Source organism: Capra hircus, chromosome 19 (genome assembly GCF_001704415.2).
Source record: "Capra hircus breed San Clemente chromosome 19, ASM170441v1, whole genome shotgun sequence".
NCBI classification, from domain to species: Eukaryota; Metazoa; Chordata; class Mammalia; order Artiodactyla; family Bovidae; genus Capra; species Capra hircus.
In genome coordinates this window covers 19,799,443-19,920,078 of record NC_030826.1, presented here as the reverse complement: position 1 = coordinate 19,920,078, position 120,636 = coordinate 19,799,443, and the positions used below count along the sequence as shown (strand labels likewise).

General features: G+C 49.9%; 7 protein-coding genes and 1 long non-coding RNA gene across 21 annotated transcripts; 6 read left to right on the top strand and 2 right to left on the bottom strand.

Annotated features, from left to right (window-relative positions):
* On the top strand, positions 2,296–30,391 carry KIAA0100 (KIAA0100 ortholog). Of its 3 annotated transcripts, none has more exons than XR_001919682.1 (39): positions 2,296–2,423; positions 3,262–3,385; positions 3,911–3,960; positions 4,258–4,402; positions 4,568–4,686; positions 4,923–4,983; positions 5,168–5,357; positions 6,332–6,455; positions 6,618–6,742; positions 6,984–7,051; positions 7,159–7,304; positions 7,964–8,082; positions 8,191–8,354; positions 8,513–8,771; positions 9,304–9,509; positions 10,760–11,852; positions 12,284–12,475; positions 12,617–12,819; positions 12,967–13,085; positions 13,191–13,411; positions 14,389–14,579; positions 14,704–14,803; positions 14,937–15,139; positions 16,775–17,069; positions 20,003–20,160; positions 20,448–20,654; positions 23,734–23,833; positions 24,304–24,486; positions 24,975–25,096; positions 25,556–25,711; positions 26,035–26,156; positions 26,722–26,902; positions 27,532–27,618; positions 27,810–27,920; positions 28,039–28,190; positions 28,294–28,424; positions 28,606–28,707; positions 28,989–29,123; positions 29,546–29,609. XR_001919682.1 is itself a non-coding variant. In XM_018064310.1 (39 exons), exons 1-39 carry the CDS (start codon positions 2,356–2,358, stop codon positions 29,726–29,728), a joined length of 6,699 nt encoding a protein of 2,232 aa, XP_017919799.1. In that variant the 5' UTR covers positions 2,296–2,355; the 3' UTR covers positions 29,729–30,391. The 3 variants fall into 3 exon arrangements, 2 of the variants coding, with proteins under 2 accessions (XP_017919799.1, XP_017919800.1); XM_018064310.1 differs by having other exon boundaries at positions 28,055–28,190; positions 29,546–30,391; XM_018064311.1 differs by lacking the exon at positions 2,296–2,423 and adding an exon at positions 2,596–2,994 and having other exon boundaries at positions 28,055–28,190; positions 29,546–30,391.
* On the top strand, positions 30,684–36,046 carry LOC102188438 (uncharacterized serine/threonine-protein kinase SgK494). Its single transcript, XM_005693259.3, has 12 exons — positions 30,684–30,837; positions 31,218–31,466; positions 31,558–31,641; positions 31,763–31,831; positions 32,170–32,239; positions 32,475–32,579; positions 32,745–32,785; positions 33,037–33,064; positions 33,174–33,263; positions 33,351–33,439; positions 33,563–33,673; positions 34,093–36,046. The coding sequence occupies exons 1-12, from the start codon at positions 30,778–30,780 to the stop codon at positions 34,315–34,317; spliced, it is 1,221 nt and encodes a 406-aa protein (XP_005693316.2). The 5' UTR covers positions 30,684–30,777; the 3' UTR covers positions 34,318–36,046.
* LOC102188704 lies at positions 36,189–37,323 on the bottom strand. Its single transcript, XR_310778.3, has 3 exons — positions 37,218–37,323; positions 36,726–36,845; positions 36,189–36,239 (listed from the first exon to the last, which is right to left on the bottom strand). It is a non-coding gene; the product is annotated as an uncharacterized LOC102188704 (long non-coding RNA).
* Positions 37,333–56,325, top strand: SPAG5 (sperm associated antigen 5). 3 transcript variants are annotated; one of them, XM_005693257.3, is made up of 24 exons: positions 37,333–37,765; positions 38,018–38,137; positions 41,535–42,625; positions 42,729–42,903; positions 47,886–47,960; positions 48,195–48,287; positions 48,383–48,517; positions 48,728–48,847; positions 48,970–49,062; positions 49,165–49,278; positions 49,585–49,678; positions 49,830–49,977; positions 50,057–50,159; positions 50,351–50,484; positions 50,941–51,079; positions 53,779–53,890; positions 54,057–54,143; positions 54,407–54,527; positions 54,646–54,757; positions 55,148–55,228; positions 55,389–55,544; positions 55,625–55,699; positions 55,830–55,910; positions 56,132–56,325. In XM_005693257.3, exons 1-24 carry the CDS (start codon positions 37,361–37,363, stop codon positions 56,201–56,203), a joined length of 3,936 nt encoding a protein of 1,311 aa, XP_005693314.2. In that variant the 5' UTR covers positions 37,333–37,360; the 3' UTR covers positions 56,204–56,325. The 3 variants fall into 3 exon arrangements, with proteins under 3 accessions (XP_005693314.2, XP_013827322.2, XP_017919798.1); XM_013971868.2 differs by having other exon boundaries at positions 37,358–37,402; XM_018064309.1 differs by having other exon boundaries at positions 37,677–37,765; positions 41,539–42,625.
* ALDOC (aldolase, fructose-bisphosphate C) lies at positions 56,702–60,535 on the top strand. Its single transcript, XM_018064308.1, has 9 exons — positions 56,702–57,095; positions 58,110–58,231; positions 58,321–58,532; positions 58,648–58,702; positions 58,797–58,957; positions 59,079–59,162; positions 59,396–59,570; positions 59,703–59,902; positions 60,032–60,535. Exons 2-9 carry the CDS (start codon positions 58,120–58,122, stop codon positions 60,125–60,127), a joined length of 1,095 nt encoding a protein of 364 aa, XP_017919797.1. The 5' UTR covers positions 56,702–57,095; positions 58,110–58,119; the 3' UTR covers positions 60,128–60,535.
* PIGS (phosphatidylinositol glycan anchor biosynthesis class S) lies at positions 62,762–74,627 on the top strand. Its single transcript, XM_018064306.1, has 12 exons — positions 62,762–62,857; positions 63,137–63,276; positions 63,359–63,470; positions 65,855–65,944; positions 66,364–66,455; positions 67,836–68,043; positions 68,576–68,718; positions 70,062–70,176; positions 71,322–71,467; positions 72,248–72,348; positions 72,970–73,180; positions 73,536–74,627. The coding sequence occupies exons 1-12, from the start codon at positions 62,824–62,826 to the stop codon at positions 73,809–73,811; spliced, it is 1,668 nt and encodes a 555-aa protein (XP_017919795.1). The 5' UTR covers positions 62,762–62,823; the 3' UTR covers positions 73,812–74,627.
* On the top strand, positions 75,618–81,262 carry UNC119 (unc-119 lipid binding chaperone). The gene is made up of 5 exons (XM_018064307.1): positions 75,618–75,918; positions 79,329–79,442; positions 79,945–80,047; positions 80,162–80,334; positions 80,581–81,262. The coding sequence occupies exons 1-5, from the start codon at positions 75,699–75,701 to the stop codon at positions 80,691–80,693; spliced, it is 723 nt and encodes a 240-aa protein (XP_017919796.1). The 5' UTR covers positions 75,618–75,698; the 3' UTR covers positions 80,694–81,262.
* FOXN1 (forkhead box N1) lies at positions 85,720–113,490 on the bottom strand. Of its 10 annotated transcripts, XM_018064301.1 has the most exons (10): positions 106,737–106,788; positions 101,046–101,090; positions 100,176–100,312; positions 99,319–99,777; positions 96,826–96,939; positions 94,763–94,893; positions 93,333–93,429; positions 89,702–89,909; positions 89,026–89,517; positions 85,720–87,291 (listed from the first exon to the last, which is right to left on the bottom strand). In XM_018064301.1, exons 3-10 carry the CDS (start codon positions 100,296–100,298, stop codon positions 86,978–86,980), a joined length of 1,938 nt encoding a protein of 645 aa, XP_017919790.1. In that variant the 5' UTR covers positions 100,299–100,312; positions 101,046–101,090; positions 106,737–106,788; the 3' UTR covers positions 85,720–86,977. The 10 variants fall into 10 exon arrangements, with proteins under 10 accessions (XP_017919790.1, XP_017919794.1, XP_017919792.1 ...); XM_018064305.1 differs by lacking the exons at positions 101,046–101,090; positions 106,737–106,788 and adding an exon at positions 113,311–113,490 and having other exon boundaries at positions 96,826–96,936; XM_018064303.1 differs by lacking the exons at positions 101,046–101,090; positions 106,737–106,788 and adding an exon at positions 113,311–113,451.

Below are 120,636 nucleotides of genomic sequence, written 5' to 3'. Positions count from 1 at the left end.
GACCCTTAATAAATAGCCAGTAAAATGTTTTACTTTGGATATGTTACTGCACTTGAGCAAAAGGGGTAGAGGTAGAAAGTGGAACCAACATTTATTTACTGTTTGCTAAATACTAGGCACCATATTCGGAGAAGGCAATGGCACCCCACTCCAGTACTCCTGCTTGGAAAATCCCATGGATGGAGGAGCCTGGAAGGCTGCCGTCTATGGGGTCGCACAGAGTTGGACACAACTGAAGCGACTTAGCAGCATCAGCAGCAGCAGGCACCATATTATAGATCTCACCTCATTTAATCCTCACAAATACATTACCAGGTAGATGCCACAATTTTACCAATGCAGAACAGAATAGTTGAGTTATTGCCTGAATTCTTAAAGCTAGTAAGAAATTTGAATATAGGAATCCAGCTGTGTCTGCCATATGTTCTTTTTACTGCAGTACAACTGTACTTAGCTCTTGGGAGATAGCTATACTTTTTGGACAAATATAAATATCTCTCTTTGAAAAGGGGTTAGAAAGCTTTTGTTCTCTGTTCACCTCACTTATTTTCTCTGCTGGGTAGATCCAGGAGGTTTGCTCCTCTGTCCTTCAAGGATGTGAGCGATAAACAGAAGTGACTGCCATCTGCTGGAATTTCGTAACTTAGCAGGCCCTTTTTATTTTAAGAAACCTGGATTTTCTTCCTTAACTTGCTTTAGGGAGTTAATGTTGAACATTTGGGCATATCAAGTCTGTGCCAGATGTAGCCCATAACATTAAAAGGATTGATCCCTTTTACAAGGACTTGTCTCAGTAAGCTGAGGCCAGGAACTACTTGAGGAACTCCATCTCTGCCTTCTCTCTTCTTTTTCCATTTTAGTTGCATTGCTTGCTTGAAATCTCCAAAAAGAAGTAGACAAATGACAAAATCAACATTTCATGCTATTGAGATGGTTGGGAGTAGAGTGGTAACAGTCTGGGGAGAAAGGAAATGATAGAAAACAGTTGAGTAAAGAGTAACTCTTCATAATATAAGAGTAGGGAGTTGTGTTGCAAGTGCCTCTCAGTGGCTTGGTCAGTGTTTTTACTCAGTTGTTGGGCCCTTCCTAAAAGTCAGGAAAGAAAGACTATACCTTGGGGCTGCAGGTTACAAGGTGGATGGAGGACCTCTAGCACTGGAGATAAGTATGAACTTAGGGGAAAAAAAAGTGCGGGAGCCTTGGGGAGATGTGAAATGACCGATAAGAGGACTAGATGTGAAAGGAAACCAGTTGGAGGGGTAAAAGCAACTCTGGGTAACCTAGGTGAAAGCTGAAATGGTGCTTTATCTGTAGGAGTGAAAAAAGTCTCCAAGAGAAAGCCTGGAAGATGTTTAGGAGGTTAGGATGTCAGAGCAAAGGGATGTCAAGTACTTATTTTGAAATAAGTACGTCAAAGGCGCTAAAGCTAAATTTCTTTAGCTTGTATTGACATCACTGTACTAGAGTTGGACAGAAACTGTCCAGTGCCTTCGTTTTACAGAGAAGGAAACAGGCAAAATAAAGTTGACTCAGAATTATCTATTTCATGTAATTATGCTTGCTCCCCAGGTAAATTGTTGAAGTGCAAGAACAATATTCTCTACTTCAGTAATATGCCCCTCCTAGCCCAGTGCCTAAATGGTACTATTCTCAGTAGTAACTGAAAACTGCAGTGAAGAGTCCAGAATGGTGCAACTCATTCCTTTGTGGATGGAATGAGGTGGGATATTTGAGGCCTTTAAATACCTCTTGGTTTCCTCCTTACTGATGTTCAGACAAGAATGAGTTAAGATAACTAGTTCGTGTGATTCAGAAGTATAACTTCCGCGGTAGCCTCAGTCCGAGCCCTAAGTAGCCAAGCAGACTACAACTACTCCGGGATACTGCTTTGAAAGTGTAACTCTCCGCGGCCGAAACTACCCAGCAAAGACCACTGCCAGCCAGCGAGGAGGGCCGCGGGCGGGTGGCAAACCCCTGGCTTCGCTTTTCCGGGTTCAGAACGGTGCGCCCGGGGGCGGGACTTGTGTGTCAGTCGTGGGCCGCTACCCGGCGCTCTCCTTCTGGAGCCACGCCTTCACTTCGCGCAAGCAGCCAGTCGGCCCAGCTGAATCGCGGGCGTCGGGCGGGGCAGGGCAAGGAGACGGCTGGCTGGCTGGCGGGCTGCGGGGGGCGGGGCGCAGGCGCGCCAACGCTTCCTCGCCCAGCGTTGTCCCTGCGCGTGCAGCTGGTTGGCCCGCGGCGGCGCAGCTCGGAGCCGGCGGGGCGGGCGCGGGGGGGCTGGCGCCCCGGCAGGGCGGGGGCCGGAGCCAGGCCGGGCCGGGGCCGGGGCCGGAGCCAGGCCGGGCCGGGGCCGGAATGCCCCTGTTCTTCTCCGCGCTGTTGGCCTTGCTTTTGTTAGGGCTCAGCGCCCTCTTCCTAGGCCGGTGAGGGGATCCCGGCCACGGCGGGTGGCGGAGGGGGTGGGAAGGGAAGGAAGAGAGACTGAGGAGGGGGCGCGCTGGAAAGAGGCGCGCGGGAGGGGGTTGGGGGTAGTTGCGCGGGCGGCGGAGGGGGAGGGGCCGGAGAGGAGGCGCGCGACGAGGGGAGAGGTCGCGCGGGGGCGTAAGAGTGGAGCTGGCTGGAGGGAACCGCGAGAACCGGGAGATTGAGCAAGCGGCCGAGGCCTGAGAAGATGCTGAGATTGGGTGGTGGATAGAGGTGTGAATGAGGAGGGGGCCCGGCATAGTGGTTTTTCTTTCCCCATCCGGATGCCCGTGAATGTCCCCTTTCCCGAGTGCGAAGGGCACCTGCAGCCTCGCCCTGGAGAGCCGGAACAGGTCTGGCTGCCCAGGGAGAGCGGCATTGGAGCCGGCCGGATGTGACCCCACACTGCCTTCTCGCAGACACCTGTCTGGAGGGCCGAGGAGGAGACCTTTAGGGGGTTGTGTGATGGCACACCTGACACGGATGCCTGGACTTCAACTCCTGTTGGAACCTCTTCTCCCTACCTCGGAGGTTCCTAAGGATTTGAGGGATTGCTTTCTTTGCCTCCAACTTAAACGGTGGCGCTTAGTTCGTCTGATTTCATTTGGGTGGAGGGGACACTCTTGGGCTAGGGTCCTGATCAGCGTGGCTGAATGTATGTGACAGAGTGGTGTTTTGGGAGACAGGAGAATTTCCCCAGAAGATCATGATCTTTTGCTAGGCTTTTTAAGACCTGCAGGGGGTGAGGGTGGCCACCCTTTGGGAGAGGGTCCTGTGAACTCAAGGATTTTTCTGCAGGTGGCTTGTGGTCCGGTTGGCCACCAAGTGGTGTCAGCAGAAGCTGCAGGCAGAACTAAAGATTGGCTCCTTTTTTTGGATTCAGAATGTCAGTCTTAAGTTTCAGCAGCACCAGCAAACAGTGGTGAGTCCTGGGAAATTCCCGGGGAATGTATGTGGGTTGATCTAGCTGAATTTCAACTTTTAACTTCCTTTTTAAAAAATCCTGGTGGCTTTCCTAGTTAACCCAGCCTTGCCACCCCTTTGCCAAGATGATTGTAGAGCATATTTGAGAATACTGGAACTGATGCAAGTTCTTTTAAAAATACTTCTGAGGCACAGGGTGTCCAGGGCATGTAAAAAAAAATAGGGAAGTAAAGTACAGAACAAAAATACAGAAGTAACGCAGAGAACCAAGATAACGAAGATTGCCATTCTAATATAAGAGGGGAAATGGCAAAAATCCATGAAAGAGAAATATTAAAGTCTATCCAATGTCACTGAGAGGAACAAGATATAGTGCTGAGGAGAGAGGCTGGGGGAAATGGAATGGAGAGTAGTGGAAGGGCTCTCGCACTTCCTCCTCTTCTTACACCGTTTCTTGTCTTGTCAAACTGCCCTGGGCTTACCTAACAGCCACTGTACAAAGCTTCCTCCCACACTGTTTTAGGAAATCGATAGCCTGTGGATTTCCAGCAAACTCCTTAGCCATGATCTGCCGTGAGTACCCTATCTCTTCACTCTCCTCTTGGGGAATGTTTTGGGATTGTGGTTTGCAGATAGAGATTCGTTTACAGAGGCCCCGCAATCCAAGGAGGGAATCGGGTTCTTGATGGTGTCTCTGGGTTAGCCTGGAAGCTGTTGTATTGTGAGACAGATATTGATAAGTACTCTGAGACTGTCTTCCATGATTTGAGCTGTTTTTAGGGAGGATGGGAAAATGGGTATGAGGGAGGGAAAAAGACTGGTATGGAAGGGGTTTGGACCTGATGGCAGTGAGATTTCTCTCCTGGACAGACACTATGTGGCCTTGTGCTTTGGAGAAGTACGTATCAGAACTGACCTACAGAAGGTTTCTAGCCTGTTTGCCCCGTTCTCCCAGAGTACTGGGGCACACCAAAAGGAGCTGGCCTTCAGCCCATCCTTACTGAAAATCTGCCAGGTGAGGCTACTTTCCCACTTCTCTGGACTGAAGTAGGAATGGCTGGCTTTGGAGTCATGGTGGCTTTTTAAGGCATAGTGCTAAGAGGTGCCTTATTATTTTTCCATTGGAAAGGCCACGACATTGCCTTGATATTAATCATTCATCTTTGCATCTTCCTTCTAGCTGTTTTCCATTCATGTAGATTCTATAAACATCATGGTCCTCAAGGTGGCTACTTCTGAGTCCTTGTGGCATATTCAGATCAGAGAAAGCAGTTTTCTTTTGGATAGTGATGGGAAGAGGTAAGCATGGGGTAGAAAAAGTTTCGGTAACCCTGTTGTTGCCTTACAGTTGTTTCAGGCTGGGTGGATATCAGGGCTTTCTTATCAAGGTGTCAAGTTCTCTCATTCTGTGTAATTTGAGGAGAGAGTAAGATTAAGCACTTCTGCTTGCCTTGGGCCTTCCAGCCAACAAAGCTTGACTGAAGGTAAATGATGAGGAAAGGAGCCAGGTGCTCTTTTTATTTTTCCTTTCCCAGGCTGAAATGTGAGGTGAGCCTAAGTCAGATCAACAGCAAAGTTCTAAAGAGCGGCCAGTTGGTGAGTATGTCACAGTCATTCAGATGCCTTGTTTTTCTTCTGGGCATAAAGTACGAAGGCGCTCAGGGCTTGTACTCTAGATTATGTGTGCTATCGGGTTCCCTCAGGGATGTGTTCCAGACCACAGCATTTTGACTGCAAACTCCCGGCACAGTCACACCTTAGAGGCTTGTCTTCCCTGTAGGAGGACACTTGTCTAGCGGAGCTCTCACTTGCCCTAAAGCTGTGTCTTGAGGTGGGCATCAGCAGTGGGCAGCTGAAGGCGATCACGGTGGATGTGTGGACACTCCATGCCGAACTGCATGAGGGCCTCTTTCACAGTCAGCTGCTGCGCCAGGGCACAGGCCTGGCCCCCAAGCCTCTTCCCTGTTCAGGTAAAGTCCCAGTCAGTGAGCTTCTTAGCTTCCCTGTAGGGCATTCTTTTGGAAGTAGAAAAAAAAAATAGTCATCTCACCACTCATTTAGATGTGATTTGTTATTTGCCATGGCCTTTAATACTGGCCTTTGAGGATAGCTAGAGGAAAGAAGGCATTTGCTTGTGGTACATGAAAGAACATTTAGTGAGTAATTATCATAAATGAGGTCTGAACTTTGTGTTTTGTACATGTGCCCCTACTAAATCCTCAGCATTGCACAAATGAGGAAACTAAAGTGCCTAGGAAGATTAGCTAACTTGACTGAGATCACATGGGTAGTCAGTAGTAAAAATGGGGTTTGAATTATTTGGCCCGAAAGTCCGTATTCTTTTCATTATAATAACCTGCTCTCCATAGCGTTTTTTAGTTATTTATTTTGACGTGTACACACTATTACATTCATTGTTTTATTTTTATCCACACTGGGTCTTTGTTGCTGCATGCCAGCTATCTAGTTGCAGAGAGCTGGGTCTACTCTCTTGTTATAGTACACAGGCTTCTCATTGCGGTGGCTTCTCTTGTTCTTGAGCACAGGCTCTAGGCACTTGGGCTTCAGTTGTTGTGTCACACAGGCTCATTAGTTGTGGCTCGCAGGCTCTAGAGTACGGGATCAATAGTTGTGGTGCACAGGCCTAGTTGCTCTGTGGCATGTGGGATCTTCTTGGACCAGGAGTTGAACCTGTGTCTCCTGAATTGGCAGGCAGATTCTTACCCATTGCGCCACCAGGGAAGTCCTCCAGACTGTTTTTTAGACCCTGGGGAAGGAAGTACAGTGGGTGCCTGGATATCTGGGATCTTGGCCTTATTGCCTAAGTTTGGACGTTAGCCTAGCCTACTTTACATGGGAACGTTTGGCTGAAGAGGGCATGGCATATTGAGCGACTTGAGTGTTAGGAGTTGATGGCTTTTGTATTATTTATTGGTGTTTTCAGAGGTGACAGAGAACTTGGCTGAGCCAACTCTGCCTGGCCTATACCTCCTTCAGCAGCTGCCAGACCAGGTCAAAGTGAAGATGGAGATCACGAGTGTGGTGTTGTCCATGAATAGTCAAAAGAGGTGAGGTCTCTCCTGACACAGAGGTGTGGAGAGTGATAGTTGGAGCTGTGTGCTGGGATCTCCATAACCAGCCCAGTAGCTACACTGAGCTTGTGTGAAGGGGGAAAGGGAGTAAGACTAGCATCCCACGTGTTTCTAAGCCAGACTCTGTCTCTGGTCCAGGCACCTGAATTGGACATTGAAGCTGCTGCATTTCCTATACCACCGTGATGAGGATCAGCTGCCCCTGCGAAGCTTCACGGCGAATTCCGATGTGGCACAGATGAGCACCGAACTCCTTCTGAAAGGTTCATGGGTGGGGTCAGTGGTACTGAGAGAGAACGGGAGGACCAGTCACACTCTTCCCCAATGCCTTACTTGGTCTTCTTAACTCAGTGTCAGTGAAGCAGAGGAGGGGGAGTTGGAAATGTACTGAAACTAACGAGCGTTGGTGACATTCTTTTTGTCTCCTCGCCCGCCCCTGACCCTCTCTAGTCTTTCCTCTCACCCTCTCCGTGTTCTCCTCTCATCTGCCCTTTGCCCTTACAGATGGATTGTTGCTGTCCCAGAGCCGCCAGCGCATTGTCTGCCTCAACTCTCTCAAGGCTAACGTGCAGGTCTGTTGACCAAGAATCATTCCTTTTTCTGCTCTCCCTGTATGTCATTGAGTCGTGAGCATATAAAATAAAATCTGAACCCACAGTTCTGGTGTCCTCGTTTCCAGGTGACCACCATTGACCTCTCAGCCTCCCTGGTTCTGAACACTTGTATTATTCATTACCGGCACCAGGAGTTCTCTCACTGGCTACACATGCTAGCACTGGAAACCCAAGAGTCTAGTTCATCTATTCTTAAGCAAAGGAAGAACAGGTCAGTGTAATCTTTTTCGGCCACCGTCTTATCAGGTGGATTCTTGGATTTTTTGGTCTAAAGTGGCATCTTGTGTTAAATATGTATTTACTTGTTTGATCTTTTTTAACTCTCAGTTTCAACAGCCCAGTCTAAACAGCAAACATGCTTTATGTTTTCTGTTAGATGAGACGCAGGCAGTAGAATGAATGACAGAATTCTTTGTTTTTATGTCCTTGGTGCCCAGCACAGTTCCTTATTACATAAAATGAACATTTCTTGAATTGAACTTAAATAATCAATGTCTCATCTGCCTTAGTCATTAGTGCCATGGCTGTGTGTGTAGTACTTGCATTGTGTCCCATAGAGGTCAGTGGTTTGTAAGGGATGCTACTTGGTGGTATTCAGTTGAATCATAAGATACACTGATATTCACCATATTTGACATATACTATTTGATACATGAAAATAGCAATTTCATCTGGTTCAACCTCATAAGTCTCTATGGATTATCACTGGGAGTAGGAGGAAGCTGATGAGTTCAGTCTTTTTCTAGTTGCATCCTTTCCTAATAATCACAATAAAACTCACCTTACCTTTTGAGAGCTTCTGAAATCTATAACATGATAGGAAGTTGCAGTTCTTTCCTTGTCAAACAATGAGGTCTTGTCCCCGTACAGATCCTTTCCTCAAATCCTGGCACCGATCATCTTTAGCACTTCCATCTCCAACGTCAATGTTTCCATTCAGCTAGGAGATACACCACCCTTTGCCTTGGGATTCAATTCCATCTCTCTGGGTAAGGCTCAGCGATGGAAAAGGAACAATTTATTCATTAATGGAGCTGGGCCCAGTTGATGGCCACTGTGGCTCCAAAGAAGTCCTCTCTCTCACCTTCTGTGTTTAGATTACCAGCACCTGAGACCACAGAGTATCCATCAACGGGGCGTGCTAACTGTGGACCACCTCTGCTGGAGGGTGGGCAGTGACTCCCATATTCAGAGAGCACCCCACCCACCCAATATGCATGTTTGGGGTGAGGCGCTTGTCCTGGACTCCTTCACACTACAGGTAGGTGGGGACTTTGGTGAACAGTAGCCTGTAGAGTTTGCTCATCCTGCCACGTTCTAGAGCACTGAGCACCTTTTTTGGCCACAGACGGTGCACCAGTGCATTACAGAACTGTTTGTTGGCATGCTTCTGATGAAGTCCCATTGTTTCTTTTCTAGGGTAGCTATAACCAGCCTCTGGGCCTGTCCAGCACTCAGTCAGATACCCTCTTTCTTGACTGTACCATCCGAGGACTGCAGGTGGAGGTATCAGATACCTGCGCTCAGTGTCTGTCTCGGATCTTCTCCTTAATGGGTCCACAGTCTGGGAAGTCAGCTGTCTCCAGGGAATCCTCATTTGGGGAATCTGTGTCGTTACTGTGGAAGGTGGACTTGAAGGTGGAGGACATGAACTTGTTCACCCTTTCTGCCCTGGTTGGTAAGTGGGACAGGAAGTGGGTAGTTATATAGTAGAGTATACAGTATACTATACTGAAGTGGGTAGTTTGTAACCTAAGCAGATTACGCTGCTGCTTCTCACGAAATAAAATCAGTTATTTGAAAATTTTCTAAGTCAGAGGCAGGAAATGTTAAAAGGTCTTGTGTAACTGTTGGGCTTCTTGATTATTTCTTAAGGGCTTACAGATAGCAAAGTGTATAAGAAAAAACAGCTTTGATATCTGATCAGGAGAAGGAGATGCAGTTAGTTTTCTGTTTCTTTGTGTATTTAGTTCTAGAGAGAAACTGATGTATCTCTGGGGAATTGGTGGGAGTTTGGGTACTTCTTTGGCCTTGCCAACTGTAGTTGGGTTAAAACAGGAAGGAAAACTTCCCTAAAACATGAGGAATTAGGTTAGGAAAGTGTGGGGAATAAGGATAGCCAGAGTGAAGGGAATAAGGAAGGGAGAGCGAGGACTGAAGTTGGAGTTTGAGAGCCAAGAACCAACCCTGACATGGTTTCTGGATGTTAGGTGCTTCTGAGATCCGGCTGGACACACTGACTGTCCTGGGAAGTGCTGAGACCTCCACTGTGGGTGTTCAAGGACTTGTGCTTGCGCTGGTGAAATCGGTCACAGAGAAGATGCAGCCCTGTTGTAAGGCTCCTGACATCCCTACTCCAGTGCTCAGCTTCTCCATGCTCTCCGTCACCTATCACAGCAGCATCCGCTCTCTAGAGGTAATGTTTCTATGGCGAGGTGGGGTCGGGTTGGTTTTTCCCTGGCTTAGAGCATGTTATACTGATACTCACCATATTTGAATGGCTGGCTTAGTCATGTTGTGAAACTCACCTGTGAGAAACATAACGCCTAGTGGTTGGTCTTTTTTCCCTGGCTTGTGTTGTACATTTGTATCTTTTAACATGGAACTTAAAATACATATAAAACCAGAGAGTATATGAACTTTCATGCAACCATACCTGGCCTCAAAAATTACCAACTTAGGACCAACCTCATTTAGCTAAACTCTGAGCAGTTGTGCCTGCCTTCTACTGTGGGATTATTTTGAAGCAGATATCAGACATACAATTTCAACTGTAAAGATTTCAGTGCATAAATCTGATATACAGATACATATATATATATGTATAAGTAAAGGGCTCTAAAGGTCATGATCTGGTGGCATTTTACTGAAGCACTCAGCTCATCAACAGGCTAGAAGAGATCTGAAGATGGAGGCACTGGAAAGTTTTGAGAGGCTTCCCAGTGCCTTTCTTCTCAGGGTATCATTTCATTTGGACATGGGGTCCTCTTGGGAGGAGAGTGAGATATTTCCCTGTTCATCGGACTTCACCTTCCTTTGGAAGCTGAAGAGTTTGCTTTACAGAGATTGGAACTCAGAGGAATTTTTTGGTCTTGGAATTTAAATTTCCTCTGTCTGCTTAACTATGGAGAATTGACTTTGTTTTTCAGGCTAACAGAGTTCCTCTAATCCCTTCTTTGAGGCATACTTTGCCATAAGTCTGTTGCTATATGAATTTGTGACCAGTACTTTTTAAGAATTAAGTCAAGGTACAATCAGTGCATGAACATTTTTCAATTGATTCTTGCAGTGGTTATTATACAGAAGGTGATCGTTATGGAAAGGTAATTCGTGAGCAGAAACGTAAAAGCCAAATGACTTATTGAGTACATCTATATACTGGATATTCTCTGGTAGATACCAGATAATTAAATGGCTTCTACTCTTAGACAATTTAGAATCTGGTTGAGGAGAACTTAAAAAAAGAATAAGTGTTGTAAGTATAAGTAGGAAATGTTAGCTCAGCATACTAGTGCAAAGAGGAGCAAAGCAAGGGGGTAATTAATGTGGTTGCTCAGGAAAGACTTCTGAGTGGAGAAGGTTCTTGTGCATGTATATAATAGTTCCTGCATCTCTCATGTTCTAGGATGTGGTAATCGATCAATCCTCTCCTCTTGTTCTATAAAGGTTCAGTGTGGCGCAGGGCTGACCTTACTCTGGAGCCCCCCAGATCACATGTACCTGTACCAGCATGTGCTGGCCACCCTGCAGTGCCGAGACCTACTAAGAAGCACTCTTTTCCCTGAGACTGTTTCCCTTGCTGAGCTAGAGACTCCAGCGACCCCATCTGAGCCAGAAGGCTGTCCCCTGGAGTCCTCCCTGCCAAAGCGGCTGCTAAACCTGACACTGGAGGTGAGCACAGCCAAGCTGACAGCTTTTGTAGCGGAGGACAAGTTCATTACCCTGGCTGCCGAGAGTGTGTCCCTGAGCCGGCACGGGGGTTCACTGCAGGCTTACTGCCCAGAGCTGGCCGCGGGCTTCGATGGCAACAGCATCTTCAGCTTCAAGGAGGTGGAGGTGCAGCTGCTCCCTGAGCTGGAAGAGATGATCCTTCACCGGAACCCCTTCCCTGGACTGCAGACGCTCCGGAACCGCGTGTGGCTCCTCTCTCTGGGTTCAGTCTCCGTGGAGTTTCCTTATCAGTACGATTTCTCGCGGACTCTGGACGAGGCCGTGGGCGTTCAGAAGTGGCTGAAGGGCCTGCATGGAGGGTCTCGCTCTCAGGCTTCTCCCAGCTCTGCCCCACTCCCACCTGATATACTCCTGAAGGTCCAGCACTTCTCATGGGTTTTCCTGGATGACATTTTTGAGGTGAAACTTCGTGATAACTACGAGCTGATGAAGGATGAAAGTAAGGAGAGTGCCAAAAGGCTGCAGTTGCTGGATGCCAAAGTGGCCGCCCTTCGGAAGCAGCATGGGGAGTTACTGCCTGCCCGCAAAATCGAGGAGCTGTATGCCTCTTTGGAACATAAAAACATTGAAATCTACATCCAGCGCTCCCGTCGTCTCTATGGCAACACGCCCATGCGCCGGGCACTGCTCACTTGGAGCCTGGCAGGGCTAGAACTGGTGGCTCTGGCAGACGCCTCCTTCCACGGGCCTGAGCGTGTGCTAGAGCAGGTTCGGGAGCTTGATCCAGGCAGCCCTTTCCCTGCTGAGGGAATAGATCTTGTCATTCAGTGGTGTAGGATGCTCAAGTGCAGCATCAAGATATTTCTGGGTAAGTAACACTTCTTTATTTGCAGAGCCCAGGGTTTGCCCTTGGAGCTCCAGGGAGCTCTTAGAACAATTAGAGAGGTGCTCAGTTATATTGGGAAAGGCGGCTGTTTTGGGCGTGGGTGGAGTGGGATGGGTGGACTCCTCTTCCTTTTCTCTGTTCCTGAATTTCACCCTGAAACTGCCTGGCTGAACACAGGGGCACAGCTAACATAGTCATCTTCAGGGTTAGTGCGGCTCTTGGATCTCAGCGTTATCCCCCTCACTCTCTGCTCAAGGTCTCTGTGCCCTGTGTTTAGCTTTGCTGCCAACTGCCAGCTCTTATTCTCTCAGTTGACCTTGTGAAGTAGATGTAAAAATAGTGGCAGGGGGAAGAAGGGCCTGTGAGTGCTCAGTTTCCTGGGTAGCCACTGTGTGTCCTCCCTGTGTTAACAGTGCGGATAAGAGACTATCCCCGGTACTTGTTTGAGATCCGTGACTGGCGACTGATGGGTCGACTGGTGGGCACTGAGCAGAGTGGCCAGCCCTGCTCTCGGCGGCGCCAGATCCTACCGTTGGGGCTTCCTTGGGGCAACGTGGCCATCGAGAGGAACATGCCCCCACTCAAGTTCTATCACGACTTCCACTGTGAGTAGGGGAGGGCAGATGATTTGACTGAGATGGTGGTGATGGCTGGGGTGGGAGATGAGCTGAGGCCCTTCTGGAGTAAAGGCCGAAGAGAGGGGTGAAGGTGTGTAACAGGCTGCGTCCTGTGCTCCTCTGCCCCAGCGGAAATCTTCCAGTACACCGTGGTATGGGGCCCGTGCTGGGATCCAGCATGGACACTGATTGGCCAGTGTGTGGACCTCTTGACCAAGCCCTCAGCTGACCCCAGTCCACCCCTGCCCTGGTGGGACAAGAGCCGTCTTCTGTTCCATGGGGACTGGCACATGGACATTGAACAGGCCAACCTGCACCAGCTGGCCACTGAGGTGAGGGGTCCAGAGGAGCTGTTTTCTTCTGAGGATGGTGGGGCTGGGGTTTGTACAGCATATGGTGGAAGAGAGAAAAGCACTCATTTGTGGGGAGAAGGTGATAATGCTTAGTTATATCTCACCAAGTTTTTGGGGTGGTTATAGGATCCATACAACACAACTGAAAATATGCACTGGGAATGGAACCACCTGTCTTTTCACTGGAAACCCGGTCAGTTTGTGTTCACGGGCGACTTGGATATCAACGTGAGAACAGCCTCTAAGTGAGTGGAGTAATGGATGGAGCCTCAGACGGTGTGGGACTCAGGGTCGGGGGAGATGGGGAGAGCCAAGGGGCCGCTGGTGACCAGGGCTGTGTCGTGAGCCAGGTATGATGACTGCTGCTTCCTTCACCTGCCTGACCTCTGCATGACCCTGGACCTGCAGTGGCTGTGCCACGGGAACCCCCATGATCACCATGGTGTCACTCTGCGGGCCCCAGAGTTCCTGCCTGAGGTGCCCTTGGGCCAGTTCCATGACTCCTACCGGGCCTTTCGCTCTGAGAACCTCAATCTCTCCATCAAGATGGATCTGACTCGGCACAGTGGAAGTGAGGCTTGGGTCTGGGGCAATGGGGAGGAAGGGCTTGGGAGGATGAGCTTAGACACCGAGGACTTCAGCTTGACCCTCTGGAGAGGGGATCAGAAAAAGAGCAAGGGAGCTTTGGGGTTAGGTTCCTTTTTGGAAGAGCGTTGGTAGAAGTACAGTTCTTGGGTCTTTGAAAGGAGAGAGTGTTGGAGAATGTGAGGCTTGAGTGCCATTGGGGTTTTTAAACCTCTAAAATCTGAAGCTTGGGGGCCTTCCCTGGTGGTACAGTGCTTGTCAGTCTGCCTTCTAATGCAGGGGACATGGGTTTGATCTGTAACTAGGGGACTAAGATCCCACATGCCAGGGCAGTGAAGCCTCTCTGCTGCAATGAAGGCCCAGCACAGCCAAAATGAAAAAAAGAAAGTACTGGGAGCTAGTGCTTCAGCAGTGTGTGGTGCACTCAGTCATGTCCGTCTCTTTGCCACGCCAAGGACTACCGCCTGCCCGGCTCCTGTGTCCTTGGAATTTCCCAGGCAAGAGTGCTGGGGTGGGCTCCCGTTTCCTTCTCCGGGGGCGCTCCTCCACCCGGGACTGAACCACACCTCTCAAGTGTGCTGCATTGGCGGTCAGGCTCTTTACTACTAGCGCCACCTGGGAAGCCCTTCAACAAGTGAATCAAAAAAGAAGCAAAACCGTGACGCTAGGAAGGGATTTAACTTCATCTGTGTTTTTTTATTTTTTATTTTTTTAAAATTTATTTGGCTGTGCCAGGTCTTAGTTGGCACACCAGAATCTTCATTATGGCCTGTGAAATGTTTTAGTTGAGGCCTGCGGCATGCAAACTCTTAGTTGCAGCATATGGCATCTAGTTCCCCGACCAGAGATTGAACCCAGGCCCCCTGCATTGGGAGCGCAGAGTCTTAGCCACTGGACCACCAGGGTAGTCCTTTCATCTGTGTTTTAACCACAGCTGGGAAACGTCTACCATTTCTTTTGCAGCGATGTCCCAGCCCCGGATTCTGCTGTATAGTAGCACCCTGCGCTGGATGCAGAACTTCTGGGCAACTTGGACTAGTGTCACAAGGCCTATTTGTAGGGGAAAGCTCTTCAACAACCTGAAACCCAGCAAGAAGAAACTCGGCCAGCACTACAAGCAACTTTCCTATACCGCACTCTTTCCCCAGCTGCAGGTCAGCTCTGATGACGCTGCCGACAGCTGTCCACTTCTCTAGTTTTCTTGTTTTCCCTCACTGGGTCTCTGAGTCACCGCCCTGGCACCATCCTCGGTTCAGTGTTACGTTCTCTTGTTGCCAGGTGCATTACTGGGCCTCATTCGCCCAGCAACGTGGCATCCAGATTGAGTGCAGTCAGGGCCATGTCTTCACTCGGGGAACTCAGCGACTTATACCTCAAGGTGAGACCAGAGGCTCCCTCGTCTCTCCGCGCTGTCCCCCGTCCTGTGCCTCAGTGCCCCCCTGCCTGTCTCCCTGCCCCACACTGGCCTTCTGTGCTGGCTTGTATGGGCCCTGTGTGCCTCCTCTCCTCAGCGGGCACAGTGATGCGGCGCCTCATCTCTGACTGGAGTGTGACCCAGATGGTTAGTGACCTAAGCCAGGCGACTGTCCACCTGATGGCTTCGCCCACTGAAGAGAATGCTGACCACTGCCTTGACCCCTTGGTAACAAAGACCCACCTACTGAGCCTGTCCTCCCTTACCTACCAACGGCACAGCAGTCGCACGGCTGAGGAGGTACCACCTGACACGTCCCCTCTCCTGCCTTGCTTGTATCAGTAGCTGTCTAAGTCTGCTCAGGCTGCCATAGTGGAATACTGTAAGCAGAGGGGCTTAAACAGCAGAAATTTGTCTCACTGCTGGAGGCTGGGCAGCGTGGTCAAGTTCTGGTGGGGGCTGTCTTCCTGGCCTCCAGATGGCTGCCTTCTCACTGTGACCTCACCCAGCAGGAAAATATGGAAGCTCTCTGAAGGCTCTTCTTGTGAGGACACTAATCTTGTCATGAGGGCCCCACCCTGATTAGGACTCCATCTAAACCTAATTACCTCCTAAAGGCCCCATCTTTGTAATCCCCATTACATTACATTACATTGGGGATTATGGCCTCAACACAAAAATTTGGTGTGAGGACACAATTCAGTTCATAGCGGTAGGCTTTAGGTTCAGTTCAGTTGCTCAGTCGTGTCCGACTCTGCGACCCCATGAATTGCTGCCTGCCAGGCCTCCCTGTCCATCACCATCTCTTGGAGTTCACTCACACTCATGTCCATCGAGTCAGTAATGCCATCCAGCCATCTCATCCTCTGTTGTCCCCTTCTCCTCCTGCCCCCAATCCCTCCCAGCATCAGAGTTTTTTCCAATGAGTCAACTCTTAGCAGGAGGAGGCCAAAGTACTGGAGTTTCAGCTTTAGCATCAGTCCTTCCAAAGAAATCCCAGGGCTGATCTCCTTCAGAATGGACTGGTTGGATCTCCTCGCAGTCCAAGGGACTCTCAAGAGTCTTCTCCAACACCACAGTTCAAAAGCATCAATTCTTCGGCGCTCAGCTTTCCTCACAGTCCAACTCTCACATCCATACATGACTACTGGAAAAACCATAGCCCTGACTGGACAGACCTTTGTTGGCAAAGTAATGTCTCTGCTTTTGAATATGCTGTCTAGGTTGGGCATAGCTTTCCTTCCAAGGACTCAGCATCTTTTAATTTCCTGGCTGCGTCACTCTCCACAGTCCCGGGTAATGCTAACTGTGTCTAATTATATATGTTGTCAGTTGATGATACAGTCACTAGTATGTGCACCCCTCTTTCTGAAGATACTCTTGCTTTTCAGGAAATGGAGTAAAACTTTTTTTTTCCTAGTGCTTTATTTGGTGGTCCCTACCCTGCCCCCAATTAAGGAAGGATTTTGAGATGAAATTCTTTTGAGTCATTTAAAATACAGTGGATGGAGCTTCCCCAGCGGCTCAGTGGCAGAGAATCCACCTGCAGTGCAGGAGATGGAGGTTCAGTCCCTGGGTTGGGAAGAGCCCCTGGAGAAGGAAATGGCAACCCACTCCAGTATTCTTGCTTGGGCAATCCCATTGATGAGAGGAGCCTGGCGGGCTATATAGCACGTGGGGGGTTGAAAAAGAGTTGGACACAACTTAGTGACCAAAAACAAACCAAAAATATTGTGTTTAAAATACAGTGGATATAGTAGGAGTGTAATATAGTACACACACTAAGCCCACGTAGTTTCCCTTTCACTCAGTCATCTTGTATCACTCAGAAGAGGTCTGTTATTCAGCAAGCCTGTTTGTTATCTTTGCATTTGTGGTTCAGGAGGAATGGTGGGAATTTCCATGCAACTCTGAGGTCCTTTCCCTGTTTCCTAGGAGCCCTCTACTCGAGTTGGGGATCCTGCCTTTCACACACATCAGCTGCACTTGGTAGATTTACGGGCTTCCTGGACAACCACCAATCGGGACATTGCCTTTGGTTTATATGATGGCTACAAAAAGGCGGCTGTGCTCAAACGTAACCTCTCTACTGAGGCGCTGAAGGGGTTAAAGATTGATCCCCACCTGCCAGCCAAAAAGCCAAAACAGAGTGTTCCTTCCAGTGCCCCAACCCCACCTCCTGTCAGCACTCCCAGCTTCAGTGGACAGCCTGATAAGGGGTCTTCAGGAGGTAAGCTGGGGAAGAAGACTCCGAAGGGTTATGTATGTGGGCTTGAACAGGAGTTTGAGAAGGACTAATTCTGGGTGGTTCAGTCTGTGTGTAGAGATGAAACTGTAATTTTTCCATATTAGGCCACCTAAGTCTTACATAGCAGTGCCAGGTGGGCATTAAAGGGTCTGGTTTCTGGGACTTCCTGGTGGTCCAGTGGTTAAGACTCCATGCTTCCACTGCAGGGGGCATGGGTTCCATCCCAGGAAACGTAAGATTCTGGCAAAAAAGAAAAAAGGGTCTGGTTCTTTCACTGGGAGAAGAAGATCAGGAAGGAGTGATGACTTAGTCAGAATGACTAAGGAGAAGAAAAAGAATTAGAGAATTATTTTGTGTTTTGATGAATTTGTTCAGTCAATAAATATTTTTTGAATACCTCACAGGCACAAAGCACTGTACTAGATTTAGTTGACAGATATATATGACATTCTACTTGGCTCAACAAGTTTGTTATCTTTGAGCTAAGATTAGTTCATTCACTCACTGAATCACTCACTCATTCATTCGTGGATTCACTTTTTAGCTTTACTGAGGGTTTGTAATGTACTAGACATGTGACCCTAGACATTAGAATTGTAAAGATGAGGGGAAGCTCTGAAACTAAGAGTCGTGAGGAACTTCCCTGGGGGTCCAGTGGTTAAGACTCTGTGCTTCCACTGCAAGAGTCGTGGATTTGCCAGGTTAAGGAACTGAAATCCTGTGTGCAGTACAGTGCAGCCAAAAAAAAATAAGTCATGAAAATGCTTTGTAGGAATGTTTAAGAAGAAAGTATTTAAATGAGCATAGGGAAGTCTAGAAGGGCTTCACAGAAAAGATAATAAAAAAGAGAGTAAGACTGATAAGGGGCTTCCCCAGTGATTTAGTGATAAAGAATTCACCTGCAGTGCAGGAGATGCGGGTTCAATTCCTGGGTCAGGAAGATCCCTTGGAGAAGGAAATAACAACCCATTCCAGTATTCTTGCCTGGGAAATCCCATGGACAGGGGAGCCTGTGGAGCTGCAGCCCATGGGTTGCAGAAGAGTTGGACATGACTGAGAGGTATAATAGGCAAAGAAAGAAAAGAGCATTTTAGGGAGAGGGAATAACAAGTACAGAGGAATACAAGTTCATGGTGAGTTTAAAGACAAGGTGAAAAATGCCAAGTGCCACTAGAGAGAAATTATAGCGTATGTGAATTCTTGACTAGTGAAGGAGGTTCTGTGGTCAGGGAAGGGTTTATTGAGGAAGTAGCATTTGAGCTGGACTTTAAAGGCTTAGTATGGTTTAAGCATGTGGAAATGAGGAGAAAAGGCATTGAAAGCAAAGGGAGTATCTTGACCAGGAGTGGAGTTGGTCGAGCTCAGTATGTTCAGAGGAGAGTGAACAGTCTGGGTTGGCACAAGGTGTAGCTAAGGGTGAAGATGGCTGGAAAGGAAAGCTGCAGGTAGAACATCAAAGGTCTTTCATAGAAGGCTAAGGGAGTTTTTGTTTCTTATTCAGTAAACAGCGGTGAACTGCTGAAGGATTTGAATAGGGGTGTGTCATCATTAGAATTTTACTTTTAGAAAGATAAATCTGGTGGTGGTGTTGGGGAGGACTGGAGAGAAAGTAACTGGAGGTGGGGGAGACAAAGGAGGAAACTATTACGGCATTTTAACAAGAGGCCATGGGTACCTGAACTAGGTAGAGGCGGCGGGAATGGAGATGAGAGGATGAACAGAAATGTTATGTACACATGTAAGATTTAGCAGCTCGTTGGAAGAGGGAGTTAGAACATGGAGAAAGAGATAACAATTGACTGATGCTTTGAGCCTGGTGACTTGATAGTAACAATAATATTAGAAATAGGAGAGCCAGAGGCTGAACAGGTTTGTGGAGGGGAAGGATTGTTGAGTTCAGATTTGGACATGCTGAGTTTGTCGTGCAAGTAGTACATCTAGATAATGTCTAAAAAACAGGTGGAAATGAGGATCTAAAAGCTTAGGGCTTAGAGTTAGAGATTGGGAGTTTCAGCATAGAGCTAAGTGTTAATGCCCAGGAGATAATGCTTAACTGTGTGGCAGATATCCTGTGAAATACTTTATATATTATTCCATTTAATTCTCTCAAAAAACCATATTAGATAGTCACTATTATTTTACACACAAGGAAACAGATTAAAGCCAACTGCCAAAGATTACCATCAAAGTAATTGGCAGAGATAGGATCTTGAACATTGGCACGCTAGTCTTAACTCTGGAGACAGTGCTGTTAACCTACCATTGTTGGACAAACTTTAGAAGAAAGAACAGGGAGCAGGCCAAGGAGAGACCTTAAGAGATAGACTTATCTCTAAAACCTGGGAGAAGGTGGAGGACCTAAAGGCATGATCAGAGAAAGCAGTAGAGCTAGAACACAGTGACACTGATGGCAAGGCAATGATTGATGTGGAAAGGAGTGGTCAACAAACAAATAGCATTTAAAACAATTTGAAGTCGAAAGAGAGGGGACATACGTATACCTGTGGCTGATTCATGTTGATGTTTGACAGAAACCAGCACAGTTCTGTAAAGCAATTATCCTTCAATTTAAAACAAATTAAAAATTAAAAAAATATATAAAGTAAAAAATAGAAGGAACACGATGGACGGGAAAAAGATCCTAGAGTAATTCAGAGGTGGATATGCCTAAGAGAAAGAAATGCTAGCGTTTACATAGTGTTTCTAAGTTTCTCTTGGGAATCTTTTACTTTTATTAAAATTGAAGGAAAATGAAATGACATCTGTTACCCAAAAGGGGTGGAGTGGGCTGAGCTGGAGTTGCAGGTTGGGGAGAATATGTTCTAGAGAAATTGAAAGAAGGGGAGTTTGGCCCTGGCTGTGTTCTCTTTCCTTTGACTCTGTGGCTTTTCCCCCGCTTCTTATTCCTCTGCCAGGTGCCTACATGTTGAAGAAGCTGATTGAAGAGACAGATAGGTTTGTAGTGTTCACAGAAGAGGAGTCAGGTGTGAGTGACCAGTTGTGTGGTATTGCTGCCTGCCAGACTGATGACATATATAACCGAAACTGCCTTATTGAACTGGTCAACTGCCAGGTACCCTCTCTTTACTAGAGTACCCCAAGATAGGGCTAGATGATAATCATGTGTGTTTACCTCCCCCCCTCCACCTCTACATAAGAATAGGTGGGTAGAGCTCCAAAACACTATCCTATTTATTAATAACAGGTATCGTGGATAATCACTTCCATTAGTAGAAGCCAGCAGAGCTCACTCAGTAAGCCAGAATTAGACCCACCTGTAGTCACTGGTACAGTCCTTTCACTAACCTCTGTTTTCTTCCCGGCCCTTGTGCTGTGACTCTGCTTCTGTTTCTGGCATAGATGGTTCTTCGTGGAGCAGAGACGGAAGGCTGTGTCATTGTTTCAGCTGCCAAAGCCCAGCTGCTGCAGTGCCAACACCATCCAGCCTGGTATGGTGACACATTGAAGCAAAAGACCTCCTGGACTTGCATCCTAGATGGCATGCAGTACTTTGCCACCACTGAAAGCAGCCCCACTGAGCAGGATGGCCGACAGCTCTGGTTAGAGGTTAGTCGGCAGGACTCGGAAGGCCTGATATCTCTCCAGTTCTCCATAGTTGGCACCTTTCACCAAAATGGCTTGCACGGTCCTTGATAGTATCTTTTGCTAGCAGGTTGTAGAATAATGAGGCTCGTAACACTTGAATATAGAAACTCCATGCAGTCTCTGGCCTGTGATCTGGACAACATAGTGCTTTTTCTTTTTTTTAGATCTCATACTATTTATTCTATTTCATTGCAAGAGAAATTCTCATTTCCCAACCTGAGAGTAAAATGAGTTGCAACTTTTTAACTTGAGATTGCTGACCACTATTAATAAGATCTTATTTATCAGTAGGCAGCCAAAAAAACCAGGCAGTAAGTCTGGGAATTTTCAATAAGCTCTCTAGCTGCTCTTTCTCTGATCTCTCATGAAGATGGTTGATTAGTTGTTTCAGAAAATCGGTAAGGATAAATAGAAAGACTGCTTGTCTGGGAGGCAGGTTATTATGTGAGATATGATTTCAGTTTGCCGTTTTAGTAGCCATGAGCCCTTGGACAATGGGCTACTCATTATCAATGGGCTACTCTCATTATCACTCATTCTATTCACTTTGACTTCAGCTTGGCAGAGTCCAAAGGATTCAGTTCCCTTCCCCCATGGTGACAGTGTCAGAACAGTCTGAAGACAGAAAACAGCAAGAACACAAACACATGAATTCACCTTTATTTGTGAAACTGAATTAATATTTCACTCACACAAGGTTGTTGAAAGGATCAAATAGAAAGTTCTTTGAAACGTACAAAGCTTCATTCAGATGGAAGTAAAGTCTTATTTAAGTCAGTATGTTTGGGGAGGTCTTAGTTGTATATTAAGATAATTTTTTTTGTTAGGCGAGATTGTGAACAGTTGGCAGGGACTAAGCTATAAATTTTCAGCATTTTGGTAAAACTTAAGTTTGCACTGTAATTTCTAGGATATACTATCATCAAATTTATTGAGAGCTCTAATGAGTATGAGATGTACCTAGCCACTATTCTGCATTGTGATTACTTAACAGGTGTTAAATGTACACATTGTGCTGGGTGTGGTCCATTCAGATGAGTTATTGGATCCAGCTACATCTGATTGGGACCAATGTGATAATTTCATTTTTCATTCTACTCATTGGAGACAAAGCTAACCCCTCTTCCCTCCTCACTGACTGATACTTATTACTCCAATGATCTTAAGGCTCAACCCCAAGTATAACTTATATAAGAGGTAATAAGCATTGAATCAGGGTCAGGTTGATGATAATGTGAAAGGTCACGCTGGTATATTACAGCTGTAGTTCAGGCAAGCAGTACTGTTTACTAGTAGTCTCAGGAGATAGGCAGAGAAAATGTTAACTACTCATGCAGAGGTAGGCAGGATGAACTATGCAAGATCTCCTTTTCTGGCATTTTCTAGACCTCTGGTTCTTTCAGGCATGCTTTCTTATGCAAGGGAATTCTTTTTGTCTCAGATTGTGGTATTAGCTTTAGAGTAGAACGTCCTTGGCTGAGGTGGGAAGGACTTTGATATTGCCGTTCCTATATGAATTTTTTTGTGACTTGGCAGATTGTCTGTGTTCTCGTTATCACTCATTCTATTCACTTTGACTTCAGCTTGGCAGAGTCCAAAGGATTCAGTTCCCTTCCCCCATGGCAACAGTGTCAGAACAGTCTGAAGACAGAAAACAGCAAGAACACAAACACACGAATACCAAAATGGGTGGGAAGTCATTTGTTTTGATGAATTTTTTTTGCCCATGACGTGATTTTTTTCATTTTTAAAAATTGTGATTAAAATATATATAATATAAAACTTATAAAACACAAAAAAGATAAAAAGGGACTTCCCTGACAGTCCAGTGGTTAAGACTTTGCAAACCACTGCAGGGATGCAGGTTCGAAGAGCTCCATGCAGTGTTCATGGCCAAAAAAAAATTGATAACGTTATATAAAATTTATCATCATAACCATTTTAAATGTATAGTTTAGTTGTATTAAGTACATTCATAATGTTTTACAACCATCATCACCATCCATGTCCCAAACTCTTTGCATTTTGTAAAACTGAAACTATACCCGTTAAATAGTAATTGCCCATTTTGCTTTCCCCCAGGTCCTGGCACCCACCATTCTCTTTTCTCTCTCTGTGATTTTGATTGTTCTTAAGTATCTCTTTTATATATATAAATTTTAGGTATGTCATATAAGTGGAATCATATGTGTTTGTCTTTTTGCTACCAACTGACTTATTTCACTTAGTGTATTGTTTTCAAGGTTCATCCATGTTGTAGCATGTGTTAGAATTTCCTTCCTTTTAAACCTGATTTCTATTGTATGTATATACCACATTTTACTTCTCCACTCATCCATTGATGAACACTTGGATGACTTCCATATTTTAGCTATTGTGAATAACACTATTATGAATATGGGAGTACACATTTCTCTTCAAGACCTTGCCTTTAATTCTTTTGGGTGTATTTTCAGAAGTAGAATTGCTGGATTATAGAGTAATTCTGTTAATTTTTTTTTGTTTTTAATTTTTGCCCACACTGTGTGGCATGTGGGATCTTAGTTCCCTAACCAGGGATTGAACCCACACCCCCTGCATTGGACACAGGGAGTCTTAACCACTGGGCCACCAGAGAAGCCCTTGTGTTTCATTGTTTGCAGAACTGCCATACTGTTTTCCATATTGGCTATAACATTTTACTTCTCATCAACAGTACACAGAGTTCCAGTTTCTGCACATCCTTGCCTTATTTTCTCATATTATGGTAGCCATCCTTATAGGTGTGAGATTGGACATGATTCGGTTTTTACCTAGCTCATATTTTTCTGGCCTGAATCCTGGCAAAACATGAATATAACTCAAGTTGGGTTTGGAGAGCTTGGGTAGTTTGAGCCAGGAGAGAGGGACATTTGTCCTTTACGTTGGGAGACTCATCAGTTCTAGGCAGTGAAAGTCTCAATAGTATTATACTTGCATTATGGAGATATATGACCCAGTTGGGCAGGACAAGCTACTGGTCCCCCAGGAGTTAAAGATGCCTATATCTCTCTGTCTTCAGGTAAAGAGTATTGAGGAGCACCGGCAGCGTAGTCTGGACTCTGTGCAGGAGCTGATGGAGAGCGGGCAGGCAGTGGGAGGCATGGTTACCACCACCACAGGTCAGTTCTCATCTCTTCCCTATCATGTGGTGAGGAGCAGACATGCATCCTGAAGGAGGTCTCATTTCTTTACTTATTCTTAAGATTAATATGGGCTTCCCAGGTGACTCAGTGGTAAAGAGTCTGCCTGCTAGTATAGGAAGTGCAGGAGATAGGGGTTCAATTCCTGGGTCAGAAAGATTCCCCTGTAGAAGGAAATGGCAACCTGCTCCAGTATTCTTGCCTAGAAAATCCCATGGACAGAGGAGTCTGGTGGGCTGCAGTCTATGGGGTCACAAAAGAGTCAGATGCGACTGAGCATGCACGCACGCAGACACACAAGATTAATATATGGATTAGGACCATTTTTGTGTTAGGCTATATTGAAAGCAAGTGTCTGGAGTTACCTAGACATCACACATAGCTGGGAGGCTCTTACAATACCTCTTTTGAGAATGTCTTCCTCTTATCTCTTTCCTACCTCTTCCCAGATTGGAACCAGCCAGCTGAGGCGCAGCAAGCCCAGCAAATCCAGAGGATCATTTCACGCTGCAATTGCAGAATGTACTATATTAGTTACAGCCATGACATTGATCCTGAGCTGGCAACGCAGATTAAGCCACCTGAGGTTCCTGAGAACCAGGAAAAGGAAGATCTCCTGAAGAAGCAAGAAGGTATTCAGGGTTTGAAAGGCTTTTGGCGGGGAGTAGGAACCTTGTGAAAGTAGTTATTTCCTTGGTGGTTTTGAGGCAGTAGTGTTATTAAGAGTCCCACTATGCACAGGGCATTAGCATTTCACTTTGCTTTTTATTTTTTAAGTTTTTCTAGGAAAGAACAGAATTGGAATAAATGGGGGACTTGTCTGGTGGACTTGACTTATAATTAAGACTTTGTGCTTCCACTGCAGGGGGCACAGGTTCCATCCCTGGCTGGGGCACTAAGATCCCACGTGCCGGGAGTCTCAGCCAAAAAAAACCAAATAACTGGATTGAATGCATATTGTTTGATTCTGAAATAAGCAGGTGTTTCTACCCATGAGCATATCTCACCAAGCCCTTTTATGGGGTTAATTAACAGACATGGTTCAAGATATGGATTAGGAGATGGGATAGAAATTTAGGGAGAAACTGAGCCTCCTATTCAGCTGCAAACAATTATTTAGGGGCTGTGGATACCTTTACCCTCATCCATCATGAGCTAGAAATCTCCACCAACCCAGCTCAATATGCTATGATCCTGGATATCGTCAATAACCTGCTGCTCCATGTAGAACCCAAGCGGAAGGTGAGTAGGATCTGTTATAGAATGCCAGTTAGCCTCAGAGGAACCCCCAGACCTTGTGGTTTTATTTGGAGTCCAGTAAGAAAAGCCATGCTTCAGACTGAAAAAGGGCCTGGTGGATGATACATCCTCTTTTAGTTAGCAGCAGCAGTTGAAATTTTAGTTATCTAGGAAAGGTTTGAGTGTCCCTTGTTTTTCTTGGTCAGTTTTTTCTTTACTCAGTCACTTACCTCGAAAAACACCAAACTGCTCCCTACTTCCACCTCTGTCCCTCCCCTGTGGAACTGGCTTATTGTGAAATCCACATTGCCAAATCTTCTGCATTGGCCTACTCTTTACTCTTGCTACAAACAGTGACAGATGAAGGTGAACATTCCAGAAGAGGTCATCATTTCTTGTTCCTTTCTATATTTTATTTTACTGCAAGGCTTGTCTCTTGCATTTCCTTTTCTGTTCCTTTAGGAGCACAGTGAGAAGAAGCAGCGGGTCAGGTTCCAGCTTGAGATCTCTAGCAATCCTGAGGAGCAGCGCAGCAGCATATTACATTTGCAGGAGGCAGTGCGGCAGCATGTGGCACAGATACGGCAGCTGGAAAAGCAGATGTATTCTATCATGAAGGTAGTCCCCTGGGGTGGGCAGTCTGAGGGTAGGGAGGTCTTCTGTTGCTGCTGCTGCTGCTAAGTCGCTTCAGTCATGTCCGACTCTCTGCGACCCCATAGACGGCAGCCTACCAGGCTCCCCCGTCCCTGGGATTCTCCAGGCAAGAACACTGCTCAGTCGTGTCCGACTCTGAGCGACCCCATGGACTGCAGCCTACCAGGCTCTTCCATCCATGGGATTTTCCAGGCAAGAGTACTGGAGTGGGGTGTCATTGCCTTGTCCGAGGGAGGTCTCCTAAGACATGGGAAATCTCTTGAGTTTCTCCTGTTTTGGCTCCCTAGTCTTTGCAGGATGATAGCAAGAATGAGAACCTGCTTGACCTGAACGTAAAGCTTCAGTTGCAGCTAAACCAGGAGAAGGCCAACCTACAGCTGGAAAGTGAAGAGCTTAATATCCTCATCAGGTGCCACTACATTCTCCCCATGCCCTTTTCCAGTGCCCAAGATGGAGTCAGTTTCTTTTGCCTGCATTCTGATAGTCTTTAAGCCTAGTGTATGTTATCGAAGGCTGATATAGTAGATTCAGGCACCTTTTCCTGAACGAGCCTTGTTAGACTTGGCCAACAGGTTGAAAACAAGAGAGCCCTTTTTTAGGATCCTTTCTAGAGTACGTCAGGAAAAAGGAAAAAAACAAGTAGTTTAGAAAGATCATTTTTGTGGCCATGATGCTGTGCAACTGAACTAAAAATGTTTTGAAGTTGATCAGTAGAGAAAACGATTGCAGATACAATCGTAGGGGTTATTATCAGGAACAGCTTACTTCAAGAAGCCGTAGAACTGAAGATGGCATTTGTGCTCACATGGCAGCGTGTGAGAAACAATGAATCCAATGAAAATATTTAGGGAATAGTTGTTCTAGAATAGGTCCATCTCTGAGTTTACCTCTTGCATTATTCTAGGGCATTCCACCCCACCTCTAACCCAAATGCTGTTGCCTGTATTGGCTTTGACCTTCCTATCCTTTTATAGGTGTTTTAAGGATTTCCAGTTGCAGCAGGCCAACAAGATGGAGCTGCGAAAGCAGCAAGAGGATGTGAGTGTGGTCCGCCGCACCGAATTCTACTTTGCTCAAGCACGATGGCGCTTGACCGAGGAAGACGGACAGCTAGGAATTGCTGAACTGGAGCTGCAGCGGTTCCTCTACAGCAAGGTATCGGGTATATACAGTCACACAAAGACAGCTGTATTGAGAGGCATTGACCTTTCTCAGGAGTTTAACTCACAAAGAGAGACTATTATTTGATTGTTAATGGTGGTATGAGTGGTTATTAATAATGATAGAAACATTAGCAGAGAGAGTACCCCTCATACACATTTGTTTGTGATAGTAAATAATAGAGATACAGATGAGCTTGATCGAATGCTTCCTTCATTGAAGAAGATAATTATTCTATATGGCCAGAGGAAAGTAGTCTCCCAAGTCCAGCTTAGAATAGAATCATTAATTCTATACTGGCATACATCTTTCCTGCAGTTACCCTTGGCGTGGAGGATAGGATGTTCTTCATTATTCTTCCGTCTCCCTTAGAGATGTTTGGATATGTGTTGAGGCCATTTTTTAATGTCATAGGGACTGGAAAATATTGTTGGCACTTAGTGCCCTAGCCATCAGTGCCCATTAGCAATACTGGATTAGAGGGTGCATTGAGTCTAAGATTGAAAGACATAACAAAAGCATATGTAGAACCTGAAAACAAATGACATAGGTAGCAGTCCTCTGGCAAGCTCCTGAGAAAGGCTTCTTATAGTGGATTGGGGGGTTGGGATCTGTCTTTACAGGTGAATAAATCAGATGACACAGCAGAACATCTTCTGGAGTTGGGCTGGTTCACTATGAACAATCTCCTCCCTAATGCTGTCTATAAGGTAAGTCTTAGTTCCCTATTCCTAGCCCATTTACAGGCTTCCTAACACTGGGCATTTGCAATGACACTTCCCAACTATGGGAAACAGTGTGGTGATGTGAGATGGAAACTTGCCTAGCTTAGCAAGACCATTGCTGCTTCTCTTGGTCTGCAGAGGATTTGTGGATTGATTTATCACTGTCTATCCTACAGGTAGTCCTGCGGCCCCAGAGTTCTTGCCAGTCTGGGCGACAACTGGCCCTTCGCCTCTTTAGCAAAGTCCGGCCCCCAGTTGGGGGTATTTCTGTTAAGGAGCACTTTGAGGTTAGTAAACACTCCTTTGGGGGCCCAGGAACAAAAGGCAGTTAAAAGCTATCTGTGCGTTGTTACATTAGGGGTAGGTAAACTGAGGGATGATGTCTGAGCTTAATTGCTTCTTCAGCCTTTTTCCTCTTTAGGTAAATGTGGTGCCTCTCACCATCCAGCTGACACACCAGTTCTTCCATAGAATAATGGGTTTTTTCTTTCCTGGCCGAAGTGTGGAAGATGATGAGGTTGGTGATGAAGAAGATAAGTCCAAACTGGTGACTACTGGTGAGAACTTTAATGTGGAGCTCCAGAGGACTGGGGTCACAGCCCCAGAGATGGCTGAAGCTTCTGAAGGAGGACAGCAGCTAGTGTACTTGCTTTTTCGTAGGAATACCAGTGGTGAAGCCTCGGCAGCTGATTGCAACAGATGATACAGCACCACTGGGCCCTGGGAAGGGTGTGGCACAGGGCTTGAATCGGAGTTCTGGGGTCAGAAGGTCATTTCGCAAAGCACCTGAGGTACCGGACATGCCCCTGATAATAGGAAAATGGGAGAGTCCTGGGGTACTCTGGCCTGGCTGGGGATTTCTTCTATTTCTTTTTGAGTCTATTCCAGGGATGAAAGGAGTTGGAGATGTTTGGGGTCTTGAATTTCTTGTGATGGCTTGAGGTGTACATACTTCTTTCCTTCCTTTCCTAGCACCCTGTTGATGATATTGACAAGATGAAAGAGCGAGCTGCCATGAACAACTCCTTCATCTATATAAAGATCCCACAGGTTCCACTGTGTGTCAGCTACAAGGTCTGCCTTTTCCCAGCGCTTTCTTAGAACAGTATGGGAAGGGTACCAGATAAGATCAGAGATTAAAAACAGTGATAGTGAAGGTGGTCTGTGGGTAATGTGCTATTCCCTCTGGATTCCCTTAGGAATCAGTACCAGACTGAGATAGGGAGAAATCAGTATCAGTATCTGTAGGTTGCTGCTGCAAAAAGATACCAGATGTGGACTCAAGTACTGGCTTGGACTAAAAATGGCAGCCGATATTTTTTCTCTTCTCTTCCCTCCCACTCTTTCTGTTACAGGGTGAGAAGAACAGCGTGGACTGGGGTGACCTTAACCTGGTGCTGCCCTGTCTGGAGTACCATAACAACACATGGACGTGGCTAGACTTTGCCATGGCTGTCAAGAGGGACAGCCGCAAAGCCCTGGTTGCCCAGGTATCCCGGCAGAGTTCATGGCTGTTTGGTTAGCAGAGGCTGGCAAGCAGATCCTCTGCTCAGGGGCATTCTGTTGTAGCATGTATGTGTTAGCAGGCAGCCATGGGAAGGGGGCAGGTGAATGGAGTGATTTTTATTCCTATCCTCTTCATGACTCTAATCAGATGGTTAAATTGAATGTCTACTGAGTGTTTCATATATGTTAACTACTGTTGATTTCTAGGGAAGTGAGGACTGACATAAGTTCATGTTTAGAATGGGTTCTAATACACTGTAAGCTTCTTGAGAGCAGAGATCGTTTAACAATCTGAATTGCCCCCATTGTGTGTCCATGTAAGTTAAATAAATATTGACTTGGTCCACTTAACTTACTCTGCCTGTCCTATTAATATTTACCTTCCCTTTTACTCCTAACCTATCAGGTAATCAAAGAGAAGCTAAGGCTGAAGCCTGCAACAGGCTCTGAGGTCCGGGGAAAACTAGAAACTAAATCAGACCTCAACATGCAACAGCAGGAAGAGGAGGAGAAGGCCCGGCTCCTCATCGGTTTAAGTGTGGGCAACAAGAATCCTGGGAAGAAGTCCATCTTTGGCAGGCGCAAGTGATCCTGCAATCCGAGAGGCTGCAGTACAGGATCTGACTCTGACTCAGGCCCCAGGGACTTGTGGGGTGGGAGGTGTTTCCCTTCATCCTTTAGGATTTGTGGGGGTCAGGAGCCCATAGGGTGCTGTGGAGAGAGGCCCTGCTCTTTAACAGCTGGCTGGTTCCTTGCAGACCATGATGGATAATGCTGAGTTCTACCTCACACTGATCAGCAGGTCCAGGGCCAGAGAGGCATCAAGAGAGCAAGACCCAGGGAACGGCTCCAAGGCCAGAATCTGGTTCCCTTGGGATCAACTGAAAGGGTCTGGGGGGGGGGAGGGGGCAGTTCTGATCAAGTGTGATAAATTTTTATAAATAGGCATATATAAAAAATACATACATATATATATATATATATATTTGTAAGTGTAACTGCTCTCCCTATGTGCCAGAAAGTGGAGGGGAGGGGCTGATCATCTGTCCCTCATCCCACCACCTTGTATGAAAGAGGTATTAGTGTTCTGGGGGAATCAGCCCCTCCCCAAACTGTGCCAAGCTCACTTTGGAGAATGGCAGTAGGAGACAGGGCTGGCCATGGATCTCTCTCCCTGGGGTATCCCCTGAAGAATGGTTAAAAAAAAAAAAAAGTGATTTAAAGAGAAAAAATATATTTTAAATTTGATGCTGGTTTTTTTTTTTCTAATTGTATTGAGTGTATGGTTTCAGCCTGTATCCTTTTCTCTCCATCAATCTAAGAAACCACCAATCCTAGCTGCCACTCTGAGGGTGATTTCTTCCCTCCTGCCTGAAGCTGTATCGCAGATATTTCCCAGCTCTTAGTGACATGGGTCCCATGCTGACAGATCTCTGCATATTTTAGTCCTGGCTCTAAGCTGCTCTTCACCAGGGCGATAGGATTTGGGGATAAGGGTGAGGTTTGACTGCATCATTTGCATCTCTAGTCTTGAACAGCAAGGAAAAGAGGCGGGGCTTGTGTGTAACAGCACGGGGCGGAATTGCTTATGTAACTGGGGCAGCAGATTTAGCAGGAGAGAGGAGGCAGAAGCTGGGGATGGGAGCAGTGAGCTGCTGCCGGCAGGGGCACCACGCCCAGATGGCTGCTTCTCATAAGGTAGGGTGTGGGGCCTCTGGCAGCTTCTTTAGGGGAGGTGAAAGAGGCATGGGCTTGAGGCCTGGCAATTGATTGGTGTTGTCCACTGTGGAGGTAGGGCAGGGAGGCTTTAGTATCAAAGTAGCTATCCCAGTCCCATATTGAGAGGTGCAGGCTGAATTTCTGATGCCATATGGGGGAAATGTCCAAATATTGCTTTCCTAAAGGATTTTCATTGTGTCCAGGAAATCCAGACCTTGGCTTGATGCAAGGGCAGTGGCCGTCTTGCCTGGGCCAAATCTATGTCTTTAGGGTTGAGATTTGAGGGAGTGCCTGCTAAAGATGGGCAGAACCTGTAATGCCTCAGGGGCAGAAGGTTTAGTGGCTCCTTTGGTTCTCAGCAGGGTGGCAACATCCGGGGCCCCTGGGTCCAAGGCTGGAAGAGCCTCTGGTCAGGTGTGGGGACCACAAGGTCAGGTGTGAAAGAACTGTGGGGACTACGGGGGCATCAGTTCCTGCACCAGGAGCCCCTGGAGCCAGCCCCACTGCTAGTAGAGAAGCCGCTGCCTGAATGGCCAGTGCCTCAGTTCATCAACCTCTTTCTGCCGGAATTTCCTGTTAGGCCCCTTAGCAGGCATCAGCAGCTAAAGGTAGGTCAGTGGAATCCCTGGAAAGGGTCTCAGTCTTGGGGAGAAATCAAGAAACAGTCTCAACTGCCCTATTCTCCACTTCTCTGTACAGATTTTAGGCCTTGTGGCTAAAGGCTCCTTTGGAACAGTCCTCAAGGTGTTAGACTGTGGCCAGAAAGCAGTATTTGCAGTGAAGGTAGGGACCAAGATACTCCCACATTCTCTAGTCCCTGTCTCCAGCCTTCATTCCAGAGAGGTTGGGAGGAATAAACAATATAACACTGTTCCCTTCTAGCATCACTCCTCTCCTTTTATAGGTGGTACCCAAGGCAAAGGTCCTACAGAGGGACACCCTGAGGCAGTGCAAAGAGGAGGTCAGCATCCAGGTATGCAGTATGCACACAGCTCTGGAAAGGATCTTCGAAGAACCAAACGACAGGTGGAGAAAGTACCATTTTTGTCCAACTAGCCTGCTTTTCCTGACTCTGACCCCTCCTTCTGCTGTAACCACACCTCAGGAAATGCAGCTATCAGTAGAGTGATTCTAGGTCCTGAGGGAAAACTCTCCAGCACATCCAGTGTGTTTCTTAGTAGCGGGTTACCAGGCAGGCAGCCTGAACTGAGAGGTGGGGCAGCAGCTTCCTTTCTGCACAACTAGGTAAAGCCTGACTTCTGGCTGCCTTGATCCTCGATGTTCCTCACTTCCTGTCTCCTTTGTCCATAGCGACAGATCAACCATCCTTTTGTACACAGTATGGGGGACAGCTGGCAGGGGAAACGACACCTCTTCATTAGTGAGTAACTGGCTTCTCTCCTCATTCCCAAGGGCACTTCTGCTCTACTCCCCACCTGAGATAACCCATCCCTTTGGCTTGTTCTGCCTTTGCTCTGTTCCCCTTCTTGTAGTACTGCTCTCTCCCAAAGGGAGAGGGGACAGCAGGTGGCATCGGGTTGGGCAGGAGGCATACAATGCCTTGCGCCCAGGCATAGTAGGCCCCAAATATTGCCCAGACTTCTGCTGCTTTGCAGTGTGCAGCTACTGCAGCACAGATCTGTACTCCCTGTGGTCTGCTGTTGGCCGCTTGACTGAGGCTTCCATCCGCCTCTTTGCTGCTGAGCTGATCCTGGTGCTGTGTAAGTGAAACAAGAGTGGTAATGGAAATGAGGAAGGAATTAAGGAGGGAGGGAGGAGGCAGGAGAAAATTGAAGTCAACAGGGATAGAAATGGGGTGGGAGCTATCAGGGAAATTGGAAAGGACAGAGAGCTTCAGTAACCCTCATGCTTGCTGTCATCCACAGGCTATCTCCATGACTTGGGCATCATCCATCGAGATGTGAAGGTAACTAAATGTTTTGTTTTTGTCTGAGGAGGGACTTCAGTAAGATGTTCCAATAGGTCCAAGAAGGTGGGAGGAGCTTCTGAGAACAGCTGACCTTGGGACCCTCGTGGGTATTAAGGATTTGGGCAAGGGCCCTCCAAGTACAGACTTAGCTGCTGAGCAAGGGCGTCTTCTTCAGCTGAGGATACACATGATGAAAAAGGGGTGAAAGGAAGAGAATGAATAATAACTTCTCACCTGTGGTTTTTCAGATGGAGAATATCCTTCTGGATGAACGAGGTAAGTTATATCTTTTTCTAGTCCCAGAATAAGAGGCACCGCAGTTTGGAAATAAGTCATGACTGATGAGGGTTGGAACAGAGTGGTGCTGATGCCTTGTTTTTCACAGGCCATCTGAAACTGACAGACTTTGGTTTGTCCCGCCACCTGCCCCAAGGAGCCCGAGCCTATACTATCTGTGGCACTCTTCAGTACATGGGTGAGGGAGAAGCTAAAGCTGATGGGTAAGCAGTAGGCAGGAGGAATGCCAACAGATGTCAGTGACAAGTATCTTTCAAATCTATAGCGCCCGAGGTCCTGAGTGGAGGGCCTTACAACCATGCTGCTGACTGGTGGTCCCTGGGTGTCTTGCTTTTCTCTCTGTCAACTGGAAAGGTGAGAGAATGGTAGTGACTTTGGGCAAAGAAGAGAGGAGTTGCTTTCTGGTGGGAAGAAAGATGTTAAGAAATCTTCCCTTATTCTTACTAAGCAATGACATCTTCCCACCCCTCAACTCAGTTCCCGGTGCCAGCAGAGAGAGATCATGTGGCCATGTTGGCAAGTGTGACCAACTATGACTCTGAGATCCCATCTTCTCTTAACCAGGGGCTCTCACTTCTGCTCCACGAGGTAAGGGCAAGCACTTCACTGCAAAAACCTTTCACTTCTTTCCCTATCACTGAAGTGATATGTCCCCATTCCTCTGATTAGTTATTGGTGGTGGGCAGGTATCGGGGTTGTTCCTACTTGATCAAGTACTACCTCATTACTTGCCTTCTAACTAGGACTTCAGACTTTATACCTGAGTTCCTGATCCTCCAAAGCTCGTCCCCATCCATAGCAGGTCACTTCTGAGAGAGTACAGCTCCTTTATTCCTACTGCTGCCCCCAAATTAGCCTATTTCTCCCACTTTTACATATCTCTGTTCTTTTGGGTTCTTCTCCCTGCCCTCCACAGATCCATGAAACTTCTTTCTCCTTTTCGAGCTTCTCTGTTCTGTCCCTTTCATATCCCAGTCTCTCATCCTTCATGCTTTGTTTTCCTTCAGCTCTTACACCAGAATCCCCTTCACCGTCTACGTTATTTGCATCACTTCCAGGTCCACCCTTTCTTCCGGGGTGTGGCCTTTGACCCAGAGCTCCTACAGAAGCATCCAGTGAACTTTGTCTTGGAGACACAAGCTGCCCAGTCTAGTCCATCATCGGAGTCCATGTTCTTCAAGGACTTTGACTGTAATCTGGAGTCCTTCCTGGTCCACCCGAGGCTGGCTTGAGCGCCTCTACTGGAGTTGGGGCCCATCCGGGAACCTGAGGACTTCCTCCACTGCCAGCTCACTGTGACCACCTGATGATCAGTTTGTTTTCACTTTGTAGCTTCTTATCATTCTGTTCCTCTAGGTGTTGAACCAGAGTTCAGACTGGGTGTTCTGCTGTTGGCAGCCACAATGCCCTAGTTCTTACCTCATCATACAAACTCTCTCAATCTCAGATCAGAGTGTGCATCTTTACCTTTATGTCAATTCTCCAGTGCTTACACCCTGCAGTTTTTAGCCAGAAGTTTATTCCACTTTTCCTTCTTGTTTCTGTGCCATGTTTCCTTTCATGAGCAATAACATTTCATGGGTTCCCAAGGTGCTATTTATGTGTTTAATAGGCTTGTCAGAAGCAGTATGAATGTTTTTCAGAGGTCTCAAAAGCTAGCATTTATTTCAACTCCTAAATATACAGGTAAAACATGATTTACGGCCCAAAGTCAGTCTAATTTTTTAAAATTTAAAAAGTTAATCTAATAGCATACTGTGAGGAAGAGAATAAGAAATGAAACATGGTTAGGTTATATGTCTTCTTTAGGGGTAACTGGAATAACTATCCACATTTTTTCCAAAACAAAACCTCTTTGAAAGACATAAGCATTCTTAAACTGATCTCTTCCCTAGATGGCCAAGGGTTTAGTTTGTGATGGGCAAACCAATGAATTAAGAGGCATGACATCAACTTTGAGATTTAAGATAAGAGATGTAACTCAAGAAACTTTTCCTTTAGGAAAATCACCTGAACCTTAAATTTGTATATATTTCTTGCCTTCATGACTTCTTTTCATTTTTCTTTAACTTCCTAAAAGCTTCACTTTCATTATTCTTCAGTCATATCTGAAGAGAGTCTGGGAAGTACTCTGAGTACTGTTTATTAATTTTGTCCCTGGTTTAAGCCAGATTTTCCCTGTACATAGCTGGCATTTTATTGACCTCTGCAGAACTGCTTTTTCTGAATTGTACTTTGACAATCCAGATGAAAACCCCTATGAAATTTAATTGCTGTGGATACTGTAAAGGGTATTTATAGATCATAATGTTCTATATAAGGATGTATGTGAGAAAATTTTCTCTGAACCCAATTGTGTTTTTCCTCAATTGCCGGTTGGTTTTCACCTTAAAGACAATTTATATTCAACTGAGTCTATTTTTCTTTCCATATGATGCTAGACCACTGAGAGCCCAGTTTGTGGTCCACTTCCAGCAAGTGTTTAGGACCTCATGTTATGTTATGTATGCTAGCCATGTTCTTAGTTCCATCCTCCTTTTCTGCCTTTACTTTTTCTTATTTTCATTTTTCTGTTTTAATCCTTTTTAAAAAATCTTAGTAGATTATCTCCATCTTTGTAAGCCTTTTAGAATTAGGTTGAGATATAAATAAATAATGTATCCTTAAGCCTTTTGACTATCTCGTTTGTTTCTCTTTAGAGACTTTTTAAGCTTTATGACATATTTCTAAAGTTGTCATGACCAGAACTTCACATTGGATAAAAAACAATACTAGAAATAGAAACTAATGGCTTCTACAATAGTAAAGAGTATTAGACTGGAATTTAGGAGACCTGGTGACTTGATCCACCAACAAATATCTCAGTGTAAGAGGCCTCAGAAGATGCCAACCCTGCTGACACCTTGATCTGACTTCTAGGCTTCAGTATTGTGAAAAAATAAATTTCTGTTGTTTAAGCCATCCAGTCTGTGGTACTGCATTTTATTTAACCCAATATATCTAAAAATATCTCAACATAGCTCAGTTGGTAAAGAATCTGCCTGCAATCCTCCCGGTTCAATTCCTGGGTTGGGAAGATCCACTGGAGAAGGGATAGGCTACCCACTCCAGTATTCTTGAGTTTCCCTTGTGGGTCAGCTGGTAAAGAATCCACCTGCAATGCAGAAGACCTGAGTTCAATCCCTGGGTTGGGAAGATCCCCTGGAGAAGGGAAAGGCTACCCACTCCAGTGTTCTGGCCTGGAGAATTCCATGGACTGTATAGTCTGTGAGGGTCACAAAGAGTGAGGCACAACTCAGGACTTTATGTCAGGACATGTAGTCAACATTTTAAAATAAGGTTGTTTTTTTTTTTTTTTTTTCATACAAAGTCCTCAAAATCCAGTTTGTGTTTTACTCCTATAGTCTGAGTTTGGACTCGCCCCATTTGAAGTGCTCAGTAGCCACATGTGGCTAGCGGCTCTGCTGCTGGATAATACAGGAGAGCCTCCCCTGAGAACCCTGAAGTTCATAACATTGTGGTTTTTCCTCGCTGGGTTATTGCCTTTTCCAAATTCATTATGACTTCAGAGTGTCAATAAGGTGCCTGTGAGTGTCCAACTGAACATACTTTATAATAAACTATAACTCCAAATACTTACCTTTAGGCTGTTTTCCAAAATCAATCCCACCTCCAGTAGCTAGTTTCCCACACAGGTCTCAAGCGACAGTAGAATATAGTTGGTAGTGTGGGTGGCAATCTGTACCCTGCCACTTACTACCTGCGGGGCATTGGGCAGAAGACATTATGTGACTCAGTTCCTATGTCTGTAAAACGGGGATATTTACAGCACCTATTTCATAGTTCTTTTCAGGATTAAAGGAGATGAGATATAAACGGCATCTGATAAAGCTGTGTTTTATACTAAAAAAAAGGCATCTGGAGGAGTGCCAGGTGCCTAATAAATGTCGAATACTTGTGAGCTATGACTGTTTCATTAAACTTGTTGCAGGCTCTGAGGTTAAGTCCCAAGAAAACACCAGAAATTCTGGAGAGGTTAAATGACAGCGCAGGCTATTTGAGGCCATCACGGACGCAGGACCTGTTCGCGGACCGAGCAACCTAAGTGAAAAAACAAAACCACTCCACTCACCTTCGCTTCTAGACTCCTCGGCCGGCTCCTGCCGGTCACGACTGAAGTAACTGTGGGAAACCTGAGGGAGAGACTTCTAAGGCCAGGCCACGGGGACAACTTTTTTCACTGGGAGTGAAAGTGGCCTTCTCGAAGCTAGAGAGATGGATTCCTCGACAGTCCAGCTACCCGTTACGCTCTCGGAGGTGAGGCCGAAAAACTGGCCTTTGGCGTTGAGCCCCCTCCGCCACCGCCCACATCGGGGGTTGACGCTGGGGATCAGACCTCAGGGCACTCGCGCGCGCGCGCGCGCGCCCGCCATGGGGATGGCCGGGCGGGGCCAATGCAAGCCCCGCCCTCGCCCGCCAGGCCCCAGTCCGGGGCGGACGCGCCGGTCTGACTCACTGAGGCTTCGCAGCCAATCGGGAAGCGCGAAGCAGGTTCAAATAAAGACGGCGGGTAGGCATGGCGTCGTCTTTTACGTGTGGGAGGTATTCACCCTGCGTTCTGTGTTGAAGATGTGGCGGGTGAAAACACTCAACCTTAGCCTGTCGCCTTCGCCCCAACCGGTGAGCCGAAGGGCCTCATGGAGCGAGAGACCTAGACCGGGGTTTCGGGGTTTGCTGGCTGTGCCGAGCGTCTTGGGAAGCAGAGTCGAGCCTGAGGCGGGGGGCGTGTGGAGTTTTCCGGTCCTGCTGTTCGGAGCACTGGGGTTGGAGCCTACTCTTGTTTATTGCTCGTGAGCTTGTGAGGGAGGGAGGAGAGCTTCTTAGGGCCGGTCGCAGAGCCCAGGCTTACTTTCATGCTCTCTTCTTTCTTAGGGAAAAGCAGCTATGAGAACGCCTCTTCGAGAACTTGCCTTGCAGCCCGACGCCCCCACCAACTCTGGAAAAGGGCCCCCACACTCGCTGACCCCATCACCATGCAAACTGGGGCTGCAGGTGAGATTCGCCAGGCCAGTCTCTCGACTGGGCTCTTTGCCGAGGCCGAGAGCTCAGAGGAACAGAGGGCCAGGGCTGGAACGTAATTAATAACGATAATGAAGTTTTCTGCCTAGGCGACATCCATTTACATCTATTCAGGCCAACAGAGAGGTGCCCTAGGGTCGTTAAAGGAAATCCACTGAGAGCCCACTTCTCTATTTAGGTGTTAGTTTTTATCACCTCCTCCCCCGTTCAGTCTTTACCAAACGTCTCAGAAATACTATCACTTTGATTAGTGGTCTCCTCTTGATAAGGGCTCACTTATGGAGAAGTCAGTCAGCTGCAAGAATGAGCCAATATCCATCCGTTCCCCAGGTAGTCAAACGCTTATTTTTTGCTTATTTGCTTATTTTTCTATTGGGTTGTTATTTCTTTTTCAATGTTTTCTAAGTGTTCTTATTATATTATAGTCATCCTTTGTCATCCTTTTTACCTAGTTTATAACTTTCTTTTGATTTTTACCTTTAATCCTGGGGCTATCTAAGAGGGATTCTTGATTTCCAAGTGCTTAAAAACCATTTTGTGTCACCTTTTAAATTTATTTTCTCACATTATGATCAGAGTGTGATCTGTTGTCTTTTTAGCCAAGTATAGGGTGAATTTTTTCTGAGTGTTCTGTGAGCATATTAAAAAATGCATATTTACTATTCAAAGAATGTCACATTCTGTTATATCCATAAGCAGATAGTTAATTACCCTGTCCTTGTCCATTTTTCAGTCTGCCAGATCTGTTGAGTTTTGTGTTATCCTTGTTCAGATTTGGTATCAGTGTAATTTTGGCCTTGTAAAATGGGTTAGGAAGTGCTCTTTTAAATTTTTTGGAGGAGCTTGAGACAAATGGGTATTACGTCTTCTTTGAATGATTGGTAAAATTCACCCTGTGAAATGATCTGGTCCTGGACATTTCTGGAAGTTTTTGAGCATCTCTTCATATGCTTGGAGAAGGAAATAGCAATCCACTCCAGTATTGTTTCCTGGAGAATCCCATGGACAGAGGAGCCTGGCAGGCTGCAATCTATGGGGTCTTAGAGAGTAGGACACGACTGAGTGACTTCACTTTCATTTTTCACTTTCATGCGTTGGAGAAGGAAATGGCAACCCACTCCAGTGTTCTTGCCTGGAGAATCCCAGAGACGGGGGAGCCTGGTGGGCTGCTGTCTATGGGGTCGCATAAAGTCGGACACGACTGAAGTGACTTAGCAGCAGCAGCAGCAGAGTGACTAACACACTTTCATATGCTTAGTTGTCATTCATATATTTTCTTTGGAGAAATAGCTATTCAAGTCCTTTACCCATTTTTATATTGGATTATTTTTGTTGTTGTTGAGTTGTAGGAGTCTTTTGTGTATTCTGGATATTAACCCCTTTTCAGATATATGATTTGCAAATGTTTACTCCTTAAGGAATAAATAGGAACTTAATAAACATAGCAAAAGCTTTAAGGTGCATCTTTACATTTCTAAAAGTGTTTAGTTTGTATATTTAGCTTTGGGGCTATGTAGTGCAGACTGATTTTTTTTTTCATCATATAGTTTAATTTTGCCTTGTCACAGAAATGCTATAACTTTACATTCTACCTTGTCTGATACTGATATTGCTGCCTCTGCTCGCTTTGTTTTTGTCTGATATCTCTTTGCCATTCCTTTATTTTCTACTTTTTCTTAAGCACTTTGAAATAAAAACCTAAAGATTTGAAATAAAATACTTGAAAGTACATGAAACATGGAGCCTAACAAGTTTGTGTAACGCACACATCATTGTAACCAATACCCAAGGACACTGCTAGAATATCAGAAGCCCTTTTCAGGTCAATCTTACCTTTCATCCACTGCTGTAAATTAGAAATTTCATATAAGTCTAACTCCTTCTTTTTTCTTTCTTTTTTTTTAAATAAACAAATAGTCTTTATATCTAAAGCTTCTGAAATATCTTATTGTTCTGGTAATTTAGAAATTTTTTCATTTCCTATCAATCCTGCTTAGAGCTTGGTGAGCTACTTTAATATGCAAATTCAAATCTTTCTTTACCTTAGAGAAATTTTCTTCTAATACTTCTTAATCAGTGCCACATCTATGGGTGTTCTCTTTTCTCCTGGAGATTCTTTTATTCACGTTAGGTTTACTAGATTTATCTTCCAATTCTCTTAGCTTTTCCCTCAGATTTACACTTCTTTGTATCTTTAAAGGTTTTCTTTTACTTGATTGTTCAGGCCAGCAATTCCTGTCTTAACCCTGATCATCCTCTTTCCATTCATATTACTGAAATTTTTTCTTTAAAAGTAATATTTATTATTTCCATGGGAATTCACTGGTGATCCAGTGGTTAGGATGCTGCACTTCCACTGCAGGGGGTACAAGTTTGATCCTTGGTAAGGAAACGAATATCTCACATGCCATGCAGCCAAAACAAAACAAAAAAATAATTTAAATATAAATAAATACAAGTAATATTTATTATTTCCAGGAAGTCTTTGTGTGTGTGAGTTGTACTCAGATTTTCTTATATATATTTATAAATTTTTTTTGGTGCACATGGTCATCTCTTTCTTCCATCAACTGTGTTTTGGTAGGGTCTACCTTTCTTAAGTATCTCAGAGTTTGTCCTTTTTCTGGCTACTAGATCCACGTAAGTAGATTCATATTTTCCTATTGTTGTCCATTGAATCTCAAAACCAGCAGTCCTGCAAGTGGTTGAAAGTTCAGTGGTCTCTTATTCCTGTGAACCACCAATTGAGAGGTTGTCAGTCCCTTATCAGTGCACCAGGAAGAAGTCTTTCTGCAGTTCATCCTCCTCTGCTACAAAGGCTAGAGCTCTTCAGATCCCAAGAGTTGAATGGCTTCAACTCATGTGTTCAGGATAACCTCAGCACTTGTACCCAGGGAGACTAGGTCACTAGCATAGGTTAATGTTGCCTTTTCTCCCAAGAACACATGGATCTCTGTGGGCCAAGTGCTCTCTAACTCTAGCCCCCAATTTATCCTCTGTTCCAAAAAGAAGAAAATCTTATACCAACTCTAGAACTTGAGCCAGGGATCCCTCCTACCCTAGAATTACGTTGGAGTTGGGATTGGAGAAGAGGAGGGTCATTTTCAAGCTACCATCTCCACATGACATGGACAGAATATCTTAGCCTTTTTTATACTGTAACTTGGTTCACTTGGAAGGACCCAGAATATCTTCCCAACTTTTCTACTGGGTCTCTTTAGTAAGCAGCAAGGCTTAGCCAAGTTCTTACCTAGGCAAAGGTAATGGGAGCTCTTCCTTTTCTGAATTCAGACAGTATCCTGAGCCCATAATTGCATATTACTAACTAGAATTGACTCTCTTAGTCAACTGCTTTTGTTTTCTTTGGCAGGAAGACAGCAACAACTCATCTCCACCAGATTTTGTCAATGCTAAGAAGACAGACTCCCCTTCAGAACAGTTCAGCCATCCCTCAAAGTGGCTAGAAACTTATCAACATGAATCAGATGAGCAGCCCCTAAATCTGATTCCCCAAACCAACTCTACTCCCAAAACCTGTGAGAAAGGAGTAGACCCACTGGACAACAATGTGGTTAAAACCATGGTCCTTGTACCTTCTCCAGGGAGACAGCAGCAAGACATTATGCTTGCGGACCGTCTAGATATCATGGCAGAGGGAAACAGCTTCTCTCTAGATGAGCCTCTCAGGCCAGGAGACCTGCTGAGAAAGGGGGTGGCCTTCTGTACGGAAGACAGCTTTCCAGAAACTGTTCCTGGTATGCCTGAGATACCTGCATTTCAGGATCCTCCATCCCAGCTCTTGGAGTCCCCACCAAATCCCTGTTCTGAGCAGCAGCTACATTGCTCCAAGGAAAGCCTGAAGGACAGGAGCACTGAGGCTGAGCCTGAGGACTTAGTTCCTTATGAAAGTAACACCTTGTTGCCTTCCTCCGTGCTCTGGCTTTCCCCTTCAACTGCCTTAGCGGCAGATTGCCCTGTCAGTCATGTGGACCCAGAAGGGGATATTTTAGAGCACAGAGCTATAGAGGAGAAGGAAATGAGCTTTCCCACACTCCCTGAGAACGCTGAATTGGGACATCAAGCACTTGTGTCAGATACAGATGATATTCCATCCACGTGCCCAAGCCCAAATCCTGGAGAAATGGAATCACAGGTGGCTCCTGGGCCATCAGGAAAAGATGCCAGTGGCATTCCTGGCTCCGATGTAGGGCCTTGGATGTCACCCCTGGCCTGGCTGGAAAAAGGTGTCAATACCTCAGTCATGCTAGAAAATCTCCGCCAGAGCTTATCCCTTCCCTCTGCATTTCAGAATGCTGCAATCGGCACTACCCCTTTCTCTGCTTGTTCGGTGGGGACTTGGTTTACTCCCCCAGCACAACAGGAAAGGAGTACAAACACATCTCAGACAGGCCTGGTGGGCACCAAGGACAGTGCTTCTGAGACAGAGCACCTCCTGTGGGGGTAAGTGTCCTGTATCTTTGTGCTCCAGGGCTTCATTTGCCTGGATCCATCACTCCCTTCCCTCTCCCTCTCTTCTTCCCATGTTCTTCTCTTCCTACCACAGCCGTTCTCCAGATCTGACTGCCTTGTCTCGGCATGACCTGGAAGATAACCTGCTGAATTCTCTTGTCATCCTGGAGGTTCTCTCCCGCCAGCTGCGGGACTGGAAGAGTCAGCAGAGTGGCCCTCACCCCAAAGTCCAGGACAGCAGCACACAGACCGACACCTTTCCCAACGAGGTAAGATATTCCTCCTGAAGTGTGGAGGATCTCAGTGGGCCCTCTTCCTTAAAGTAAGTATGAAAGCTGAGGGTCTGGAAGATTCCCTTAGGGCTGTGAGTACACACTATACCCCTGGGATACATCAAAATTTTCCAAGGGAATGTAAGCAAGAAAGGTGTGTTTTTTTTAATTTACTTTAATTGAAAAAAAATTTTTAATCATCTATTTTAATTGCTTTACAATATTGCTTTGGTTTCCGCCATACATCAACAACAAGGGACGTTTTAAAGGAATTGTTTTTTAGATCTTCATCTTCTAGATACACTGTTGCCAGATTTTTTTTTTTTTTTTTTGGCCATGCCATGCAACATGAGGAATCTTATTCCCCTGAGCAGGGTTTGAACCCATACCCCCTGCACTGGGAGCGTGGAGTCATAACCACTGGAATGCTAGGGAGTTCCCTCACATAAATCTTGTACCTATAAGAATGGAAAATAGGCATCAGTTCAGTTCAGTCGCTCAGCTGTGTCCTTCTCTTTGCGACCCCATGGACTGCAGCACGCCAGGCCTTCCTGTCCATCAACAACTCCTGGAGTTTACCCAAACTCATGTCCATTGAGTCGGTGATGCCTTCCAACCATCTCATCCTCTGTCGTCCCCTTCTCCTCCTGCCTTCGATCTTTCCCAGCATTGGGTCTTTCCAAATGAGTCAGTTCTTCGCATCAGGTGGCCAAAGTATTGGAGTTTCAGCTTCAACATCAGTCCTTCCAATGAATACCCAGGATTGATCTCTTTTAGGATGAACTGGTTGGATCTCCTTGCAGTCCAAGGGACTCTCAAGAGTCTTCTCCAACACCACAGTTCATAAGCATCAATTCTTCGGTGCTCAGCTTTATTTATAGTCCAACTCTCGCATCCATACGTGACTACTGGAAAAACCATAGCCTTGACTAGACAGACCTTTGTTGGCAAAGTAATGTCTCTGCTTTTTGATATGCTGCCTAGGTTGGTCATAACTTTCCTTCCAAGGAGTAACATCTTTTAATTTCATGGCTGCAGTCACCATCTGCAGTGATTTTGGAACCCCCCAAAATAAAGTTTGTCACTGTTTCCATTGTTTCCCCATCTATTTGCCATGAAGTGATGGGACCGGATGCCATGATCTTAGTTTTCTTAATGTTGAGGTTTAAGGCAACTTTTTCACTCTCCTCTTTCACTTTCATCAAGCGTAGAATTGTTGCTGAACTATGTCTTACTGTAGGAATTATAGTAATCCACAGACACATGAACTGGTTAGGGGAGGGCTGGTTTATCCATTTCATTAGTACCAGTGAATGATCTCCAGTAAAATTTTACTAGGTATGTTTATGATTTTAATTATAATAGTGATTCATTTAAAACCGATGAAAATATTTGTCCACCCAAGAGTTTTTTCACGTAAAGTCTTATGGTGAGAGGAATTAGAAAATGTTTTAAATTTGTCTCAATTTAGGTGAACTTTTGTTGTTGTTGCAGAGATCTTGATTTAAAGTGTAAAAATATATTAGGATAAAATTCTGAGAGGCGTAAAAATTGAGGTTCAAGGAGAAAAAAGGATGATATAAAATTTCTGACAAAGTGCTTGTGTGTGTATTTTTTTAAAATATCAAACATAATAAATCATGGTATTTGTAATATTTATACCATTGGGTATATTTGGGGGTGATGTAACAGTTTTATTTCAAACTGTCAACATTTACAAGGTGGTGGAAATTACAGCCTTTGAACAATTTAAACATCAGAGTACTCAATCTTTCAAAATTATTGTAGGAGATACCAGAGGATGACAGTTACAGACCATTGTCCTAGAGGATTCTTGCTGTGACAGCATAGGTTGAGGATGTCAGGGAATGTGTCAGGGAAGGAACTGAGACCCTCCGTATTATGGCTGTTGAGGTAATAGGGGCTGCTGCTAAGAAGAGATGGTCTCAGAAATTCCCTGGCAGTCCAGTGGTTAGGACTCTATGCTCTCACTGCCGAAGGCCCGGGTTCAATCCCTGGTTGGGGAACTGAGATCCCACAAGCCACTCAGCTCGGCAAGAAACAAACAAACAAAGAAAAGTCTTCTCTGGGTTGAAAATATCCTCAATGACTTTACTTTCTGCCAAAATCCTGGAAACCACAGGCTCATCATTCTTCCAGCTGCTCAGTTTCTCTCCTGTGTTTTCTTATTTTTGTATCCTTTCCTCTGGTCCTTGGCCTTGTTCTCCACTACCCTGAGTTGACCATCTGTACCTTGAAGCTTGCCAAATCCTTTGAGAGACCACTGAAGCAGAACCAAAGAGAGGAAATGACAGTACCTTCAGCCATTCCCCATCACAGTTTCATGTCTTTGCCGCTTGGCTGCCTCATTGATGCTAATCTCATCACTGGCCTGACTGCCCAGCCCTAAGCAGTGTGCGTGCCCTGTTCCAGGGCTCAGTGGAGGACTCCATGTCCTTACTGTAAAACACAGGAGGAGGGAGGCCTGCTGGGGCCGGGGGTGATGGATGCCAGGAGATCTGCCTCCTTACATCCAGACTGCTGCAGCGTCGTGACTCAGCACTGCTGTTCCAGCACTAGGCTTTTCCCTAGGCGATGTATGTCTTGCAGTGGCTTCCCACTTTTCTCTTGGAAGTTTCTCTATGGCTCTACTGCCTTTGAGATCACAGTTATCTACTTCACATAGCACACCATGATTTTCATCTGCTCTAAGATAGTGAACAGACCTTAGAGATTACAAAAATTAAAATGACTGGTAAATAAATATTTGAGAAGGTTACCATTTTTGATAATCAGATAAATGCAAATTGCACATGAAATGCTATTTTCTTCTGACAAAATAGCAAAGAATAAAACTGGTGGTAAATATTGTCCCATCATCAGTAAGGTATAAATTGGTTGAACCTTTTTTTAATGCTTTAAAACAGTTATATTTAACATTATTATTAAACATTTTTTTTCCCTCTTGTTTGAACATTATGCCTTTAAATGGGATCACTCTTTCTGCTGCTGCTGCTAAGTCACTTCAGTCGTGTCTGACTCTCTGTGACCCCATAGACAGCAGCCCACCAGGTTCCCCCGTCCCTGGGATTCTCCAGGCAAGAACACTGGAGTGGGTTGTCATTTCCTTCTCCAATGCATGAAAGTGAAAAGTGAAAGTGAAGTTGCTCAGTCGTGTCTGAATCTTACCAACCCCATGGACTGCAGCCCACCAGGCTCCTCTGTCCGTGGGATTTTCCAGGCAAGAGTACTGGAGTGGGGTGCCATTGCCTTCTCCACCCTTTCTAAGGGCAGTTTAAACTGCTTAAAGCAGTTCAAACTTTTTAACCCAGTAACTCCACTTCTAGGTGTATATCCTAAGGGGGAAAAAATTCCGCATACAGATGATAACTTTAAAAACATGAGAAAGGAAATAATGGTACATCCATAAGATGTAGATATTCTATAGTTATTTAAAAATATGTTCATGAGGAGTTTTTTTGGTTTTGTTTGTTTGTTTTTTGCCATGCCTTGCTGCATGCAGGATGTTAGTTCCCCGACCAGGGATCAAAACCGTACTCCCTGCAGTGAAAGCACAGAGTCCTAGCCATTGGACTGCCAGGGAGGTCCCTTGAAGAGTTTTTAATAGCATGGAAAAATAAGTTTAATGTAAGTTCATGGTAAAAGGAAATCATGTTTCACCTCTCAGAGGTTTTGAGGTGAAGTAAAATATCAGCAGAAGTTAAAAATAAGTGATACTTCACTTTGATAGGTCTTCCTAAAGTACATATTCCTAGTCTCAGGCTCTCAATGAGGAGAGTGAACATAAACTCAGAGCTAAATGACATTAGTATAATAAAATTAAGTAAGAAAAGCAGGACCCTAATTTTATTTATCTTTATCCACAAATAAATTTTATTTATTGAGATATCTCAATCTCAAAACCAATTGTGTTTTTTCTTAAGCATTACTGTCTTTCATCAAATCTAAGACACTATCAATTTAAAAAGCATACCAATGTCAGTGGTGTTAAAATGTAAAAAGACAGTCATCTTAGAATTTACTGAATATGGTAATTTCCTTCTAAATCTGTAGTCTACAACTTTTTTCACCCTGACACCTGAGGGAGGTAATAGATTCATCAGTTACAGCAAATCCCTATAGCAAGGAAATCTGGTGTGGAAGTATATTGAAATCTCTCGGGGTGAATGCTGTACTGTTGGTTGAGAATCACAGCTCTCAGTGGTGAAACTAATAATCTTTTTCCATTCTGTTCACTTTTCCATTTCTAAAATTTTATGGTAAACACATTATCAGAAAAAAGTTATTTTGAATTTTATTTATTTATTCAGTTTTGGCTGGGCTGAGTCTTCATTGCTCCACGGGCTTTCTCTAGTTGCAGCAAGTGGGGGCTGCTCTCAAGTTGTGGCGCGTGGGCTTTTCACTGCGCTGGCTTCTCTTGTTACAGAGCACAGGCTCTAGGCATGAGGGCTTCAGTAGTTGTGACACATGGGCTCAGAAGTTTCAGCCTGCAGGCTCCAGAGCACAGGTTGTGGCCCAGGAGCGTAGTTGCTCTGTGGCAAGTGGGATCTTCCCGGATCAGCGATCAGACCCATGTCTCCTGCATTGGCATGTGGATTCATTACCACCGAGCCACCAGGGAAGCCCCCCAAAATATATATATTTTTAAATTTTACTCTACAGTACTGTATTGGTTTTGCCGTACATTGACATGAATCTGCCACGGGTGTGCATGAGTTCCCAATCCTGAACCCCCCAAAAATATTTTTTAAAGTAATTTTAGATTAGTTTTAATTAAAAAAGTAATTTTGTTTTTAACCTACCTCTGGATTTTTTTCTAGCTTGGCTTCATCAGGCTGTGAGCTTTGCTCCTGCCTTTAATGGGAAGGGCTCCTGTATATTAGTGGGTGGGAGGGGGCACAAGGTGCTGGCAGTGCATATCGTTTCTGCAAAAGGAACAACCCTGTTTCTCTGGCTAGATGAGTAAGAAACCTCAGCATCTTCAGGAGAGCCAGGAGGTTGGACAGGCTCTGCAGCAGGCCAGGAATGTCATGGTAAGTGTTGACTGACCTTAGACCATTGCTGGGTCCCCTGTGAAAATCAAGAATGGAGTGGTGAGCAGATGATGGTACTCAAACGTGGGAGTGAAAAGAGGTTTCCTTTTGTTAAGGACATCTCTTCCTTATTGGGAGCTTGAAATTGGGGTCCGTGGCTTTCCTCCAGTGTCCCTGCTTGCTTCCTGCTGAATACCTGTATTTGATCTAGCCTAACCTCCTCTCCCTCTACAGCAATCATGGGTGCTCCTCTCTAGAGAGCTGATATCCTTGCTTCACCTGTCTTTGCTGCACTTAGATGAAGATAAGACTGCTCTGAGTCAGGAGGTAAGCAGCATAAAGATGGAGGCAGAGGCCTCTGGTGGGACTGAAATTCAGCCAAAGAAAGAAACCAGGCACAGTATCTGATTCTTATCTTATAGACTCGGCGTGCAGAAACCTTGGTGTCCTGCTGTTTTGATGTGTTGAAGAAATTGAAGGCCAGGCTTCAGAGCCTCAAAGCAGAAAGGGAGGAGGCAAAGCACAGAGAGGAACTGGCCCTCAGAGGCAAGGATGCGGTAAGGTGTCAGGCTTTGGTTCCTGCATGAGGGAGGTCTCTTCCTAAGGTTCGTGCAGGAATACAGATTGACTAGAGTCACAGATGGGTGGCCTGAGAACTACCTGCCCTGAGGAGTAATGAACTCAGCTACTGGTGTGACGGGTAGTTAACGGTTTTTTGTGCTGTTTCCTTCTGTACACGATGTCCTCACTGTCTCTTATTTAAACAGGCAGAGACAGTGCTAGAGGTCTTCTGTGCACACGCCAGCCAGCGCATCAGCCAACTGCAACAGGACCTGGCATCCATGGGGGAATTCAGAGGCCTTTTGAAGGAGACCCAGACCCAACTGGTAGTTGAGGGTATCTTCTTTCCTGGGATCCACGTTGACACTCTGGGAAGGGGGGTCAGGTACCCATGCTTCCCTGTATCCAATGGGAAGGGGCACCTCCATTGGCAATCCTTCTCATGTAGGTAGGGCTTCACACTGAGCAAGAAGAGTTGGCTCAACAGACAGCGAGTCTTACTTCAGCCTTGCAACAGGACTGGATAGCCATGCAACTGGATGTGAGTATCGGCGGGCATTATACTGCTCCTCTGCTCACAGTCAGCCCTGTTAGAAGTCTTTTCTCAAGCGTGCTCTCTTGACCTCTTTGCCTCCCCCGGTAGTATGTAACATGGACAGCTCTGCTGAGCCGGTTTCGACAACTCACGGAGAAATTTACAGCCAAGAGCCGGCAGACCCTGCAGGAACGTGATGCTGCAATTGAGGAAAAGCAGCAGGTACATGGGAGAGGGGACTGCTTAGGCCTGGTTTCTTCCTCCTTCTCCACAGAAGGCCTTTCTGATGAGCCTCTCCCCCTAGACCTGTCTTCTTTCCATCGGTGGCTTTGGAGACCAGCCAGTCCCTTTGCTGTTAGGGGGCCTTCCACACCTTCATCAGCTTTTCTCCTGTTGCTGCTTTCTCCTAAGGATTAGACTTATTTGCTGCAGTGAACAAGGAGAGAGTCGCTGTCCTGTAACTGGACTAAGTCTTGGGACTCCTGATTCAGGAGGAATTGTGGGAAGAAAACTATCTTTTTCTCCTAGGTTTCCAGGGAGCTGGAACAAGTCTCTTCCCATTTAGAGGACTGCAAAAGCCAATTAGAACGACTGGAGTTGGAAAACAGTCGCCTGGCAGCAGGTGTGCATGGGTGCAAGCAATTGTACCCTGCTGAGGCTTGGGGTGTGGCAGCGGAGCAAGCAGCTGCTCTAGAGCACTTGTTTTGGAGCAGAGGTGTGGGGCAGTTTGGGCCTGCTGACCACATGTCGTCATTAGGATCCTTTTGGCCTAGATCTCCAGGCTCAGCTGCAGATTCTGGCCAGCACAGAGAGTCAGCTAAAAGTGCTACAGAGTCAGCATGCCCATTGTACCCAGGACCTGGCCATGAAGGACGAGTTGCTCTGCCGGCTTACCCAGAGCAGCGAGGAGCAGGCTGCTCAGTGAGTTCCTCTTGGGCTGTGGTGGCGGTAAGCACCCAGAACAGAGGACCAGTGGAATCTCACACAAGGTCTCTGGCAGATGGCAAAAGGAAGAAATGGCGCTAAAACACGTGCAGGCAAAGCTGCAGCAGCAACAGGCGGTCTTGGCCAAGGAGGTGCAGGACCTGAAGGAAACCCTGGAGGTAAGTAAGGTGGCCTGGGGCAGGGGGGCTGGCAGGAGTGTGACAATTCCCTGATGGTACCAATGTGAGGTTTGAGACTGGACTGGAAGAAGCCTCTGATCCCAGGACTCTGTAAAGTGTCCCACTTGGATGCATTTCCCCACCCTGCCACGCCTCACTCCTTGCCTTCCTTCTTTCTCCTGTCTCCCCAGTTTGCTGAACAGGAGAATCAGGTTGCTCACCTGGAGCTGGGCCAGGTTGAGTGTCAGTTGAAAACCACGCTGGAAGTGCTCCGGGAGCGCAGCATGCAGTGTGAGGGCCTCAAGGACACCGTGGAGAACCTGAAGTAAGATCTCTACCTCTCGGTGCTTCCCCCTGAGGACTTCTTTCCCAGGCCCACTTCTGGAAGCGGAAGTCTCCAAGAAGGGAATTGTACCAGGGTCCGAGAGCCTCTTGTTTCTTGCTTTGAATGCAGTTCTGTGGGGGCAGTTTGGGGAGGTGTTCGGAGAAGGTCACCTGGTGTTTGGCCATCTTCTGTGTTCCTTTCTTATTGTTGTTTAGTTGCTAAGTTTTGTCTGACTCTTTCTGACCCCATGGATGGTAGTCCGCCAGGCTCCTCTGTCCATGGGATTTCCCAAGCAAGAATACTGGAGTGGGTTGCCACGTCCTTTTCCAGGGGATTTCCCGACCCAGAGATTGAACCTGTATCTCCTGCATTGCAGGAGGATTCTTTACCTCTGAGCTATGTAGGAAGCCCTTCCTTATTTCAAGGCTAAAATTCCTTATATCCTTCCTATTTCAGGGTTAAACTAGCCAGCATCGTAGCAGAAACACAGCAGCAAGACCTGGAGAAGATGTGCCAGTATTCCCAAGAGCTGGGGGTGCTGACAGAGCAACTCCATAGCCTGACCCTCTTCCTACAGACGAAACTAAAGGAGAAGGTGGGATACGGGATTTCCTTCTCTTCCCTTACAATCATATCTTCAAATAAAGACAGTTTTATTTCTTCCTTCCCTGTCTGTAAACCTTTTATTCCCTTTCTTACTTCATTAGCTAGAACTTCCTCCACAATGCTGAAAAGGATTCAAGTTGAGGAAGTTCCCCTCTAATCTTGGTTTACTGAGGGTTTTTCCAATTGTATCTTTATTGTATAGAATGGTCTTCCTAAAATACTGTTCCATTTCTGTGACCTTCAGTGACTTTCAGTTGCCTACAGGATGGCCTGTTATCTGTCTCCTTTCCTATTATGAGCTCTTTACTCCCACTAGACTGCCTACACACTACACACACATCTCATTTCCATTCTTACCCAGATGCAGGCTGTTACCATGTTCATTCTCCTCTATCTTCAAACTGGAAATGTCTTTTCCTTCCTATTAAAATCCTCTCTGGTTCACCTTCTTTGAAATGTTCTCAAACATCAGTGGACTCAGTGATCTCCTGCTGTATTTCTCATGAGCTTACTCTCCTTTTGCACTTGTATTAATTTTCCTTGGATGTTTGGTCTTTCTGCTAGACTGTGTTTATAGCAAGCAGAAGTTTAGCATTGCTTCTTTGGCTTCCCCAAAGTGCATACTGCAGAGTAAATGATGGATATCTTTCAGACTGCAGAGTTAATTAGCTTATTCAACAGTTAAGGGCAGAGCCAGAATCCTGAAATCAAATTGCTTATGAGCTGACCCCATTCCCCAGCGTGTGATAAGCACAGAAATCTAGTCTTGGGAAGACAGACAGATGTAAATATGTCATTTTGACTTGTGATTGTGATAGAAGGTTGTATGGCCACAGAGAAAGGAGCATCAGCTTTAGTTCTGAGAGTTAGGATGTCATCTCAGAGCAGGTGATTCTTGGGCAGAGTCTTGAGGTTAGAAGTTTGTAGAGCAGGGGTGGGTATACAGGAAGGCCCACCAGGCAGAGGGAACAGCATATGAAAGTCATAGAGGCATTAGGGGTACTTTTTGTAGTGTCTACCCTGTGACAAGGCCTGGGTCAGGTGCTGGGACTAACCAGGTGAACAAGGCCAAAGCTCTGCTCATATGGAATGTGGTGAGTTTGGGGCCTGGGAAGTAGCCCTTTATAAGTGGATTATAGAAGCTATGTGGGGCAGGGATGACAAGGGGAAGAGGGTGGAGAAGTAGGCAGGAGGCCAGATTTTTGAAGACTTGAACTAATAGCGATTATAGAAGGGATATGGAGGAGGGGATGGATTGAATGAATTCAATACATATTTAGGAAGTAAAGGTAATAGAGGGTTTCTCTGGTGGCTCAGCAGTAAAGAATCTGCTTACAATGCAGGAGATGTGGGTTAGATCTTGGGTTGGAAAGATCCCCTGGAGAAGGAAATAGGCAACCCACTCCTGTATTCTTACCTGGGAAATCCCATGGACAGTGGAGCCAGGAGGGCTACAGTCTGTGGGGTCATAAAAGAGTCGGACATGACTTAGCGATTACATAACAACAGAAGGTAATAGAATATGGTGACCAGTTTGATATAGGAGTAAGGTGAAAGAGTGACTGATGATCTTTTTTGCTGGAAAGATGGCAACACTCTCTAGAACTGAGATTGGCAGACTTTTCCTGTAATGTGCAATGTGATAAATATTTTCAGTTTTGCGAGGTATGTGATCTCTGTCTCAGCTACTCAACTCTGCCTTTGTAGCTCAGAAGCAGCCATAGAGAGTATGTAAATAAATGGATGTGGCAATGTTTCAATAAAACTTTATTTACAAAGACAGGTGGCAGGCCATATTGAAACCACAGGCTGTATTTTGCTGCCTCCCTGCTCTAGGATCTTAAATACAAGTGGGGTGGGACAGGAAAAATGGTTAGCTCAGCTTTATACATAGTAAATTTCAGGTAACTGTGGAGCAATCTGGTAGATTTTTCACAGGCAGTTGAGCCTTTGGACCAGGAGATTGGGAAAAAGTCCAGTTGTAGAGAGACAGATTGAAGGGTCATCAGTGTAGAAGTGGATGCTTCTGTGGAGCTCCTGAGGTGAAGCCATGTGGGGAATGAATTAGAGTGTAAAGGGGATCAAGTATGAACCAAAAGGAGCCCACAGTTAAAGATAGACCTCTGCACAGAGAGAAGAAATAGCCAGAAAGGTATGAGTCCTACCTGTGAAGCAAAGTTATGTCACAAAAGCTAAGAAAATGAAATTTCTAATAGAACATGGTCATTGGTTATTACATAGGTCAGGTGAAATAAGATCTGAAAGGAGTGCACTGCATCTGAAAGTAAGGCTGCCCTTGGAGCACAAAATAATGAGGATGCCTTTGGTGTTCCAACAATTGTGGAATGGTGGGCAGAATCCTGTGTGTAGTGGCCCAGGGATTCCATAGATGGTGAGAATTTTAGGCAAGAAATGCAGTCTTTTCTTTCTTTTTTTTTTAAATTGAAGGGAAAGAGAAAAGGCAGTAACTAAAAGGGTACTTAAGGTAAAAAGAAGGCTTTTTTTAAAAAATTATTGTTCTAGTGAGAGAGAATTAAGTTCAGGGAGAGGAACTAATGGAAAAGTTGAAGATAGAGAAGAGAGGTGATAGAACAGCATTCCCACGGAGATGGCTAGTGAGTACCTGTAAGTTCAGGGAATTCAACTAACCCTGAAAAGCAGCTGACATTTTTTCTCCTTTGCCCTCAGGCTGAACCAGAGACCCTCCTGATAAGCACAGCCAGTGCTCTTTCCCAGGAACACCCTCCACCCAGTGACAGCACCTTCTTGGGAAGTGCCCAGACAGCAGAGGCAGATGAAGGTTAAAGGCCCTGGAATTGAAGGGTGGGAAAGTTGGGACCCTGCTTCTGGTATCTTCAGCTGTTGAAGATGCTGCCAACAGACCCCGTCTCTCCCGGCTTCTGTGGTGGCAGATCCTTGACAGGGCCACCAGAGGGGCCCTCTGCCACAGTTGTTTTCTGTTTCAGACCCAGAATCCACTCCTGTGCCCTTGCTTGGAAGTGACAAGAGTGCTTTCACCAGAGTAGCATCAACAGTTTCCCTTGAGCCTACAGGTTAGGATGGACTCCAGGGATCCTGCCTCATTTCTAGATCTGGTTGTGATGATAAAGACTAAAGCAGTGAGAAGTGCTTTGCTCTAAAAACCTCAATTCAATTTGGGCTTATTTCAGTTCTGCCTTTGGGGGATCGGTAATGTTCCGGATATTCAAATCCTATGGGTGGGGAACATGGATAAGAGTGGAAGAAGTGATGGCTATGTACTCCTTCCTACTGGAGCTAAAGGGCTTTGCCTCTTATCTAGTACTTTCTCTTTCAGAAACCCCAGACATTGAGAAGAGCCTGGCAGAAATGGGTACTAAGACTCTGGAACTTCAGAGCCTGTGTTCCTTGCTGCAGGAGTCTAAAGAAGAGGCTGTCAGGACTCTGCAGCAAAAGATGTAAGTGGAGTGCAGTCTTAGGGAGAGAGGGCAGGTCATGTGAGCAGCCCCTTAATGTCAAGGGCCCAGCCAGCCCCTGGTGGGGGCAGGAATAATACTGAATTTTTCCCTCCCGTAGATGTGATCTGCAGGCTCAGCTGCAGGCCCAGGAAGAACAGCATCAGGAAGCCCAGAAGGCAAAGGAAGCGGACATAGAGAAGCTGAACCAGACCTTGTGCTTGCGCTACAAGGTGGAGGAGGGGCCTGGAAGTGAAGCCATGAGGAACTGGGGCAGCTGTGCGGGCCCACTGGGAGCTGCTGTCTCTCCAGGAATCTGGGTGGTGGGGATTTTCCAACTATTGCCCTAGTTTTGCCCTTCCTGGGGTTAGACAATTCACATATTTGGGAACCAGCTATAGGCTGACCCATCTTCCAGGCTGACCTAGAAGTCAGGAACTCCAGCAGAGCTCTCTCTACAGGGAAATGTGCCTGACCTGACCTAGCCCTAGAGGAAGAATTGGAGTGTTGGTAATTGGTATCACCTGGACTGAGCATGAGTCAGGCGTGAAATCTTATCTCTTGGCAAGGGCTGCAAAGAAGCCAGCTCTCCCACTGCCTTCTCACCTCCTTTTCTCTAACAGAATGAAAAGGAACTCCAGGAAGTGATACAGCAGCAGAACGAGAAGATCCTGGAGCAGATAGACAAAAGCGGCGAGCTCATAGTACGTTCGTCATGATGCCTGGCCTCTGCCTTCTGTGTCACTATAGCCAGGGTCCCAGATGTGGGAATTGGGTCCCCTGGTCTACCCTTGCTCACCACATGGGGTAAGGATGGAGAGGACCTTTGAGCGCTACTAGATACCTCTCCATTCTCATCCCCAGAGGCTTAGAGAGGAGGTGACCCAGCTCACCCGCTCTCTTCGGCGTGCAGAGACAGAGACTAAGGTGCTCCAAGAGACCCTGGCAGGCCAGCAGAACCCCGACTGTCAGCCCATGGACACGAACTGGATCCAGGAGAAAGTGTGGCTCTCCCAGGAGGTGACTCAGAGTTAACCACAGAGCCGGGCAACTGGTGGGAACCTTAGGCTGTGCCCCTACTCATCTGAACGTATCTACAGGTGGACAAACTGAGGGTGATGTTCCTGGAGATGAAAAATGAGAAGGCAAAACTCACGGTCAAGTTCCAGAGCCACGTAAGGATTTCCATGCCATTCCAGGGCTGTTTCCCATCTCCCCTAGCAAGTTCCCTGCCATGTCTACCTTTCCCCACAAGCTATGTCATTCTTTTAAGGATAGAACTTATGCAGCCTATTTGCTTTTTAGAGAAACATCCTGGAAGAGAATCTGCGGCGCTCTGACGAGGAGTTAAAGAAACTAGATGACACTGTTCAGCATATTTATGAGGTAAAGGAGGCATTGATGCAACTTAGGTACTTGGCATAAGGCCTGGCTGGGGGTACTGATCAGCATAGCTCTGATTCCCAGCCTGTGCTGAGAGCTGGGCCCTGATTCACTGTTGTGGGCTTCTCTGTGGCTTCCATTTTCTCCCCTCTAAGAGGGTGTTTCTTAGGCCTGGCGCTTCCTGGCCTGTGACCCTGAGCTGCCTTTTCTGAATCTCTTTCCAGACTCTGCTGTCCATCCCAGACGTCGTGAAGGGATGCAAGGAGCTACAAGGATTGCTGCAATTTCTGAGCTAAGAAACTGAAAGCTGGAGTCTGTTGCACCCCTTTTTACCTGCAACACTCCCTTACCCCAACATCAGGACCAATTGGCTTAGAGCCAGCTCTGTTTATAAAATAAAGTATATTTAATGTATTTCTTCAGGCTCACCGAATCTTATTTCTTGGGTGGGAGGTGGGTAGATGAGCTCAGAGGGAGGCAGCTTGGTCCTTTTGCCTGGGCTGCCTACCTCCACACACCCCTCCCAACGCATCCAGAGCCACAGCCAGCTCCTGACTCCTTTTCTTGCTTCCCCAAATACTCTGGGCACTGGACTACTTGTTCCCTGGCTCACTGCCTGGTGGGAAACAGACAAGGCTTCATTCTCTTACCTTCTCCATCCCCCTCTGGGGTAGCCCTGGTGAATAAGGGGGTGAGGACAGAGAACCCTCTGCCCCGGACTCGTGCACTGTTGCTGCCTGTGTTCCACCTACCCTATCTATGGTAATTGTTTACGGTGACTCTCCTTCATCAGACCAGGATACATCCCCAACAGCCAGCACAGTCCTCTGCACAAGGCCACCGTCGCAGGAATCAGAACAAGGCCATTTCCTGCCAGGGTGGCCTTTCCGCTGGTGTCTGGGCTCCGCGAAGTAGGAGGAGGACAGTCTACAACCACCTCCGAGATCCCGGCAGAGTCAGTCACTCCACCTCATCGCAGCGCCTCCGTGGGACCCCTCACCGCGCACTCCAGTCCTGGAAGGGGGCGTGGCCAGGGCGGGGAGGGGGAGGCCCCGCCCTCCGGGCGGGAGTCACGTAGCTCTGCGGCAGCCGCAGCCTCATTTACAGAAGCCGGGGCTGGAGGCGCAGCTGTCGCGCATCTGAACGCGAGCTGTTCCTGTGGCTGCGCAGCTACCTCGCTGCGGACAGGTGAGCCCCGAGAGTTGCTCAGCATCTCCGCTTGCTCTCCCTGACTCTCCCTCTGCCATCCTTGCCCTGCTCCTGCGGGGCCCTGGATGTGCCTTCTCGACTCTCCTTTCTGTCCACTCCACGGCTCAGCTTCTCCCACAGCACCCCTTCCTTTTAGCTCTGATGCAGCTTTTCCGATTCCAAATCTTCCTCTGCCGGCTGGACTTTTCCTTGGTGTTAGCCTCTTCCACCCAAACCGTTTTAACCTCAGCCTGCTTCCTCTCCTAGGCTGAGTTCCCTCCCCAGTTCTCCTGCCTTCACGGTCCCCCTGAGCTAGGTCCTTCTCCTTGGCTAGTTAGCCTGTCTCACCATCATCTCCCCATAGGTCTCCTCCCTCCTTATCCTGAATCTCTTCCTCCCTTTCAATCCTGAGCCTCTGCTCCCATTCCTGTTAAGGAATAGAGAAGAGGTTATGGAAGCCCGTGGCCGTTGTTTTTTGTTTTTTGTTTTTTTTCACCACTGCTACTCCCTACCCCCACCCTTTCCTCTAGAAGCTGAGGGAAGAGGGATGATGGGTACTTTTGCCTCATTCTGAAGCCTCGGAAGTGCACCTTCCCTCAGGGCCCTGCTGAGTGAGGATGAGAAAAAGGAAATTGGAATGGCCAGGGCTTTTGCCTACCTGAAGAAGGGGCCAAATTCAGTGAAAGAAAGACTGGCATCTTTATTGAGGCAGTATTTTCATAAGAAGACCTGTAGCTTTGGGGCTGTTCACCTCCCCACCCCTACTCTGGGGCTGGGAAGGGTGCCCGTCAGGGACAAAAGGAGATGTGGGAACTGGGGCCCCAAGCCTGTTAACTGCCTGAGAGACTGGTGCCATGTTGACGTCCAGGACTTGCGCCAAGGACTGCAGCTCTGTTCCCAACCGTTGCTTGTTGGGCTGGAAGGAAGAGGCCATTTGGCCCACATGAGCAGGAAAGGAAACAGAGGAGGTAGGGTGGGTGGGGTCCAGCATTTATACCTGTCTCCATTCCACAGAACTGTCACCATGCCCCACTCGTACCCAGCCCTTTCTGCTGAGCAGAAAAAGGAGTTGTCCGACATTGCCCTGCGGATTGTGGCCCCAGGCAAAGGCATTCTGGCCGCAGATGAGTCTGTAGGTAGGTGGGGCCCTGCGGTCAGGTGGGGAAGAGGTGGCCAAGGAGCTTGGGGATGACCTTGCCACCCTGCTTTGTTTGCCCCTCCCCAGGCAGCATGGCCAAACGGCTGAGCCAAATTGGGGTGGAGAACACTGAGGAGAACCGCCGGCTGTACCGCCAGGTTCTGTTCAGTGCCGATGACCGTGTGAAGAAGTGCATCGGCGGTGTCATCTTCTTCCATGAGACACTCTATCAGAAAGACGATAATGGTGTCCCCTTCGTCCGCACCATCCAGGATAAGGGGATTGTCGTGGGCATCAAGGTGCAGCCACTGGCCCTAGATGGGGGCTGAGCATGGAAATAGGTGTGTGTTCGTGTGCAGGGTGGCAGACAGGGTCCTGCCTGGGTTCAGTTCTGTGCCTGTGTTTCCCCTTCAGGTTGACAAGGGTGTAGTGCCTCTAGCCGGAACTGATGGAGAAACCACCACTCAAGGTACAGGAGGGGTGGGCTTCAGGACCACAGAGCTGTTGGGTGGCTGCTGCTGGCAAAGAGGAACAGAATAATGAGGTTGGCACTCTGCCTACAGGGCTGGATGGGCTCTCGGAGCGCTGTGCCCAGTACAAGAAGGATGGCGCTGACTTCGCCAAGTGGCGCTGCGTGCTGAAAATCAGTGAGCGCACACCCTCAGCACTTGCCATTCTGGAGAATGCCAATGTGCTGGCCCGCTATGCCAGCATCTGCCAGCAGGTGGGCCTATGTGTGTGTGAGATCGTCAGATGGGTGTTCTGTGCCTGGTGGCAAGGGGGTTACATGGCTTTCTTCCATCCCAACTCCTGCCCCTCCTAAGCTACTCTGCTCTTACCTGCAGAATGGGATTGTGCCTATTGTGGAACCTGAGATTCTGCCTGATGGAGACCATGACCTCAAACGTTGCCAGTACGTTACAGAGAAGGTGAGTCCGCCCCGGGCACAGACAGACACCACAGGGAGAACTTGACAGGGAGCCTGTGCTCCACAATCCCTGGCTCAGATGCAGGCACTTTCCTCAAGCACATTTTTGCTTGACCCCAGAACGTACCTGTGAGTCTAACCTGTATCCACTCTCACAGTTATACCCACTTTACCCTAGGCAGGGAACATAATGGCAGGGGCCCAGAACCTTAGTCAGCCTCCTCTGATCCCCAGGTCCTGGCTGCTGTGTACAAGGCCCTGAGTGACCATCACGTGTACCTGGAGGGCACCCTGCTCAAGCCCAACATGGTGACCCCTGGCCATGCCTGCCCCATTAAGTATAGCCCAGAGGAGATCGCCATGGCAACTGTCACTGCCCTGCGTCGCACTGTGCCCCCGGCTGTCCCAGGTACCACCCTGATTCCAAAGCTGTCCCTATCCCTAAGACCCATTCTCAGGTTCTTCTTGTGGCCTCCGGAAGTCCCTTACCCTGGAAAAATAAGGAGCGATCGATTGGTTTGTCTCCTCTTCTCTGTCCTAGGCGTGACCTTCCTGTCTGGGGGTCAGAGTGAAGAAGAGGCATCTCTCAACCTCAATGCTATCAACCGATGCCCCCTTCCCCGGCCATGGGCCCTCACCTTCTCCTATGGGCGTGCCCTGCAGGCCTCTGCACTCAATGCCTGGCGAGGGCAACAGGACAATGCTGGGGCCGCCACTGAGGAGTTCATCAAGCGGGCTGAGGTTGGGAGCTAAAGGTGGTGGGTGGGGAGGTGGGGTGTAGCTAGGCAGGCGGCAGCCCAGAGGCTCTAGCCTGGACAGGGTCAGGAACCTGTGGACTGGGTCAGCCTACTTACTCCACTCCTTTTGCAGGTGAATGGGCTTGCAGCCCAGGGCAAGTATGAAGGCAGCGGAGAAGATGGTGGAGCGGCAGTGCAGTCCCTCTACATTGCCAACCACGCCTACTGAGTACCCCTCCACACCACAGCCCTTGGCCCAACCACCTGCGCCCAGTTTTGCCTGTAGTTATGGCCAGGGCCAAGTAGCCTTGCAGAGCAGAGATGCCTCCATCCAGCACTGAGTCGTCTTCCTTTGTTCTCCTCCCCTCCCCTCTCAGATTGCTGCACCTGGGACCATTGGATGGGAGGATAGGGAGCCCTCATGACTGAGGGCAGGAGAACTTGCTAGAAGTCAGAGCAGGATGCCTGGGTCTCCCCCCAGCCTCTGCCACCCCCCACAATTTTCCCATGATGGGGTTGCTTCTCCTTGGGCTGTGCCTGCCCGCCCTCTCTCCTGGGGTCAGAGGGTAGGGCGGCAGTGCTGACTCATGCTTTGTGCGCATACCACATAGCAAATAAATGGTAGCAAAACATGCTACTTTGTCTGCATTTTTTACATATCTAATTTCACCTCCCAGTTTCTGATCTCTGTAGTGCCTCTGAGCCATCTTGGACTGTGGAGGTGGAAAGGGTGGATTTTGTTTTACTGGGCATTAAGTTTAGGGGGAGGGGCACATCCAGTCACCATTCTCAGCTCAGGCTCTTGTTGATGTCTGAGGCTGGAGCAAGGAGGTATGGAGGGCTGTGAGTCTTTCAGGAACTGCCACTTTAGAGGCACTTGACTGCAGCTGCAGAAGAACGGAGTGAGGCTGTGCTGTGCTTAGTCACTCAATCGTGTCCAACTCTTGGCAACTCCCATGGAATGTACCCTCTCTTGTCCATGGGGATTCTCCAGGCAAGAATACTGGAGTAGGTTTGCCATGCCTCCTCCAGGGGATCTTCCTAATCCAGGGATTGAACCAAGGTCTCCTGCATTGTGGGTGGATTCTTTACCATCTGAGCCACTAGGGAAGCCCAGAGTGAGGCTAGACCCAAGCAACTTCTGATGGCAGCTTTTGTGCATGGCCCCAAACTGGGCAAAGAGGCAATAGGAGTCTCTCACCTCTCAGCTGTGTTGACACATTCCACCAGGGGAAGCCACTACAGGAGCAGCACCTGGGTTCTTGCCCAACAGGAAAATCCCCAACCTAAGCACTGCCAGACCCAGCACGGTTATCTAAGAGGTTGCCAAGCGCTGTTGCTCATTCTTATCTGAGATAGATAGGGGCACAGAGGGAGCCAGTTTAAGGGTCTGGGCAAGAGTGACCTGGTGAGGTCTCATGCTGAACTTTGACCTCTTGGCCTGGGCGTTGGGAATAGGTTGAGACTCTGGGTCTATCTGAGCAGATGAAAGGACGAGAGAACCTACTGGGTGTGTTCTGTGTGAACTGTGGAGGCCATGCTCTACGTAACGTGCACAGCCAATGCTTCTCCCAAATAATTATTGCAGTATGGGAATGTAGGCTCAGTGTGGCCTGATCTTATATAAATAAAAATAGCTAACACTTATATAGCAGTCTCCTGCCAGGCCTTTACAGTTATTAACTCACATACTACAACAATTCTATATAAAGTAGATACTATTGCAATTCCTACTTATTTATTTTAAAAAACAATTTTATTCCTTTTGGCTGAGCTATATGCATGCAGGATCTTAGTACCCTGAGCAGGGATCGAATCCATGCCCCTGCAAAGTCTTAACCACTGGACCACCAGGGAATTCCCTGCTATCCCTATTTTATTTTATTTTATTTTATTTATCCCTATTTTAATATGAGGAAACAAGATCACTTCTCAAGATCGCTCAGGTGAAGTAAGGAGGCTGGGATTTGAACCAAATTTGAACAAGAAAGATCCAGAGTCTGTGCTCATGAGTTTGTAAGAATTTTAGTGAAGTGGCTCAGAGGTTAAAGCGTCTGCCTGCAATGCGGGAGACCTGGGTTCTATCCCTGGGTCAGGAAGATCCCCTGGAGAAGGAAACGGCAACCCACTCCAGTATTCTTGCCTGGAGAATCCCATGGACGGAGGAGCCTGGTGGGCTACAGTCCACGGGGTCGCAAAGAGTCGGACACGACTGAGCGACTTCACTTCATTCAGACTTTAACAAGTTAGGAATGAATCCAAATGAATTTAAAAACTATTAAATGAGCTAAATATGCTAAAACAGGTACTACTAGCTTGCTCCTCAGGAAGAGGAGCTCTATAATAAGGATGATAAACAATGACCGTGATAGGTGACTTTCCGTGTGCTCTTTATGAATGACCTCATTTTAGTCAGTATCTCCATTTTTCAGATGAGAAAATTGAGACTTAGAGCTTCGCGTATCGCCCAGCTAGTATTTAACGATTGCAGAGTTTGCGCTCTTAATCCCTGGGGCCAGGAGTAGGTTCCACATGGAATCGGAGGGTGTCTTCCAGCAAAACCGAAACCCGCAGTTTCTCAACCACCCGTTGACCCCGGGGCAGCCACCTTTCAAATTCCAGGAGAGGCTCTTTGCGGACCCCTCCTACCCCTCGCTGGAGAAGGAAACGGCAACCCACTCCAGTAGTCTTGCCTGGAGAATCCTATGGACAGAGAAGCCTAGCGGGCTACAGTCCATGGGGCTGCAAGAGTCGGCCACGACTGAACCTCATCACCACCTACCCCTCGCAGGCTTCCTACCGCCGGAGTGCCGCTAGTGATTGGTCGCGACCGCGGCGGTGGGCGCGCCCCCTCCGTGCGGGTTTCCGATTGGGGGAGGCCTGCGCGGCCCCGCCCCTCGGCGGCAGGAGCGTTCGGACGCAAGCATGGCGGCCGCCGGGGCCGCAGCTACGGACCTAGGTTCGGTGGCATTCGGGTCGGGGCTGCGGCTCGCGGAATGCAAGGGAGGAGTGCAGGGGTGGGGACTGTGGTGTGCCAGAGGTCTCGCGGACTGGGGGTCGGGGTTCGTCTCAGACCGGATTCTTTCAGACTCGGGCCCAGGCCCCTAGCCCGGGAATCCCTCGGAAGGCGGGCCGAGAGGCTCTGAGGACGGTTTGCCGGGGGCTCCTCCGCCTCCGGGGTGGGGCAGGCACCCAAGCCCACTGCTGGTTCCTCAGTGGATCCCTCCGTGCCCCCCAGAGGTGGTCCGAGGCAAGCGCGCCGCCCTCTTCTTCGCCACGGTGGTCATCGTGCTAGGGTTGCCGCTCTGGTGGAAGACCACGGAGACCTACCGGGCCCCGTTGCCTTACTCCCAGATCAGTGGGCTGAATTCCCTGAAGGTAAGACCTCGGGGGTGGAGGACCAAGGGACAGCCCGGGAAGATGGAGACTCAGCTGATGGATCTGATGCTTCTTCCCGCAGCTGCGGCTAATGGTGCCGGTCACTGTAGTGTTTACCCAGGAATCAGTGCCATTGGATGACCAGGAAAAGCTGCCTTTCACCGTTGTGCATGAGAGAGAGATCCCTCTGAAGTGTGAGTTCCTGGGGGATCAGGGTTGCCTTTCTGAGCTCAGTCCACAGATAGATTGGCTAGGAGGAGCATGTGTGTGTGTCTGACCCTTTGCAACCCAATGGACGGAAGCCTACCAAGCTCCTCTATCTATGGGATTTCCAGGCAAGAATACTGGAGTGGATTGCCATTTCTTCCTCCAGGGGATCTTCCCGACCCAGGGATTGAACCCGCGTCCCTTGCATCTCCTGCATTGGCAGGCGGATTCTTTACCACTGTGCCACCTGGGAAGCCCAGGAGGAGCATGGGTACCCTGAAAAAGTGGTTAAAAACTTATTTTAAAAGCCCTCTCTAAATGAACACTGTGTTTGCTGAGGGGCGGGGGGGGGAAGCTTTAAATTCAGTAATCACGATTAACATGGCAGTTTTTTTCATAAAACAATTGTGCAATACCTGATCAGCAGCAGGTGATGCTCATTAGGGGACAGAGCAGGATGTGGGGTGTAATGGAATGAACACAGGATTTGGAATCAATTTGAACTTGTATACAGGCCTTATTCATTTTAACATTAACACTTTACCGAGTGTGAGGCACTTTTGTGTGCTTAGTCACTCAGTCATGTTTGGACTCTTTGCCATCCCATGGACTGTAGCCCTCCAGGCTCCTCTGTCCATGGGGATTCTCCAGGCAAGAATACTGGAGTGGATTGCCATGCCCTCCTCCAGGGGATCTTCCAACCAAGAGATCAAACCAAGGTCTCCCGCATTGCAGGCGAATTCTACACCGTCTGAACCACCAGGGAAGCACTTTTCCTAGGTATCAGGAATTTGGAGATGAATAAGAAAATGATAATAGTTTCAAGAAATCCATAGGTAGGGGAGAGAGACAGAGAAAGAAATCAATGTAGAAGTATATAAGTATATAAGAAACAGAGACTGTACTTAAGAAAGAGACTATAACTGGGAGGAAAAAAAGGTAGAGAAGGTTTTGAGGGCTGTAATTTTTTTTTAAGAGACAGCATTTATTGTTTTTTAAACAACCTCTGCATTATTTATTATTTTTGGCTGTGCTGGGTCTTCACTGCAGTGTGCAGGCTTCTCATTGAGGTGGTTTCTCTTGTTGCGGAGCAGACTCATTTGTTGTGGCACACAGGCTCAGTTCTTCAGTGACATGTGGAATCTTCCTGGACCAGGGATCGAACCTGTGTCCCTTGTTTTGGCAGGTGGACTCTTATGCACTGCGCCACTAAGGAAGTCCTGAGGGTTGTACTTTTTAAGACAGATTTTTAAAGGAAGTGTAGGAATTCAGGTTAAATGAGGAGGTGAGAAAGGGATAACATTAGGATAACTAATATTAGTTGTTCATTATATGCCAGAAACTAGGTGAAACACTCTATTTACATGTGTTGCCTCATTTAATCCTAACATTATGACCTCCATTTTGTTAAGTTTCTCCTTTTTCTTTTATTATATATCAGCTCTTCCTACCCTGTTCCAATATATTTCTTTTCATTGATTTGTTGGAGAAACCAGGTCCTTTGTTTGTTAGAACATCTCACATTCTGGATTTGGCAGATTTTTTTAACGTATTCCTTTATTATCCTTATTTCCTATAAACTGATAGTTAGATCTAGTGGTTTTTTAAAAATCAGGCTCAGGTTTTTCTTTTTTTTTAACTAAAAATATTTTTTTCTTTTGGTTGCACTGTGTGACATGCAGGATCTTAGTTCCCTGACCAGGGAGCAAACCCAGGCCCCCTGTATTGGGAGTGTGGAATCTCAGCCACTGGACCACCAGGGAAGTCCTGACGTGTCTGTTCTCTATGTCTGACTCTCTATTCCAGCATCTTCTTTTTATCAAGAATGTGTACTGAGTTTAATTCTTTCGAGGCATTTATTGAAATAATCACGTGGCTTTCCTCCTTATACCTTTTCATTGTGATGAGTACTGTAGTAGATTTCCCTGTGGGGAGGGTACTCCAGGTTTAAGGTACTCAGGGAGAGGGAAGGGCTGGGCAGGTGGATGAGGTGGAGTGCCTGTACTTATATCATCCACGGTTTTTCAGGAGGCACTAGTGGAAAGAACCTGCCTGCCAATGCAGGAAATGCAAGAGACTTGAGTTTGATCCCTACATCAGGAAGATCCTCTGGAGGAGGGCATGGCAACCCACTCCAGTATTCTTGCCTAGAAAATCCCATGGACAGAGGGGCCTGGTGGGCTACAGTCCATGGGGTCACAAAGTCAGACACCACTGAGCATGCACACACAGTCTGCATAAATCATTAGAACTGGCTGTAGCTTCTTGGTCTTTCTCTGTACATCATCATCATCTTGCTCTCCAGGATGCTGGACAGTGTTAGGGCTGGAAAGGTGGGCTCTTTTCATTATGCCTCTTTCTTTTCTCTCAGATAAACTGAAAATCAAATGCCGTTTTCAGAAGGCCTATCGGAAGGCTTTGGATCATGAGGAGGCGGCCCTGTCACTGGGCAATATACAAGGTACCGGAAGGGGTGATCATTTTTAACAGGAAGCCCTCTTTTTCCTTCTGATCTCTAAGTGTGTAGTTTTCATACTTTGTCTTTTTTTTTTTTTTTGGCTGCATCATGCAGCTTGTGGCTATCTCACTTCCCCCACCAGGGGATTGAACCCGGGCCATGGCAATGGGAAAGCCCAGAATCCTGACCACTAGGCCACCAGGGAATTCCTGCCATCCCTTGTCTTAACTCCAGAACCTCTCTGGGAATGCTGGGAGTGAGAGACCTTGTGTCTCAGCGCGGGCCACTGAAGGCCAAACCTGGCCACCGTGTCAGCTGGGTGTGAGTGGGAGGTGGAGTGATGGACTAGGCATCCTGGGGGCGCCAGAGGGAGAGGGAATGGTGTTTTCTGCTCCTGGTAAACCCCCTGCTCTTGTCCCCAGAGGCAGAAGCCATGTTAGCTGAGCCATCGGAGCAAGCAGAGGGCTCCCTGACAGTGTACGTGATCTCTGAACGCTGCTCGCTCCTCCCTCAGGTAGGGTGAGCAGACAGGCTGCGGCCTGGCCGTCTCCCTACAGCTCGTCCTCACCTGTCTCCTGGTTGCGGGATTGCCCGTTCCTTCCATTTGCTGCAGAAAACTCCGCAAGTATTTTTTTAAAAAGAATGCAAACAGGGATTGTTTTCATTGACTCTGGGTCTTTCTAAATCCAGGGCTTGGAGATGATTAAAGTTCCAATTTAAAGTGGGGGAAAAAAGTCAGTAGGATTAAAGAAGCCGCTTTGAATGGGCTGGGATGATAATATGAGCCACACATTGATCTTTTCACTTACTGAGCAAAAGGCTCAGTGGGAGCTGTACTGCGTACATTTTATTTATTTATTTATTAAAATATTATTTATTTGACTGTGCCAGGTCTTAGTTGCGGCACATGAGATCTTTGATCTTTGTTGTAGCATACGGGGTCTTTAGTTGCATGTGGCATGTGAACTTAGTTGCGGCCTGTGAGATCTAGTTCCTTGACTAGGGATTGAACCCAGGCCCTCTGCATTGGGAGCATAGAGTCTTAGCCATGGACCATCAGGGAAGTCCCTTATTTTTAAATTTATAATGAAATGTTAATTATTACAAAAAGATGAAAGAAAGTTTTAATGAACATGCATTTCCCATTGCCAGTTTGCAAAGTACAGTACAACCCTAGTGTATCTCCATGGTTATACCCCATTTCCCTTTCAGCCCAAGGCAGCCATAGTTTTTGTGTATCATTCTCTTACTTTTCTTTCAAGTTTTACCATGTGTTATATCTCTCTAAGCACTATGCTTAATTTTACCTGTTTTTGAACTTTTTATGTAAATGGCATAATAGATTGCATGTTCTTCTCCAGTTTTCACTTCGCTCGACCTTTATGTTTGAGTCATTCTTGATGTCTAGTTGAATCTAACGCGTTCACTTAAAACTCTGCCTTATGTTTCATTGTATAAACATATCACAGTTTATCCATTCTGTCGCGAACAGGCATTTGGATTGTCTCCAGTTTTATCCTATTACAAATAATGCTGCCGTGAAAATTCTTGTACTTGCCTCTTTGCCATGTGCTGTCTGCTTATATCAAACTTGCCAGTGGTTCGTTTCTTCTTGCTCAGTGTGCCGTCTCTTAGTTTCTAGCCCACAAAGATAGAGCTGTTGCCTGGACCTGTGTCGACTGGGAAGGAGAAGAGAACTAAAATGAATGAAAACACTCACATAGCCCCATAGTTCAGAAATGCTGAGATAATTAGTTCACTGTGAATCCAGAGAGAGGTGCAGACCTGCTGGTCGGTGGCAAAAGACCAGATTCTCAAAGAGGGGAGCCAGAGTGCTCCTCTGCTTTCTTCCCTAACCTGTGTGGGCCTCCTGTCCCTTGCTTGCCCCTCATAGGACATGATGAGCTACATTGGGTCCAAGAGGATGGCAGTTGTGCGGGGGATAATGCACCGGGAGGCCTTCAACATCATCGGCCGCCGCATCATCCAGGTAGCCCAGGCCATGTCTTTGACTGAGGACGTTCTTGCTGCAGCCCTGGCTGACCACCTTCCCGAGGACAAGTGGAGCTCTGATAAGAGGCGGCCTCTCAAGTCCAGCTTGGGTAGGATGTCCCGGCTTTTGCCAGGGGAAGGAAGAGGGAAATGAATTATGCGGAGACACTGGGGTGAGAGGGGAATCTACATGCAGATGCTTCACTCCTTTCTTCTGTGATTTCATAGAAGTATTTATTTTTAATCGAAGGATAACTGCTTTACAATATTGTGTTGGTTTCTGCCCTACATCAACATGAATCAGCCATAGGTTTTAGTTTCATTTTTCTTAAAAATTTTTTTTTTAATTTATTTGGCTGTGTGAAATCTTAGTTGCAGCATGGGGGATCTAGTTCCCTGACCAAGGACTGAACCCAGGCCCCCTGCATTGGGAGTGCAGAGTCTTAGCCGCTGGACCACCAGAGAAGTCTCTCATCTTTTTCTTAAAGTACTCGGTGTTCCTCACCCCAGGTTTATCCTCCCTTTGGTTCCATGATGGCAATCAGACCCCTTCCAGAGAGAAACAAGTGCAGCTTAGCCAGGGGTACAGGCTTGCCTTTGATCCATAGGAACCCCTGGCTTCCCTGACTCCTGTTTCTTTAGGCTATGAAATCACCTTCAGTTTACTCAACCCTGACCCCAAGTCCCATGACGTGCACTGGGACATTGAGGGGGCTGTCCGGCGCTACGTGCAGCCCTTCCTGAGAGCCCTCAGTGCAGCAGGAAACTTCTCTGTGGACTCGCAGGTGAGACTAGGAGCAAGCTGAAGAGCCCTTTTCCTGGGTACACCACCCTTTGCCATCCTGCACCATCGTTTCCTACCATACATATTTAGCCTTTACAAGTGTAGTCTGTTCTTCTGGCTCTTTGAGCTTGCGGGTTGGTTAGGAAATTCCTGTGTATATATATGGTTCTGGGGTCTACTTTCCCTCCTTGGTGTCCAGCTTGGGGAATTTGGTCAGTGCTTGTTAAAAAACTGACTTCCTTATGGCTCCTTCTGGAACTGTATACAACAGTTTTACTATCCTACAAATTTATTTAAAAACACACAGGCAGTTTGGGATTGACGTGTACACGCTGCTGTATCTAAAATGGATAACCCAACAGGGACCTAGTGTATAGAACACTCTGCTCAGTGTTATGTGGCAGCCTAGATGGGAGGGGAGTTTGGGAGAGAATAGATACATGTATATGTATGGCTGAGTCCCTTTGCTGTCCACGGGAAACTATCTCAACATTGTTAATTGACCATACTTTGGTATCAAATCGGAGAAGGCAATGGCACCCCACTCCAGTACTCTTGCCTGGAAAATCCCATGGATGGAGGAGCCTGGTAGGCTATGGTCCGTAGGGTTGCTAAGAGTCAGACACAACTGAGTGACTTCACTTTCACTTTTCACTTTCATGCATTGGAGAAGGAAATGGCAACCCACTCCAATATTCTTGCCTGGAGAATCCCAGGGATGGGGGGAGCCTGGTGGGCTGCCGTCTATGGGGTTGCACAGAGTCGGACACGACTGAAGCAACTTAGCAGAAGCAGCAGCTGCAGTATAAAATAGTTTTAAAAAAAACTTCCTGAAATATGTTAACATAGTAACAATAAAGACGTGAAGAATGTAGTTTTCTGAATCACACAGTGTCCTTTTTAGGGAAAATATGGGAGACATTTTTATCAGGTCTTGGTAGTGGGAGTAATTAACTTCTGAATACCTGACTTTATTTGATCTGTGGACACTGAATTATGCTCTTTTTTGTTTAGGCTTTTGGAGAGCCTGGTAAAGTAATATGTTCAAAGCATGGATTTAGTGTGTTAACTTTATCCTTAGCTTTGTTATTTTTTTTCCCCTAGTCCTGTTTTCTCTCAGCCTTGATTTTTTTTTAATTAAATTTTTTTTTTAAAAATTGAAGGACAGTTGCTTTACAGAATTGTGTTGGTTTCTGCCAAACAGCAACATGAATCAACCATAGGTATACGTAAGCCTTGATTTTTGTCTCTCATATTTTCCCTGCCTAATTGTTATCGTTTTGAGAACACACTGGACTATCAATCAACAGACAAAATAACACGTTTTTCCTCTTTGTTCTTCAGATCCTTTACTATGCAGTGTTGGGGGTAAACCCCCGCTTTGACTCAGCTTCCTCCAGCTACTACTTGGCCGCACACAGCCTCCCCCATGTCATCAACCCCGTGGAGTCCCGGCTGGGTGAGCTCCTGAGATTGAGGGTCTCTCTGGCAGGCCAGGGAAGGACCCGGTAGGCTCAGCCTGGGGTGGGAAGTGGGTTGTATATAGTGACGGCTCCCAGGTTGGGTTGGTCCGAGAGTGTTGAGGAGGTGCTGGGCTTTTAGGCTCCTTTCCCGTGATAGTCTCCACTTCCACACTGTCATAGCCAAAAGCACTTATTAAGCATTCCATGCACTTTTTATAAACACATGGATCGTCCCTGCAAACCATCCAGGGAAGATACAGCCACACTTTCTTGTAAGAAAGATGATAGTAGCCGTACATGAAGGTGGAATTTGAGTTGATAGTTCTTCTGATTGAGGAACCTTGAAGCTGGGATTCCAGTTTTTCATTTTGGGGCTGGATCCTGGGAAGAGGAGGTTTGACCGAGAACTGTAATAGAGGCAAACCAAGGGGAGTAAATCACTAGCTGTGGAATTTCAGGGTTAGGCCAGCATGTATCAAGGGCTGTGGGAGGGACAACATGAGAGGCCTTGGTGAATCCTTCCTCCCTTCCTCCTTCCCTTCAAAGACTGAGGGACTGCTTAACGGCATGAGTGTCTACAGAGAGAGAGATTTCAGGCTAGGCCACTATGAGCTCAGAGGCAAAAGAGTTAAGAGTGCATAGATATTCTGGAAGCTCAGGAAAGTTTACTGTGGGTGAATTTTGAGAGAGTGACCGAGTTGAGGCTGCCCAGGCAGGCAGGCAGGCAGGCGCTAGATCACCACTTTAAGATGTTTGAACTTTAACCTGGTAAGAGTGGCTGGCTGCAGAAGGATATGAAGCAGGGACTGACCCGAGGTCAGATTTATCCTTGTGCCTAAGAACGGGTTATAGTAATATGGGTGCGATATGGTAGTGGGCCAGAGAGCAGTCGGTGGCAGGGTATGGTGTGGGGGTCTGTTGGAGGAGGGGCGATTGGGGGGCAGGAATGCACTTTCAGGGGAGTGGCACATGTTGGGAGAATGTTGAGGTTCTTTACCACAGACACCCAGGCCTGGAGGATATCTTAGTGATTATCAGCTGGGGAAACTGAGGTACAGAGTGTCCAGCAGTCAGCGGGTGACCTGGAACTAAGATCTGGATTCAACCTGCTGTGCTGACTCCCCTTCTCCTTGTGCCCCAGGATCCAGCGCCGCCTCCCTTTACCCCGTGCTCAACTTTCTCCTCTACGTTCCGGAGCTCGCCCACTCCCCCCTGTACATTCAGGACAAGGATGGGGCTCCAGTGGCCACCAACGCCTTCCACAGTCCCCGCTGGGGCGGCATTATGGTAAATGGTCACACCGTGCAGAGCCCAGAGCCCAAGCTTCAGGGACAGACTGATGTTCCCTGAGACTGTTCCTTCTGCTATTCCTCTGTGGCCCAGCCTGAGTGGGTCTGGGAGGTGAGGGCACCTCCTCGGCCGGCCCCACTGCTTCTTGTTTCCATCAGTGTTGCTATAATCAGCCCCTTTTGCACTTGGCAGTTTTGCACTTAGGACTATTCTATGTGTAACTTAGATCCAGGCCCTATCTGTGGGAGTCTTACAAGATTGGTAACTCTGTCTCCCCTGTAAGATTGGGAGTTTCTCATGGGTAGGAACTCTAAAATGGAATACAAATATTTCATTTTCTTTTTTTTTTTAAATAAATATTTCTTTAATAAGACTTGTGAGGGGGTAATGGAGATATAGAGCTTCCCAGGTGGTGTTAGTGGTAAAGAAGCCGCCTTCCAGTACAGGAGATATAAGAGACGTGGGTTTGATCCCTGGGTCGGGAAGATCCTCTGGAGAAGGAAATGGCAACTCACTCTAGTGTTCCTGCCTGGAAAATCCCATGGACAGAGGAGCCTGGCTGTAGTCCATGGGGTTGCACAGAGTCAGAAATGACTAATAATAGTGGAGATCAGGTATATAAGACTCCTAATAGCAGGTATTCCAGACATATTTGGTTTGTCATTTTTAAAGAGCACAGAGTATGTTTTCCTTTTCTCTCGTGGGCCCCAGAGGGTCTGGGGCAGAGCTGTGCACGGTCGTAGCATGATGTTGAGGCCACCTTGTTGCCCCCTGCAGGTATACAACGTGGACCCGAAAGCCTACAACGGCTCGCAGCTGCCGGTGAGAGTCGAGGTGGACATGATGCGGGTTATGGAGGTGTTCCTGGCTCAGTTGCGGTGAGGCCCTGGGGGATCCGCTTGGGGGCGTGGCTACTGAGTCTGACTCTTGCCTGGAGTGAACTCTCACCTGGCAGGGATACCTTGGCTATACCTGGAGCCCCAAGGAAACCAAGAAAAGTTTCCAAGAATCCCTTCATCTTTCTCCTAAGACAGACTAGTTGCTGACAAAGACTGTTTTAGGAAAAATAGCCTTATGAATCTGTGGTGGCTCGGTGGTAAAGAATCCGCCTGCCAATACAGGAGATGTGGGTTCAATCCCTGGATCGGGAAGATCCCCTAGAGGAGGAAATGGCAACCCACTCCAGTATTCTTGCTTGGGAAATCCCATGGACAGAGGAGCCTGACGGGCTACAGTCCATGGGGTCACAAAAGAGTCGGACACGACTTAGCAACTAAACTTCAACAACAAGAACAAAAAGTGAGATCATTGGTTAAAGCAGAGCTTGGGGCTTGGAACTGCTTAGGGTTGCGTCTCACCCCCTAAGACCCTGAGGTGCTTCCTACAACCCCTGTGGTTCTGGGTGAGATGGAAAATCTGGATAGTTACTCTAGGAATCTCGACCATCTTCTCGCACCTTGTGGTCTCTGCTCCTTTGATCTTCTGCGCTGTTCCTACAGGCTGCTCTTTGGGATTCCTCAGCCCCAGCTGCCTCCAAAATGCCTGTTTTGGGGGCCTAAGAGTGAAGGGATAATGACCTGGGAGTTAGACCGGTTGCTCTGGGCCCGGTCCGTGGAGAACCTAGCCACAGCCACCACCACTCTCACCTCCCTGGCCCAGCTTCTGGGCAAGATCAGCAATATTGTCATCAAGGACGATGTGGCGTCTGAGGTAAGCAGGCAGGGGATGCATTCTGTGGCTTAGGACGGGAGTGGCCAGCAACGGCCAGGGAGTGGTGAAGGCAGAGAGCTATTTGAGGTTCAGAGAGTGTGTGGGCATGCCATCCTCAGTGCCCAGGCTTCCTCTAGAGGGCAGTGCCAGCTCCCCAGGAGGAGTGCAGTGTGGGTGTGAAGTGTCAAACGGGCACTAAGAAGATAACCCCTGGCTCTTTTATACTGGCTGCCATATATCCTGGGTGAACTTCAAGCAACCTGCCTGGTAGATAGACGACACAGTGGGGCCCTCTCCCATCCCTCCCTACCAACCGATGCCTCAGACTTTTCGGTAACACCCTACCCCTTCCTAGGTATACAGGGCTGTAGCTGCAGTCCAGAAGGCGGCGGAGGAGTTGTCCTCTGGGCACCTGTCCTCTGCCTTCGCTGCCAGCCAGGAAGCTGTGACATCCTCGGAGCGTGCCTTTTTTGATCCCTCGCTCCTCCACCTTCTCTATTTCCCTGATGACCAGAAGTTTGCCATTTACATCCCGCTCTTCCTGCCCATGGCTGTGCCCATCCTCTTGTCCCTGTTCAAAATCTTCCTGGAGACTCGCAAGTCCTGGAAAAAGCCTGAGAAGACAGACTGAGTGGGGTGGCATCACAGTAGGAAGCCTTCCTTTCCAGCCAGGAGGGAGGTGTTAGATTGAGAGGCACATAACGGGGCCTGCCACAAGTGATTTGTCTCCAGCCTGCTCTGTTGCCACTCCAGCAATCAAAGTATAACACTCCAAGAGGGTTTGCTGTTTCCTGTCCTCCCCATTCTTGTGGCTCAGGTCCCTCCCACTCTTCATCTCCTCCCCCCACTCCAACTCCCAAACCTCAAAAGACCCAATCTGGGTCTCCTTACCTGCCTTGAACTTGAAGGCCTTTTACTATCTCCCGCTGCAGCAGGGGCAGCTTATCTTTCTGCCCTGTTCCTCACAGTCCTCTTGCACTGAGTGGGAGCATTAGGGAAAAGCCCTGGGTGGGATCTAGGGCCCTTCCCTCCTGCTTCTCTCGGATCCCTCAGAGAGAGCCCTAGCACTGCTCTTCTAGAAGGGGCCAGGCCCGTGTCATCTCTGGGGCCTTCTCCCTTCCTCCTGGGTGGCTACACTTGGTGGGTGCAGCCTGATGCTGTGTGTGGCAGAGGTTCCCTTCCTCATCCCTTTGTAGAGGCAGTGTGGTACAGTGGGGAGAGTTCTGGACATGTCTGAATTCAACCCTTGCTTCTGCACTTAATATCAGGGGAGCTTTGAATAAGCTACTTAATCCTCTCTGAGCCTCAGTTTTTCTTTTGTTAAAATAGCACTAATGACACCTCCCTTACAGGGTGGTTGTGAGGATTAAATGTGATGAGCTTGTGAAAGTGTCTGGCATATTCTAGGCTCTCAATAAACATTGGTTGAATATGAACTGGAATGATACGAAGTGTGATCATACCTTTCATTCTTCATTCGTGTGTAAGTCATGGTTTCCTCCTGTCTGTCTGCCTGGGCTCACTGGGTCCCTTTTACTTTCAGCTAGCCAGGTGCCCTTCCTACCTTCCTATCCTGGAGGGCCCTGTGGTGGCTAGACATTGTAGGCTGTTGTCCCTCAGAATTTCCTGGGTTATCTAGCAGGGGGTCTGGGAGAGGAGTAGCAGTGTAAGCTCTCAGATACTAACTGATTCATAAATTCTAAAAAAGAATATACAGTTGGCCCTTGAACAACGTAGTGGGTGAGATGCCTACCCTCTGCGCATTCAAAACTCAGACAATAATTTATATTTGGCCCTGTTTATCTGCAGTTCCATACCCACATATTCAGCCAACCTCCCATCGTGTAGTATTGTAGTATTTTCTATTGAAAAAAAATCCAAATAGGTGGACCCACTCACTTCAAACCCATGTTGTTCAAGGGTCAACTGTGTTGAGTGCAAGTTGCAGTGGGCACTGGACTAAGTGCTGGGTATTCTAGAGAACAGAGACGAGATCTCCAGTTTCACCGAACTGGTCTTGTAGGAGGACTGGTCAGTGAGCAAATGAAACGAATTTCAGATGATGCATTAGAAAAAACAGGCTGATCAGATAGTGATGGGGTGTCTGAGAGGGCCTCTGAGCAGATGACATTTGAGCTGAGACCGGAAGAACGAGAGGAGGCCACCTCTGGGGGAAGAGCATCCCAGGCCCTGAGACGGGAACTCACGTGCGGGGGGGCAGAGGGAAGGGCGGAGTGGCTGGAAGCCAGCGAATAAGAAGGAGTAGTTAGCCGGGACCCTGAAAACCGCTACCGGAAAAATGAACGACGTCCTCGGGCGGGCCCCCTCCCTGCCCCGGGTCCGTAGCCCAGGTGGGCGGGCGGTGGGCGGGGTCAGCCCCGGGCCCACCCCGGGGGCGGGGCGGTACCTGGGGCTCTGGTCCGGCCGGGGGCGGGGCTGCGGACGCTCCCCCTTCTCTCGGCTCCAGCCGGCGCAGGCAGCCGCGGCGGCAGCAGGCGAGCCGCGGCCCCGCGAGGCCATGAAGGTGAAGAAGGGCGGCGGCGGGGCCGGGACGGGAGCGGAGCACGCTCCAGGGGCCTCGGGCCCGAACGTGGAGCCCAAGCCGGAGCTGCAGGCGGAATCCGAATCCGGGTCCGAGTCGGAGCCGGAGGCAGGCCCGGGGCCCAGGCCGGGGCCGCTGCAGAGGAAGCAGCCGATCGGGCCGGAGGACGTGTTGGGGCTGCAGCGGATCACGGGCGGTGAGCACCCGCGAGGCAGCATCGCCCGCGGGCGGGAGAGAGCGCGAGAGGGGGCCCTCCGGGCGCGCAGAGCCCGGGCCCCCGCCCCCTTTCCCGCCCTCCCCCGCCTCCCCTCCCCCACCCGGGTGCCCCTCTCTTGCGTCCTCTACCCTTCTGCCTCCAAGCCTGAGATCTCCATGTCCCCCCTTTCCTCGATCTCTCTCTGCGCCCGCCTTGTCCCTTTAGAGAGTCGTTTCCACCCCTTTCCTTCCTTTTTGAGGAGTCCATCCCCCTTTCCCATGGTGGAGGTGGGGCAGCAGCTGCAACTGTGACCCCCTCCCCACAGAATCTTCAGAGTTCTTTGAAGATCTTCTCTGCAATAATGAGGAGGGGGCTGAATGCAGTCAGTCCCCAGTCTCCTCCACCCTAGAGGCTACGTGTGGTATCAAAACCCTTAGGTCTCCTTCGCACTGGACACCCCCAGGAAGTCTGGGGCCATCACTCTCTCCAGGAAAGGACCTGAAGAGGAAGCTTCAGTGCTTTGACTCTGGGCTTCTCAAGGAAGTGGGTTAATACCCCCTTTAGCCTGAACTAGGGCCTGTCCTCTTCTGGGAGGCCAAGCCACCACTGTTGTTGAGTTTCTGAGCTGGATTGCCAAACTGAAGTTCCAGCTTTGCCATCCTATTGGCTGTGTGACCTTGGGCTAATAACTTCACCTCTCTGAGCATATTCATCTGTAAAATGGGAATAATGACCCCTAACTTTAGAGAGCTGTTGTGAAAATAAATCCTGTGATTTTGCACTGTGCCTGGCAGGCCGTGCATGCTCTGTAAATAGGGCTCTTTTGTCAATACTGAGGGCCCCACAGGACTGCTCATGGCTGCTGCCTGGAGGCAGACAAATGGGCATTCAGGGCGGGGGAGGGGGTCACCGTAGGCAGGGAACAAGGGAGGGAAGTCTCATGGCAGAGGCCGTGGCTGAGCCTGAAAGAACAGAAGGCACTTGGAGAGGCAGTGGCCTTCTATCTTGGCCTCATTGGTTAGTACCCCTGCCCTGGCTCCCTCTGTGAGGGCAACTTTTGGAGTCCCCCTGTGAGGGTGGGGAGCAGTTGCTGGACTGGACCTGAGCTCTGGTGCTGCAGGAGCAGAAGAGTCCAGGGCTTCCAAACAGCTGTGGAGGGGACTGTGATGGCAGGTCTAGGCCTGTGCATCTGGGTCCCCAGGGGACCAGCATCTCCCTCCTCTCTTAGCCAGGCAGCAGTCATTCTTGGCTGGGCCCTTGGAGCACTGAACTGCCTTACCCAAGCAGGCAGTAATAGAGGGAAGGTGCCTGGACCAGTCTGATGGTGGTGCCAGTTGGGCTATAACTGGCAACAGTAGCATTTAGGATTCAGGTTAGCTCTGGGGCAGAACTTCCCTATAGGATGTCTAACTTGTCCCAGTCCTAGGTAACTTTCAAGGTGATTTTTCAGCCAGAGGGACTTCTAGCCCATATACAACTGTGTGTCTGAATTTGGAGGAAATTCATAGCCCTTAGAGATTCAGCATCTGTGGGCGATTAGAGGAAGAGTCTTCACCAGATCCCTCTCCTTTGTGGAAGCTGAGAACAGGGCTCCAGGAATCTCTCCACTGGCACTCCTGCCTGTCTCCTCTGACCCTAATCACACAGGTCTGAGTTTGTTCTTCCTGGATTACCCAGACCTGAATCCAGCTTAGGAAGCTATTTGTGGCTGAGGCGAAGGGAGCAGTTGCATTCTGAGCCCTCAGCCACTCTGCCCCTTATCGGGCCTGACCCCAAGTCCCAGGCATCATCCTTCTCCAGCTGGGGGAGGGAGTGGAGGTGGTGTCTTGAGCCATGGGCATCTTCCATTCCTCACTTCCTCTAAGGACAAAGGGATTGATAGGCTGAGTTTGCAGTAGAAGAGACAGAGGTCACGCTGCAAGTTGTTCTCCAGTGAGAGGAGAGGCTCCGGAAGTTAGGGAATGGGGGAAGGAGGGGAACTCTATGGCGGGCCAGGAGCTGGGCGACTAGGGTGCTGTTCTGAGTTCTGCCTCTTCCTCTCCTCTGCCTTGCACTTTCCTCCTACGTCTTTGGATTAGTGTTTACTTTCTGTGAAAATAAGTTGTGTCCAGGATGAGGTAGGACCTGCCTACTTCCATTCCTCCTCTCCCCACCGTGGGCTGTGATGGGCAGGCCAGGGCTCCAGCCCCACCATAAGCCCTGTGTAGTCCCTGCTGGACCCCAAGTGCCAGGTGGCCACCAGGAGGGCTTCCTGGAGGGGGCTGCCCCAGGCTTGGGAAGAGAGAATGACTTTACATTCACTTCCTCTTCCTGCCCCAGAGGAATCAGTGGTAGCCTAGGGGCCTAGCGGGTGATTTCCGGGCCTCTGCGGGGAGGATGTGATGCTGTGCTGGCACCAGAGCCCCCACTGCACCTCTCTGTTTCTTCCTATTTGCTGCTGGGGCCTCCTCCCTGAGTGCTTGCAGTTGCCGCTGCAAGAGTGGTGAGGGTTGGATCAGGCCCTGCTATTTCTGAGCTTCCTCAAGCCGAGCCCACCACTGTTCGTGGTTCCTCTTCTGGGCTCAAGGATTCCCCTTACCCCAGTCACAGCCCTGCTACACCTGCCACACCCTCTTACTGGCCTTGCCTCTTCTCTCTGGGGGTGGCTCAGAGTCAAGGGTGGATGGATGACCTTTAAGGGGGGGTTCCCTCCATAGACCTCCTCTGCTAAGACCTCCTCTTGTTTGAAGATCAGTGGGGGATGAGAGCAAAGGTAGCTTCCTTTCCCTCTCCACACCCCGCTCCCCCCCAAATATTCCAGGCTCTGGGCTTGAGTCAGCAGAGCTTTGACTAAGCTGCTTAAGGGAGCTGGGTTTGTATAAGCCTCTTATGGGGAGAGGAGGGGCCTGGGGGGGTGAGGAAGAACAGGGAAGGGGTTGTTTGTTTGCCCCAGCACTACCTAGGTCAGATAAAGTCCTTGCTTGACACACTTAGATGTGGCACCGGGGTATCCTCTCTGCAAATAGAGCTGTGTCACCCCCATTAGAGTGAGGTCCCTCTCAGGGTGGTGGGGGGCGGGGCTTCCCACCCGATTCTAGACTCATCTGGTTAAAAGTCACCGAGCCACTCCTGACATAGCAGAGGCTGGAATGAAGGGCCCTCCACCCCCAGGTGGGAGCGAAAGTGTGGGGGAGGTGGTCTTGTCCTCCCTCCTGCCCCTCCCTGACCCAGAAGCTACCAGGAGAGAACCATTTGTCCACTGTTAGATCACAAGAGCAGAGCTATGTCTCCCCCGCACTCCGTGGGGGCTCCCTCAGGTTAGAGGCTCAGTTCTCTCTGTCTGCAAAGCAGTCACCCTAGGGATCAGAGAAAGTGGTAGCTAGTCCGGGGTAGCTAGGTCCCTTCCTTGCTCAGCCGCCTATCTCCCCTAGACTACCTGTGCTCCCCCGAGGAGAATATCTACAAGATTGACTTCGTCAGGTTCAAGATTCGGGACATGGACTCAGGCACTGTCCTCTTTGAAATCAAGAAGCCCCCAGCTTCAGGTGAGTGCATTGGGTACGCCAGCATCCACAGAGGAAGTTGGCCGCCCAGGGACTCCGGAGGCCACTGAGGAGTCAGAACAGAGCTGAGATCCGCACCCAAGTCTCCCCAGGAGTCGCCAAGCAGCAGGGCCCTCTGCCTGGGGCTGGGCTGCTGTTTTACCTTCCCCTGGGTCCCTGGGGTTGGACGTCTTGAGAGCACAGTCCTGCCTCTTCAGTCCCTGCCAGCCTGCCCCCTGTAGGCCCCCTTGGGAACTGCAGTCCCAGAGGCCCCAGGTCTTTTTATCTCTTGGGGCTCTGGGACTCTCAGTTGAAACTGGTGACCTGCTGACCAATTTAGAAGCAATTGGAAGCATTTGGCCAATGGTCTGAACCCTCAATATGCATCAGGATCTCCTGAGGAGTTTTGAAAGAAATTCAGACAGATGAGGTCCCTGGGGTGAAACTCCGGGTGGTCATGGGCCCCACCTGAAGCCCACTGAGCCCCAGCTGGGGTGCATTACAGAGCGGCTGCCCATCAATCCGCGGGACCTGGACCCCAATGCTGGGCGCTTTGTCCGCTACCAGTTCACGCCTGCCTTCCTCCGCCTGAGGCAGGTGGGAGCCACGTGAGTCACTGGGCCGGGGAGAGGGGTAGGGTTGGGGGTGGGAAGGAGCCCTTCCTGAGTTCTTGCTGAGCCCCTCCTGGGGCCCAGCTCAGCCCCGCCCCCTTCTCTGCTCAGGGTGGAGTTCACAGTGGGAGACAAGCCTGTCAACAACTTCCGCATGATTGAGAGGCACTACTTCCGCAACCAGCTGCTCAAAAGCTTCGACTTCCACTTTGGCTTTTGCATCCCCAGCAGCAAGAACACCTGCGAGCACATCTACGACTTCCCTGCCCTCTCCGAGGAGCTGAGTGCGTTGGGGGCGGGGGACTCAGAGGGACCAGGTTGGAGGGAATGTGGGTCTGAGCCCCTCTCTTCCCTTTCCAGCTCTCTTGTGTCTAGCCACCATTCCTAAGCCACCTATAGGGAAACTGAGACCCAAAGAGGCTGGGGGAACTCTTTGTTCAGCTTATCCCTGTCCCCGAGTCCTGAAGCCCCTGCTGTGACCTGGCTCAGGCTCCTGACCTTTGTCCCAACTGGCTGGGCCTCTCTTGCAGTCAATGAGATGATCCGTCACCCGTATGAGACACAGTCCGACAGCTTCTACTTCGTGGATGACCGGCTGGTGATGCACAACAAAGCTGACTATTCCTACAGTGGGACGCCCTGACTCCCCAAGCCACCCCCTACCTCAGGAGGCTCCTGGGCCCACCCCACAGCCGAGACCACCCCAACACTCACCTCTCAACCCCGGGTCTTCTGTCCGAGGAGTATTGCCGAAGCCCTGAGCCCTGAGTCAGTGTTGGGAGGGAGGGTGCCTGAGGTCCCCCAGTCCAAGCCTGTGCAGCCCATGGGGCCTGGCATGTGGGGTGGGGTGGTAGTGGGGCTGTTCACCTGCACATTCCAGGAAGACCCTCTGTTGGAGGAGTAGCCAGGACTTGCAGACAACCTAGTTGGCCCTAGCCTCTTGGGCCCAAGTTGCAGAATAGAGATCCCCTATCCAGGCTTTTCCCCTGCCCACTACCGACAGGCCATTTAGTAAATTCACAGATGAAGTTCCATGCGGGGTCTGGTAGTCAAGCTTCCCAAGGGAGTCTGGGTCCTGACCCCAGCCCCGGTCTCTACCATCAGGGACTGAGATCCTGCCTGAGGTGTGGGAAGGACCTGCCCAGACTACAGCCTGTGGTAGGGGCTGGACCAACTGTATATAGTTTTCAATAAACTCTCCATTTCTGTTCTCTGGTTGTAGGCCGGCATGTGTGTGTGTGGTGGGGGCTGGCGGGGGACAGTAATGTGGTCCCAGGGTAGTCCTGTCTCCTGGTCCTCTGCACATGGATACCACTCCTGGCATCTAGAGTTGGTATTTAGTATGTATTGCAGCTGGAAAGGGTTTTTCCTTTGATAAAGATGGTGACCTGAGCACTCAGAGGGGAAACTTTGGCCCAAAGTCATAGCTAACCTTGCAGAACAGAGGCTGGGACAAGGGCCTGCGACTCGGGTGGGAGGGAAGGTGTTGGGAAGGTGGCCTTGCCCTCTACCCCACCTTCTCTGAACCCAGAGGCTACTTAGGACCGATAGGTTGTCCTTTTAGCCTTCATCAGAGAGAAGGCTAAGGCCTGGCCCCCTCTTGCCTTCAGCTGCCTTGAGGAGGACCCCAGGCTTGGCTGCCCTGCATATAACACTGCCCCCAGCCCGACCCCAGTCACAGAGGATGTCTTCATTTTCTTAATGGAAGAAATTCAGAAACAGGTAGATGGAGACTCTATGTCAGGGTTTACAGCCTACTGTTCCAGGCACTAATTTGGATACACTTGGCGCTATTTCTCTCTGTCGCCTGAATAGTTAATCTCTAGTTAATCTAAGCCTGCAAGGCCTGGAAGTGCTGGAATTCACCTGGGTTCTGTGGAGCCCTTGCGGGAGGGCCAAGATCTGGGCTGAACTCTAGGGTTCTAAAATGAGTGAGACATTGGGATTTCCCTGGTGGTCCAGTGCTAAAATTCTGCTCCCAATTCAGGGGCCACAGTTTTGATCCCTGGTCAGGGAAATAGATCCCACATGCCTTAACTAAGACCTGGTGCAGCCAAATAAATGAGTGAGACACAGGGAACAAATACGTGTTTTAGAATAAGATGAGCTGGGCACACAGGGGAGCAAGAGTCATCCTGCTTGGAGGGTTCTAGCGAGGATTCGTGGATGAATCCTATCCACCCCAACATTCAGGCCACACACCAGGGACTCAGTCTCAACTCCCATCTCTAGCTCCATCCAATCACTGGAGATTTCGCCTCTTAAAATTCTCAACTTCATCTGCTTCTCTGCAGTTCTTTACCTCTCTCTCGAATGCCTACAATATCCTCCTCAGCACCCCCTCTGCCTCTAGTATGGAAGAACTGGGGAGCATCCTGACATGACCGCTTAATAGCTGTGCAATGTTGGCAGGGCAAGTTAACCTCTGCGCTCCAGCATTTTCTGAAAAATGGGCGTTAATCCTCAGAATTGATTGTGGACAGTCTAACACATGTAAGGCATTCAGGCTTGGGCCTAGCATTCAATATATATTGGCTATTAGCTTCACTCCAATCCACCCTTCGCTCAGCTGCCAGAAATAGTCTGACCAGGTCATTCCTGCCTAAACTCCTCAGTGGCCCACCATCATTTTCAGGAGAATTGCCAACACCTGAACCACAAGGCTCCACATGTCTTTCTCATTGTAAATATTCACTTTCCTGAAAGCAACTGATAAATCGGGCCTCCAAACACCTGCTTTATGCCGTTCCCTTTGCTTCAGTGTGCTCTCCCCATCTCTTCCCGTCTAAGTTGTCCTGAGTTTTCAAGCATTTATGATGCTGGCTGGATTATAAGGTGGTTACCCGGCTCTACTGGTGTTAAGTGACGGAATGCCAAATGGTCCCCAATGAATGGGACACTCAATATGAGCACTCCACCCCTCACAATGGAGAGTCACCAAGTGAGGGTGCAGGGAGCATGCTAAATCAAATTGGGTGGATGTTCTGGATTGGTCCTGCTCTACTTCCACCTTCAGACAGGTAGGGCAGTCCCTGTTTTGAGGTCCTCATCCCTGGAGCATGTATCAAAGAGGCTGTCCTCTGGTGAGGCTTGGCTGGGAGAAGACTTGGACCCCTGCCTCCTTTCAAGTCTTCATGCCTTTGGCACTGGTCCTGCTGCTAATGGTGCACCTTGGTACATTTGGTTCCTGGCACTTTTTCTGGGAGCCAAGAGAGTCCCTGGGCTGTAGAAGGAGGAAGAAACAGGGTCGGGTGGGGCTTGTTCTGGCCCTGGTGCTGATGAACTCTCCTTGAAGGCCGAGCTGAACCTTGCAAGAGCTGTGCCTCACATTCTTTTTGGAATCAGCCAGATATTTTTTGCTTTGACTCCTTAAGGTTGTCGTGAAGACTCTACCATTGGGTTGTGCAGGAAAGCCCAGATACTGCAGGGGGACCCACCACTCATGGCAATTTGGGCTGGAGCTAGGGGTGCACGTGGGAACTATCAAACCCACTGTAAACTACTGAGATGCTTCCCTTTCAGTCAATGAAGAATTGCTGTCCCCAGCCCCCAGTGCCTTCCTCGCTAGCCTGCCCCCTCCCCTGGGAGCCACCCTCCACTTTCCCACCACCTGGCAACTAAAGCAAGAGTGCTTTACTTTTTTGTGTGTCGTGGACCCATTTGTTGTCTCTACTGAAGCCTGTGGACCATAAGGTTTTTACGTACATAGAGTAGATTGTAATCCTATATATTTTATGTGTTGAAAACTATACATCGATATCTATATATATTCTGCAATGCCTATATTATATTATGAAAACATCTGTGATTTCTCTACCTAATGACAAAGTCCCAAATTCTGGGAAAAGTTATTGTGATTTGTTGCTGACATTCTTAATCGAGGGAAATGCTAAATTCAAGGTAGAGATAAGTGAAAATGAAGGCGAAATTTATTTATCCAAGTTCATGGTCTCATGAATTCTAACTGGTTTTAGAACCCTCAGGTTTACAGCCCCTAAACCTGAGAAGTTAGAAGAGTTAATTTCCTACAAATAGAGAACCTTCAGACCCTGCTGCTGCTGCTGCTGCTAAGTCGCTTCAGTCCTGTCGGCAGCCCACCAGGCTCCCCCTCCCCTGGGGTTCTCCAGACAAGAACACTGGAGTGTGTTGCCATTTCCTTCTCCAATGCATGAAAGTGAAAAGCGAAAGTGAAGTCTCTCAGTCGTGTCCGACTCCTAGCGACCCCATGGACTGCAGCCTACCAGGCTCCTCCGCCCATGGGATTTTCCAGGCAAGAGTACTGGAGTGGGGTGCCATTTCCTTCTCCAGACCTTGGATCCATTCAAACTATTCCTCTCTGAACGGTGGGTGAACACATGATGAGTGGCCAGCAGGGGGCAGCATATGAGCAGAAGTGTGGGGCCCAGTTCAGCGAGCCGCTGCCACTCAGTTGTTTTTTGTTTTGTTGTTTTTCAGCCCAGTTTTTAGTCCAAGGGCGAGCCTGGTTACAAACAAAGAAACATGAGACCCCAAGGCTTATCTCCTTGCCACCTGTCTTACTTGCAGAAGCAGGTGCCGAATGGGCCCATAGGATTGAGGTTGGACTGCCGGCCTCCAGCTGCCTGGGCTGGAGGCCTAGAAGAGGTTGTCTGAGCCCCCAGGGTCCGAGGTTCTGAAGCAAGGCAGTAGGTCCCAGTAAAGTTCTCCCATGAAGCACTTACCCTGCTCTTGGGGGCTTGGGTATCAAGACACAGGCCTGGGGCTGCCCAGAGCTGGGGGCTTGACAGAGAGCCTTCACCCTTCCTATACCCAGGGTGGGCTGGGTCAGGGTGGAGGGGGCTTCTTCCTCTTGGGCGCACTGGCTGGCCATGCCTTCACCCCACCCCACCCCTGCTCTGGCCCCAGCATTAGAGCCTCTGGGAGGGAGCGTGCTGATGGAGGGTAGGGTTCTATTATGGGATCCTCTGCGATAATGTCCTCTGGCCAAGGTAGGTGGCGTTGGCTGGCCCCCAGGCCCTGGCCCCAGGGAAAACTTTCTAAGCAGAAGGCCCACCCATGGCTGCTCTGAGATCGAGGTCCAAGGTACATGGATAAGCTTTTGGCTCCCACACTTGCCCCATCCCCATTCAGGCTGAATGTGTGGCTGCCTCCCAGGCTGCTGTTTGGTGACAGCAGCCTGCCTGGTGGTGGGACTGAGTGGGCCCCTGACCCTCCAGAGACCACTCTCCAGGGCCAGCAGGGCACACAGCGCCAGGCTACTTTTCGTTTATGTCACCTGTGGAAACCAGAGCCCAGCCAGGGAAAGATGGGGGCAGAAAGGCACAGTCTGGATAGGGAAGTGACCCTTAGTGTGAGGAGATGGAGGCTGAGGAAGGGACAGATCTCAGGAGGAAGGGATGTGGGGGAGGGTACCTACTCCCTCCCTCCCTCCTTCCCTCCTTCTGGACAGGGCAGCCGCTGCTTTCAATCCTTCAGGAAATTCTCCTGGGAAGGGATGCCCCCCCCCCGCCCCCATCCCCTTATCCTTTCCTTGCTGTTCAGAAGTTCTCTGAGATGCCTCATTCTTCAAATTGAAACTTCCTAGTTCTGGGTGAGGGCTGGGGTAAGATCACCTGCCCAGGGAAACTACAGTCAGTGTGTCCTGACCTTTTTGCTCCAGGGAGGGGAGGTCCAGAAATGAAGGCTTGGTAGCTGAGACCACAAGGCATTTGCTTTATTGTTCCAGGACAGGGAACAGTGGCAGGCCATCAAGGGTTCTGCTTGTGACTCATCTGAGCCTGGGCCTAACCTTGGGGGGAGGGGTTTTCTTGTCACCCTCAGGCCCTGGGTAGGCTGAAGCTCCCACTTCAGCCTACTTGGTGTGGGTTGGGCACTCAGGTAGGACACAGTGGCCAAGCAAGTCACACCCCCTTGCTCCAGGTGCATCCTGGACCTGCCAAGCAGTCAAAGAGAGGGGGCATGGGTGCTCCCCCACTAGCCTGAACCAGAGTTCCCTCCCTAACTGCCCAGACTGTCTGAAACAGAAGTATTCATAAACTGGGGCCTAAGCTACATGAAGCTCTCAGGGGTGACTGTAGTGACCTGGAGGGGCCTTTCCTGCATCCAGGGCTGGGGCAAAAGGGCACTTTCAAGTTTCCAAGGGCAAGGCTTTTTCCAAACACTTTGTGTCGGAATTGGGCTCAGTTTGGTCCTGGGGCGGACATTGCCCCTCCTGTGTGTCATCCCCTGGGGGAAGCCAGATAGAGCTTAAGTTAAGGACAGATTGAGAGCCTGGCAGGGTGGTGCTGTGAATATCAGCACCCTCTTGGGGGCCCACAGACAACTTGGGGAGAGGTTCCATATCTCCTCCTTCTCGATGGGCTGCTGGGATGAAGATGGGAGAATAAATACAGGGGGCTTCTGGGAAAGATCACTCCTGGAGGGGGGCAGGCCTGCAGAGAACGTGGACGTCAGAAGAGGGTTCCAGGGTGGTCTTGGACCTGGCTGGGAACCCTGAGCTTTTGATAACCAAAGCCTTCAGCTCTCAGCTGCCCCCCAATGAAGTCTGTGATATAGTTCTGATTCCTCTGGATATAAGGTATGTGAGTGGGTGTATGTTTGCATAACTGTGTGTGTATGTGTGTGTGTGTGTGTGCCTGTGCACATGTGCACAAGAGCCTAAGTGTGGATGAGTGTGAGCCATGGAGAGTGCATTTTCTTCTTGCCCAGACACTTGCTCTCCGGGTCCCTGGGCCAGGAGCTGATGTACCAGGTGGTGGAAATATGCGAGGGGCAGAATCCTGCGTGGTGACTTCTCCACCCCCAGCTGCCAGCTAACAACCAAGTTGGCTTCATGACATAGGGGACAGGGAGTGTGTTTCCTTCCTTGACCTTTAAGGTGAGCCCAACATGGGCGGCCGGCTGGGACTTCCGGGCCAAGCAAAGGCTGGAGATGCTGTGGGGCATAGCTCAGGCCAGGGCCATGGGCTTGGAGCTGGGGCTGAGGTACACAGAGGGGCCAGCAGGGGCCGCAGCGGGTGCAGGCTCCAGCTCCATGAAGGCTGAGTAGAGGGTGGTGAGATGCAGGTCACCCAGTGCCCCGGAGCCCCCGGTGCCTGGGGGTGCCAAGTTGCCTGTCCCACTGCCGGTCTCAGCCAGACAGGGCCCGGGGGGATAGCAGGGAGGGGGAGCTGGCGGCACCGAAGACGATGTCGGTGATGAGGTCACCAGTACCAAGGGGTCAAGGGCCAAGCTGTCATCCTTCAGCTGTTCCCACAGGTTTCCTATTTGGGGGAGAAAACAGGCGTGACTGGGAGGTACCAACGAGCCCTGTCTGCCTCTCACCCCGTGCTCTCACACACAAAAGAGCAGGACTGGGGTAACACTGATCGGAGAGCAGACCTCTGGCACTAGCTCTCTGACCGCAGGCAGTTGCTAAACCTCTCTGCATCCTCCTCCCCTGTAGGACATTTTGAAAGCCATAGCCCAGATGATCTCTGTGGCTCTTTTTGGGGGGTGGGGGAGTGGTCAAGGATTTAAGAGCTGCCTGTTGGAAGGATTGATGCAGATGCTGTACATTCTGGGGTTACCCTGGGTAGGGAGCCCTAGGAACTCTTCACCCTGGCTCTTGTCCAGGTTCTCAAGGAAGGTGAATGTGCAGCCCAGACCAAGGATCTTCCAGTAATGCACCGCAGCATCCAGTGAGCTGGTTGGGGCTCTCCGTTGCAGGGCCCAAGGAGAAGGAGCAAAGCCCTGTCAGGAAGTGCTCCCCACCAGGAAGCGTTGACACTGGGGTGCAAACTGCGCCACACCTGATCCTTCTCTGTATGCTGTGTGACCTGCATCATGGCTGGCTAGGGCCTGGGGCTCCTCCCCTGGGGATCAGGGCTGCAGGGTGTGGAGGAAGGGGGCTGAACTAAACCTGAGACTGGCTGCCTGGCTTCCAATCCTAACTCCCCTTCTTTCTAGCTCAGTGACCTTGAATAAGTTACTTAACCATGGTGCACATCTGTGAAATGGGTTGAATAATCCCTCCTACCCTATAGGCCCACCTGAGAGAGCGCATGTAAAGTGCCTCACAAGATGCCAGACAGTAGGGCTTAGGTAAATGTTTATGGTAGCCCACGTATCTATAGATTCTTCTGAGTCTGTGGAGCCTGGCTCCCTACTTCTGGAGGGGGCTGCAGCTCTAGTTGCCTTTCTCTAAGAGTAGCTTCCCAAGACCCAGGCTCTCTCCTCATCAGACTGGGAGATCTCTGAGGGTCAGCTGCCTCCACCTGCTTGTGGATGTCCCCTACCCCAGTGCACACAGAGGGCCTGAGGCCTGGGTCAGCACCCTCCTTCAAAGCTCCTGTGGCCAGTACCAGGGCCTGGGGGTGCACTGGAGATTAGATGGGAACGGGTGGGATTGGCCACAGGCAGAGATGAAGCAGGCAAGATGGAATGGAAGAGACAGAATCTCTTCCTGGGACCTGCCTAGCTCCTCGGCCTCCCCTTCTCGAGGAAGATCTCTCTCCTTCTTCTGCATTAGGTGATGAACTCCAAAAATACAGTCGCTTCTGGAAATGTTCAGAATCTCAGTTGCTCACAGTCAACTATGGAATAGACCATCGGCCCCTTTCCAGCCTGTATCTTCTGAAGCTACTTGAGGGGCACACACCCCTGGTCTATATCTTCTTCTGAGGCTGTTGAGCCCAGCTCCCCACTTCTGAAGGGGGATGCGGCTCAAGTTGCCTGTCTCTAACAGTAGCTTCCCAAGACCCGGGCTCTCCCAGGCACTTTCAGCCCAGAGCTGAGAGTGGTTTGGTGATAGGTCAGTTGGAACCCATTCAAGGGGCAAGAATATTCCTCTTTGACCCTTCACCAACCACCACCACCCATTCCCCAGCTCTGGGCTTTCTCTGCTCCAGAAACTGGGCAGTTAGCAGACTGCAACCTGGAGACAGATGGGCCGGGCCACGCCACCAGCTGCCCCTCTGCAGGTCTGTCCCCCCTCCCCACTCCCACTCCCAGCTCACCCTGGAAGTCAAAGTCGGTGAGAGAGGGGTTGATGGCATCCAGGTCAGTGCCAAGGTCTCCGTCTGGCAGCAGGGTGTCGTGCATGGTCCTGGCTGGGGAAGGTTCAGCCAGCAGCTTGGCACTGTGGCTAGGTGGGGTGTGGGCAGGCAGAGGCGAGTCCTGGGGGGTGCCCGGCTGGGCCCGCAGCTCTAGATGCCCATCTGGCTGTGGGAACAGCGGCTGCGGAGGTCCCGGAGGGGCCAGGCCCGGCGAGAGGTGCGAGTATGTCTGCCCATAGCAGGAGGGCGCATGCCCCCCAAGTAGGTCCTGCAGGGGATTCTTGCCAGGAATGGGGCCCGGAGCTGGGTGGATTGAGTGCAGTGGCTGGGAGAGCCCAGATGGAGGTGCCAGGGGCTGGATGGGGCCAGAGCCTGCCAGCCCAGGGGGTGGGCAGCCGAGCAGTGGGGAGCCCAGCTTCTCCCTCTTGTCTCCAATGAGGCTGTCCAGCTCCTCTGAAAAGGCCCAAGAGAGGACACTGTGAGACCTCCTTTCCCCCACAGTCGCTCCCAGCCTTGGAAGCACATTCAGGCGCTTTCCTTATTCATCAGCTTCCCATCACCCAGCCTTTCTCACCAGCCCCACTCTTAATTTTTTGGCTCTGGCACCCCGGGTCCACCGTGCAGCCGGCAGCCTCACCTGGCTTGGCCATGCTCTTGCGCACGGCGATGGGGTCTTTCCTCTTCCACTTCTGCAGCTCCTCCTGCATCTTGTCGATCTTGGCCGGGTTCAGGGCCCACAGGCAGCCCTTGCGAGAGGAACTTCCCGATTTGTTCTCTACCTTCTCGAAGCACTTGTTAAGAGACAGGTTGTGGCGGACAGAATTCTTCCAGCCATCAGGCGCCGTCTGCCGGAGCAGAGCAAGACATGAATTCAGGCCGGGCTCAGAAAAAGCCTTGGCCTTCTGGGCACACAGCTGCCACCCACTCTGGGGCTTGTTGAGCTCCTCAGCGACCAGGCCATACTCAGTCCCATCAGTAGTGGGGCAGGGATGGACAAGAACCTCAGTCACAGTTATTAGCACCTAAAATCTATCTCCATCCTATCCCATGCCCTTCAGAGGACTGTGGAGGTGATTCATACAGGAGGGGCTGGTGGGTGCTGAGAAGGAGGTGCTGAGCCTCCCCGACCTGGGGTTGGATCACTCCCTGCTGGGTCTCCGGGCCTGTGCTTGGACTCCTGTGTGGAGAGGGCCTTGCCACGCTGAGCTCTCTGGGGCTGTGTCTCCCTGCTGTGAGCCTGACTCTGGGGTATGGGTCCATGAACTCCTCTGAGTGTGAGGACACGTGTGTGTTGCTAAGGATGTGTGTGTGTGAGAAAGTCTCTCTAGGGGTGTGTGTGGGTATCCATGATTGTATATGTGTGTGGGTGTTCACATGCGTGTGCCTGGGGGGCGTGCCCTGGTGGGGAGGCCAGCCCTCAGGCGGGGGATGCTCGTGCCAACAGAATAAACACCCATTAGGAGGCCTGGTCATGCCACCAGTGCAGTAATTGTGCCCAGGGAGGGTTGTAAAAACCATTAGGCTGACTCAGTCGGGTGAGAGGCGGTGGCGGGGGTGCCACTGGGCACCCTCCCCCCACCCACCCGCCCAGAGCTGTGTTCCAGGCTCTATGACAGTCCTGGGCCCAGCAGGGGTGACTGTGGGCAGAGCATCCGCTCTGCCTGGTGAGGTCCTTCTGCGCCCTCACCTCCTGGCCCCTCTCCCTTCCAGCTCGCCGTTTCTGCCTAATGAGGGGCAGCCACTCCCTCCTCCCCAGCTCACTTGCCCCAGGGAGCAGCCAGGCTGAATCACGTCCAGCAGAACCAGGCCCCAGTGCCAACATCGCTGCAAGTGGTTGGCAGGAGAGGCTGAAGCCTTTCTTAGGGGCCACTGGCCTGGGTCAGGGCGCTGGTTGAGATGACCCCCAAGGCTCCCAGGGTCATGAGAGAAGACTCTTAAGCCACCAGACCAGCCAGCTAGGGGTTCACCTTCAACACCCACAGCAGTCCCTACGAGGAGTCAAGACTGTGTGGCCTAGTGGGCAGAGTTAATGGGCACCGGGACCTTTTACAGCCCCATAAATCTGTGACTTTGGGATGCCAGAGCAGCCCCCACCCCAGCCACTTCCTGTTTGGAAGAGGGATGGTCAGCACTAGCAATTATGTCCAGTGGCTGGAACTTGCCCCGTCCCACATCCTTGACTCACAGGGCTTCAGGACGCCCATCTCAGCTGCCTTGGGCATGAGTGCTGCCCACCCCAAGGTCCACTCTGTCCTAGCCCGGAAAAATGACCTTCAACTAGGGAATGAGAGCTAGAGGTGGGGAGAGGATCTTTGAACTCTTTCCTTAAGTGGGTCGGAGGGGATTTGTCAGAGCTGGAAGGAACCTATGTGCCAACTGGTCCAATCTGACCATTTTGCAGACTGGGAAGCTGAGGTCCAGAGAATAAAGGGTCCAGGCTGAGATCACATAAGGAGGCAGGGTCACAGCCAGACTCCAGCTCTGTTCCCTAACTAAGGGCCCTGCCCAGGTCACCCCACTGGATTGTCTTTACCACCTGGGGCCCGTCCCATCCTCACAGATGGTTTCTCTCTGAAGTCAAATGTAAACTTGGGAGGGAGGGAGTGATGCAACTGGCTAAGAACAACAACTGGAACCAAAAAAAAAAAGCAGTTAGACCTCTTCACTCCTCAGTCCCATAAAACAGGGATTACACGGCTCCCAGGAAAAATAATTAAGCCAGGAAGATGAGATGCAGGGAGGGGCTGGGGGCCAGGCTGGGAGTTGGCAGGGAGGAAAAGCTGGGAGGAATGGGGCAGGGCCCTCCCCCACTTCCCTCTCTCTGGCCTGACTCCTTGAAGCCTTAAGGGACACTCTAAAAGCTTTACAGGTCAATGAGACTTTGGTCCCCTGACATGCTGGGATTTAGAGGGCAAGCCCTGGATACCGGCTTTGATGCTGCTTGAATCCCAGTGCCAACTCTCTCCTTGCTCCTCTCCCGTCCAGAAGCTCTGATGGATGACCATGCTTTTTTGTTCTTGGCCAGAACTCTGGCCATCTTGCCCATTTTGTCATTCGGTGGCAGCTCAGCAAGTACAAACTTGCTGGAATTCTTGTTCAGTTGCTAAGTTGTGTCCCACTCTTTGCGACCCCAGGACTGTAGCCTGGTCAGGCTCCTCTGTCCATGGGATTTCTCAGGCAAGAATACTGAGGTGGGTTGCCATACTCTCCTCCAAGGAATCTTCTCGAGCCAGGAATCGAACCTGCATCTCCTGCACTGGCAGGCGGATTCTATACTGCTGAACCATCAGGAAAGCCCCTTGTTTGAATATCAACCTCAAATTATCTCCAGACAGCAAAATTGGGAAGATGGTGGGGTCAGAAACCACCCACTGGTGGGTGGAGCTGAGTTCTGGATTACCTGGGTCTCAGCTCCCGCCCTTTGTCCGGGCAACAGGTGAGACCCATCAGGTTGCAGGCCTTGGAGAAGGCACTCCTTATACACAAGTTCTGACTTCCCCTGCACCCACCCCAGATGGAGGGGTTTTTGTTGGAGGGCCTGGGCAGCCTGTGGACAAGGGAAATGGGAAGCCAGCAGCAAGTGATCCCACCTGCTGTTTGGCCTTGAGCAAACGGAGAGAGAAGGGTGCTTGTCTTGCCTCTAGGGAAAGAGTCTGGTAGAGCCCCAGAAGCCCCTTCTGTGGTTGAAAGAGACTAGATCCTGTCCGTGGGAAGGTCAGGTGAAACAGCCAGCTCCCTAGGACACTCTAAGACTGTGAAGCCCACACCCCGCTTTCTGGCAGAACTGCAGCTGAGCCTGCCGCCCACGGAGGCAGATCCTAATCTCTCCCAGGAAGGCAATGAGTTCTGCAGCCCCAGCATCCTGGGTCACCTTGGCTGGCCAGCTCCCACCCAAATTCCTCAGTCCCACAGCATCCTGGGGGCAGCGGTGGGAACAGCCTCTCATTTCTTCCCAAGCTCTGTCTCCCCGTTTGGGGTAGGTGGATGCGCCTTGAAGCCTAGCAGGTTGCCATGTCCACCGTCCACCAGCATGAGGTCTGACTCCAGCCTGCTGTGTGACCTCTGGCGAATGGCTTGAGCTCTCTTTTGCCCACACAGAACTGCCTTCTGAAGGGCAGACAAAGGGAAGTGTGTGGTGGGAGGGCATACCCTCTCCTGGCTTTCATTCAAACTCATCTCCCACCTCCCAATGGTATCTTCTGGTTCCAGAGAGGTCTGGCTTGCCCCAGGACTTGGGGGTGGTGGGGTGGAGTGGGTTTGGGGCTCACCTTGAAGTAAGGAAAGTGCTCCGTCATAAAATTGTAGATCTCGCTGACAGGAAGGCTCCCAGTTTTACTGTTCTTAAGGGCCATGAAGATGAGGATGCTGAAGGCAGAGAAAGCTCTGAGAGTTGGAACCTCTGATCGGGCCTGGAGTCTTCCCCTACCCTCCTACCCTGGCTGAAAGAAGAGCCTGCTGCAGAATTCATGGGTAAGAGGCGGTCGAGAGGAGAAGGGATGAGAAAGTATCCACTGAAGTTAGGAATTACTGATATTCGAGGGTCTTGTGGCATCTAAGAGAGCTGGGTTACATTCTTGGCTTTAGTCACTCACTAGCTGTGTGACCTTGGGTGAGTGCCTTAACCTCTCTGAGCCTCAGTTCCCTCAGCTTTGAAAAGAAGAAAGTAATAGCTACCTCAGAGTCGTGAAGATTAAGGATGCTGCCTAGCATATAGAAGGTTCTCATTAAATGGATGCTCTCATTACCAGTCAGCCCTCAGCCAATTGCTTGAATATTGGATAGTAAGGGAGGGAACTCAGGTATGTAGGAACTCAAATATGAGCCCCTACAATGTGCCAAGCATATTCTCTCACTTAATCCATCCAAAGGCCTGAATACTGCAGGTTTTTTTTGTTGTTGTTGTTTTTTGAGGTGAATAAGCAGAGGCTTAGAAAGATTAAGTCACTTGCCTGAGGTTTCACAGCTAGTAAATTCAGAGCCTGGCTTGAACCCGGTTCTACTGGACTGCAAAGATTGCGTGTGCTCTTTTCTGTGCACCATCCTGCCTTCCACAACCCCCTTCTCTGTGCTCCTGGATGATGTGTAAGTACCTTTTCCATTTCCTGAGCTCACCCTGGCTGATGACTTGACCCCACGTGAGGCCTGGCACACAGGAGGTGGAGTATCAGTGTTGGCTGGATGAATGAAAGTTCAGATGGAAGGGATCCCAGATGGGCAGGGTGCTGCTGGCCTGGCACCTACAACCCCAGCCCCAGAGCAGCTGCACTAGGTCTGGTAGATTCTGAGTAACTGAACCACCTCTGCAGACCTCATCCCTCGCTTACTTCTGGTGGCGCTTTAGGGTGAGGCTTCTCTCTGAGTCTACAGAAGGAGGGGAAAGGGAGAAGCGCCCCCCCTCTAAACTCTCAGTCCCAGGGCCCCAGGAGGCTAAAACCTAGCGGGCTTACCCCAGGGCACCAGCATCTGCTGAGCTGAGCCACAGGCATGGCTCCCCAGGGTTGGACGAGAGGTCAGAGGGGAGCTAGTCAAGCCCCGTGCCCCCATGCTGGATTCTTCTCTCTAGCATCCTTTGGAAGTCTACCAGGTATGACTTCCACCGCCCTACCATTACCCTAATTCCTCAAGGATTCCATGTCTCAGTTTCCCCAGGGACTTCTCACCCCTCTTCCTTCTACCCCAGAAGTGCTGAGAAACATACCTGTAGGAGTAAATGGGTTTTGGGAAGAGGGGCTGGTGCCCATCGGTGCTGGCCTGGGGTGCAATCCGCTGGTATGGATAGTGTGAGGAGCCCAGGTAGGGTACAGGGTAGCTGCTGCCACCTGGTGAGTACTGTAGAAGTCAAAGGGGCAGAGTGGTTGCCATGGTAACCAGTCTTCCCAAGGAAGGAAGTCCCCTCCCCCCACTCATACATCCCGAGAAGGAACTGAAACTAGATTCTTCTCTCAAGCGTTCACCATCCATGGTCATGGGCCCCTAAGGCAGAGCTATCTGAGGCTGGCCAAGGATGTGGCTGTCCTGGGAGGGCCTCTGAGGAGATCCGCATTCCAGAATTCAGGATCTCAGAGGTCTCAAAGCCTCCTTCAGCATCCTCCTCTCAGGCCTCTGGGTACCCTGGTTGCCATGGTGATAGGACAGGAGCTGAACTAGAGAGTGTGAGGGGTAGCTCGGGCCCCTGTACCCTTTTGGGCAGGTGCTCCCTGGCATCTCCTGGAGTGCTTGGGCCGGAAGTGGGGTGTCCGGCCTGGGCGTTTGCTGGGCACTGGCCCCTTTTACGAGTTTCAGTGGCTCTTTGAAAGGCCCGGTCATGGTGGTGGGCCGGTGAGGGTAGGAGGTGGTTTTCACAGCAGAGGGAGTGGCTGCCAGGGATGGTGTTTTATGGGGCTGAGAGGGGGGTAGGAGCCTCTGACTCCCCCATCTGCTCCAGGCTGAAGTGCTCTTTCCAGGTCACCCGAGAGACACTTAGTGACTGAGTCACCCTCTCTGCAGGCTCCATAAAGCCCTGGGTGCGGCCATCTTGTTCGGGGAGGGGGTGCAGAAAACAGAGGGTATCAGGACAGAGCTGGACACGGCGAGGCCGTCTAGGGTCTGGTAGCCCCTGAGCCCTGCTGTGGCTCGGTTCCTGTTGGGCCAAGCTGCCTCAGGGACGCCCCTACCCTGGGTCAGACCGTGAGCCTCAGGATGGCCCGGCCACTCCAGCCAGGCTCCTCACAAAGTGGGGATGATCCTGTGTTCCCTCTGCTTCCCTCCTTCTCTTTCTTTCTCCCCACAAAGCAAGCAGTCTGACCACCCTCCCGCCCACATGCCTGTCTCCCTGGCTTGGCCAACATCAGGGCCAATGCCAAAGAGCTGGGAGTAGAACCTGCTCCACAGGCAGGGCCTGTCTCAGTGCCAGGCTACAGGTGGATGGAGCTGGGCGCTGGGCAGCCACTTGCTCTGTCTTGCCCGGTGACTCCTGGGAGCTGCCTGGCTGCTCTGGGGCACTTTTCTTTCTCTTTTTAAAAACCTCCATCCCCTGACAGTGTGGGGCAATTACTTGGCATCTTGTGAATTGGGGAGGAGCTGAGGCTGAGCAGTGGGGTGGGGAGCAGAAAGAGTGTTAGTCTCTCAGTCGTGTCCGACTCTTTGCGACCCCATGGACTGTAGCCCACCAGGCTCCTTTGTCCATGGGATTCTCCAGGCAAGGATACTGGAAGTGGGTTGCCATTCTCTGCTCCAGGAGATCGTGGGGAGGGCGGATAGGGCCAAAGATGATGGGGACTTGGAGCCTCTATGAGGAAGGTCCCCTAGTCTCACTCCTGGTCCCACCCTGACTAGGCTAAAGGGAAGTTTGAGGCCAAGGTCACATATCAAGATGGTGGCTGACCCAGGCAGGAGCCCATTGTTTCCTGCGGTGTTCAGCCTCATGTATCACCCCACTTAAACTCCTTTTCTCTTTGCTCAGTCCTTGTCTTGTTCTCCTCTTTCTCTCGTTTTTGGTTCCATCGGGCCCTGCCCCAATCTCAGCCCCACCCTCTTTGCCGAGACCTCTCAGGCACTGCCTGGGTCAGACAAGCCCCGCCCACTCCGAAAGAAGGGCAATTGCTTCCCTTCCTGTGAACCCCTGTTCCCCACCCTGGGTGGCCCAGCCTGAGCTTCAGGGCCCTGCTGCCCCTACCTGCCCATCCAGGTGTGCACGCATACACTCACATACACACCCACACATCACACATGAACACAATATCCTGAGACCCTGGGGGAATTTCCCACCTGCCCCAGACCCACCTGATGGAAGGGGGGCTGGGTAGGACAGTACATGTGCTGCAAGGGGGGCTGGTAACAGTACATCCCCGGTCCACTCTCCAGAGCTGGGGGCTTGACCTTGACTTCTGACCCCTGCTGGAAGGAAAGAAACAGATGACCAGTCTGGACCTTGTCTTTCTTCCTTCCTACCATCCATCTTGAACCTTACGCAAAAGCAATTCCACTTTGCCTCTAGCAAAGCTTATTCCTGGAGAACAAATACTTGAGAACAGAGGAGGACAAGAATTTCCCGAGGAAACTTGGCAGCTTAGTGGTGGAGCTGGAGCCGGAACTGACTGTGCTCCCTAACCCCCACTTCCCTGCAAGTGAGAGGCTGAGGCTGGGCTGTCCAGGGAAGTGGGGGAGACTTGTCGTCAGTCACACTGAAGCTGGGGTAGGACCCTGGAATGGCGCAAGGATGCACGGGCTGACCCCACTCACCAAGCCTGGCTCGGGACCTGCTTCCTGGTTCAGGACCACCAGCCCCTCAGAGCAGATCCGCAAAGGACTGCTGCTCTGGAATTCCCATTGCAGAGCCATGGGGAGGGAGCACAGGAAGTGGCCAGACAGGTTGGTCCAGCTGGGGCCCCCAAGGCTCTACCACTTCCTATTCTGCAAAGCCCATGGTAGATCTAGCAGGTTCTCTGGAGGGGGCTAGTGTGTCCCCGCTGCTCTGAGCACCCCCAACTCAGAGCCTCTGCTCTCTGTTCTGAGGAATCTCTGCTGTGTGCTAAGTTGCTTCAGTCGTGTCTGACTCTTTGCAACCTTGCGGACCGTAGCCCACCAGGCTCCTCCCTCCATGGGATTCTCCAGGCAAGAACACTGGAGTGGGTTGCCATGCCCTCCTCCTGCCATCCCTCCTCGGGATCTTCCCAACCCAGGGATTGAACCAGTGCCTCTTAGGTCTCCTACATTGGCAGGCGGGTTCTTTACTGCTTGTACGTCCTGGAAAGCCCCTGAGGAGTCTACCCAGTTGCTAGTCTGCCGGAGCCCTGCACCCTTTCCCACTCTGGCAAAGGGAGTCTGCAGCTGCTGCTGGTGGTGGGGGCTGGATCCTGGCTTCCCACAGGTTGTGAGCCCCACATGGAAACCCCAGGGATGCGCCTAGAGCTCTACCCTGAGGAGGCACCCAGACAGAGAGCACAGCTAGGGAATGGAAGGTAAACCAGGCTAAGAGCAGGTGGACCATTCTTCTTGGGGTTACCAGGGGTCTGGGGAGCCAGCATCTGGGCCCAGAGGGTCAAATCAGCTGTGAGCTCTTTCCTGGGTGTGCCCTGGGGTGGCTGATGCAGAGATATCTATAATCGTAGAATCTTAGGCCTAGAAGGGCCATGAATACTATGTCCAACCCTATCATTTGGCCAATGATGGGGCTGAGCCCATAGAAGGGAAGGGATGTGCCCAAGATCACTCAGTGAGTCGACCATCCTGCTGTGGGTCTCTGGGCCCAAGTTCTTCTCCTTGGTCTCTATGGGACCTCAGTTTCTTCTGCACAATGGAGATAGTGGGAACTCTTTAGAGGGTTGCCGTAAGGATTAAACAGGGTGCTTGAAAGGAAACATCTGGCGCAGTGACCAGAGGCTGGCACTGAGTGGACATTTACGGGGCAGTAACTGATGGGATGGGGCTTCCCAGGTGGCTCAGCGGTAAAGACTCTGCCTGCAGTGCAGGAGACTTGCAGGAGATGCATGTTTGGTCCCTGGGTTGGGGAGATCCCCTGGAGCAGGAAATGGCAACCCACTCCAGTATTCTTGTATCTGGAGTAGGCACAGCCCCAACTGGGAGTAGGTTTTCCTCTTCCCAAGGCAATAAGCCTATGGGGTAGGTGCTGGTAAGTATATTTTTCTGATGAGGCTCAGAGAGGTTAAGTCACTTGCCCAAGGTCACAGAGTTTATGGGTATGGCTATGAAAGAACATATTGATCTGCTAAGGTGCTTTCAAGGTATTTCTATGAATACACCCAGGCCGCATTCTAGGTAAAGAATGGGGCCCAGAAGTGCCCTTTGAGAAGGCTTAAGTCCTCTCCCAACTCTGCATCCTGCTGCTGGAGTGGAGAAGTGGTGCTCTGTGACTCCTCCCTAAGCCCTTTCTCCAGGCCTCTGGAATGTGTTTTTCTTCTCAAATTTACATATGGGTGTGAAGGTCTGGCTGGGGATTCTTGACTTTCAAACAAACAGAGAGAAGCTGCATGTAGGAATCCTGACTCAGGAGCCTCTGGGGAGCTTCCAGCATCCCAGGGTCTGACCAGACTCCCTGACCCGACCCCTTCGACACCGGGCCAGGTCAGCACCCCCTCCCTCAGCTGACCTGGAGGCTCCGAGTGAAGCTGAAAGACCCCAACTCTCTGAGCTTGCAGGTGCACACTGACCCTGAGTAGAAAGGTCTGGAAAAGGGATGGCAGAAAGTTTGATCTCAGAAGGCTTTCCGGGAACTGGCACAGGGGTGATGGGGTGCGTGCTGGCGCTGGTACTCACCAGGACTTGGGGGCTGTGCTCCTGGCTGGGGTAGGGGAGCCCGTTGCACCAGACGTCCGCAGGGAAGCCAGGCAGGAAGGCCTCAGCCTCCCCCACATCCGCAGGGATCTCCTCAAAGGCCTCCAGCGCCCCCGGGGTCTTATAGGAGTGTCCATCGAGGGCCAGGGCAGTCTGGGCCTCAGGGAAGACATCCTCATGGAAATGTCGCTTATATGGGTGGAAAGGCACATGGCTGCCCTTGAGGAAGCGCCCGGGACCGCTCGCAGGCCCCTCCTCAAAGCCGAAGCCGGGGTACTTCTCTGAGGGTGAGAGCCGGAAGGGGCCCGGGCCAGGGCCGGCTGGGCAGTGGACTTGCTCGGGGCCTGGTGATGCGACGCTGGGGCTGTGTGGGGGCAGGGAGGACTCCTGCTCTGGAGGGCCATCAGGCACAAAAGACGAGCAGCTGAAGCTGGCGTGCTTCTGGGGCGGACAGAGGGTAGACAGCCTGTGAGCGGAGGCTGGATCCAGCCCCGACTCTGCGCGAGGGTAGAGGGTCTGTGGCTGAGCTCTGGGGAGCCCCCGGTGGAGGAGGGAGACCTAACCTGCCCTTGGAAGCCTCGATCTGATGAGGATGCACCGCTTTGAACCTCAGTAGGACGGACACATAGCCTTGCCCTGGGAAAGTCCCAGGCCAAAGGGACAAGCAGAGGCCCAGATCTCAACACTTCGGGATCTGGGAGTCCCTGGGTACTTGTTTGCTGGGAGAAAGCATAAGACGGAAGCAGGGAGGTCCCAGGGGGTTGGGGGTGATGGCCCACCTGCTGTCTTGCGGCCCTCTGGTCTTGGCCTCAGCCCAGGCCAAGGTGCCAGGTACTTACGTTCTGCTGGGCGGGGGAGCCTGGGAGGCCCGGTGCCTGCATGAAGTCCCCTTGGGGCTCACCCTCCAGCCTGGCAGGGCCCGGCAGCGTGACGTCAGACTGTGGCGGGAGTAGCGACACCATCACCCAGTCCTGGCCTTGAAGAAAGCCGGCTGTGATGAGAGCGAGGACCAGCGTCCAGGGCTGACCAAGCCTGAGTCCACCCCTCCCACCCCCTCCCTGGGCTGGGACCCTGCCTCCAGCCAGATGTCTGATGAGAGAGAGAAACAGACAGACAGAGACAGACAGACAGACAAGCTGAGAGAAACATCAGAAACAGAAGGAAGCAGATAAACAGTGTGAGAGACAGACAGTGAAAGACACACAGGGAGAAGCTGGGGAACCTGCAGGACGTGGGTTCTGGTGGCCCCGTGGGCCTGGCATGACACTGAGGACTGTGTGGCCTCTAGGGTTTTCTCCTGTGTCTGCCACACTCCAAAGTACCTGTGACTGTGCAGGCCTCTGCCCTTTCTCGCCATTCGGAAAACTCGGGGCTTGCACTAGGCGACACGTGAGGGCTCTTTCTGCTCAGACATTCTAGAGTTAGAGGAGAACTCTGTCCAGCACAGCTGGACAGGACTCAGCTCAGGGACGTCCCTGGCAGTCCAGTGGTTAAGAATCCTTCTGCCAGTGCAAGGGACACGGGTTCAGTCCCTGGTCCAAGATCCCACATGCCCCGGGGCAAGTAAGACCGTGCCCAACTAGAGAGAAACCTGCGCACTGCAACAAAAGATCCCATGTGCTGCAACTAAGACCCAGTGCAACCAAAAGTAAAGAAATAAATATTAAATAAGAAAAAAAGACTCAGCTCAAAGCTGGCCTTTTTCTTGCCTTGCTAGCTGTGTCAGCAAAGCTCTGAACTTCAGCATCAGTCATCTGCAAAAACAGGGAGAGAGAGAGACGCCCTCATGCAGATGTGGGGTTAAATGAAATTATGAACATGAATATTGAGCACAGTGCCTAGCTATAGCAAGTGCTCGATAAATGCCCGCTCCCCTTATTAATAGCATGACTGATATGCCTCTTACTGTTACTAACCTCAACTCTCTGCGTTCCTCTCCACCACCTACAAAGGGCAGTTTCTCCTGAATGTATTCCTCTTTGCCCGAGTAAACTCTGAGAAAGTCTACCCTGAGCAGAGGGCCTGCTCTGGGCTGGCCACTATATAAATGAATAGGAGAACTTCCTCATCATTTGTCAGAATAATCCTGTGAGGAAGGTGCGTTATTAATCCCACTTTCCAGATGAAGAAACTGAGGTTCAGAGGGTTTATGTGACTGGCCCAAGTCACCTAGCCAATCCTTGGAAGAGTTAAGTTTTGAACCCATATCTGGCCAACTCTAGAGTCTATGCTCCCCTTAATTTCTTTGCTTAGTGGGGTCAGAGTGGGGGTGCCTGAGCTAGGGGGCCAAACAAGAAAAGCCTGAGGTTGACACTCAACCACGACCCCCTCTGGCAGAGCAGGACAACTTCATTTCCCCCAACTTGCTGTCCTGGGAGCTCTGGGAGGGATGGCTGGCCTCGGAGGCCCCCTGTGTACCCTGCCTGGGGTTGGTACATCTTTGCTAAATAAGCTTACGGCTTTCATTTGACAAGCGGGTGGTGGCGACCAGGAAGGGAAGGCATTTGCCTGAAGTCCCTCAGAGGCTCAGTGGCGGAGGGGGCTGGGAGCTGGGGTCCAGGTGGGGGGCTGGGGGAGGCTCTCCCGCCCCTTTAAGAGTCCCTGCCGCCCCTTCTCTATGTCCCGGTGCCGCTCACTCGGCAAAGCTAAATGTGGCGTGACTGGGGAAGCGCCGAGCTGGCCGTAACTGGATACCAAGGTGGATCAGGCCCCGGGCCGAGGGGCAGGGCAGCCCATCTCTGGTTCTGCTTGAGCGCCCGGCCTGGCCCCTGCTCCCTGGAAGCCCTGGACAGCTAGGGCCCGCCTGCCCCGCTTGGCCCCGGGCCAGACCTGCTTTCCCCAGGCCTTCTCCATTCCCTCCTGACAGAAGGCCGGGGTCCTTCCTCCGCCCAGTTCTCAGGCTTTGTAACACATGGGGTGGTGGTCGCTCTCCTCTCTGGAGGCAGAATAGCACGTGGTGAAGAGCAAAGGTTTTGGGAATTCCCTGGCGATTCAGTGGTGAGGACTGTGCACTTTCACTGCTGAGGGCGTGGGTTCAATCCCTGGTCAGAGAACTAAGCTCCTGCAAGCGGTGTGGTGCAATGCACACACGCAGAGAAGAAGCAAAGGCTCTGAACTGGGGATGACCTGAATTTGAGTCCCAGCTGTGTCACTTTCCTGGCTTGGTGACTTTGAGAAACTGTGTGATTCTGTTTCTCCCTTTGCTCCTGTGATCATGGGGCCTGGGGGCCCACCTCATAGGGCCGTCATGAAGATTAAGTGACATGGTGTGTACCAGGTGCCCCGCACGTAGACAGTGCTCAAGGAGGTATCGTGCACGTCTGGATTCATTGGCCAGATGTGGCTGCGGCTCCTGACCCCACACTCTAGTTTCCCTGATGGTCTTACCACTTCAGGCCTGGGGAGACTGGCTAATGACCCCATTCCCGGATGACAGTTGCCTTTGTAGTCAGGCCCTGTCTGCCTGGCCTTTACTCAGCCTGGCCCCAGGCGGTTCAGACCCCGGCTCTGCTCCTCTGAGACGTGAACCTGTGGAGGCCTCTCTGAGACTCAGAGTGGGCCACCCCTCCTGTGGAAGTTCTGGCCTTCCCAGAAGGGCCCCTACAGCCTCTGTCTCCCCTTCATCCTGGCAGCAGCCCCAATGTCCTGGGGTGTTATCGGTAGCCCAGGCTGAGTTCCTGTAAGTCAGAGGCCTTACCTGAAGGCTTTAGTTCCCAGCTGTGACTTTCATATCCTGGCTTGGCCAAACCACTACCCCACTTCCTCTGAGCTCCCAGGGACAGGATAAGAACCAGGGAGGTTAGGCAGAGTTCAGAGGCCAGTGTCTTGCTTTGCACTGGGGGTATAGACATCCCTAGATGAAACTCAGTGACGGAAGGAGGTTTTATAACCTCTGAGTAGGTTTTATAAATGATGACTCCTGATTTGATGACAAACCCCATTGATTGCCTCGGCTGAAATCCTGTTCTACAAATCGGGAAATGAGGTCCAGAGAGGTTAGGTGAGTTGCCTAAGGACACACAGCCTCAAGAAAGATGAGATCCTTCACTGACTGCCATTTCTAAGGGTCCTTTTGCCTCAGGGGCTGGGCAGAGGGGCTTTCATTGGTGTATATGGGGTGGGGACTTCTGTCCAGCACAATGAAGGACTCACTGCGGAGAGGAAGGTGAGGCTGCCTTGGCTTCTGACCCCTTTCTCAAATAGCCACAGGGGCTCCTAAAGTTGGATTAGCTGGTTTGGAAACTCTAGAGTCAGGATTGGGTTTGAGTCCCAATAACAGTGGGACTTAGGTTAGGCAACTTGCTCAACTTCCTTCCTTGGGCTTCAGTTTCCTCATCTATAAAATAGAGCTAATAATACATACCTCTCTGGTGGGTTAGATGAAATATTGCTTGTAAATAACTTAATGCATAGTATGTGCTCAATAAATGATAGCTATTATTAGTAATTAACAGTGGGGCAGAGTATTTTAAAGCTTGAGCTCTGGGGGCGAGGACCAGGATAGGAGAAGAAACTCCTCTTTCCTGCCTCTCACCTCCATCTCCCTGACATCATCCTCCTGCATTGGCAGAGGCTGAACTTCCCTCCTCCTGACCCTCTGGCCTCAAAGGTCATTTTAGCCATTCCCCTGAGGGAGAATGGCTGCAGAAACTCCAAGGGATTAGAGTAGGAAGAGAGGGGGATGACTCTTGCTTTGGATCTCCCAGGAGTCCTCTCTGATGGGCGCTGGCCTCTGCATTCAGGAGGAATCTTTCAGGGAACACTGACCTTTACCCTGCCTGCCTTAGTTTCAGAGGACACAGTGGGACGTATGTCTGCAAATCCCATCAGCAAACCATTGCAGGAGGTCCAGCGAGCGCTCTTCCTTCCTCGGATCCTAGGAGCACCCTGATGGTACTCAGGACTTGCCACTCAGGGTGGGCTCCTCCACTCACAACCTGCCCCCTTGTGGGGCTGGAGCTAGGCCAGGGCTTTCAGCTGGTAGACTGTGCTCTGGGGCCCCTTTGACTATAAGGACTTTCCTAATCACAACTCTATGTCTATAAAATACTCGGCAGTTTACAAAGCACTTTTGTCTCTATCCTCTCATTTCATTCTCCCTTTGCCTCAGAGAATAGCAGGCAGTGGTGTGCTGGAGTCAGCTGCTATGGACTTGTTAGGGCCAATTGTACAATTCATTCACTTTTGGTGAAATTGGCCCAAATCCTCAAATTGGCAGTGGTGGGAATATCTATCCAAGGAAATTAGCAAATGTTACAGATCAGTGCCCCCCGCCATCCCGCCTTTTTTTTTTTTTTTTTTTTTTTGAGAACTGGTGGGTGAACATTTATCACGTACCACTGGTAGGGGAGAAAGGTCATTAATCCCATTTTTCAGGGTAGAAGATTGAGGCTCAGAGAGAATGACATGCCCAGGGCCAAACAGTTAAAACTGAAAATATCTCCTGAGTCTCAGGCCTCAAGAGTCCCAACGACACCCTCAAACACACTTCAGGTATGTAACCTTGGCAAAACATTATCTGAAGACCAGTTTAGCGTCCAGGTATTCTGTCTAACCTTTGCTCTCCGAACTTCTCCTCCTTCTATGATCCTGCAAGAGTGGGAAGGCTGGGGTAGGGATGGAATAAATAGACTTGATCTTCCCTGGAGTCAGAGGGAAGGAAGAAATGGTCCTCTAACCTGAATAGAAGGCATGATGAGGAAGAAATTTCCCCAGAAAGTATGACTGTGGGATCAACAACCATCGTGGTGGCATCTCTGCTCTGTGTCCTTGCAAACAGACAGGGCTTTTGCCCCTTGTACCCAGCACCCACCCCTCAGAGACTCTTTTTTTAGTACCCCAGGATCTGGGCAGAGGGAGCATTTGTGGGGTAGGGGTCAGGGAAAACCCTGTTTGCTGGTTGTGTGACCTTGGACAAGTCACTTCCCCTTTTCTGTCCTCAGTTTCCTTATAAGTAAAATGATACACTGGGACCATTTGCATCTAAAGATGCTGATGCTGGTCCTGTAGATGTGGATGTGGTCCACAGAGCTGTCATCTCTGGGCCCTCATCTCTGCTCTTCCTTCAGGAGGAAGGAAATCCTCAAGGGGACCAGGAACAGCTGGGTGAGTTATTATACCCTAGATGGGAGGTGCTGTATTATCACTCCCATTTTATAGATGAGGAAACTGAGGCTCAGAGAGGTTAACCTGACTTGCTCAAGTTCACTCAGCTAGTAAATGATGCTCCCCACGATTCAGACACTGGCTTCAAAGCTAGGGTGCTTTAACCACTATGCTCCACAGCCCCACCTCAGGAACACCTCAGCTTCCTTGCTCACACTGGGAAGCCAGAGTGGCGGGTGGGGGGCAGGTTTCCTTGGGAGGGTCTGTCCCCGTACCCCCTGTGGGCAGCTGAGTCACAGAGGACACTCAGGGCCCTCACTGGGCTCTCTCTACACTCCCTCCCACCCGGGCTGCTCCTACCTGCCCTTTACGAGAGAGGTGGAGATGGCAGAGTCCCGCCTTAATGGTTTCTGTTGCTGGCTGCGGCAGCATGTTTTACAAGGGGTGGGGACCGTGCCCAGTGCTGCCTGTGGCCCCACCCGGGGCTCCACCCGCCTGGCTGCTGGGAGGGGTCCCCTGGAGCAGTTCAGTAGTTACCTCGTAGGGGTGGCAGGGAAGAGCCCGGGGGCCACTCCTGAGGCTGGGCACCCTGGGATCCTGGGAGCCTGGGATTTCTAGCCCCGTTGCTCCCATCTAGGTTGGAGGCTCTGAGGTCGAAATCCTGTCCCCTCTGGCTCTTGACCCTGGCTTGGTATCGGGAAGTGGGTCAGCTGCCCCTGCCTTGAGATCTGATTAAAGTGCTCTGAGAAACAGCTACAGATGGAAAGGGCAGGGGGTGGAGCAGGGGAGAACAAAGGATGAAGAGCTATCGCGTCTCCCCTGGGGTACTTTCCTCAAATTTGACCCACTGACACCCGAGACTGAGTCATCGCCATCCCCCCAACAAGGACTCTCCTTCAGCCATTTCAGTCACTCCCCTGCCTCTGGAAATAGGCTGGTCCTAGAGTACCACTCAATATGTCTGTCCTGAAAAAGCACTTGAAACATCTCCCATGCCTGGGGCTGAGCTGGAAGCTCTTCCAGGTGTCTAACCTTGATCTCTCTTGTAACCTTAGTCCTCCCGCCCTCTTCTTCGCCAAGAGCTAGTAAGCGGCAATGGACTCAGTCCTGCTCCAGGATGGATCCCAGCCTTGCTGCAGGTGTCGAACTCCAACAGCTTCCTGCTCTATTCTTTACCCAGCAGCCCTTCCTTTCTACCATCCCTGAACACCGTGGGCAGCTTCCCATCTCTCCAGCCCGCTCCCAGGCCCTGCCACCCAGCCCCAGCCCCAAAGGAACTGAACCCAAGCACTCACAGCAGGCTCTGAGCCGTGGCCACCATGGCGGCTTCGGGGAGTCATTCAGCCCAGCAACTCCCCAGGAGCCTCCATCGAGGTATAAATACTCCCACATGCCTGGACCAGCCCCCTGCCTGAGGGCTGGGGCGGGGCTGCCTCCCCAGGCCAGCCAGGCAGGTCACATGCCCCATAAATGCCACAGGACCACAGGCCCTTACCAGCAGCCTTGGGGAGACCTACTGGGGCTTGACTTCTTTGGATGGATGAATGACAGATGGATGGAGGGAGGGATAGGTGTATGAATGGAAGGATAGATGGACGGATGAAATGGAGAGATCAGTGGACAGACAGATTGATGGGTGAACAAATGACTGGATGGGAAGCTGGACAGATGGACAGAGAGATGAATAAGCGGACAGTGGGATATATTAATGGGTGTCTTTGAACTGCCTTTGGATATACTCATTTAGTAGATGGGGAAGAAAGAGATGCTGGTTTCAAGGAAATAAAAAATGCTCTCCCATCCCTCTCTTTCTGAGACATTCCTAACAGACCCCCTTTTCTCCTCTGCTATGGCCATCTAGTCAGAGAGACTGGCTCTAGTGTGTTCTCCTTAGGGTCCGTAGGTGACCCTTTCTAAGATACTTCCCAACTAAACACTTCCAACCCCCAGGAATCTTTTGGTCCTGGTTATCATTCATGGTCTTTTCCTCCCTCCTACCTACTCTGGAGTTCAAGCTCTGAGGCTGTTGCTCCCAGAAGCAAAATCAGCTTGCCATCCGAGTTTAGCCGGGGCAGGACGCGGTTGCACAGTGCAAAATTCTCGTTTCCAACAGCATGAGACCCTCACACAGGCAATTTAGGGAGAAGCTGCGCTCCCATCCCCCACCTTCCCCAGGAATTTTCAAAGGCATGACTGGGTCTGATGGTGAGAACAGGCCTGGCAAGGGACTTGTGTGTGGACCAGGTGACCTAGAACCACCGGGGGCCTGACTGGGGAGCTGGGCTCCTAGGAGGTGGGGACTGTTTGCCTGCTTTATCCTCCCGGGGGGCAGTGTACAGAGAGCAGGGGTCTGATTTCCAAAGAAAGTTCCTTCCAATCCTCAGTCTGCCCAGCTGTTAAAGGGATCCAAGGGTGGACGACGAGATGGGGAATGACAGAAGGGACAGGAGGATTTTTCGCAGATGATAAAATACGGCCTTCATATTACAATGAGCTTCTTCCAGCCACACTGGCTAAAGAGCGAGTGAGGAACGGGCTGGGGGATGGGGTGGAGTTGCTCACCTCTGAGCACCCATTAGTTCTGTGATCCAGCGTTCCAGAAGTCCTGCCCCCATAATCAAGCTACTCAGGGCTGAGCCTGGTGGTCCCATTTCCTGTGGGTACTTAAGTAACTGGCTCTGCCAGTGACTGGAAGCTGAAGATATGAGCTGTGAGACCAGCAGGGATGACTGGGGCCTTGTTTAACCTCATCCTCTAGCTTGGCACTTATTATCTCAGATGCCCCTCCTGCCACTAAGCCTCCTCTCTCCCCACACAGGGGTTCCTTCTGATCAAGGACCCCAGAAACTCCTTTCCCAGCTCTGCCATCAGCCTGCGCTAGTCACAGAAATTAACCTCATTTCCTCCTTTCTAAAATGGGATCCTCTTTTTTGCCCTACATACCTCACCCGGCTGTCCTGGGGACTGAGTGAGGACCAGGATGTCAGAATTCTCTGAGGAAGATAAACCAACACCATTTTATGGTACCCTCACCTCTTCTCCTGGGACCCTGGATCCACAGGATTTAAGGAAAGAGGAGGGGGCTGAGATCTTTGCCCCTTCAACCGTCTGCCCCTCCCTGGGTGCTCTCCGTAGGACTGGTCCAGACCCCTTTCCGCCTGCTCACCTTAGTAGGGGCATGAGATGAGTCAGGAACCTACCATCCCTTGAGCCAGGGGCCTCTCATGCTCTGTACATATCATTATCAGAAGGACTGCTCATTATTGCCGATCTATTATTAGGGATATTAATTCTGTCGCCACTACTAATAATACAGATCGAGCACAAGACAAATACACACTGGTGGTGCCCCCTCCTCTAGTGCCGTCCAGAGCACGTGTGCAAAGGATCCTCCTGGCATTGTCATCCCAAAGGACTTTCTCTCCAAAACCCTTCCCACCTTGAGCAGGTTGGGCATGACAATGAAAAGGCCCAGAGAGTCTGAGCCTCTTCTCCAAAACCACATGCTCCTTGGGGTTCAGTGTGGGCTCAGGGAACTCCTCCCAGAGGGAGCTGGGGACCGCTCTGATGGCAAAAACTGCCGCAGTCATTCTGCTTATGCCAGGTGGAAAGTCTGAAGGTTGGGTTTTATGATCACGGGGCTCTGTGTGTGTATGTACATCCTCATGCACACTCTATGCCTTCCAAGACTGATGGGCTGGTGTAGCCTGGGACAAGGCTGTGGAATTTACAGGTGTAGGTGGGATCTGCAACTGTCTCTGGGAAATCTGGTTCCAGCGACACGCCCCACTCTGGGAGTATGTGTGTGTGTGTGTACGTGTGTGTGTGTTGGTGCCCAGGTTGGCTGTAGTTTGTCAGAAGCAGTACTTTCAGACTTGGGAAGCAGGGCTTGAAGTAGACCAATCATATGTATCCTCCCATGAGCATGGGGTGGAGGCTTAGGGTCAGATCTCTGGGAAACTCAGTTGCATCCTGGCAGGTCCTGAGGGGTGCCCACCCTCTGGAACTTCCAGAGTAGCCATGGGAGCATGGGTTTCCTTTTCTCTGTGACTCACAGCCAGCTCTAGAGTCAAGTTCCCTGAGAGATCACGATTCAGCTAATTCTCTCCCCAGCCCCATTAATCTGAGCTGACTAAGCAAGAACCACAGGCGGAGTAGAGACCCGGGGATGCTCACGACTGCAGTCATTCCTAAACAACCCAGCAGGCTTTCTTGCTTTCGCTTCTGCCCATCTCCTTGCTTTGGGCCTGGCCATGCCTAATAGGACGGGTTATGTTCCAGGCATTCCCCCACAAATGCTGCCGCCGCCTCCCTTGGGGGCCCTTTGAGGGCATTCTTCATCTCCCAGTTTCACTGGACACACACCTGCAGTGTCTAGAGACCCATTTGGACATCACACTTGTCTTGTTGTACTTGAACTCTTTACTCGTGCTTGGCCAGCATCCAGCCTTTAAGATCCCAATAGGGTCAGGAGGCTGAGTGCTTCTCCAGAGATGATCCTAGCCAACCCATTTTGCCCTGCTGGCCATGGCTCTGGGCTTTTCCTAAACACCGGAAAAACAGAGCACATACCAGGGCCTGGCAGGGGCATCAATGAAGGCTGTTGAATTCCAACGGGGATCTCTGATGGGGAGACCCATCTAGGGGAGGTGGAAATGGTGTGCGATAGGAAGCTGGGGTTGGGGCTGAGGGTGAAGGTGGGGTGAGGGAGAGAGCAAAGAGAGGAATGGGGTGGTGGAGGTGAAGGTGAAATTGGGGTTGGGGGTTGGACAGGAGGAGGGCTGGGTCAGGGTTGGAGATGAGAATGGGGGTATAGAGTTGGGTTGTGAAAGGAGATGGAGCTGGAGTAGAGGGGTTACAGATGGGGTGGGATGGAGGTTGGAGAGGTAGAGATGGAAGAAGGGGCAAAGGATGGGAGGGAATACACTGGAAAGACCAAAATTATTCAGGGACCTTTGATGCTCCTGAGAGACGCACTCTCCCAGAGGTCATCCTGTCATTCCCCTGCTCCTGGGCATGTTGCCAGCCCAACCACACCCATCGCAGATCAATGGTTGCCTCTCCACTCAGGAAACCACCTCCTGTGGTCACATGCATGCGTGCTAAGGCGCTTTGGTCGTGGTTGACTCTGTGTGACCCCATGGACTGCAGCCCGCCAGGCTCCTCTGTCCATGGGGCTCTCCAGGCAAGAACACTGGAGTGGGGTGCCATTCCTTTCTCCAGGGGCTCTTCCCAACCCAGAGATGGGACCTGCGTCTCTTAGGACTACCTGCCTTGGCCGGAGGGTCCTTTACCACTAGTGCCACATAGTTCAGCTGAACTCAATTTCAAAGGCCGAAGCAGCTCTCTAAAGTCTAATGTCCCTCTCTCCTGTTGCAGAAACCAATCTCAGTCTGCTAAAACCTCCCTCACCCCCGCCCTGCAGCCTCAGCGGGGGTGGTGGGCTGTGACTGAGAAAGAAAGAGCGGAAGGCATATCTATGGGACCTCTGTCCCTGGCCTGCTTCTGTTACCAGGGGTAAGGGAGGCAGGCAGAAGAGCCTCCCAACAGCCTTCTTCTCATTAGAGCATGGAGTCAGAGAAACTAACAGAGGGGCAGTGGGCATAGGGCCTCATTTCTGTCCCTTCCTGTACAGCAGCTCTTCAGAGGTTTCTGTGTGACTTAGTCTCTGGATAGGTGCTTAAGCCCTGTGTAGGCAGTGGGGTTTCTGCTAACCCATGAAGACTCAAGCTGGAAGGAAGGAGGTTAGACAGGAAGAAGGACTTCCTGGCAGAGAAGGATGGAGAGCCACGGGAGGTGGTACTTTCCTCATGGGCAGACAGAACTCTCCAAGGGGAAAAAGGAAGGCTTTTCCTGAGACCAAGGTGGGGCCATAAGACAGCTTCCCAGAGGGCAAGCGTCACCAGGGGGCTTTCGCCTTTGTCTCCAGCTGCCCCAAGCCTTCTACCGCCTCACAATGAATGAAGGCACAGCTGTTAGTTGGGGGCCACGTGAGGTCAGTGTGTGGCTGAGACAAAGATAGGGAAAAGAAGGGGGTGCTCCAACCCCCTAATCTTTCTTTTGCCTTCCCAGGAGCAGAATCGAGAGAGTTCTGGGGCTCCCTGAGCCCCTGGGAAATAGAGTCCTCTGAGAACTCCCTGGCATTCCCGGGAGAACAGGTTCCTGGCCTTGGGAGGTGAGTGAGGCGCCGGGCCTGGGGGGGGGCAGCGTGCCTCGGCAGGCCCTGGAGCCCGGAGCTGAGCTCGGCAGAGGCAGCAGGGGCGGGGCCGGGCGGGGAGCTGGGACGACATGCGCCTCTCCCGACATGCGCCTCTCCCCACGGCACCTTCCTTCCTGGGGACCTGAGTCTCCCCCAAGACCCAGCCCCACTCGGGCCCGCCTGGCCCACCATGAGATGGGGTTGGGGCTGGGAAGGGAGGTGCTGCCCCCATGGGTTGGAGATGCCTGCTCTCTACTGCTTGCATCCCAGGGGTCAGGGAATGCCCAAGGTGGTCAAAGGGCCTGAGCTGGGCCTAATGGGGACAGGATGGAGCGCAATGCCAGCCTCCCCCTCTTCCCGTCTGATCAGCCCAGAGGAACTGGGTTTTATCAGGAGGGAAAAAAATCCTAAGGGGACAGGCACAGCTGGGTGCTGCAGCTGCAGAGACTTCAGACTCCAAGAAGGACTTCAGGACTCTGAGGAAATGACCAGGTTTCCTCTCCCGGGATTCGGAGAGTGGGGAGAGAGCAGACCTGCCTGGCATGGGAAATGCCCAGCCTAGAGGTTGGGGGGACAGACGAGATGAGTTCTCAGAGGAACTCAGACCCTTTCCACTCGGTCCTATTCCATTGAATGGCCATGCCTGGCCATAATGCAAACGTGTCTTCCTACGCCTGTTGGTGCAGAGACGAGAGGCAAACACGCCCACTTATTTGAGTCTGTTCTTAATCTAACTTGGACACTGGTGGAGGGCCTGGGGACTCCACGGGGAATGCCAGAACCTTACCTGATCAGATGGGGGTGGGGAAAAGCCATGTGAGCCCCAGGGGGGTCTTCCTTCTACTCTGGCCAGTTTCCTAAGGGCCTTTGCTCCCCAGACCCCCCAGTTCCAGGCATCAAGGGTCTGAGGGCTCCCAGCACATCCCAGGTCCTCTCACCAGGCCTCTCGGTTTCAGGGGTCTTGAGGGAGAGAGACATCCCTGGGCCTCTGGGGGAGTCTGCCCTGAGCTCAGCATCACGTTCTGGCTGCAGCACCTGTTTGCCACCTGTCTGCTTCTCCACCAGCTGCATCCTCCCTGTGGCCCAGGCCTCCCCGCAGGCCCAGGCACCTAGACCCCAGCTAGGGCTGCTCAGAGATGTTAAGTGATTCCTTGATCAACACACATCCTTAGTACCACCAGGGCAAGGGCGATCCCCTCCCCCCACCGACCCCAGAGCTGGGTTCTCGCTCTTCACTTGGACAAGCCACTAAATTGGGAATCTGCCTCTGTCCTTCAGCTCTAGTTTTCCAGTGTGTTAGCCCTTCTGAGCCCTTATTTCCTCCCAGCACATGGTGGCCAAGCATACCCTCTCCAACATGGAGATACACACACATGCACACACAAAGTCCACCGAATGCCGGAATGGAAAACCACGCGACAGCAAGAAGGATTGAAGTCAGACAAATCTGGAACAGGAAGAAGAGGGAGGAGCAAGGAGAAGGGGGGTCCTCTTTGGCCTCCAGGCACTCACCCCACTTCCTGATTCTCCCGTAAGCAGCAGCGAGAAGGAAGGGAGCACCCAGGTGCTCCCACTCACCCACAGGACCCGTTAAAAAGGCACCCCCCTCCCCATTCCCTGGCCCAGCCCTGCTGGCCTCCACGGCTGACTTGGACCAGGTCTCCTCTTACCTGCTCAGTGAAGCAGGTCAGCGTGGGGGCCGGGGTCTGGGGGCCCAGGAGCTCCGTCTGTCTGTCAGTCCGTCAGCTCGGCCGTCCCGGGTCTGTGCTGACATCAGGTGAGGGGAGGTAGTTGCTGGGTGAGCCAATAATTATGATATCAGCTTCCCCTTGCCCCGAGGGGCTGCTGCCAAGACGGGGAGAAGAGCAAGGTGACTAAGAAGCTAGTTTGCTCCTTGGCTCTTGTTTGACAGGTACCGGCTCCTGAGCCCGCCCCAGCCGCGCCCTGGCCCCCCCAAACCCCTCCCTCCTCCTGGACCAGCCTGGGCCCCCTGTCTCTGCCAGCAGGCACAGCCTGTGGCCTGTGAGGGAGGGGGCTGTCCCGTGGCCCCTACCTGCACCCCAGCACGGGGATGTGGGGATGTCAGCCCCCATGGGTGGGGCACAGGCCTGTTGAGACATGTACACGGGTGTCAGGAGAGCTGGGGCACCGCATGTATGTTCATGGAGCCAGCAAGGGGGCTCTGGAGAGCAGTTCTGAGTGGTGGCGTGGGGTTCTCAGGCCTGCCATGGACAGGCGATAGTCATGACACTCCAAGGGCCAGGCCTAAGCATAGGTTTGCTGGGGACTGTCTGTTCATGAGGTCTGGCCCCTCTGCCTATCTCTCTACAGTCCCTCTGACACCTTCAGGGTGTCTTCTTGTGTGTGGGGGGGTGCGCACCCACGTGTACATGTGTCCTTGACTTCTTCTGTGTGTTTGTGGGCATGTGAGTGTCTCCATGTGTTTGCACATTTGTCTCCCAGGTTGGTGTGCCTCTGCGTCTACGTCTTTCCCCACATCCGTGTGTGGACCTGTGTCCCGGTACCCAAGCCTGTGTCCTCTCGTGTGTCATTGGTGTGATTACACCCTTGTGTCTGCGCACACATCTCTGGTCTGGGTCAGCAATCCTGCCCTGTGTATGTATCTGTGTGTCTGAGCAGGTGGAGATGGGGCCCCCTGTTCTGTGTCATGATCCCATGGCCACTTTTCATGGCCTCAATGATGGAAACAGAGATTTATGTGGTTGTGGCTCTGGTTCTGGCCCCTCAGAGTCCACCCTGGAGGTGGAGAGGCCTGGAAATTTGTCCCCCAGTGCTCCTGCCTGGACTCAGGCCTGGGGCCTCTCCCTGGCTGCCTGCCCAGACCCTGTCCCCACCGCCTACTCACTGTCCCTTTTTTATCTTCTTTGCCCCGCCCCTGTCTCCTGTCCCTGGCCATTCTTTCCCACTTTCCCTAACCCCCTTGTTCTGGCCTCTAAGCCCACTTGTGCCTCTTCCTAGAACTCTAGGTTCCAGGTTTGTAGATGTGGAATGCCCAGCAAAGCCTGGGGTTTGGCTTCTGACCTGAGAGTGGACAGATCAGCTCTTCCCTCCATACTCTATCTCATTCCACAGAAGGAAGTAATGCCAACCTTGGTTGGGGGGTGGTCCCGGTGTTCAGCTGGTATCAGCGTGGAGTAGACTAAAACGTTTGGAGACTTCTTGGTCTAGGAAATCTAGACCTAGACAGGGAATATCCATCTCAAAAAGAGGGTGCTGAGGCCAACAATGATGAACTCTTTTGAGAATGAGGTTAGCTGTGTCATCTTCCATACTTCTCACTCTGAGCCTCAGTTTCCTTATCTATTAGCAAAGGGATGATATGATTCACCCAAAGAGTTGTTGTGGAATAAAGAGATTATGTTTAAAGTTCCCAACACAACCCCTGGTATATAGCAGATGCTCAGTAGACATGCGCCCTCTTTCTATTTATCAAGCCCAGTGGTGCTTGTAGGAAATGAGGATGTGCTGCCTTGCCCACTTGGGTACAGAAATTGTGTTCTGGGGCTAGAACTGGAGCCCTGACTCAATTCACCTTTCTCTGGGACTCCAATTAGCAATAAAAGCTCTGCTCCCTAACCTGATAACCAGTGAGGTTTCACAGTGAAAGGGCAGCTGTCAGGACCTTCTCATGTGTTTGTTTATTGCTCCTATCTGATGTCTACAGGGCTAATTGTTTTCTAGACTCACAGGTATTTCCTTATGGATATACTGGGCTCAGAGAGCTCAGAGTAAAAGTTGTAAATTAGAGGCTGCTATCATTGCTATCAAATCAACATTATTCTGAAGGCCCTAACCAGTGCAATAAGATAAGAAAAAGAAATAAGGGGGACCTCCCTGGTGGTCCAGTGGTTGAGATTCTACACTTCCAGTGCAGGTTTGATCTCTGGTTGGGGAGCTAGAGTCCAACATGCCACGTGGTGCAGTAAAAAAAAAAAAAAAAAAGGAGAGGGGGACATAAATATGAGAAGGAAAGAGGCAAAATCTTTAAGAATTACAAATGGTGTGATTGTTTATCTAGGAAAGTCAAGAGAATTACCTAAAAAACTATTAGAATTAATGAGAGAATTTAGCAAGGCAGCAGAATAAATGTTAAGCATATATACAGAAAAATCGAAACCATTTCTATACAACTGAAATAACCATACTATCCTTGTAAAGTATAAGAAGACAAAAGATCCAATTCATAATAGCGACATTACCAAATACCCAGGAATATACTTAATAAAAACATTTATAAAAATCTACATGAAGAAACAACAGAACTTAACCGGTAGACATAAACTCTGAATAAATACAAAGCCATATCACATTCCTGAATTGGAAAGTTCAGTATAATATTGTAAAGATGCCCATTCTGTTCTAAATAATGTATAAACTAAATGTAATTTAAATCAAAAGTCTAATTCCCCACTCCCTCAAACTTGACAAGCTGTTTTTTTGTTCATTTTGTGGGTCTAGTGGGATCTTAGGTCCCCAGCCAGGGATCGAACCTGGGTCCTGGAAGTGATAGTGCTGAATCCTAACCATTGGACTGCCAGGGAATTCCCAATAAGTTGATTTAAAAGTTTGGGAAAGAATAAACACATGGTAATAGCTTAAGGAGATCACTCCTGGCTGTTCATTGGAAGGACTGATGCTAAAGCTGAAACTCCAATACTCTGGCCACCTCATGTGAAGAGTTGACTCATTGAAAAAGACTCTGATGCTGGGAGGGATTGGGGGCAGGAGGAGAAGGGGACGACAGAGGATGAGATGGCTGGATGGCATCACCGACTCGATGGACACGAGTTTGGGTGAACTCTGGGAGTTGGTGATGGAGAGGGAGGCCTGGTGTGCTGCAATTCATGGGGTCGCAAAGAGTCAGACATGACTGAGAGACTGAACTGAACTGAATAGCTTAGAAGTTTTTGAAAAAGAAGACTAATAGAGGGAACTTGTCTTGCTAGATTTCAAGATATTCAATAATGCTTCTGCAATTAAAACAGTGTGATCTTGGTACAAATTAACAAAAATTTAATGGAAAATAATAGAGTCCAGAATAAACTTAGGCATTTGTAAGAATTTGGTATATGATAATAAGAGTTTTAAAGCAGTAGTAAAGTATGAAAATCCAATAAGTGAGCTTGGGATATTTGGGAACTTGGGAGTTTTCCATTTGAAAGAAATAAAGTTAAATCTTACTTCATGCTACACATTAAAAAATCCAGATGAATTAATGACTGTGCTTAGTTGCTCAGTCATGTCCAACTCTTTGTGACCCCATTGACTGTAGCCTGCCAGGTTCCTCTGCCCATGGAGATTTTCCAGGCAAGAATACTGGAATGGGTTGCCATTCTCTTCTCCAGGGATCTTCCTAACCCAGGGATCGAACCTGGGTCTCCCACATTGCAGGCAGATTCTTTACTGTCTGAGCCACAGGGAAGTCCCTGATGAATTAATGATCTTATGTAAAATGAAAAGCATACAGATCAATAGAAAAATCTAGGAAACATTTTTATAATTATGGAACGGAGAATGCATTTTTAAAGTGGTGGTAGTCACACAGTCATGTCCAACTCTTTGTGACCCCATGGACTGAAGCCTGCTAGGCTCCTCTGTCCATGGGATTCTCCAGGCAAGAATATTGGAGTGGGTTGCCATTCCCTTCTCCAGAAGCATGACATCAAATCCAGAAAACATAAAGCAACGTGGTAGTTGATTACATAAAAAATTAAATATTTTAATAGAGCAAAATATTCCATAAACAAAGTTGAAAGACAAAAAACAGCCTAGAAAAAAGTGGCGTGATATACATAACAAATGGTTAATATCCATAACACATAAACAAATAAGAAAGACAGTCTCACAGGAAAGTGGACAAAGGATATGAATATGAATAAGCAATTCACAGATAAAATACAAATGGCTAACAAAGACATGAAAAGTTTTCAACATCATTAATAATCAGTGAAAGGCAAGTGAATCTAGAGGCCAAGGGTCCCAGGGAACCTCTGGTGGGATGGCAGGAGAGACTGGTTTTCACCTTCCCACAGTGAGACTGTGATGGGTGAGATGAAATTCCTACCTTTCTGAGACAGCATCCACCTGTGCCCCAGGAATGGGCGGGGGCCCTGGCTCCCTCTTTCCTTTGGGAAGCACTACTTCCGCATCCCTTGCAATCTGGGAGTTGAACCAGGAGCCTCTGGAATTCCAGAAAACTTGGACTGAAAGGGGATTTGCGAGGTCATTCTCCTTCTCGGCCTCCGGACAGACTCATCCTCTCCTTTTCTCATCACAGGAGCCCCTCAGAGTTCTCCCCTAGACCCAGAATCTGTCCTGGTGCCTATCCTCAAATATAGCCACTTCAGTGTCAGCTCTGCCCCCCTTGGAAGCTGCTTCCATCTGGAGGTTTGGTCCCACACACTCCAACTTTTCAGGCCCTGTAGATAGAGCTGAGCTGGGCTCTGGCCTGGATGGGCTGTGGTAGCTGGGTGTTTAAACGGACAGGGGCCAGAGGAACTGTGTGTCTCAGGAGACTAGAGGTTAGAACTGGTTCACTCTCTACTGCTGAGCTCTGCCCGGGGCTGGGCTGCTCTGAGCCTGACTGTCTCAGAGAGGGCAATCTCTCTGGCCACTGTCTGCCATGTGGCAGTCTGGTGTTACAAGGGAGAAGGAGGAACTATATTTCCACTCTTGGGAGTCCCGGTGTGATAGAAGAGGGGCTCCTTCCTTGCACCCCATCTCAGTATTGGCCATCTTCTGTCTACTTGGGTTTTTAATTTTGAAGAGAATGTGAGCTTTAAAACAATTTTTAAAAATTATTCATTTATTTATTTTTGGTCACACCTTGAGGCATGTGGGATCTCAGTTCTCTGACCAGGCATCGAACCCAGGCCCTTGGCAGTGGACGCGCAGAGTCCTAATCTCTGGACTGCCAAGGAATTCCCTGTCTGCTTGCGTTCATGAGTTAAACTTGTCTTCCCAAAGTGAGTTCCCAAGACTGAACCTGCCAGTTCGCAGGTATTCCAAGTCTCAGTCCACAGGCATAGAAGAACCTGAAAACACTTGCGAGGAACACCCAAGCCTGACTGTCCTGAGACCCTGAGGTCCAAGGACTCCGTGTCCAGGAAGGGCTTCCTGGGAGAGAGCAGGCAGCTTCTAGGCCGTGGAGGATCAGAGGAGCCCTGGCCAGGGCCGTGGAGAGAGTGTGACAGGGCTGGGAGGTCTGAGCCGGTTCTGGTTGGCTGACCCTCTGGGAAATCCAGGGAGTTTCCAGGCTGAGAGCTTGGTGGGGGATGTAGAGAGACCAGTGGTGAGGGATGTAGGGAGTCCTATTGGGTGGGGAGGGCAGGCTTCTCCTGTCATCTTACCTTAATCCCTCCTGCTGTAGCAGGCATGGTCACGGAGGTAGGGAGGGGCAATGCCGGTGTGTGTGCATGCTCACTGGTATCTGTATCTGTGTAAGTACATGTGTGCCTGTGTGTGACTGTGAGCATGCAAGTCTATATGCTTCTGTTCCCAGGCTCACATGTGCCGCTGTGAGTGTGCATGAAGTCTGTGGAGCAACAACGTGAGGCTGGGCCTGTCTGTGTCTGAATCTGTGTCTCCGTGTACGTGAGGGCCTCTATACTTCTGGGAACACTCAGGTCGGACACTGTGCATTTGGGCATCCGTGTTTCTGTGGGTGTCTAAGTGAGTGCGTGTGCAAATGCCTGTGACCGTGTACGCACATGTGAGTGTGTCTGAGAATGACTCTGGGTGTCTGAAGAGCTGTGAGTGCCCATGAATGTATGACTATGTACACAGGTATCTGTTCATGTGTCTCTGTGTTGTTCTCTGTGTGACCCAGGAATCTCTGGTTCTGTGGGTCTCCCCACCATTAAGAGCAGCTCTTTGGGGGACTTCCCTGGACTAGTGGCTAAGACTCTGAACTCCCAATGCAGGGGGCCTGGGTTCAATCCCTGGTCAGGGAACTAGAACCCACTGAGTTCACATGCTGCAACTAAGACATAGCACAGCCAAATAAAGCAATATTTAAACAAAAGAGCAGTTCTTTTAAAATAAAACTTCCATTCATTTTAAAAATTATATTTATTTATTTTTATTTTTGGCCGTGCTGGGTCTCTGTTGCTACACAGGCGTCTCTAGTTGCAGCGCGAGGAGGCTGCTCTCTAGCTGTGGGATGCAGGCTTCTCATCGCGGTGGCTTCCCTTATTGCCAGCTGTGGGCTCTAGGGCTTCAGTGCTTGCAGCCTGTGGGCTCAGTAGTTGCGGCTCCCGGGCTCTGAAGCACAGGCTTAGTAGTTGCAGTGCTCAGGCTTAGTTGCTCTGGGGCATATGGGATCCTCTCGGGATCAGGGATCTTTCCCGGCATCTCCTGCATTGGCAGGTGGATTCTTTATCACTGAGCCACCAAGGCAGCCCAAGAGCAGCTGTCTTGAATCTGTCACAACCCTCCCAATCTGCCCCCAGTTTTGTCCCCCACCCCCCGACTCCTTTCCCTGAGGTGGAAGCTCACCCTTTTCCGGCCCCTAGTAAAACCTCTTGGTTCTGCTAATCATGACTAATGGGGTCCAAACTGGGTGGAGGCTGTAGAGGGCACCCTCTCCAGGCTGGCACCCACCAGAACCTCACCCATCCCAGTTCTACCCCACCTCTAAGCCTTCACCCCCGGGTGTACTGTCCACTCTCCTATGCAGCCCCCCCCTCCCATTTCAGGAAGCAGCCTCCCTTCTGAGACTTTGGGGAGATAGGAAAGTCACAGCTTGAGCCCCCAAGGGGCCTAGGCTGGGATTGAGGACTCTAACCCCTAGAGCTTCCCTTGGCCTAAAGACCAAAGCAAGGTGAAACCAGCCGGGGGATTAATATCCCTTTCTCCCACCTTCTCCAGCCTCCTAACAAGCGCCCACTTTCTGCCCCGCCAGGTTCTTCCTTAAAACACGTGGCTTGGGACTTCCCTGGTGGTCCAGTGTTTAAGAATCTGGCTTCCAAAGCAGG

Bases quoted from the DNA above. Each gene is read 5' to 3' on its own strand.
- ALDOC (XM_018064308.1), top strand. From the start codon at position 58,120: ATGCCCCACTCGTACCCAGCCCTTTCTGCTGAGCAGAAAAAGGAGTTG. The intron at 58,703-58,796 runs GTACAGGAGGGG...CTCTGCCTACAG, and splicing joins TGGAGAAACCACCACTCAAG to GGCTGGATGGGCTCTCGGAG. The intron at 58,958-59,078 runs GTGGGCCTATGT...TCTTACCTGCAG, and splicing joins ATGCCAGCATCTGCCAGCAG to AATGGGATTGTGCCTATTGT.
- KIAA0100 (XM_018064310.1), top strand. From the start codon at position 2,356: ATGCCCCTGTTCTTCTCCGCGCTGTTGGCCTTGCTTTTGTTAGGGCTC. The intron at 13,412-14,388 runs GTGAGGCTTGGG...TTTCTTTTGCAG, and splicing joins TCTGACTCGGCACAGTGGAA to CGATGTCCCAGCCCCGGATT. The intron at 26,157-26,721 runs GTGCCACTACAT...ATCCTTTTATAG, and splicing joins GAGCTTAATATCCTCATCAG to GTGTTTTAAGGATTTCCAGT.
- FOXN1 (XM_018064296.1), bottom strand. From the start codon at position 106,781: ATGACTCCCCGAAGCCGCCATGGTGGCCACGGCTCAGAGCCTGCT. The intron at 96,940-99,318 runs GTGAGTACCAGC...CTTTCCTTCCAG, and splicing joins AGCACAGCCCCCAAGTCCTG to CAGGGGTCAGAAGTCAAGGT. The intron at 89,518-89,701 runs GTGAGGCTGCCG...GGGCCTTTTCAG, and splicing joins CAAGAGCATGGCCAAGCCAG to AGGAGCTGGACAGCCTCATT.
- PIGS (XM_018064306.1), top strand. From the start codon at position 62,824: ATGGCGGCCGCCGGGGCCGCAGCTACGGACCTAG. The intron at 70,177-71,321 runs GTGAGCTCCTGA...CTTGTGCCCCAG, and splicing joins CCCCGTGGAGTCCCGGCTGG to GATCCAGCGCCGCCTCCCTT. The intron at 72,349-72,969 runs GTGAGGCCCTGG...CTGTTCCTACAG, and splicing joins GTGTTCCTGGCTCAGTTGCG to GCTGCTCTTTGGGATTCCTC.
- SPAG5 (XM_005693257.3), top strand. From the start codon at position 37,361: ATGGATTCCTCGACAGTCCAGCTACCCGTTACGCTCTCGGAGGTGAGG. The intron at 42,626-42,728 runs GTAAGTGTCCTG...TTCCTACCACAG, and splicing joins ACAGAGCACCTCCTGTGGGG to CCGTTCTCCAGATCTGACTG. The intron at 54,528-54,645 runs GTAAGTGGAGTG...TCCCTCCCGTAG, and splicing joins AGGACTCTGCAGCAAAAGAT to ATGTGATCTGCAGGCTCAGC.
- LOC102188438 (XM_005693259.3), top strand. From the start codon at position 30,778: ATGGGAGCAGTGAGCTGCTGCCGGCAGGGGCACCACGCCCAGATGGCT. The intron at 30,838-31,217 runs GTAGGGTGTGGG...TTTGGTTCTCAG, and splicing joins AGATGGCTGCTTCTCATAAG to CAGGGTGGCAACATCCGGGG. The intron at 32,580-32,744 runs GTAAGTGAAACA...TGTCATCCACAG, and splicing joins TGAGCTGATCCTGGTGCTGT to GCTATCTCCATGACTTGGGC.
- UNC119 (XM_018064307.1), top strand. From the start codon at position 75,699: ATGAAGGTGAAGAAGGGCGGCGGCGGGGCCGGGACGGGAGCGGAGCAC. The intron at 75,919-79,328 runs GTGAGCACCCGC...TATCTCCCCTAG, and splicing joins GCTGCAGCGGATCACGGGCG to ACTACCTGTGCTCCCCCGAG. The intron at 80,048-80,161 runs GTGAGTCACTGG...TTCTCTGCTCAG, and splicing joins CTGAGGCAGGTGGGAGCCAC to GGTGGAGTTCACAGTGGGAG.